Genomic DNA, 101,579 nt, shown 5'->3' on the forward strand with positions numbered 1-101,579 from the left:
ATAATTTAGAAAAACTGAATGAATGGATGAAAAACTTGGGACTTGAAACATATTACTGTTTGGGATACATTTAATTACGTATATCTCCCTAAGTAATGTACAGAGGGGGACCGGGGAGGGTAAGAGTAGATAGTGTAAGGTAATAAAATATACAAGGCATAATATACACAGACATGTTGAAAAATCAAAAGCTAATGGCCAAAAACAAACATTTTTAGTTAATTTTTACATTTTGAGAAATTTTGCGTAAGTTTAGAGGGCTGTACCTCAGAACCTAATAGGCTGAAAAATAAGCTTGACTAGTGAAAGAAGGAAATCTAATGTTCTTTAACATTAGATTTATTTTAAGTTTGAAAAAGTCGTAGTTTTTTTGCTCCCATAAATTTTCTATAAGAAAAGTTAAGTGAAAAACTTGTATTATACATCCCCAACACCCCAAAATTTCATTAACTTTGGAATTGTGCCCCATTACCCTCTCCTTTCCATAACTTTTTACATGACTGCTAGACTGAGTTAACTCCCATGAAACCAATGTTTACTATTTTCAATGTCAATATTAAAAGTAGTAGAGGTGGCGTTTCACAACGTTTTGATCCCTATGATCCACCTCTAAGGGGAGAGAGACGCTGATAAACACTCAACCAATAAAACTTCATGTGGCTAATATTAAATATATGACTACATTTTGAGGCACAATCCTAGATTTTACAATCAATACATTTATTGTAATATTTCCCTGTACATCTTCTACATACAAGAAGACCAACTCCTGAATTCCTTTCACTATTCCTGGTTAACACTCATATGAGTACTTACTTGTATATGTGTAATTGCATAGCATTGTTATCTGATCCTAAGCTACATCCTAAATTTCAAGATACTAGGGCTTTTTCAATTCAGTTTAAAATAAATAACATATTTATACTTAATAGACAGACATGAAAGTTTGTTAACAGAAACTTTTAAATGAGTAAAATAATGAACGCTTTATTTTACAAAGTGTTCTTTTATTATTCTTCATAGGACTTTGTTACACTTAACCTTAGATAAAAAATAAGTATATGCACAAATTTTTACAACATAAATAGGCTACCACACAATATCCATTTACCATCCAACTCATTTTTCATCAATAATCCCAGTGAACATATCATGGAAAAAAGTCTATTCTTCAGCATGCAATAAACATGACAGTGCATGTTAAGGTAAAATGTTCAAGCTTTGCATAAAACCAACCAGTGAAACAAAGTAACTTCCTTACATGTATTGAGAGGTTACTGAACAATTTCATGATTACGTTTTACAATATACCCTGTTTACTACTTTATTTATTCTGTTTTTCTTGATGTTGACATGGGTGACCCATAAGACCAATGTACTCAGTCTCACTTCCTTGACAGACAGAAATGGGAATTACCAATTACGATTTTCAATACCGATATAGATGTAGTTTCACAAAAATAGTTTCAAATCTCTAGGTCAATGCATATAAATGACACATAGAAACCAGATTTAATCATCAATTGACGGGAGAGGCTTCGCTTGACTCACAGCTAATTAAAAGTTCTCTGAAACAGTTAGAACACTACAGAAATGGAAGTCTACTCATCACAATCAGGCACAAATCACTGATGTTATTCTAAAGGTAAGGAGAACACTGTCTGTATATAGTGAAAAGAGCACGAGAAATGCCTTTTCATCGTTTTAAATTCTAACTTATTTTTCCTCTCAATTTCAACTATTTTCAGTATTGAGTGATCCTAGACCATAACTCAATACAAATCAAATTTATCTGAAACCATAAAAGTAATTGAAAAGCAAACTATAGTACGACAAAGAAGTAACATCTTTTCTACTAAATAAAAAATGTATTTACAGATGTTAAATACAAAATAATTTATTCCATTTATCTTATAAAATACAAAGTTTAGACAATAATTCCTGTAATAATAATACAAACAAGAATAAAAAGTAAACAACTAAGTAAGAGTAAGCTTACTTTACAGAATAGTAATTAGTCAATGGACTCTTAAAATGTGATAATCATAATAGATGTTAAAATAATAGATCTGATGAAAAACTCTAACGTTCTTTATACATAAAATTTAACACTTGTATACTGCTTATCAAATTAAATATCATAATAAAAGACTAATTTCTTTAAAATGGCTGTAATACAATTTTGTTAAGTTACTGTATTTTATTTTTACTGTTTTTTAATAACTACACTATTTATCACCATTTCATATAAACAACTTGTAATAAATATACAATGAAAGTCTCAAATAATATGTGGATATTTAGTTACTAAATGTGACAACACAACAATAGCACAGTCTAAAGAGTATAACTGTTATCAGTCAAGTATAAAGTCAAGCAATGTTGAGCACGGCTGCTCCTTGAATGGGTGACCAACAAGTAATCCTGGTCTTGCAAGTAGCCTGACTGTCAAGCCACTGGTGGTAGTTCAGCTTTACCTTTCAACCTTTAGTACTCAGTTTAATTGTTAGAGAGGCCTTCTTAGCCCTAACTTCATCTAGTAAATTAAGGCATTCTTTTTTACATAAATTTTATATTTCAAAAAACATATTTTGTCCTCATAACGTTTAAAACTAGCCTTAAAAAACTTACCACTTACTAAATTTTAAATAAATAATTATTCATTTTTAAAACTAATTGCTTAAAACATTTTAGTTTCATAGTGGAAACTGTTTAATACTGTACAAAGTGGAAATTATATTTTAATTTTACTCAGCTATAAATAAACCTTAACTATACATACTTTTGTAAATATTTCTTAAAACTTACATACACAATAGGAAACTTCTTAAAGCTAACCAGCTAAAAGTTAGCAAAGCGTCAATACATTTGATAGGCTACGTCTAGAACCAATATTTTTTACAGCACCATTTTGACTACTAGGAAAAGGACATGTAACGTAAAACATAAACATCTATTAAGTGGCCAAATAAGACAGCCTACACTTTAGAGTATTTGGTGGGCCAAGTATTTTCATTCAATAAGTTTTAAGAATTTATCTTATAAACAACTTATTTTTACCATTTTTATACATGTATGTACATATAATTATATTTTAAGGAAACCCCATTAAGTAGTATCATATTGATTATAGTATACTTAATTAATTAAGAAAACATTATTAAAAATAAACATTAAAAAACCCATCTCGAAACACCCTTTACCAACAAAATTTAAGATACCATAAGATGTTTAAACCAATACAAAGTGCAGTATAACAAATCTGAATCTATAAACTACTTGTGAATCGTTTACTATAGCACATTAGTAAAAATAAATTCTTTATGGGCATGAAAAATACTTCAAACAGGTTTTACATTTTCTGCCTTGTTGGTTTTAGTGTTGTTATTAGTAAAAAAAATAAAAATGACTCGACATGATTTGTTCAAAATATACACTTTAAGCCTGATTTTCTAAAAACTGAAAATGTAGGTTTCTCAAAATTTTTAATTTAGTAATATAATAGGTCTATGTAAGTGATAATGAAGACAGACTACTTTTACAATGATTTTATTCCCACTCCTTCCATTTAAAGAAGAAGTACAAACTTCTGTTTTTATGTATCCTTAAGTTAATTAAATTAATACATGGTAGTAGTAATGGCCGATTTCGTTACTTATAAAAAATCAGTATGCAATTTTCAATTAGTATTACCCAAAAAATACCATTAAGTTACCGTAACTTATTTATGATAACCATAAGAGACCAGCAGATTCATACCAATATATTTAGTTTCAACTTTTCCCTATATGTAAAAAAATATTGTCTTATGGGTCAGATTGTTCCCTGTTATTACCATTTTGTCTTATGGTAATAACAAGGAAAGTTGAGGAATAATGGAACAGCTGATTGATTTTATAAGCTATACTTTTCTGATTATTAAACACAGTTCTATCAAGTGTTTTAAAGATCAGAAGCTAGGATCTAAGAAAAGATAAAGGTACAATCTGACAATAATGGAAAATAATATCCCTGACCATTAAGGGATGGTACTTCAACAGATAGCTTAGTATTTGTACAAATACACCTACAGTATTAGCCGGAATATTTTTCATTTTAGCAAAGGAATATGAGTTATCTTGTAAACTTTCCTATTATAACAAAGTTAGACATTGCTGTATTCACTATTATGCCATCAGCTTGCTTTTCGTTAGGAATTGGTGACATTTTAAGGCTAAAACAGTGGGTGCCAAACCTTCCTGTATGCACGTTTTGAGTGTGTGTGATGCAACTGCTCAGTATTAAGATATCAATACCAACCAGAATGGCAGTAATGTATTTAATGGCGGTTTACCATATCCAAAACTTTGACTATCCAAAACAAGCTAGGACCTGTTAACTTCTAGTTATCATGTTCCAAGTGTATTAATATTGGCTGTGAGTATTATTATATTAAATTACCCCTTTGGACGCCAACGTCCGGTTGATCAAACCGTCGAAGTCTAGTCGAAAAACGCCAACATTCGATCAATCGGACCGCCGAGGTCTGGGCGTTAAGCGCCAACGTCCAATTGATCAGCCGTTCGAGAAAAACATCTTTTAAAAGTTATTTTTTAAATTGAAAAGTCTGTTTAAACTGTTTAGGACTATTTTAGAAGTAAATAAGACTATCTGTAATCAATTTTAATGTTGGTAGTACTAATGACCTTGACACAGTTGTTTGTTTGTAGTCGTCCGTTTCGCCCGAGAAATGCGCTAGTATCAATCGTTATCATTCTGACGTGTACCTGCCTGTCTCTTTGTGATCGCTTCTGTCCTCTGTTTGAGAGGTTAGGTGATATTCTCTGATATTCTTAGACTTTTTAGTTGTGCGAGATGAGTCGTTTACCGTTGAGTGACAACACAATCCAAAACATTATTGTAGAGGATGAGATTCTTAGTGATAGTGAGGTAAATAATGTGCGTAACAGTTCGTCATCTGAAGCAAGTGAAAGTGAAGCTGATGATACTGATTTGGATCCTACATTTATTCCTATTGCCAGCACAAGCACCAGCAGTCGATGAAATTTAGCTAAAAATGTCTATAAATAGGTCAGTAATTTCATCGTCCGAGGATGAAGATCAAATTGCACCAGCTCAAGCTATGACAAAGCCGCCGCAACGTGGCCGACCCCGCCGCCCTGAACATGTCTCAAGTAGTGAGTCTGATACTGATAATGGTGAATGGGGAAAATATAGTAGAGAACAATGATCCTGGTCATAAGCATTCTTTTGTTTTCAATGAAATTCCCGGCTTGTAGACACTGTCCTCCTCGAAATTCTCCCCCATTTCTTATTTTAATCATTTTTTCCCTATGTCCTTTTTGAACATATTCCTACACAAATATGTAATGCAAGAAAATTTTATTCATCAAAACATCATAAACTAGGAAATCACAGTAAGAATTCGAATCTTGGAGCCTGTGAGCCTTTGAGATAAAAGCTTTCCTAGCGTTATGATAAACATCGAGTTTGAATAAAAAGCCTAACCGATTGAGTTGTTTGGAATAAAAAGTCTTCCCAGCATTCATCCTGTTCGCCAAAATGTTTTCTAAGAAAAAGATTTGAATCCCATTTTGAAATTTTTCCACATGGTAGATACCCGGTCATTACCTTTACCAAAGAGCCCGGAAAAGACCCTTGTTGCAAGATTTGCTTCCTCTTATTGACCGACGCGAACAATGTTTTTCAAACGGTACTATGGCCGAATAAACAATTGTCTATTGACGAAAGTTTAGTGGTACTAAAATTTACACGCATCTGGCCTACAGTTTATGCCCAACAAGCACCACCATAATGGGGGTCAAGTTGTGGTTTGCTATGCGACAGTGTAACACATTATTGTTTGTCATTTTTCTGCTACAAAGGTAAAGGGACACTTGATAGAAAATAATGAAGGAACCACAAGGACTTGGTTAACACTGTTCACTATAGTGGATGAGATTATTAGACAATGGGAAACGATTTGAACAAACGTTTCATGTATTTGTAGACAATGTTTTTACCTCATTTCCTCTGGCCAAGGATTTATATTCAAAACTGGCTCAACTGACAGGTACTTTAGCGAATAAACAGAAAAGGGAATACAAAAAATAAAAAAAAAATAAAATTAAAAAAAAAAAAATATATACGAAATAAACATAAAAATAATAAAAAATAAAAAAATCATAAACAACAATATATAATAAAAAAAAAATAAAAATATATAAAAAAAAAAAATATAAAATAAAATACAATATACTATAATAATATAAAAAAATTATATAGAAAAAAAACATTATAATAATAAAAAAAAATCAAAAAATATATAATAATAAATAATATAAAATATAACGAAAAACAAAAAAAAAAAAAAAAAAAATTAATAATAATATAATAAATATATAAAAATAAAAGAATAAAAAAAAAATAAATACATAAAAAAGATAAAAAATAATTTAAAACAATATAAAAAAAAATAAAAAAAATCAAAAAAAAAATAAAAAAAAAAAAATAAAACAAAATATATAAAAAATAATATTAAAAAAAATAAATAATAAAATAAATAATAAATAATAAATAAAACATAATAAAATAATATAAAAATATAAAAATAAAAAAATAAACTCAATAATCCAAATATCAATAAAATAATAAAATATAAATAATAAACATAGTAATAAAAAAATAATAATAATAAATAATATATTATATAAACCCCCTGGGGGCGTTCCTCAAACAAAAAATTGATGTAGGAGAAACCAAATACTGTTGCAAAAAGAAATATGCTTTTAGTTTGCCAGCCGATTGTATATAGTCTCAAAAAAAAAAAACAAGTTACTTCTCATGTCACAAATGCTGAGGCTCAAAAAATGAATTGTAATCTAAGAAAAAAGTGTTTATTAACAAGTAAGCCATTCATCATACGTGAATATAATTCCTTTATGGCAGTGTATACACTTCAGACCAGTATGCTATAACTGTTATTTGAACGAGCGTCGTGCACACTAATATTGGCTAAAGGTGACATTTCACATTTTTGTGACGGATAATTTTAAACTTATATATCTTATATAGAAACAACACGGACTATCCTGTATCAAGGCTCGATTTTACAATTGCATTGTTGAAGGACTCTTGCACCCGAGTGCTTGGGTGACCAACGCCATTCAAGTGCAGCGTGCGGTGATGAACCGCTTGCCCCAATTCCAAGAAAACGAAATGATCTGTGTGCAGTAGACTAAGGTACAGTTCAAGGTGAAAAAGAAAAGAAAAACAAGATATTTTTGCACAAATTGAAAAGATGTGGTCCACCTATTTGTGTTTCCCTAAACACCACATGTTAGAAGTGACGGGACAAATGTAAATATAATTTGTAAATACGGTAATTAATTTATATTTTTTTTGAGCAAAGATTTTTCTTAATTTTTTGAAAGAAAATCTATGATATAGACATTATAGTATTGAGATAAGCTCTCATTTTAATACTATGTGAGTATGTCCAAACATATTTTCCTACTGTAAAAATTAACTTCAGTTTATTGTAAACATTTTTTTCTAATATCAACACTAATTAAAAGTAATTTTTGTGGTGCAACTACTTTTCAACTTTCATTCTGAATTTTGGTGAGCCAGTCCTTAGAAATTATATATCTGTAAATGAATAAAAATATCACCGATAGTTAAAAATATTTTTTTCGTACCCGATATTTGGCCTGAAGTGAAATTTGTATGTCAGACAAATGTTTTGGTTAGGCCATTATCATAAACATTGTAGTTTCCATTTTAAATCATATTTATATAACACTATTCTATAGCCATATAATTTGCTCACAAACAAAACAAAACATTCAATAAACATGAAAACTACGGATAATACAGAGCCAAAGCGTAATAGGTTACAAAAACGTCAAAAACAGGCTAGCGGTTTTTAGCTAGTACAGTTGGTTTTGTATGCTAGCGTGAATGGGTATGGCGGCAGCCTCGGGCGTTGCGTCCAAAGGGTTAATAACAAAAGCAGGGTTTTCTAACAATTCTTTTCATCTCGCATACCCCTTAGCTCCATTACAATGATTTGGGGAACCCTACATAACATTTTAAAAGATGCTCAATATAATATGTGCACTTTTATAATATTTTAAAGTGGAACTTCAAACGTGACATTTTAAAATGCATTGCTAATTTCTTATTTAAATCTCACTGGATCACCCAAGTTTGTTTTACAATATTGAACAATTATTAGGTTTTGATTTTTTAAAATTTTACTGTTGACTGTGATTCCCCTATCTCCATGAGGTACAATTACCACTGGTTATGAACCCTCAACAACAGAATGCAAAACATTTGTGTATCTATTATTTTATAAGTAGTAGAGAAAACTTTAAATGTAAAAATTGTTTGTCTTTCTTCAAGATCTTTAAAATGAGGTTCCAAAAGACCGATTTAGCAATTTAAAATTTGTAGACACCATAAGTTTTAGTTTTTTGACTATCAAGATTAAACATGTAATTCAACTAATGTAATGTCATTGCAAGGGGATTGCATAACATGAAAGTTGGCCTAATAGTCCAACTACAAAGTAATTATGTTCAGTAATAACACAGACAATGGATACGTTTCTATAGAAACGTATCCATTGTCTGTGGTAATAATAATAACAACAAACAAGATAAAACCAGCTCTACGTAAGTTATAATAGTTAGTATAGTACTGAAATTCCACATAGATACAATAGATGACAGTTACACAGTTACATAGCTATGTACTCTAAGTAAAGTTTTTGGGACAAAAACACAAAGCCATAATGTTACAGGAGCAAGACCAATCCAAATATAGTGTGTATATATATATATATAAAATAAGGCTATTGCCATTTATACAATTTAATGTATATATATATATATATATATATATATATATATATATATATACCTGATCAGTATTCTATCTCTCACAATAGCAAAACGGACCCACTATCCCCTTGATGGTTTGCTGCCAGAAAAAATAGCACTTTGTGTCTTGTACATTGCTTTGTAATTGCATTTGCAATGGCTATGAGCTCACTGTAGCCTACTCGCTTGTTTCCTGTAATTGCAGTTACAGAACGGATGGTTCATTGGTTAGTGCCCAGAAATATATCATCCTTTAATGTCAAAGAAAGTTGTGTGCAAGTGTCTTCCATATACTCACAATCTTGTTCATTAAATTGATTTTAATAACAATGTTTAATTAAATAACATCCAGAATAAATTCAATGGTTTGCATTCGTTACTGCTATTATCTGTAATAAAAGTTTGATAATATTACTGTCTGCTATTTGTATCAAACTAAGGCAGCTTGTATTTTTTTGTATCAATACAAAATTTTGATACACTGCATGGCATATTGCATTCATTACTCGATCAGCAGAAAACAACTTTGCCTTTCATTACAGTAAATAAATTATAATTTAGAAACTTGATGGTTGGTATTTTGGAATAAAAATTTGTCTAAATTTTACTTTTAAACCTAAGCAATGTTTATGCCAAATTTCACCCAAAAACTGTCCTCTAGGTTTGCATGGTTGAGTATAAAAATCCAGACATCTAAGCCCATAAACATCTTCAAAAACTTTCACATTTATGATATGAATATAATTAGCATATTTCAAGAAAGAATATTGTCATTAATAAATCAATTTGGGTTAAGGAGAGGCATACAGATGTGATGGATCAATAGTGAGGAATGTTTGTTGGATTTTAAAAACATGCTCTGAACCACATTTTGTTACCTGAACAGAGCTTTTAACTGTGTTGATCATGATTTCATTTCTACATTTCAATTATAGGGGTTTAAAAAGCAAGTTCTCTTTTACAACTATCAGTCTGGTTTACATGCACATCAGACGGTTGCTTGAACGGTGATCTCTTCACGGGCTTTCCAATTGGAAACACTCACGACAGACTGCCATATACTTCTCCTCACCTCCTATTATCTCCACCTGTAATAAAACAGGTTGAATTCTGAGAACATCAATAGTGATCAGGAAGTTAAAAATTTGAATACGCTAATTTTAGTAATGAACATTAGGAAGGAAGAAATTGTGGTTTTGTAAGAGTCAGTCTGCTTACAAATTCCGAAGACATATGACATGCATGAACACAATTTGTAAAAACCTAACATGGCAGTTTTTAATATCTTTAGAGAGAATAATGTAACCCATTCCTATGAAGACAAATATATGGATTTATAACCAAACAAATTAGATGTTGACAAATGCTACAGAGCTCTAGAAAGGGAAAAGGAATGTTTTGCTTCGTTTTTCTGTTTTTAGCAAAATTTTACAGCATGTTTCTGAGTTTTAAAGTACTATAATTAGTACTATAAAACAATCAGCTGATTTTTGTATTTTCTTAAAATTCTTAAAATATACTGTGTGATCCAGCAATAGTACTCATATTATTAAATAACTTGCGGCATAAGAAAAAGGTACAAAAACATACTGATACAATTCTCTATAGGTTACAAAATTTGTAGCAAAGTGTAACAAGTGTATTCAGGATTTTGGTTTGAGGGCTGCAATGTCACATTTTAAAAGATGGAGTAGTATATTGATCTTTTCATCTTTTCAATATTTTGTGTAAAAGGTATAGGAGACTGTTTAATGTCCATAAAAAATGTGAACTGCAACTATGCGAAATGGTAATACTTCTCATAAGAAACTCTTTATTGAATAGAAATTATTAAACATTAAGTATTAACAGATAATCATATATTTTTAACATTTTATCAGTACTAAAACACTATAATTAAGTTTCTATAGTGAAACATTTATACCTGTATATCTGACTCAATTTCCTATTTATAACACAGCTTTATACTTAAGCCAAAAGTGGAGCCCCAGATACACGTCCAACAGCTAACTAGTCTGCCCTCTTTAATCTTGAGGCTGATGAACCAATAAACCTTATGTTTTGTATCTTTAAAATTGAAAATGGTTTGTTATACACCACTGACATTTAAGTATGCTGAACACAAAATCAGACATAGATGTTTGATGATTTCCATCCAACGATATACAGTTGGAAGAGTTAATAAATATGAGTTTTTTTTACAAATATATAAAACTGAAATGAATTCAATTTTTGACTTGGTGTCCCTAAATGGGCATCTTGTACACATTGGCCAAAAAGATGTAACATAATATCGTCTATCACCATTGGTATAAATTTGAATTGATCATTCAAATGTGGAATCCTAAGTTTTATGAGCGTGCCTACAACTGGTGAGATACCAAATGTGATTCATTACTACAGTCTTAATTGTTCACACTATAATTAGAGCAAAGAAAGGAAATCATTTTGGAGGCCGATCAATAATATGCTGCAATCTAAGTGAGCTTGGCTACTTAGCTTGCTTATGCCTGCAGACTGACCACCTGTACAAACTTGTAACATTCTAGAAACTTCATTTGGACTCATACTTGATACATGATTTCTATGGCTTTACCAGTTGGAAGTTTACAAGTGAAAAAGACCACACCATGTAACTTTGAGGAAGATTCCCTTGGTCATTTTTTGGATTTGAGTCTTAGAGGAAAACTGAGGTAAGGCAGGATATAATTTGTAAACTTTTGTACAACACTGGTATACCTTTTATTGAATCTGGATTACAAGAGAAAAAATTTACGGTTAGTGAAGAGCAGTCAGTAATGAGTAATAACAGAGCATGAGAGAATGGAAATATCAACACAAAGGTTAGGAGTAGTGTTGAAGGGGTTGATGGTCTTTGTACGACTTCAGAGCAACCATTATGGCATCTAATACTATAATTAATTTAAGGAGACAAATAAGAAAGTAACAATGGTGATCCAAGCTCCAGACTACGACCAGCCTACAACAAGAGATTTTCTACAGAGTCCTAGAGCAACAGCAACCTACGAATCTTTTTATTGCTGTCATGGAGGGTCCTTTTGGAAGATTATCTGTTAACGTTCATGAATCAATGGACCTGATTCAGATCTACAAACCTTGCATCTCTACTTGAAGTAGATTTCATGTACTCTGAACTGCATTAAAACCAAGAACCTCCGAGAAGGGTGGAATGTCTTCAGCCTACATCGACATCAGCATCACCAAAATGTTGGAATTGTGCACTCAGTAATCATAAATTTGCTTCTATGAAAAGTTTTACTATGGCTGCGGCAACCTATACTATAAAAGAAAATTGATAAAAGTGTAATGCAAAAAACATACAAGATTGCCTGCAAATTCTATATTATTGACAGAAAGAAGTATTCAATTCAACTTATCGAAAATATTTTAAAGTAAACTTGACTTTTATTTTTTTTTTACCACAAAACGGCAAGTACAATCATTAAGGTTTCTTAATCTTGAATATAAACTCAAGCAAAATATTAGACCAGTATGGAGCTTTTAATTTTCTATTTTGGTGCTTTGAATTTGCACTGGGCTTATTTAATTTATATTGTATTTGTTATAAAATTAATTATAAATAGTTAATACTCTGACTGTGCTTGAACAATGTTTAACTCTTATATTTACCTGTATCACCATTTGAAAATAAATTGAATTAAGTTCAAAGGAACAAATTTATAGATGTATACACTAGTATTTATATAGAAAATGTATAAAAGAACTACAGCAGGACTGTTGCTGCTTCCTCATTGTTAGCACCTGAGGAGGTCCAGTTAAACGAAATGGCAACCCAAGCAAATGTAATATAAAGTTAGTTAGTATTAGAACAATGACCCCTACCCCCTTCCTCTGAGTTGCAAAGAGAACATAAATGTTGAGATACGTTGGCTAAGGGGATAACTAGACTGATGATAGCTTGAGTGACCTCCCACAGGCTTTAGCGTTATTTGTAAATATCAACAGAAATCTTTCTGACCTGATAAATTTTCTTTTCTTACAACTCTTGATTATAATTAATTTCCATCCACCCACCTCCTTCTCAGCCCCTAATCGCTTGGTGAAGGACGCCTCATTGAAGCATGACATACACACAGCGGTAAGTTTGATGACGTTCTCAGCTAGAGGCACCAGGTTCAGGATATTCCCGAAGCCTTGCCGCTGGTACGTCCCATCCAGTGCTGCCACCACAACAATCTTTCCACTGTTGGCCATTCGCTCACAAAAGTCTACAGTGTCTGGAAACTAAGTGGGAAAAAGAATGAATTTTTACAACAACATTTTCTGGAAATTGTTTTCTATCTCGAAGGAAAAATATAAATAATTATCCCTAAAGTCTAAATTTAAAGGTTTTAAGATTTAATTCTATACACAGAAATTTATAATATTTTAAGTTTTTGGAATACCAAAAATATATAATGCATAAAATATACAACAAGTTCACATTTTCAATAGGATATTTTCACCCCTTCATATCTAATAAGCCTGTAAATTATCTTATGTATTAATAATTACAATGTTGTACTTATTACTTTCTACAGTGAGAAACGTAGACATGTAATATTTAGTAATAGTCTGCATTATAAGTTCATTTATAACGATATAATAGTTCCATTTAGTTAAAGAAATTTACCCGAAAAATGAAACACTGACATCAGACCACATCCAAGTCCAAATCTTGCCAAAACTCAATATATTTTGCCACAGACACAATAGATTTCACTATATTTTTAACACTACACTCATATTTTCACTTTAGTACATGAACTTACAACAGTAAATCGAATACTGTGCAAATAAATCCGAACATTACAACACAGCTTCACCAAGAATATTGCAGACACAAACTGACTGTTCAACAACATGGTGACATACTGAATTATAAAGCGTAATTTTGCTTTATTTTGCAGAAAAAACAGGAATCAAATATATAACTAGTTTTTTTGAGCCAAGAGAGCATCTCTTCTGCTTGAATTGCAGATGTCATTAATAACAAGTAAATTACACAAACAATAATTACTTTAGATATGAATACTTTTGTAGCTCCTATGACAATTTAAAAACGCACCAAAATACTGATTACAGACATAAATTAAATAATTTGTAGCTCAAAAATAGTTTATCTAGTTAAAAACATACAACAGGTAAGAGTTAGTACCTGATTTGAGCTTTTTAGTGGTACAGTTTGACTGTTCACCATCTACAAACCAATACAGTTGTAATTTTTCAAAAATGATGTAAAAGTCTACTAGCAAACTCTCACGTTTCATTTTTTTTAAATTTAGAGAAACGATACAAAGTAAGTAGTAAGTAGAAGTAGCATAAAGTGGTTCTGCAGTTATTCCAACTATTGTATATCAAATTGGTATTAGATTTTATTTTAAACTCTTAATGTTTTTCTATAATGTTGTTTCAAATAATCTTTTATTTAATTAGAGTTTTCAACAAATGTAGCATTTTTTATTAACTTGACTAAAAATATTAACCTGTTTTTCTTCCCAACTAGTTCACTACTGAACTAATTAATTATATAATTTATTACTATTTTTAAAATTGATTTGGACGGTTTTTTGTTAGATAGGTAATATTATCTTCGATTAATATAATAATTATAGGAGACACAAATAATGATGTCCTTGAAGAATGAAATAAAGACAACACTTTAAAGAGTATATTAAAATTAAACAATATGAGCTACCTAGTAGAATTCCTCACTTGTTACTCTGGCCAATTCACTACCAATTTAAAGAAGTCAGGGGTGACAGTGGTGGGTATTGTCACATTACTTTCTGGCAATGATGAGCTGCTAATTGAGGTTTAAAATTTAATAATTTTAAGCAAAGCACTTCTCAATGTATGACAAACTATAAAAGGAAAATTATTCAAATATAAATACTTCCTTGAAGCATTTGGGTGGTAAATCATGGATAAATGAATCATGCACACGTATAATGCTTCATTAAAATATTTTTTCAACTTTTAGATTGTATTTTGGCTTAATATTTCCTTTAAAAAAATTGGAGTACGAGTATTAAAAATCAAAATAATTGGATCTTAGGAAGTCTAAATGCAGAGAGGGAAAAATAACAAAACTTGTTGACTACCTTGAAGTAAATAATCTGGATCAAAGCCAACATGGCTTCAGGTAAAAGAAGGAACAATGGATTTTGTAAATACAGTCATTGGCAAACTAGAAAGAGTCAATAAATCAGTAGAAATCTTTCTAGAACTAATTTGTACTTTTGATCAGGTCTTGGAAAATCTATCATTGAAAAGGCTTTCCTTACTTCACTTTTATTATTTAAATCATAACTGGAAACAGTTGACGATTTGCCTCATTTCTTAAATGATTACCAACCAACTAGTATTTATTCATTGATGAATGCTATTCATTCAGATGTGCTACAGAGTAGCATCCTTAGTCCAATACTATTTTTGTACTATAACTCAATGACTCACTAACACAAAATATGTTTGTATGCAGACGATGCTAATGTATTGGTTACTAGGAATTTAGATAAACTAGAATTAGCGCCGTTTCAAACACTGTCATGTGTGAATAATAACTTAGTTGGATCCAATTTGCTAATCAGTGTATTTTTAAAATGACTTGTTTAGCCTTACACAATTATTTAAGATAATTTTAGTGCATTTCTTTGTTAATGATTAATTATTAATTCAGTGGAAATAATAAGTTTCTAGGATTATTAAATTAATGTCAAAAACTTCATTTGAAATTATCAATCTGTGGGACCTCTGGATTTTCTTTGATGTCTAAATTTTGCAGTTAAAATTCACTAAATGCCTTGTATTTTGCATATATACATTCTATAATAGCAATTGGCATAATCATATATGAATCCACTAGTAATAAAAATCTTACATACAATTTAACTATACAAAATACAAGCAATATGGACAATGTTACATTTAAAATGGAAAGAAACTGTAAAACCACATTTTCCTAGCCTTGGAATAATGACTGTTTTAGCTTGTATATCCCGGAATGTGTGACATACAGTATATTAAAATCAATGTAAATAACATTGAAACATTAAGATCAAACCATACTTACAATACTAGATTTAGAAATAACTGTATACCATTCACAAACTGTTTAAAAAGAAACCCAGTAACAAGAGGCCTAAATTTTTCACATTCCTACCCCTAGAAATCTGGCAAACGGAAAATGCTAAACTATTTAGATGAAAATTAAAAAATTATTTATTAGATGGACTAATTTATATTTATAACGACCTCAACCAACTTAATGACTTGCAACTCCTAAAGCTATCTATCTTTGTAACTAGAATATAAATAATAATAATAATAAATTTTATTTCCAAATAACAACAAATAATTTACAATAAATCCAACTGTAATACAATAATTCAAAATAAGTTTAAACATTACATAGCATATATAAAAAACATAACATAGCATATAACAAAACAAAAATGATTTTGCTCAGGCTGACCAATTAATTTTACCACTTACCAGTTAATTAAAAGAAAAATACAATGAACATTATTTTTGTTGGTTGTTTTTGGAAAATGAAGCCTCCTCCAAGGCAAAAGCCTGATTGGAGGAAATAACGTGTACTTATTGGTTAAGAAATTGCCGTCAAGTAATACAGGGCTCTATATTCCAGTATCATTGACCCAACTCCCTAAGAATTAAAATAGTATATGAAATTTGAATTCTTATAAAAGACATTATTATGAATTATATAAACAATTTAATAAGTAGGCCTCATTTGATAACAATATAATATGAGAGACCCAGCAAAAAAAGTTGTATCTTGAGTTATCAAAATTAACCGCTTTAACTAAACGTAAATATCTAGAATATTATAACATTAATAAATAAAAATCCGACCTATACTCAAGCACAAGAATTCTTTCACAATCTCACAATAGAATATCATCAATATGCATCCTTATATTCACTAATAGAACTATAAACATATACACATACATATTATCAATACACACATACATTCACATTACACTTGCATATTCACAAAAATTACATGCACACACACACCCTTACATACAAATAGTATAGAATAATTTAAAAAAATCACATTAAATTGTAGAAGTAATTTTTCAACTTTGGATTTCAAATAGCAATTCATTTATATCTTGCACTGTGATTAGCCAATCTTTTGAGTTTTCTATTAAATTTGTGTGAAGTATATAAAATTTTTATTTCATTAGGCAATCTAATTGAATATCAGAGGGGCTAAAAGTTATATGTTTTAGTGAAAAAGGTTTTTGATGGTCTAGGTACAGCTACATTATCAGAATTTCTTAATTTTCCTTTATATGCATTATAACAATCATAACTATTCCTACTTCTGTTAAAAAAAACCTTCTTAACTTTATAAACATACATATTTCTTATTGGTAATAAATACCTTTAATGATTTAAATATTGGCCAAGAGGAGTCATATTTATTTCCTTTAGCGTACTATTCTTACAAAATACTTCTGCATTGTTATGAGTGGTTTTAAATTGGTTATGTAAGTTCCACCCCAGCACTCTATTCCATAACTTATTCGACTGTGAACCAAAGAAAAATAAAGTGTCCTCATTAGGCCATTTTTACACATCCTTCTTAAAAAGTAAAAAGATCCTAAGAATATTTATTAACTTTGTTTTAATCGATGAAATATGTGTTTTCCAATTTAATTCAGAATCTAATATCACACCTAAATATCTAATACTGTCTTCTTGTTTTATCTCTGCACAATATTCACTACATAGTCCACCATTGCAGAGACAAGTAGACATTTATAAACAATTTTATCAGAAAAAAACCAATTTCCCTCTGAGGCTAAAGTTTATATAATTGGTTTTTACTTACACTAAGGACTAAATTATTATTGGTAAACCACCAACGCAATAGCTTCCAAATCAGAATTTCATGTTTAGTGCAATTTCGTCTAAATTGTCACCAGCATAGCTCAGAGCTGTATCATCAGCAAAGGAAACTACTTGTCCATGGAAGTCCCCTTTACATAAGTCGTTTATGTAAATTAAGAACAAATGTAGCCCCCTAACACTGAACCTTGAGGAACTCCATGTTTAATCTCACCAAACTGACTAATATTTCCATTGATTTTTAACACACTGCTTTCTTTTGGATAAATAACTTTGAAACCAATCATAAACCACTCCCCTTATACCACAATTGAAAAGTTTTTTGAGCAATATTGAATGATTTACTGTGTCAAAACGCTTTCTTAATGTCTAAAAATAGACCCACTAACCCGTTTTCCATCATTTATACCTCTAGATAGCCTATTCATAAATTCTATCAAAGCAATCACGGTATTTAGACCTTGTCTAAATCCAAAATTGATTTTTTTACTGAAAAATCTGATTTTTATCAAGAAATTTTATTAGCCTGACTTTCATTAATTTTTTATATATTTTTGAAAAAGATGATAACAAGGATATAGGTCTTTAGTTATTGCAATGTGTTCTTTCATTTTTCTTATGTATTGGAATCACTAATGCTTCTTTTAATTTGTCCGGAAAAAACGCCCGATTGAAAGCTAAAATTAATAATATACAATAAAACAGGCAGAAGAACTGTCTATAGGTTTTCTTATTTTAATGTGGAACTAATACCATCAATACCAGGGGATTTTCCGTTTTTTAATAACTCAATAGTTCTTACAAGTTCATTCTCTATAATAGGATCTATAAAAATGGATTGTGTTATAGAAACTTCACTAAACTTATTTTTTTATGTCAAGCAAATGAATGTCCTGATATCACCACACCTGCTTAATCCATCAGCCACTGATAAAAAATAGTCATTGAATTTATTCGCTACTTCACATGGATCACTAAAGATTACACCATCAATGTCCAGTTTAACATCTACATTAGTATTAATAACCTTTTGACCAGTCACTTCTTTCAAAATTTTCCACGTTCATTTCTGATCTTTCTTACTGTTTTTTCAAATAGGTTTAGAGTAATAATTATTTTTCAAGTTTCGGATATCGCTGTTAAGCCTTATTTCTATAACCTTTAAAATATTCATTCAAAACTGTATTGTTGGGCTTGTTTTTTGACTCTTTTTTAATAATGTATTCCTAATTGTAATTCGTTTACAAGTATCAATGTCAATCCACGGCTTTAGTTTAATTATTTTTTGTTTGTTGTGCTTAATTTCCTCTTTAGATTCTAAAACTACGGTAATTAATTATTTTATAAATACATCAAAAGCATGTGGAAGCATTTGTTTGCAAATATAAAGGATATATTTTAAGTATGGACATGTCTAAATGCATTGTATGTTATGTTATTTAGACTCCACTTTTGTAACATGAATAAAGAGATAATTTGAATGCTAGAAATCTTAAGTAATTTGGAAATATTACTGATGTAGGCTTACACACTATTTACTTACGTAAATGAAACATGGATTCTTCAGTATTGACAATGAAAGTAAAATGGAAGTGTTCAAGGTTTTTTAATACATGTGGCAACATACTGGTGTGATGAGACATTTGACAAGCAAATTGTAAAAGTATTATTCAAATATTATTAATAGTTGTAATGATGTTAATAATTCTTTATTTTCACTGGTAAAGTCATCCTTCAATATATATTCTCCAAAACAATTAACACACAAAACAGCTTCCAGACAGACCCAATAATAAAAAACCAGCACAACTTTTGAAACTGAGAAACCAAGAGATGAGTTCTGATAGCCCTAATTTCTCTAGAATGTACACATGATTTCTCCCAACCTGACCTAGCCCAATTCGACAAAAATACTCACAAATTGACCTTCATCGATACCGATGACGTCGATCTCATCCATCTCTGGCTCAAGGGGAGACAGTTGTGTAGCACTTGTGGCTGGCAATTTCTGTCTGTCATGTGTGGACACGTCTGTACATGAGTACCGTAGATCATTGGCATATCGAATGATCATGCAGCGGTAGTTGGCAAACCTGTAACGCTTGAGACGGCGAATCAGCTCTGTAGTCTTCCCAGAGAACATTGGGCCAAAAATTATCTAAAAATATAACACTCTAATTATAATAGAGCTAACAAATAATAATAGACAGAGGAATTTTTAATGACAAAGATTAAATCAGAGTAGGTTGATGACATTAATTTCAATATTATAACTATGAACTTAGTTTACATTTTTTAATTTATTATATAAGATTCCAAGAATAACCAGATCGTATACACAATCAAGTTAAAAATGGAACAAATATCCCCTTCAGTTTTGTTTTAGACCTCATCACTCTATTATGGCCATTGAGTCTGTTCTTGACATTATTTTTAAAGATTTTGAAGAAAAACTTCTTATTGGCTGTAGTTTAATTGATTCGAGCAGTGTTTGATTCAGTGTTGTGTAATAACCAGAATTTTATAGTATTAGAAGTAAGGAATTGCAATTACTTGAAATTTACCTTAATCATAGAAAATAATTTGTTTGTGTAAATAACTATTCTTCTATGTTGAATATAGATACAGGCAAGACCGTACTCAGCTTTGGTGGGACCCAGAAGAGATAATCGGTCGGGCCCCGTCATGTCCCCCCATCCGGCTTGGTATCTGGCCCAGGCCCTGGTAAAACTGTCTGAAAACCCGATCTGAGTATGGGCCTGGTTACAGGTATCCCTCCAAGGCTGTCCTTGGGCCTTTTTTATTCTTAGTGTTCACAAATTATTTCAGTTATAATATACCTTCAACATCAGTGCTATACTCTGATCACACAAAATTGATTTGCTCTGATATTTATTTTTCTCGAGTTAATTCTCAACTCACCACATCTTTTAAACTAGCTAAAATGTGGGGTTCTGCCAATAATCTGATTATAAACTATAGTAAGACTGAAAGAATAATTATTTCATTGAAAAATAATTTAGATACAATTAATGACAACTTTTAAAATCAGTTAAACTACTTGGCATTTCCATAGATAGTACACTCTGATGGGGTGAACGTGTCTATGGCCTTTGTAGGAAATTGTCAAGAGTGTTATTCTTACTAAGGAAACTGAAGTTTTGTGTGAGCCCTGATGTTTTATTGATGGTTTATTTTTGACTCTTTCACAGTCATTTAAGTTACGTTGTACTCCTCTGGGGTAATTGTATTGCCATAAAAAGTCTTTAACTTAGCAGAAGAAGCAGTAAGGGTATAGGCTGGATTACATAATCAAGAATCCTGCACAGCCAGTTTTCGCAAATTTAAAATCATGACACTTACCCATGAGTAAATTCATAGTAATTTAATAAATGGAATATAAATAATTTTAATACTCACAGTTTAGTACATAATTATCAAACAAGAAACAAACAGACCTAGTTGCACAAAGTATTAGATTAAGTAAAACAATGAAAAGTTACCAATACCAACAATTGAAATTATTTAATAGGTTACCAGTTTCAATTAGATTGTTAACAAATAATGAGTTTTACAAATTTGTATCTAAGTGGCTTAGTGTAATGTATTTTGTATAACTGAAGAGAATATGTCTTATGAAAATTTAAGATTTGAGGTAACCTTTGTAAATTTTAAATTATTAACATTGTTTTAGTAAATAATATACATTTCTGAAATCTAGATTTATTCTCACAAAGCTTATTGTAATTTGCACAAATTATTTAATGGCTAATAGAGATCTCAATTTATATATTACTATCCCAGAAAAATGTTAATCCTGTTAAATGTACCACACCCTTTAGGACTGTGTATCATCTTTTGATTGATCCTGTTAATAAAAGGTAATTGAAAATTTGATTTGTAAAATCAGTCACCAGACCTCTTGTGGAGAGAAAGGTTTATTGATATCCAAGTCTTGGTGACATCTTTTAAATTCTTTAAACCTGTTGAATACTACTTTTTCACATGTCGATGTTTACATTTTGATAGCCTACAATTCATTTAGCTGTGTCAAAGCGATCAGGATGGATTAATAGGTGGTGCAAAGACACACTAGTTAAGAATTTTCTCAAAAGTAACTATGTATACATCTCTTTGGATAAAACCTGTACTTCCCAATTTTGTACATACTTCTCTCTCTCAATTTTATCAAATAAATCTAGCAGGAAATACACCTTGCCTGGACCTGCAGATCTGATGAGATAGGTGCATAAGTTCTCATATTCCTAACAGAAGAAATTAATTCAAGAAAGCATATATCATCAATAGTTTCTTAAGCGTTTCATCATTACAACCAGTCCAGAGAATCAGGAATCAGTTACAGTCACTAATATAGACGAAACGTTCTAAGGTAAAAAAAAAACGTTATATCTCCAAATGATGTTATGAAACTTGTATTCATTTAGCTTGAGACACTGAACCGTGGCAACACAGAGAGAGACCAAACCCTTAAATCTCTCCACACATTAAATTTATCACAGTGGTGCATGTAATCAGATCATCAAGGCTTAATGATGAAACAAAACCATTAGAAATTGAGAAATTTAAATAAAATAAATCTTTGGTAAATATGTTATTATCTCCAGTAATAATCACCACAGATAGCTGTATCATTGTTGATAACATATTATGGAACTTATTTAAAACATTCTTTTTTCTTTTTTAATGTAAAATATAAATTTTAAGAGTTTAAAAGTGAATAGTGTTAAAAGAGTTTACTACAATGTGTAAATAGCAATAAGGTCAAAACAAAAAAGCTTATATTTTAACTTTTGTGGTTTTACAATACATGTTTCAATGTACTAATACACACACACACACCAGTTCTACATAACAGTTACATGCAGGAAATATAATAAATTAGGGAGGAAGGAGTTTTACAAAAGAATATGTACCATTTTGACACAGCACTTACTCATTTATTTGATTAGACCAATACAATTAGGATCATAAATATTGTAATATTAATACTATACTAAACTGTTAATGCAAGTCTATCTATATGAACAATGTATTAAATTTGAACTATGTTATATGTATTTTCCTCATGTGATATTCAGTTTCAGATATCTTGTATAAAAGCTGATAAGAAAAAACTGATAACACACCCAACACAATTATTCAATTGATAAATGCAGCAATTTGTTGCAGTGTCGAGTTTTACAAATCTATTAAAGACTTAATGTGGTGTATTTGTTTGTTTAAACGAATAAAAAAGGCATATTGGGGAATAATGTTATATCTCTATATTATATATATATATATATATATATATATATATATATTATATATATATATATATATATATATATAAAACTGTTTACAATTAATTGTTGTTGTAGAATAATAAGTTTCGTTATTTCTGAGAGGGATTGGATTTTTGGGTTAGTAAAAGTTAAAATCAAAAAGCTCATCAGTTTATTTTTTACATTAACCTAAGTTGCAAACTCAAGCCATCTTTGAACGGCTGTCATTTTTGACTCGGTTATCCGTTTGAGGTCGGGTTTGCGGCTCTGTACTCTACTAATAAAGACCTTTCCTTTGATATCAATCAATCAATCAATCAAACATCTTTATTTCATAAAAATGTACATATCGTACAAGAAATAGTGTCAACAAAGTAATTGGTTTTTAATTTAAACATTTACAATGTCTGTGAACAATAAAAAACAAATGAGATAAAACAGAAAACAAGAACCTCTTTATACACAAAATTACACATTCTTAACTAGGTTCGTGCAGATTAGTTTAGGGGTTTTCCCCTTCTTCGGGGCCAGAACAACATTAGTTCTAAATACAGGTTTTACAAACAATCATACAAACATTGAGCCTACAAATAAAAATATTAAAATTAAGTGTTTTCACCTTCTTTCAACTTTCATACCTGTTCTATTAGAGTAGTCATTAACAATTTTCTTTTGAATAAAACGAAAAGGGGAAAAAAGCACAATGTATTTCAATGGTTTCTTAGAGTAAGTAGCTCTTCAGTTGAGTAAAATGCAGATTTTATAAAAAAATTTTTTAATGATTTAAGAAATTTCGTTTCGGATTTTTCTCTTGTTTTAATATTTTGCGGTAAACATGTCAAAAAATTTGTTTCCTTTAAAAGAAGTTTTCTTTTCGAAAAAAACACAATCTATGTTGTTCAACTTGTCGATGTGATCTAGTATTTTATGTATGTACATTTTTTTCCCTATTGTAGTTTTATTATTTAAAAGTATGAATTTTATTGTCTCAAAAATATATAAGCTGTACACTGTAAAAATCTTCAATTCTGAAAATATATGTTTAACAGAGTCGGATTGTTTCAAATGGAGCATAATCTTTAAGGCCCGTTTTTGTTGGATTAAGATTCTGTCCATATTTCGTTTTGTTGTTGTGCCATAATATACCAATACCATAAGAAATGTGGGAGTGGATTAAGGCGTAGTAAATAGATTTTAATGTTTCTATGTTACATGATAGTGCCATTCTTCTTAGAGCATAAAGGCCACTTGATGTTTGCGCATAACAAGATTTACATGCTCATCCCACGTTAAGTTTTCATCTATAACTAATCCTAGAATTTAGTTTCTTGTACTTGGTCCAGTATCTTATTTTCGACAAATATTGTGGGCCGTAATTTATTCTTAGCTTGCTTTGTTGAGAAGGAAATAAAATTAGATTTACTAGAATTCAAAAGGAGATTTTTACTGTCCAAAAAGTCTTTCACCAACGACAAGCCAATGTGAGAGGAAATTTCTATTTGCTCTCTTCACTTTCCGCAGTTACAATTATGTTTGTGTCATCTGCATAAAGGATAGATATGCATATCAACCTATGCCTACATTTTAAGATTTTCTTCTGACTCCTAGCGGGCCGCCCCCCTGAGGAAGTAGCAGATCACTGAATATGTGATAAAATAGAATAGATTTTATGTTGAGTAACTTTGTGTAAGGTTTTGTAGATCTAATTTTAAATATTTTGAAAAAATATTTTAACCGACCCGGGACTTTTTGGACACTCTGTATATATTTACATTATATATAATATATGTACAGGGTGTATATTATGTCTGGAAACACCCAAAAATATCCTTTAATAAATTTAAATATAAATTTGAAACCTCTTACAATCGTGATAGAGATTGGGCATCTACTTTTTGGGAACAATGTTTTGTTATGTCACACCAACGGGGGACGTCCTGCCGAGGTATCGTGAATATTCTTAATGGAAGCCTATAACCTTGTGATACATAATTTTAAAAAGGTAATAGCTTACTGAATTGAATGCCACAAAACCGCATCTCAAAGGAATTATTCTAACACAAAAAATAAATAGAGCATTTTTAGTATTGAAAATTTACTGATGTTCAACAATGTAATTTTAACATGGTTCTTGCCACAAAATGTGTTACACTTAATTTTTTAGCATTTTTAAAATGTTCAATTAAAATAAAATAAACAATTTATTTTTAAGCTGGTTTCATTAGTACAAATTTACCAGTTTTTATTACAATGAATAAAACTTATGAGTCACTTTCTCTGAATTACTTATGAATCTGTACTTGGTGTTTTCCAGTCAGCAGGAAGGTTTAAAGAGACAAAGGTCACTAGCCTATGAGAAACATTATTGTGTTATTAATCATTGGTCTACAGGTTTCAGTTTGTTGAGCATGGAGCTTTCACTAGACAGGTCTAAGCATGGGAATTACAAATGGACAAGAAGGTCATATCATTCCTGTCGAGTTAATCAGTGTCTCTGAAGCATTGCTGTCAACAAGTTATCTAATTTACAGTAGTTCAGTTTTTATTTGGCATTTTAATGGAATTGTCTGAAAGAGAACGGGAATTACTCTGTTGATGATGCGAGGATATGGCGATCGTCAAAGATCTTATCGGGAAGTTTGTAATTTGTTTAATGACACTTTCCCAGAAAGGAATCCCATAACTGTTTTCAACAATATCAATAAAACTATTGAGCGTTTTGAAATGACAGGGAGTGTAACGTAATCGGCCAAAGTCGGGTAGGATACAATCTGCAACAGATGAAGAACATGCACTAGATGTTTTGCAAACATTTATTGAAGACCCACATACATCGCTCAGAAAAGGCTGCACAGCAACATGATATGCACCCTATGTCTGTGAGTAAGATTTTTGAAAATTAATAAATACAAAACCATTTAAAGTTCATTTAGTCCAACAGTTAAGTGAGGATGATTACGACAGAAGAGTTGAGTTTTGTGAAACTTGTGATGCGCAAATGTGATGACAATAGAGATTTTCTGACCAACATACTATTTTCTGATGAGGCAACTTTTTTCCTAAATGGCAATGTTTAACAGGCACAATTGCCGTTACTGGGCTAGTGAAAACCCACATTGGATTACTGACGTCCCATTCACAGCAACCACAAAAACTGAACGTTATGGTGTGGAATTTTAGGTAACACAAATTGTTGGACCCTTTTTTCATCAATGGAAATTTAAATGCCGAACTTTACTACAATATGCTCCAAAATGAAATAACCCCAGCTATTCAAATTGCATCAGGAGAATACTTTGATAATGTATGGTTTCAGCAGGATGGTGCTCCACGCCCATTATGGGAGACAGGTAAGAGAGTATTTGGATTTAAGGTTTCCTCATAAATGGATTGGCCGAAGAGGAGAAATCGAATGGCCTCCAAGATCTCCGGATTTGTCACCAATCGATTATTTCCTATGGGGGTCATTTAAAATCCAATGTTTTTTCTTTATAGAAGGAAAGCCTCATAATTTGGAAGACCTAAGAAACAGGATTATAGAGGAGATTGCTTTGATAACTGAAGAAATGTTAGGCAACTCTGTCGAATCATTTTACACACAAGATTGGCTCATTGTCAAACCGTAGAGAGGAAAACACAGTTCGAACAATTGCTTTGACACCAAAATGCAGGTAAAAACGTTTGTTGTAAGACTTTTCTAACAGCATACATTATTTTTTATTTGTAATAAGAAATCATTAACATAATTATTTCCATAATTGTACTGTAATAAAAACTGGCAAATTTGTGCTAATAGAACCAGCTTAAAATGAAATTTTTGTTTTATTTAATTGAACATTTTAAAAAATGCTAAAAAATTAGTGTAACACATTTTGTGGCAAGAACCATGTTAAAATTACATTGTTGAACATCAGTAAATTTTCAATACTAAAAATGCTCTATTTTCTGATAGAATAATTCCTTTGAGATGCGGTTTGTGGCATTCAATTCAGTAAGCTATTACCTTTAAAATTATGTATCACAAGGTTATAGGCTTACATTAAGAATATTCACGATACCCCTCGGGCAGGACTTTCCCCCGTTGGTGATGACATAACAAAACATTGTTCCAAAAAGTAGATGCCCCAATCTCTATCACGATTGTAAGAGGTTTCAAATTTATATTTAAATTATTAAAGGATATATTTGGGTGTTTCCCAGACATAATATACACCCTGTATATATATATATATATATATATATATATATTTAATATCAGCTATATTACATTTTGTTAACACGGTCAGTTATTTTATTAGTGAAAAAAGTTCTGTAACTTTAAATATAATTTTATTAGTTAATTTGGGCATGTTTATTTCCAGTCACAGCAGTTACCTTGAACTTTGTTGCTTGTTTTTATGTCAATGATCATTTCTTCAAGTTGTCATTAAACTCCCTGTAAATGTATATACACATATCTATATGTAAATGTATAGTCTTTATATCTACATTTTAACAAAAAGCTCTAGTATGTTTTGCCACAACAGAGTATGAACAGTCTATTACTCAGGTATCATATATCCTGATAAAATTATACAACATCTTTCCACCCAGTACCAACTCAAAATCTATTGCTTTGTTAAAACCAGGACTATCATCAACAATGTCCAGTCTTATGTCAGTGTAAATGTTGAGTTTGCTCCTGTGCAACATCTAAATGTGATGCTGTCACAGACTTGACACCTGGAATCATGTTCGTCTGAAGAGATAATAAAAGTTGGTGATGGAAGAAGCTCAAAACGATGTCTATGATGTTGAAACGGTGCAGAGTTTCTTTTAAGCTTCTTTGTCAACGATTCTTTTTTTATCTCTTCATATGAACACGACTCTAGATTCCAGGAACCAAGTCAGTGACAGCATCAGATTTCAGAGGCTGCACTAAGAAGAATATGAATCAAGACTTCCCATCATAGTAATGTTATGTGGTTATGCCAGTGATGTCATCATATCTCAACCGATAACTGGAACTGCATGCTTAAACTTTTAAATCAGCCATTGACACTGCTGTAAGATAACCTGAAATCAACCATGTAACATTCCCAAAGAACGTGGCAAAGAAAGTTCATTAAGCAGAATCTTGGCATTTTCAAATATTCCAAACTAATCTCCTCTGAACCAGTAAATAGTGCAGATTTGAAAACTAGGAGTAACTTGGATCTTGTTATATAGCTTGCACAATTTTACAACAACCAACATTCATGTCTGATATTTTAAAGATCCTTAATCCAAAGCCATCTTCCACAAGTTACCATTTTTGGAATAAGGACTGGTTACACAAATGTAGTAATGAAGGTCCTAGTAGGAATGTAGGCTGTCCTTTCAAAGATGGTCTGGAAATGCCCCAAGTTGGCTGATGTACATATGCAAAACGAGCTACTATGATAAATGTCTTGCTTTTCTACTATGACATACTGTGTATTAGTATAAAGTATAAATCGAGGAGTTCAAGGATATATTTTGTGAAAGAGAGTCCTGTTTTTTTCCTTTTTTTGGTGAGGCTGTCATACAATACAAATGGATGTGTTTTCTATAAACATAAACTAGAAATAAGTAAAAGCTGTAACTTCTTTCAAACTATAATCCAACAAAAAATATGAACTTAAAAATACTAAATCCTTGATCAAATATACTTGTGTAATGTGCATGAATAAAAACTAATCAAATATCCCCTACTAATAAAAACAGTTTCATTTAATCTTGTTTCCAATTAAGAGCATCATTTGTGTCTCCTTTATCAACATTAATTAAAATCAATCTTTGGATTACCATTACCTATTACATAACTGCTGATTGATTCATAAATGACCTTGGGATGAGAACAACTCTTGGTGAATCTTCTTCCACTTATGCATTTTATGATAAATTTCCTGCAATGTGAAAAAGTACCCTTCTAAGTTATTTGTAGATTAATGAAAAATCTTACATATCAATATTTTACTCATATTTGTCATCATACTAAAATATTAATTAACTTAAAAGGTAGGCCAACTTTTTCTAATGAATTCATCTCAACAGAAAATAAAATGACACTTTCATATTAGAAGTCTTTTTTTATTTTATTATTCATATTCTGAAACTTAGATTGTTGTCAAAGAAATTATCGTGTTCTACATTTTAATTTGTTTTTTTATAAGCAGTCAGGATTATAAAATAACTTTTCAGACTAAAGTTTTGTGAAATATGAATCCTCTGTGAAAAATATGGATTCCCGTTGATAAAAACCAAAGTGACTCCAAAAAACAAGTAGATCAAAGTTTTTATGCAATACCTGGTTATTTACTATTTTCTGTGCTGACAGGTCAATTTTGTATCAGCTTATTTAAACTATTTGAAATATATTGTATTTATTCAAAAGTACAAATGATATGTAGTTAAAATTTTGCTTTAGAATTGCAACTTTTGGGTTCCTTAGGTTCTATCAGTATAAGGTTTTTAACATAAATCGAGATAGCCCAAATAACAACAAATGTCTGTAAAATATAAAATAAAAACACTATAGGCCTACTGAAACATAAAAATTCAAAGTTGACCACAAACACAAGACTGTTAGCCAACAAAAAAAGAGTTTGATATCCCCCAAAAATTTTTATAATAAAGATACATTTATATGTTTCACTAGATGAGTAACATTTTTGATTGTCCTTTTTTTTATTAAAAGTTTTAAATGAGAAAATAAAAAATTTACTTATTAATAAATAATAAAACATATAATTATTCTTTTGAAAAAAAAAAAAAAAAAAAAATACAATGATTATACATAGTACATTAGTAACTTATTACTGAAAATCTAAGCTTGTGATTGCAATACAGCACTTGTTGAATATTTTCACATTTAATTGTACCAATGATTTAATAACGTATAAACATGAAGTTAGGCACCAACTAAACATTAACTTTTATGCTTTATTGAAATTTACTGCCACTACTTTTTCCAATTAAGTACCTCATTAGATAATTTAATTCATTAGGAGGAATACACATATAACAAATTGATTGTGGTTAATATTTCAATTGATGGTTTAATATTTAGAAAAAAAAACAAACATGACACTTCAACTAGATTCAATAATAGCCAGAAGGAGGGTTAAACTACATAACTTTTTAGTTGAAACTTTTTTGTCTATACCTAAGGATACCTATACCTATACCTTTTTTTTGTTCATACCAGAGGAAATATTCCAGTGTAGCACAACTGACTGTTGGCCCAATCTGTATATGTAATTGGACTTATATAATTTAATTTTTACATGAGTATATATTATAAAAGTATTAGAAGAGCTTGAAAATATAAATTATTTGTAAAAGGCAAACAAAATAGTTGCTTAAATTTTAAAATCTCACATTTACTTCCAAACAATAGAAATGAGATATATTTATCTACACATTGTAAGTTGAACTCACTGTTGTCTCGTTGAGCCCATGAAGCCATAGTTATGGACATGGCTATGCATGATTCACAACAACTATGGTGAATATAGGCCTACAAGCCTCCACAGTGCTAGAGGATTTAAAGAAAACATAAACGCTTAATCACCACCTGCTCAACTGCACAGAATCGGCATCCAAGAGAAACAAACAGATACATATCTTGCTGCCCAAGCCATCCACATATACTGAAGGTAGTGCCATGATGGTATCAACATCCCCTCTAGACATCAATGTTTGGTATGTCTACCACTGATGGGGGTAAGATCAAATAAGGTTTCAGAAATTAAAGAGTATAAAATGAAGTCAAGGAATATAACTGTGACCATCGGACTCAGCCCAGAGTCCCTGAGACTGTGAATGTATTATAATTTGATAGAGATAAACATGACAAATATTAAGATTAGAACAATTATTCAATTTACAAACCAGCTGAAAGAACATTAAAATTTAAAATTTTAAGTACTTATCATGTAAATTATTCTCATTACAAATAAAAAGAAGGTAAAGAATTCTTCAATTGTTTATCGTGCAAAAATATATTTATTAACAATATATTTATTAGTGGCATCACAGTATAAATCTTCAATGTATATCTACATTTACACATGTCCTAGATAATGCTAAACATTACAAGCAATAAGGTATCTTATTGACCTACAACTGAGAAACAGCCTTAAAAAAACTACAATAGTGGTGTAAGAAACTACTAACTTCTATAAGTCCACTAAGAAAACTTTACACTCAATATAATTGTCTGAGCACTCCCTCTAATTCACCTTTTACAAACCAGCTGATACAGAAATATACTTATAATGATATACAGGGTGTTCTGAAAAAAGGTGCCCATAAGTCAGGGCGTGATTCCTCACATCAAAATAAGAAAAAAAAGGTCTAATTAACATAGGTCCGAAAATGCTTAGTTACCAAGTTATACAGGGTGAAAGATTTCGTTCTGAATTTCAGTTCCCCTGCTGCAACGAAGCCCTACGGGTATTTGTTGGCTGTTAATTAAGATGTACAATTTAGCGTACTTTATGTAAAAATGAACTGAAAAATTGAATAAAACCGTTTCCAGACCTGTAGCTACAGTAATTTTTAAGATATGTGACGAAATAACGCGAAACTTGGTCCCGAAAAACAAGTTACATTTAGGTTTGAAGCAGATTTAACTATGTTAAATGTACAATAAACACAAAATATTTTTTCACGGTACTTGTAGAAAATTTAATTTCGAAGAGAAAGATGTAAAATAAGTCTATAATAAGCAAACGCAAACTTTAAAAAATAATTCTTAATTACATACAAAACGCATGAAAAATAGACAAAATCTGTTTAAGCTCTCTACAAATGTAATATTGAAATTAAAACAGCTGTTTTATTAAAATATTTCATTTGAGAAACAAAATAATTTCTATTTAAAACATATGTTTTAAACAATGTAACATTGCTTATAATAATTTAAATACACATTACAAGCAGCTACTTTTCCATTGCTCATTAAGTGCGTGTGTTGATCTGTACTTTAATACAAGTTAGTGCGAGTGCCGTTGAAGTTAATTTTTGATAGCTAATAATATCTTATTCATCATGGCAGGTAATATGAATATTATGTACACTAATGGTGAAATGGCAGACATGCATTTAATGTACGGTCTTGCACATTGCAACAGTCGTCAGGCTAGACGACTCTATCAGGAACATTTTCCTCATAGACAGTTACCGACTCATAAAATGTTTTCTTCCATTCATAGAAGGCTAAGCGAGACGGGAACCTTTAAATCTGGAAAAAGTTGGTAGAATCAGGACGGCCACGTACAACGTGTACAGCTGAATTGGAGGAGGGCGTGTTGGACGAAATAGAGAATCATCCTGGAAGAAGTACTAGAGAACTAGCCTTGGATTTCAGTGTTAGTAATTCAATTGTCTGGAAGATTTTTACACGAGCAGCAGTTTGCATTCTTATCACTATCAAAGGGTCCAGGCTCTTTTGCCTCGAGATTACTTTCCTCGTGTTCAGCTATGCCAATGTCTTATCCAAAGGTGCAGAAATCCACATTTTTTAAATTACATTAATCTTTACTGATGAAGCAAAATTTTCAAGAATGGCTATTCTTAACACCCACAATACTCACATGTGGGCAATTGAAAATCCACGTGCTATTTCAGAGAACCGTCACCAATATCAGGTTTCTATAAACGTATGGGGCTGCTATTTTGGGTGATAAAAAATTTTTATTAGTTTTTTACCTGATACGCTCAATGGTGAAAATTATTTACATTTCTTGACGACTAATCTGAATGAGTTTACTCGAAGATGTGCCACTATACACACGCAACAAACATGTGGTTCATGCAGGATGGAGCTCCAGCTCATTACACATTACAAGTAAGAGATTTTTTAAATGAAGCATATTCAAACAGATGGATTGGGTCGAGGAGCCCCAGTAGCATGGCCTGCAAGGTCACCTGACCTCAATCCTCTAGACTTTTTTCTTATGGGGACATTTAAAGACGCTTGTCTACGACTCGCCTGTGGATACCATAGAAGAGTTGCGAATAAGGATTGTTAACGGGGATTCAAAGGATACGTGAGACACCTGGGGATCTTCGAAAGAGTTCGGCAGTCTATGAGAAAGACGGCTGGATGACTTGTATTTTGAATGAGGGGAAACAATTTGAACATCTACTGTAACGTGGTTAGTTTTTTAGGACAAGTGTAACTTTTTTGTTAAATGATAATTCAGATAACTTTTTTATGTATGATAATGTATGATTGTTAAAAATATTTACTTGATAAAAAATAATAGTAAACTCATTAATTTGTTTTAATAAAACAGCTGTTTTAATTTAAATATTACATTTGTAGAGAGCTTAACAGATTTTGGTCTATTTTTCATGTGTTTTGTATGTAATTAAGGATTATTTTTTAAAGTTTGCGTTTGTCTATTATAGACTTATTTTACATCTTTCTCTTCGAAATTAAATTTTCTACAAGTACCGTGAAAAAATATTTTGTGTTTATTGTACATTTAACATAGTAAATCTGCTTCAAACCTAAATGTAACTTGTTTTTCGGGACCAAGTTTCGCGTATTTCGTCACATATCTTAAAAATTACTGTAGCTACAGGTCTGGAAAGGAAACGGTTTTATTCAATTTTTCAGTTCATTTTACATAAAGTACGCTAAATTGTACATCTTAATTAACAGCCAACAAAATACCCGTAGGGCTTTCGTTGCAGCAGGGGAACTGAAATTCAGACGAAATCTTTCACCCTGTATAACTTGGTAACTAAGCATTTTCGGACCTATGTTAATTAGACCTTTTTTTCTTATTTTGATGTGAGGAATCACGCCCTGACTTATGGGCACCTTTTTTTCAGAACACCCTGTATATGCTATAATAGAAATATTACTTCATAGATGGAATGATTCACGAAACTGTATCACAAATTGATGTGGACAATTTAGTTGAAGGAAAAAGGTCAAATTTATTTACAATCTTAAAGATTCACAAACTGCAGAAAAAATGTCAACTACCTTACAAACAGAGTGTACTATAAAATAATTAATTATATATAAATAAGAACAATCTGTTCTAATCTCAATATTTTATTTAATATGTGAAGCCGAGTTGTGTTGTATATATTCTTTTAACTCATTAAAAATATATAGTTTAACTAGCAGTTGCCTGCGGCTTCACACGCAATTTCCTGCTGAAAAACAGTACACTATAATCACGTATTCTTTTTCTAAAATATTCTAAACACTCCTGATATAATTGATAGTCATTCCTTCGTGACCCTCTCGGGCGCATATAAAGGTGTGTGCCATATTTCCTACCTCTATCTTTCATGGTTTTTGCTAGGTGTTGATAAGTTATTCAGTACAATTAATTTATATGGATGAATCTATATAAACTAAATAGGTTATAAAGAATCAAGTTCGGTCTGTTAAAATTAATTTTCTGTCTAAGATATTTCCAGTATTATTGTGGTGTTTGCCTTGTGTGCTCTGATCAAGAAAATGTATCTAAAAAAACCAATTTCGATCATAAAGCGTCTTCTTTCGGCTCTTTTCAGGAAAACACACAAAAAATGTCATAAAAATCAGTCCAGTTGTTTAGGAGGAGTTCAGTCACGTACACACAAACAGGAGAAATATATATATATAAATATAAACCACACATTTTGAAATATTGGTAATAACCCATTTAAAAATAGCCATAAACAATAAAAGACAGTGTAAACGCATAAAGCAAAGTGTATTTTCTTTAACATGACTGTGGCATATCCCTAAGAGCATAATAAATGTTACTATAGATCACTCAGTAGAGTTGCAGTGAATGAGTGAACTACAAGTATAACAGCTAGGCAGTTATTGTACAGTAGTCTAACATGTTAATTGTGGGAGAGAAGCCTTGGGGCATCCTGGCTATCTATATAATATTCAAGGTCACTCGATATAGAGATGTTGTGGTAAAAGTGTTAATAGTATAAAAAATTTAAAATAATTGATTTTATCAGATAACTTTATTGGCTAAACGTTTAGCAAATCCTCTTCTGCCAGTTGCTGAAGAAGAAATCTAATTTCTGTCTGTTTCTACGCACAATAACTATAAAACAAGATCTCGTAGAGGGTTGATATGGAGCGTAGAACTCTACTTCTAAATCTGTATTGAAATATTGAAAATTGATAGCATGATTAAATATGACTTGTCAACAAATATTTAATCCAACTTTTTAAATGCTTTGCAAAGTTTTATGACAGTAAATTGAAATTGTATTTTGAAAACGTATCGGTCTGTTGGGTCTTAATTTCTGTCCGTCAAAAAGTGAATCTATTACATTGGTCATGTGGGTAACTATGTTGGTAAAGAGGAAAACACAGATGAAACAAATTAGTAAACAAAGTATATAATGAAGGTTAATCATATGAAATATTCCGATAACTTATCAACACAGGTGAAGAGATTAGATTGGTTGCTTTCGTACAAAGCTTGAACATTTCAGCTTAATCTGCATGTCATATTCAACAAAAGTCATCTAAACATAAATATTGTGTTATGTTGACTGGGATTACTAAGTAATGAAAATTGTTATGGAGCACGGATCAAAAAGTTTCTGTTAACTCCACTCTGTTAAGTAGAAATTGATTTTAAGTTTTATTGATTTTAAACAACTTTTTCAAAACCTAGTGTCTTGCAATTTCTAAAACAGTGCTATAATATGCTATTTACAACTTTACATATATACACTTGTAAATACTCATACGTTTTTCATGCCTAGGATGGTGGTCTTAAGAATGAATTACCTTCTACCACCTATTCCATGAACAGATTGTGTAATATTATATTATATTGGTGAGAAGCTATGAAGTATTTGCATGATTTTACAGACACAAGTAAACACAGTTTCTGTCTACTTGTATACAAATAATACACAAAGAAATTTTACAGTAAACTTAACTGATTGTAAAATCTTGAGTTGTGCCCTTAAAATTAATTTTTAGCGGATACTCTCAACAGTGGAAGTTGAAATCAGATTTCTTTGTTTATGTGTTACAGCTTCTATGCACGATAAATTTTTAACGAATTAACTTAGAGAATTGTAATTTGGTGTCAAACTTCACCTCAATTACTTCTAAATCAAAATAGAAAAAGAATAACATTGTCATTCTTTGGAACAGGATCTTTATACAGTGTGGGTCAAATGCAAAACCTCCCACTCTGACCCAATATCTAACATATGTTAAACAAGCATGTGTTTAATTGGTATAATATGTCAACTTTTAAAAAATGGTTATTTTAATATAAACAAATTAATATTTATGTAACCAAGATTTTTAAATAATAAAATATTATACATTGTATAATTTTAAAGCAAACTAAAAACAAAGTTTAAATATTTACTTCATGAACATACTTTTTTAATATTTGTTTAACCCATTCTTTCTACGTGTTTACATGCCTTCATAATATGAATTCCAATGATGGTAGATATTTAAAAATTAATAATTATAATTAATAAATAATTTATTTATTATAATTAATTTATTTATTATAATTAATTTATTTTATAAATAATAAAGTAGATTTTAGATAAGTTTTAAAATAATGGCAGGACACAGATTTACAAAATAAATTATACCAACATTTGAACCTATCTGTGGTAAATGTGGTATTTTACTAAAACAATTACTTATATTTTTATTCTATACGAGTACATTGTATGTCATTTTGGAAGAGAAGTTACAAGTTTATTTCAACTTTATCGTCAAATATTGCTTGTAATCAATTTGAGACTGCATACATGAATTACCCAGTATAGTATATACAGCGTGTATCAAAATGAATGACCTGATTTTAAAACTCAATATCTATTGCTAAAAATGTACTACAAAAATAATATTTATTGCAAAATACTCACAAAGTCTTAAAGTTTTAGGTTCATTTTCCAACAGGATGGAGCTCCGCCTCACTGGCACAACAATGTTCGGGCAGCTTCTCAACAACACTCTGCCCCACCGCTGGATAGGGCACACGGGACCTCGAGACAATGCCCCTTCATTCTTGGCCTCCAAGATCATCAGACTTGACCCCATGCGACTTTTTCTTGTGGGGATATGTGAAGGAAAAAGTGTTTGTACCCCCTCTAACTCATGACATCGAACAACTAAAGAACAGAATAACTGTCGCAATAAGGTCTGTGAACGCAGATACGTTGTGTAAGGTTTATTAGGAATTTAGCTATCGTCTGGATTTTTTTCGTGCTGCTGCTGGTGGACATATAGAACATTTGTAATAACATACCTAAAACTTTAAGACTTTGTGAGTATTTTGCAATAAATATTATTTTTGTAGTACATTTTTAGCAATAGATATTGAGTTTTAAAATCAGGTCATTCATTTTGATACACGCTGTACTATTACCCAGTATATCCTACACTGCCATGCCACTATGGAGGAAAACACGGCTTCTGGTATTGGGACAACATAGAATGTATACTTCAAATTGAACATAACATTTTGAAGTGATGCAGTAGTCTTTTGTTTGTTACATTAGTGGAGGTACAACACACCTAATGAGGAAATGGTCAGTATCCTGGATGTTGACAATTCAAACATAACAGATAATCAAAGACACAGAAAAAAAGGAGAGAACTGTATGTCTCTTTAGATTTTACAAATACTATTTTGAAACTAACTTACGACTAAGACATACTAAAATTTAAGTTAATTAAATAAAGTTATCCTCATTCAAATATAATTATACAGTTGTTAGAGCAAGTATAAAATATTTAAATATGTGTCTAATATATAGCAACCTAAATAAATAATTTTCTTCAAATATTCCTTTGAAAGCAAACTTTTTTTACAATAAATAACAAACATTTTATTTTAAATAGAAGATGGCTTTACAAGTGAGATTAACTGGAAAGAAACCCTAACGATACCTATACTTGATCTGCCTTCAACTTAACCCCTACCACAACTGCGTAATTTTTTTGCTTTTATAGTCCATGATCCGAGAGCCAATTTACATTGTATAAGCACACAACCTGGTTTTTCTTTTAATCATTAGATACATTGTTTGAGAATTAACTATCAGCTGCACTAATTTTGCATAAGCATGGGTCACACTAGGCTGATTGCAGCCGCGAATTAAAGGAAGCCGCTACTACCAGCTTGATGTGACCACAGAACCCGCAGCTGGTGCTACTAGCCGGCGAGTATTTGTCAGCGGCTGGCGAAGTTGGACATGTTCAACTTTTGGTCGCAGGTAGCGGCAACTAGCAGGTCACGTGATTCATTCGCACAAGCTGGCACCAGCTTGCAGCGCAATCTGACCACCCCAGTACCGTGTCAGCGGCGAGTAAACTACACGTGGTTTTGTGTTTCCATCCTTTGTTTTGTTCATTGGGTTCGTTTGGCTACTGCTGTTTCGTAGGTAACTGTTAATTTATAGTGTAAAAATGGCTGAGTTGAAGTGGTCGGGGAAGCAGGTCATTGAATTTTTGAATTTATTTCAAAATTATCCGTGCTTATGGGACGTTTCATCACAGTATTACCTTAATAGGAATGTCAAAGAGACAGCCTACAATAAACTGTTGGAAAACATAATGAATGCTGGGATGCCTGCGACAGTTGAACTCTTGAAAAAGAAGATTAAGAGTTTACGCGACACCTACAGAAAAGAACTGAGTAAGATTAAAAAATCTATAAAAAATGGTGCTGGTGCAAACGAGGTATACAAGCCAAAGCTTGTGTGGTTTCCAACAGCGGAAGTATTCTGGCATGGAGCTGTCAGTGGCAGAGATCGAATTGTGCGGCACTCTAAACAACAACGCTAGAGACCTAAAACTATCTCCAGTTGCGAGATACTGTAAGGTAATTTCCAACTTGATCTTACACGGAAGCGCCTGTCTGAACTTGGTATTTTGTTTTTTAATCAACGGTTCAACTAATTCCAGAAATTCTTGGAATTTAGGAGCTGACATTTGTAAAATATTTCTGTATGTTTCTGGGTCCTCTTCTTGTAACTTTTGGAGAAGTCTTGCAGATGCTCCTAATTCTTCTCATCTCATAATCCAAGGTCTACTCAACCAACGTCTCTTCTTGCGGTTGAGCATTTTCTCACAAAGCTCCTTCACACACATCCTTAATAATCGCTTAATTACTCGTGTGGACCCACAGACGACATGCTGACTAGAACTAGAACCAGGCGAGTTAAAAGCGAAATGTGATCGGGTTGCCAGCCGCTGCTTGCTGGCGCTACTGCCAGCCGCTGATAGCCAGCGGCTTACAATCAGCCTAGTGTGACCCGTGCTTTATGCAAACACATGAGTATTTACGACAGTTTATGTAAAGTTGTAAATAGCATATTATAGCAGTTTTACAAATTTCAAGACACTAGGTTTAGGAAAAGTTTATATTTTTTAACCCTTTTTGATACCCTCTCTTATACTTTTGATATTACCAAAATTAGTGCGGCTGACTTTTCTTCTCAGGAAAAAATCCTTAAGTAATTTCAAGAAAATCAGATTGTGTGCTCATACTGTGTAAATTGGCTATTCGATCCTAGACTACTTGTAATGTTTTCAATGTATGATCCACACGTCTAATAAATAGGTAATGGCAATAGCGTTTAACACAGACCACAAGTTGAGATTTTTTTTATTTGAAGTTCCAAATGGAACAACCTAATCCACATAAAGATCACACCACTGCACAAAATGTGTTCAGTCCACTTGACTATTTCAGCCAAGACTGTAACACTAAGTACAATATTTATTTTATTGCTATGCATTTTTCACTATTTGGCACCATTTTTTTTTTTATTTGGCACTTTTACCACTACAAACATTGAGTAAACGAATTTAATAAAGCTACCAATGATCTAAAAATAATAAGTTTTAATGATCCATTTTGGTAAAACAGCGTGATAAAAATAACCTTGCATCCAGGTATGACAAAATATGATTAAGTTACTAATATACAAACGTGTATTCTGTTAGCATTAAAAATTGTAAAGAACATTAAAAAATTATTCAATTGGGATATAAACTTAAAAGAAATAACAGCATAAATTAGTATGTAGCAGCCACACAACAAATTGTAAAAGCACCAATATTGCCTACCTGTATTAGCTTGCTTAAGATAATAATATAACCTGTGACTTACAATATAATAAACATACAGTACTATAATTTAAGGAGTACCTAATATAACTCATATAAATAAACAAATTAATTTTGAAATAGAAATATTGTGAGAAATTCAATGTAAAAAAGCACAATACTAGGTATGTACATAAAATACATTTCATATCTATTGTATAGACTAGAAAGCACAATACACTTATACTATTAGCTGCAAAAATCAAAAGAACACTCCAATTTTCATTTTAATGTACAAAAATTATAAGTAAAATGATTAAAACTGTATAATGGGTCTTGTAATTAAATTATTTAAACATTAAAAATCAATCATACTTTAAACAAAACTATATATTTAGTTATTTTAATTGCCAGCATCACTTTAACACCACAGAGTCAGTACAAAGAATCATCACAATGATAGCCCATTATTGTAATGGTAGTGATTCCAGTCCATCTGGCTATAATTACTAGTGGTTTTGGTGTTGAATTGAACACAGGTAGCATAATAAAGTGGCAGAAAAGTAATACAACCAACAACTGAAAAAAGACGGCAACTTATCCAGAAGTTACATTTACTACTGCTCCGAAAGAGGAAAATAAACTAGGCCTACTTGAAGGCCTGACGGTTTCATTTGTACTATTTTCATCATATACAGTATTTATTTATTCCAAAGTAAAGTACAACATTCTCCAATAATATTAAACTTAAACTTTGTATTAACACATGTTGTAACACAGGGATAGTAGCCTATGTATTTTTTATGTAATTGTTACAAAACACCACGGCCTATAAGGTAACAGGCTGTAATTTGTTTGTGTTAGATTAGTAATTTCTATTATCTGTATAGGCCTACACATAATTAGTGATAAATAAATTTACACACACGCTGTGGCTGAATGCTCAAGAATGCATTAGCAGATGTTTGAAATGTTTCCAAATTGTTCTAGAAGAAATACCTTACATTTCTATTACTGTCAGCTCTGGTGACTGCTCATGCAGTCATAGCATAATTTATTACTTTCCTACTCTTTCATGTTGCTACCTGTTTACATGGTATGTCAGTATGTAGCATAAATATTAAGGGCTGTATTTATTGTAAAGAGTGTTTTAAAGATTGGTGACTAGATTGTACATAATTGGTGATTTTCGGCTGACTGCCAGGGCACTCACTGTAAAAGAGGACACAACTTTTAAATAATGTTGTGACTTTTAAATTTTGTCCTGAGCTGGGTGTAGCGACTGACTGCTTGGGCAATTACAGCAATTTCAAATGCATAGGTACCTTGTTTAATCTAAAATTGTGGCTTTTAGTCATATTATTATAATCAAATATAACACATATAGAATACAATTTACAAGATTGAATCCTGCCACACGTAAGGTAAGTTGCTTTTGCCATAAGAAACATGTTAATAACTAATTGAACCAAGTTCTGATCAAACAAATAAATTTTCTCTAAGACAGTTTAAAAAGATAAATAACTACCTCGATAGGTCTATATAAGCTTTTTTTTATAAATATCCTAAATCTTATCTAATATAACCTAGCCAAGTTTTTAACCTGACAATGCACTAATCTGATCACAGTCCCACTGATTTACACCATCACAAACTACCATTACCACAATTTGTGTCAGTCTTGCACTGCGAGAGCAAACGAGCAACCGTGATGTTCATCTTGTCCTCCGCTTCCTCCAGGGCTGTCATACCTTTCTTATTCCTCAGAGCCATGTTTGGACTGTGTTCCATGAGTAGTTTCACCAGCCGCGCATTGTTCACTTGACATGCGTAGTGAAGAGGTGTGTTACCACTGAGGTCCTGACAATTGAGATCACAGTGTGCTTCAAGAAGCTTGGTTACAATCTGTGGCCTCTGATGAAGACAAGCTAAGTGGAGAGGAGTGATGTTCTTTCTCGTCTGTATATTGGGTATCGCACCTGCGTCCAAGAGGATCTCAACCAGATCTGAGTGACCGTGCATCACAGCAAAATGTAGAGGTGTGAATCCTTCCACATTGCAGATGTTTACGTGGAGAGCATCACTTGGTGTTACACAACCCAAATCATCCGGTCCTCCTGTATGCTTACAGTCACAGAGCGGGTGACATTTCTTTCTAGGAGAGGATGCATGGTCTTCCAGGCCCAGATAGAAACAAGCGAGACGAATATCACCATGAGTGATACAACGAAGAACTCTTTCAACTTTCTTAATTTCCTCAGTCGTCCGAGGGTACTCACCACTCGTTGGACTTCTGACTCGAAAGGGCTCATCAGTAAAATCTAATCCGACTTTTGACGCTGCAGCCACCGGCATGTCTTGTCTCATATCAATCTTGAAATGAGGCACAATCAACTTGACGTGAGATGGAGTGGGTTTTGTGCGTAGCAAACGTGCAATGTGGAGGTTGTGAGCATAATCTACTGGTGTTAACTTTCTCTTGTTTTCAATTCCAGGATCTGCACCAGCATTGAGTAACAGTTTCACGATCATCTCATAGCCCCAACGTGATGCATTATGAAGTGGTGTATCACCTTGGTTATTCTTCTTGTTGATATTTAAACTGATTCCATTGTGTTCAGAAAAATACAGTACAGCTTTGAGGCATCCTTCGTGGCCATTGCTAGCAGCAAAATGCAGTGGAGTGTTACCATCATTGTCATTGACATTTATGTTGGCACCATTGTGTATGAGGAGCAATAGAGCATTTTGATGTCCTCGTGATGATGCATAATGTAATGCAGTAGCACCAGAATAGTCAGTGGCATGAACGTTTGCACCGTAAATAAGCAAAATATCGACTATTTTGGGTTTCCCGTACATGCATGCAATGTGAAGGGCTGTGTACCCACGATCATCACATGAATGCACAGTTGGTGTCGTGTTTTTAAGTTTCTGTGACACCTGACTTTCACACTTGTCACAGGAACAAAGAGGATGGCATAAAGTAATGCCACGGTTCTTAAAACCCTTATCCTTGCATTTATCACAAGAGCAAAATGGGTTGCAAAGGTCATTATCGTTTGTTTCTACATTGTTATCCCTAAATTCTTTCAAAATGCGTTCAACCTCCTCCTCATTTCCCAGACGTGATGCATCAAAGAGAGATGTTAAAGTTTCTATACATTCACCTCCTTCATTTTTTAAATCTTTAGAGACCCCACACTCAAAGCTATTTTTTCTAAGTGGTGAATCCAATAAACCTAATTCTTCTTCGTACTCTTGCTGTGATTCTGGGGAGGAAGGTCCTGTTAGAATTCCTGATCTTATATGTTCAATTGCTGCTTCAAGGGATGTCACTAAAAAACTGTCTTGATCTACATGTACATCATTGGACGCTGAAAAATTAAACTGTCTCATATAGGTAAGGTGAGCGATCCAGTTTGGTAACCCTGACTTTATTACCAAAAACACCAACATTGGAAGTAAATCATCAGCTGCCACCACAGTTCCTTGTTTAGAATTAGAAGTGTCTTGTTTTGATATTGCTGCCAAAGTTCTTTTCAAACATCCAACTTTACCTAAGACAGTGCTATATCCATCTACTCTTGCCAACTCACTTCTAGCTTTAGGCACAGTGTCTGACAGATCAGACCTTATATCAAGATCTCGAAGTTGAATATCTGAAAGATTACGCACAATTTTATTAAAGGTGCTATCTTCAAAAGCAGTGCATGCTGTTACACCTTTAATTAATTTTTTATAGATGCCATGATGTACATACGATTCTACACTCAACTTAATATTATCCAAAAAATGGCGGTTCATACTAGCTTTTTCTCTTATTCGACTATCATGCATTGTTATTTGAAGACATTGGATGTACAAATTACTCACAAGATCCTTTTGGATTTGAATCGGTTTGAACTCAAACCTTTGGTTTCTCAAAAGAAAGGCTTTTATAGCCTCGTCCATTTTTTCCAATACATCCTTACTTCCACTTTCGGTCCAAATCAAATCAATGCAGTCTCTCAATGTTTCTATTGACACTATATCAGACTGACTCTTAAATTTATTTGGAAACTGTTCTAATGGACTGTCTATGCAGAGGATTTTATATTTTAACATATCTTCAGTGTAAAATGTTTCCTCAAACAAAACATGAGTACTGAAAGGACTAGAGTTGTTACCTGGTTCAACTGTCACCACCCGATTACAAATTCTAACATCTTTGTCATTCAAAGAACGGAAATGTGTTTCTGGTAACTCATCACTAGGTATTAGAATATGATTGAAAAAATCTTCATGGCTCAAAACATACTTAGGTAATGATCCTGATCTAGGCACACAAATAACCCAACCATCTAAAGTAGCTTTCTCAAACAATTCCAAATGATTTTGTTGAAGAATCTGAAAAAATGTATTGTCATTCAGATCTTCATCATAGTTTGACTCCATAGTTAAATTTATTATGACTATATGACACTATTTACTCACTCAATTGCAACTAATGATCAATACACAGAACACTTTCAAACTAGGCAACTAATCCTAAAGATCTACTTTTGAAGTTACATAACCAAGCTTGAGAGCAGATGGGCAGACCGATGGAAACATGTTATCAGCTGATTATAAGGTCTTCAACATAACCTATATTGGTGAAGTGGCTAACAATATTTCACCGCCAAGAATTTAATAATGGAACTTAGAAAAATTGTACTATTAAATGCACAGATAAACATAATTCTTACCTGAATTTGCCCTTTTTTATTATAATCATATTCATTTCCGTTGAAGGAGGCCATTTAGCGAAGATTATTTATTCCTCAAGCTAGAATTGAACAATGACCGAATACTAAATTCAAAGACTGTAACAACTTTCTTGGATTAAAACTTTTTAATGGAAAATTAACACACTTAATTACTTAACAGTTATCTTGATGATTAATCTCAATGTTTTATAAACAATCAGTAAAATTGGCGGTGAACTCCAACAAAATAACTAAAAAAAAAATAATATTTACTTGCCTTCACTGACTACTGTACGTGTAAACGAACACGAAAAAATTCAGCTGATCTATTCAGTATAATATTGGAGGATTTTTGTTTATAATTCAAAGGCAGTTGAGCTACTAGATTAGATATGCATATATGAATTAGTGCACATTCATACTTATCGTTTTATATGGTATATACACCTTTATCAAAGTAAAAAGAAAAAACATTTATTATTTTACATAATAGTAATACCATTAGTGCTTTAAGTGTTTTAGGATGGCAACTAAATCCAGTAATGCATGTTATATTGTAAATCTCCAGTACTTTTGGTTCCTGTATAAACCATTAAAAACAGGAATACGCGAGTAGAATCATGTTTTATATATATAAACATATATTTATGTAAAGACATAAATACAGTTGACAGGTATTTGGTCTTCCGATCATATGTTAGTTTGGTTATTTAAACATATATGTGAAAGAAACGGCCAAATACAAAATAATTGAATCGTAAAAAGTGAGGGCTCTGTGGTGTAATGGTAGCACATTCACCCGGCAAGTGAGATATCAATATAGGTTGAAATATGACCTTTCCTATACTACATTTACGTCGATATTAAAAATAATAAACATTACTAGGCGTTAAGATTCCCGATTTGTCTGTCTGTCAAAAACATGACCCTGGGTGATTTGGTCTTATGAGGAAATATGTTGACAATGAGAAAACACAGAATTACCAAACAATTGTAAGTAAACAAGCAGAACGTATCGGGAAAGTTAAACATATGAAAATATTCAGTAGCGTATAAATATATATTTCTGATTGGTTTCATACAAAACCTACAAATATAAATATAATTTTTTACTATTTATAGTCAATAAGCATTCTCGGAGCGAAAATGTGTTTAATAAAGCCTGAATGTATACCACGTTTTAAGTTAACCTTTAATGTGATTTTTACATCAAGCTAAACTGCAAATAGATTTTATTGTACTAGCTTTTATTGGCTGTTATTACTGAAAACGAAATAGATTAATCACAGGCATGATAGTTTGAAAGTATATATTCAGTCACTTACTTGTACATCTGTTAAGAAAGAATGTGTTTATCGATTTTAAACTAATTTGCGAAACTTCTATATAGAAATTTAAAATGGTTGACATTGGAATTCAAGCTGTTATTTACTGTTGGACAAACGCGAAGCCTTCCTAGCTAGCCCAAAGGCTAGCGTGCGTTTTACCTTATTTTTAATTTTATTCCACTGGATCATCCATTTTTCAAGTCAAATTTAAATATAATTTAGAACAATATTACTGTATTAAATAATACATTATATTATTACTACAATAATATATAATTATAATATTCAATAATACGATAATAATTGTTTAAAAACACAACTTGCATCTGACAATAATATTAATAAAAAAAACTATGACTGGAGTTGATACATTTTTAAGTTCACGGCTACTAGAATAACACATAATAATTGTTTTAATAGTATAACGTTTGATGATGCCATACAAAAATTTTAAAGTCAAATTTCAATCCATTGCTATTGAACTATATATGAACAATATAACTTACCTCCTTACGTTACTTTTAATAATCTGTATGGTTAAGCATCAAATTAAAGTTATCTTAATCTTATAAGTATAAACGAACAACACAGTAAAATTAAAATGTCATGATTAAATTGTAAATAATGAAACATTATAATATATGACATATTAAAATGAAACTTTAATTTTAGCACAAGCAAGATTGCTGGATCTGGCTTTATCTATTTAAGAGCATTTTAAAGTGACAGTTCTGTTTATATGTACATTGTACACTGCACAATGGGGCTTCATGAACAAATTCAAGTCATCTCTAAAGTAAATGTGTTACCATGACAATGGCAATATAGGATAATTCAGGATTCAAATATAGGTGTCAATGGTACAGAGTCTTAGGTCTTTGTTTTGAACATTTGTGTTGTTTTCTCTTTCATATGAGAATATGGGTTACTAAAGGTGGTGTCTTTGTAAGGTGAATCAAAACTTCATTTTCATTAGTAATGATTATGGTCACTAGGTCTACGTATATTATAGACTCCAATGAACTAACATTTTGTAAACTTTCAAAGCTGATTTCCTATATTCTTAATAATTTCACTAGAATTTATCCATTGAGGGAAGGGTAAAAGTGCTTCTCTTATTAAAAGTTGGAGTATTTCGAACAGTTAAGACTTTTTTTATACTGTTAGGGCAAGATGCTTAGAAATTGCACATAGTCCTATAAGAACATTTGCATTACTTCCAAAGTGACAGGATATTCTTGATGGGTAAGGTTAGGGGGTATGGGCCGCCTCCTGTCCAACAATAATCTCCCGCAGTATACCAGAATTGCCATTTATTAAGTTTTTGTATTGTTGGCTATTCGCTGAGAACCTCAATGTGGACCTTGCCTTGTCACAGTAAATCTGCTCTAAATAATATTTATTATTCAATTTAAATCGTTTTTGTGTTATTATATTTGTAATAAAATCCTCAAAAAACTGTAATGGCTGCCATTTTTAAAATACTAAAGATAATTTTTTATAATTTTTTCAGTAACTGGCCTTGTTATTATAAACAATAGAGCCAAATTTTGTATAAATTAATTTTTTAGTTTTTAAGATATTAATTTTTTAAATAAAAAACTCATATGTACGTACAGATGGAAAACTAAGCATTGAAGAACCATGTTTATATGGTGATATATGTTTGTTTTTACATGAGCAATAACGTTATATATCTTTGTCTGTAGAGTTACAGGACACCCTGTATATAAGTATGTGTATCAAACTTAATGGGGCAAATTGAAAATGAAACTTTAAATATACAAGGTAGGAGTATACTACAGCATGTGAGGCGTAAAAGTTTCACTAAGCCTGCTGCATACTTACAAGTGTATGGTTTATTTCATCCTCCAGATGTCCTTCAGTCAGTCAGATATGCAGACATCATACAAAAAGAAATTTTTTATATCTTCTTGACAAAGAAGAAATTTTGTCAACCTAATAAGTGCTTCACTGACGCTCAGCCAAATTCTATGGCTGGATATCCACCATCATAAAACTCATTCTTGCCTACGTAGAAACAAGGTTTCATGCAAAATTTAAAGCTTGCAGATGATTTTTATCTGGATATCTTGCTTCATTACACATTCATATTTTTGTTAATTGACTTAAGTTTCATAGCTATATTTAAATAATAAAAGTTCAAGTGGGGTAGCTGAAATAAAATCTTGCCACTAACTTTTAACATTGATTTTCACTCTATTATGTTTTTTACTGCAATAATAATCTACATGTGTTAATATGTAACTTGTTACAATCTTATGTGATTGTACTCAGCTTTTTTTATAATTTATGTCTTCATCTATTTTATTTTTGCCATAAGACCAATGTAAAGTATTTGCTAATGCTCAGCCAAATCCTATGGAGTGACTTGCACCATTATCAATCTCAGTGTTGCTAATATGTATATAAATAAAGCTTCAAGTGAAATTTCAAGTCTAGGTTAGTTCGTTTTCGAGATATTGTGTGGATACAGGGTTTGCTAATGCTCAGGCAATAATTATAAATACAAAAACACAGAAATTTAATAACATATGATTAAAAGCTAAGTGTTATAACTATTGAACAGAGAAAGACATTAGAGGAACAAACTGTTGGCTGAATATTTCTACACAGACAAGTCGAGATAGGATCAAAAACATGGCGGACGGGGAGACCGTAATGAACAATATTTTATACAACTAGGCCCAATCCGAGTGGAATGAGCATTTTTGGGTCGCGGGGGCGCCAGTGCCGCTGTGCGGTGGAGGGGGCGGGAGGGGGAAGTACATTCAAGTGAAGCCTCTTCTGCCAGTTGCTGACTAGGAAATCCAATTTCTGTCCGTCTGTATGCACAATAACTGTTGAGTGAGATTATCTAAAGAGTAGAAAATATTTGTGAAACTCTGCTTTTTCTACCTCTACATTGGTATTGAAAATGATGCACATTATTCCACTGTGAGTTTCAATTTCTCTGGGTAAAAGTACCTCTGGTCACATTTGTCGGTAACCATGTTGGCAACAAGAAAAACAGAATAAACAACTTAGTTAACAGAGCTGTGAAAGTTAACCACATGGCATCCAATAACTTATCAACAGTGGCGGATTTAGCGAGGGGTCACTGAAGTCACATTTCCCCCTCCCCAAATATTTTTGAAATATTTAATTTTAGTTTTTGTTTTTTATGAAAGTGAATTCTAGACTCAAAATGTATAAACAGGTGTTTTAAGATGTATTTTTTAGATTCTGAGGAGAGCTCCCATCTTGTAGGGAATATTCCATAACCCCCACATCTCCCAGTTGTGACTCCTCCTCAAACTTCATGCTAAATCTGCCCCTGCTTATCACTGATAAAATTACTTGGATTGTTTGGTTTTATAACAAAGCTTGAACTTTTTGGCTTCACCTGTAATGTAATCTTCATTGTAAACTAGATAGTAAAGGAAGATTTTTTTTATGTTGTCATCGGGATAACTGATGAAAAATGTGATTGGTTGAGTATAGATATCTTACATAGTAGTTTAAATTTTCTATTAATCCATATCATCATCATCATCATCATCGTCAGACGTTTCCGTTCTCACGGGTCGTCGTACACAGCCTCCTCCACTTTAGTCTATCGTTCCAGGTCTCCTCTTCATCCACCTGTATTTTCTGTAGTCCCCTTCTCTCTATGTCTTTCCACACTTGGTCCTCCCATCTTCCTCTCAGTCTTCCTCTTGGTCTTCTTCCTCCTTCCTCCTTCTCCAGTGCTATTCTAGGCATTCTATTATCTCCCATCCTCTTCACATGCCCCATCCACTGTATTCTTCTTCCTTCCATTGTCTCTTGCAGTGAAACTACCTTCAATCTTTCTCTAGTTATTTCGTTCCTTATTCTATCTCTTCTTGTAGTCTTCTCTATCCCTCTTAAAAATCTCATTTCTGCAGCTTGCAATCTGCTTAAATCATTTTTAGTCCACGTCCACGTCTCTGCTCCATATAATAAAATTGGTTGGAAATAAGATTTATACATCAATACTTTTGATTCTTTCCCAATGTTCCAACTCCACACAATCTTCTTTACCATATTGAAAAACTTTCCACTCTTCCATATTCTGTTTCCTATCTCTTCTCTTATTGTGCCCCTATCTGTTATGATACTTCCTAAATAACAGAATTCCTTCACCTTTTCAAGTCTTTTTCCTTCAACTAACACGTCTTTGTTATTTCCATCCCTTCTCTCTACTTTCATTACTTTACATTTTTGTATGTTCATCTCTAAATCATATTTCTTCGCCACTTTTGCCCATTTGTTTAACTCTCGTTCTAACTCTTCTTCCCTATTTTCCCATATCATTATGTCATCCGCATATGCTATTGTCTTAAGTTCTTCTGCTCCTCTGTTTCCTTGTACTTCTAGAATAATTTCATCCATTATAATATTGAAAAGGAAAGGTGACAATATGCTTCCCTGCCTTACTCCTCTCTCTGTTTTAAAAGTATCTGTATATTTTTCTTCAATTCTTACCCTGTTTTTACATATAATCAGGGTAAATATTGTTAATTGAAACATGGTTCAAGTAGGGAGTTACAATTATTAGGATCCCCTTGACAAAACAAAAATAATGCTATGTGGATACCATATGATCAAGAGAAGTTGATTTACAAAGCTCCATAATATCATTAGCTATCATTACTATTTCTCCAAAAAAGTACCCAATCCAAAATATGTGTGAAACATTTTGAGGATATGCTATCCTGATGTATGAGCTGCTCCATCCAATATGGCTCAGTGTAGTGGTCAACCTATTACAAATGAAGCACTTGATGGCTGCTAACAACATACAGACAAGGCGCTTTAGAGAGGAATTTATTCTATTGTCTGGCACATTTTCATCTCTGTGAAGTGGCAATAATTTCTGAAGGCTCCTTTTAAGTCTTTTCTTCCTCTAGTCCAGACTACAGGTAATACCCACATGAATATTTTGTTATATCTATAAAGCTTTAGTCTACTACAGACGGTACATACAGACCATTTGCAATATGAGAGTATTGATTTTTTCTTCTCAGTAATTGTGGCTGAGAATGCACTGACAGAGAAAAAAAACACTTAAATTTCCATGCATAAATTTTTAATTATTACATAACACTTCACACCTGCACTGCTTGTCTGTAACTGGGTTAGGCCATCTACACTTACAGTGATTGCGTGCTGTAAGGCATCTGCCTAGTCCAGTGTGTTAAACTACTGTGCAATAACAGTCTAGCTGTAATAAGTTACATGTACTTTACACTTTCACTGTGGCTCATCTACTCCTACAGTAATTGTGTGTGCTGTAAGGCATCTGCCTAGTCCAGTGTGTTAAACTACTGTGCAATAACAGTCTAGCTGTAATAAGTTACATGTACTTTACACTTTCACTGTGGCTCATCTACTCCTACAGTAATTGTGTGCTGTAAGGCATCTGCCTAGTCCAGTGTGTTAAACTACTGTGCAATAACAGTCTAGCTGTAATAAGTTACATGTACTTTACACTTTCACTGTGGCTCATCTACTCCTACAGTAATTGTGTGCTGTAAGGCATCTGCCTAGTCCAGTGTGTTAAACTACTTTGCAATAATACTCTAGCATGTAGTTTGCACTTTCACTCTTTACCATGAGTATTTACAAGTCCTTTTGTTTTTTAATAAGTACTGGAATATAATCAAAAGATATTGTTACTGACATTGTATTATATAAAAAAAAACCAACCACTTAAATACTAAAATATCAATCAAGATTTTCAACTACATATGGATACGATTCAATATGAATAAAACAAAACCAAAAACATTTCATGTATCATCTAAATTAAAATAAGTTTATTGAAATGGAAAATATTTTATGACAAAACTTTCAACAGTCAAATACTAATACAGATTTCTTTGTTTAAAGTTTGTTATTGACGATGGAAGGCTTGAAAGAATAATAGGATTCAAACATTACCAGATTATCTGTTTTGAAGGAAACAGTATTTTCCCTTCACAATCCTTCCATTGTCAAAAACAAACAAACAAAGAATTACCTGTTTTAGTTATTGTACTTTTTCTCATACGTGATTATGTTATGGGTCTTATTCCACCCAGTGGCGTAGCAAAGGGGGGTGGCGGGGGCCGCACTGGGTGTCACCTTTTTTGGGGTGACACCCAGCCGGTCTCTCAACTTTAAGAACAATGTACAAACAAACACAAAATAAATCACCAACACAAAAATTTCTTTTTCAGGGATTCCTACACTAGCACTAGCTCAGCTCTATGTATAATTCAGGGGTTCCCGCAAAAGAGCCTGACGCTGTCGTGGGGGATTCCCCATCCCATACTCGCGATCTTTGACGTTTCAGTTGCAACATTTCTCATTTGTTTCGTGAAGTGTGTTGTGTTTGGTTGGCGATATTATAAATAATAAATGATCCATGACCTTTATCAAATAAAATTTATTGCTTTTTACTTTCGATGGGGTGACACCACCAACTTCCGCAATGGGTGCCACCCAAGGTAGCTACGCCACTGATTCCACCCACCCTTATCGGCCACTGACCTTTGAGAGAATCTTATAAAACAGAATAATGGGAAGAGTCTACTGACTTTTGTTCACTTTAAGGTTGAAGATACTGATAAAAATGCTACAGACACAGACAGGATTTGAAGCTGTGTTATCTCTAACTCAGATTCAAAATCCAACATTTACGACTGCTTGGCCATTGGCTCTCCCATTGGATAATACTACCAACTATTGGATACTTCATTGTAAAATTTATAACTACAATATAGTACCGTAAGCCTAAAATTGTGATAATCTTTGTTAAAATAGAGATAGTCTAAACACAGGCATAGGGCAGATAATATCATGATTTTCAATCCCGAATAATATACGAGGATTTTACTTCATTGAACTACAGATGGTATGAAAGTATTCATAGAAATATTGATATATATATATATATATATATATATACATATATACATGTATAAAACTTGAATCTCAAATATAATTCCTAATGTCACAAATTTAATACAATCCCATTGATTTATGGCAAGATTGTACTTTTAACAATATTAGATGTTATCACTTGAGATTCAAAATTTATTAATTTTGTATTGAAGTAATATCTGTAAAAACCTATTTGCTTTCCTCATGGAATGTTTGATATCTCATTCATGCACTATAATTATTATTGTTCAATAATATTTCTCTGTTTCTAGTTTCATACTCTTATTTCTGATGATGGCACAATGATTGGCTTAATTGCACCCTCATCTGAACATCTTAACCAAAGCAATTTGGTATAGCAATTATTGATTTGTTACAAGTTTTTGATATTTTTTCTGTATTTAGTTTAACGGAGTGCCAGGTGAATCATGGCAGATAATGAAACGTCTGATGAAGTTCCTAAAACCAATGAAAATCCTGAAACTGAAGTAGTTCCCAATACAGAAGAAAATCCAAGTTTCACTGATGCACCAGAAGAAGATACAGTAACAGATCAGGCTGACAATGAAGTAACAGAGGAAAACATTGAAGGAGCTGAAGAATTAGTTGAAACACCAAAAGAGAAAGAATCAACACAGGAAGAAGAAGCAGGTAAAAGTGTATATTTATTTACAGTATTTTAAGTAGTTGAACTTAGTGTCAGTGTAAAAAATACCTGCACACAAGACCTACAATACAATAAAAATGTTGACTAGCATTATTCCTCTATTAAATTGTATACTTCAAAATTAGATTTATTGTTACATAACAAATAAAAATCTAAAAGGTGTAAAAGGCCAGATGTAGAAAAACACTATAGGTAACATTTAAAACTCAGTCTTTATCATTATCAAGTGAATGTTAAAATAATAAATTTATTATTGTACACATACTTCACACAATACAACAAATTTCATGATTAGTTTAAACATTAAAAAGCAGAAAAGTTTTAAAAAAATATCTCTTAGTTTGAAGTGTTAATATTACTTTGCACTTACCTTCTCCAAACAAAATTTTACTTTGGGTTTAAATGCAAATTCATTCAAACTCAAAACATTAACAGCCCCAGTACCATATTTAGTATGGCATATAGGGTTTAATACACTGATTATTGATGATATAGTTAAGTTCACTATAACAAAACTGGTATTATAGGGAACATTTTTCAGTTACATGCTACAGGACATACACTAATATTTTTAACAGAAAAGTTTATCATTGATATAATAAAATAAAAGTTGTTACATTTTTCTGCAGTACTGGAGATAAAATAAACGTTATACTAAATAATGTGTATTACAATTGTATTGTAATTACGCAAGTGAATAAAAACGAGCACTTTCTAATTAAGCATATGCTTAGGTCTAGTAAGTATTTGGTCAAATCAGTGTGAATAAAGATTTGTAGAAAATACTAGGGCAAGTCTAGTAGAATCCGGAAAAAACCCAAGCACTTACTCGCGGGGTAGTACATGCTAGACCAAGTAAATGCTAAGTTTTAACATTCCTGTCACGACACGTTTCTCCCCTCCACTACCTTTCAGTCTACTCCACATCGGTGGCATATCCCTCTTTCACTCTGTTCAACCACGTATTCACCAAGATGTATTCATCATCATAAGAATCTGACAATAATGATTTTTAATAAAATAGAAAAAAATTGATCGCGCTCTGTTTTGTACGTCTCCTTTCGGATCACAGTGTATTACTTAGCAAATCAAAAACCCCTGCTGTGATGAATGCTAAGAAAGAAGCTTGGGAAACCTTACGTTCTGACTACTGTGGTGCATTGGGGAAACAAGTTACTGTAGGCCAACTAATAAAAAGCATTGAACAATGTGAAGACTACCGTCAAGAAGAAGACTGACGTAAAAGTAAGGGGAAACAGGAAAATAAAACTACAACCGTAGGAGAAAACATTCTTGGAGTTGATAGAAGATGATAACCCAGTATTCCATAAAATCCCGGGTAATATTTCAGTTGGCACAAGTGCCGGGCCCCCAGTTCAGCAACCAACCATTGACGACATCCAAGAAAGTTTGCCAAATACAGAAACTGAAGGGAAACCAAATAAAAATGAAGAACCAAAGAGCCAAGAAAACAAAGAAGCCGATGAAAACTAAATCTGATGCCGACCACCACAAAAATAAGATCAGAAAAAGTGAAAAAAATGGTGTCGAATCATGAAGCAGATGAAACTAAAGGACCTGTCCACACCGCAGTTGCAAAGGATTGTTTTGTTGCAACAATACAAAACTGAATAAGATCAAACTGGAGAAGGAAACTATATTGTTGGAAAACCATGAAGAAGCAAAACCATTGAAAAGTCTACTCAAACTGATGTAACTGTTGATGATTGCCATACTACTCTATTCACATTGTAAGCTGCATAAGTTGTATTTTCCTTTGGATTGTAATTCTTAGGATTATAATTCTTACCATTGTAATCAAACTTGTAATTTGAAATAAATCAGTAATGTGTGAATAAAAACTAGTATATAAAAATAAGATGATTTTATTCAGTAAATTAAACAAAAACCCATACCAAAAAAAAAATATATATATACAAAATTTTGTGCAAGTAGGTGCTTGCGTGAGAAAAACATGAAAAACGTTACTAAGTTTAATTTAACAAAAAAACAATTTCCTCACTGAATATTCAAATACGCCATCATATTGGCACGCTTGTCTTTGCCTCTTAATGTTGTGTCGGGATTTTCATAACGAACCAACCCAGGTTGGTCATCTTCATTTGGGACGCTATCAAGATCCCCATACTCAAAGTCATCCTTTAGATTGCTTGGCAATGTTGTGTAGCACAGCGCAACTGACTACCACTTGTGGAATGTTGTTTAATGCAACTCTAACACAGTTTCCCAGGATTGGGAATCTCCTTTTTAACTGGCCAAAACATCTTTCTATTATAACCTTTTTCTAGCATGGATTAGATTGAACTCTCGTTCTTGATGCGTTCGTGGAGGCTTGAACGGTGTAATCAACCACGGCGATAAACCGTATCCTGAATCTCCTAAAAGACAAAACTGCTCCATCATACTGTGACACGATGTCTCTGACATGACTATTCCTCCACACTCTGCCGTCGTGAACACTGCCGGGCCACTCTGCACTAATACTTGTAAAACTGTTCCAATGCATTGCATGTTGCCTGGACATTTATACTAGGATATCCTTTTTCTACAAATATACTCATCACCGTGCAGCCCAGGCTTTTGTATCTCAATTTGAGTACAATCAAGGGCACCAATTACAGACGGCAAACGAAAATGTCTCTGCCACAAAAACTTTAGCCTCGGTCATATCTTCAGCTGTAGTTGGAAACCGTATCCAATTGTGTGATTGTTCAACTACTCTACTCATCACGTACCTTATAGTCTTGTTGGCAGTAGTACGATGTACACCCACATCTTGAGCTACACCAGACTGAAAGCCAGGATCACCCACAAACCTCAGAAATATTTCCATTTGCTGTCTTCTGCAAATACCACCGCCACGAGTATCACTTTCTTCAAGAAACTGTGCCGCAAGGAAATCAACACTCTCACTGTTAAACCTTAACAGTTCTTTACAATTACGTTCGTTTATTTCAGAGCGAAACAGAATAAATTTTTACGTTGACGAATAGACATAAACTCAAGCCATGATCAACAACAAACTGTGGACTGAGCAGACAGGTAGTAAATGCTAGGAAAAAGTCTAGCATGCCCCAGACCAGGCTTGAAAATATTGAAGCATATGCTACAGAAACAATCTACTTCAAAAGTTTTATTCACACCATTTTTTAAGCATTTACTACTCGTCCGGGAAAACTCTAGAACTTACTACCCCTAGCAAGTGCTAGTGTGTTTTATTCACACAAAACGTAGCATTTACTTAAGAAATCCCTAGTATTTGCTTATACTAGTTTTTAATCACATGGCCCAATATGTTTGCATATGTGAGTTTTTTAGTTTTATTTTGGCTAAAAACCTATATTTTAATTTATATATTAATAAAGTTTGCATTTGTGTTTTGTTTTATTTAGGAAACAATAATTTTATTTTTTATTTATCTTTTTATAAATAAGTGTTTTTCACCTCTTATTAAATTACATGTTCAATAACTAAACTGTATACAACAGCATAAAAATTAAATTAAATTCTATTTTACTCTTACAAAAAATATAATATAAATATTTTTAAACTTAACGAAACTGAATACTGTAAGTTATAGTTTCAGATTTAATACACACGTTTATTTAATACACTCATATATATTTTCCTTACTGTAAAAGACTATTTGGATCATTTAAAACACATTTTGAGTTAATCCAGATAGTATTTTTTAACATTAATGTCAGTTTAAGAGGAAAATTTCCTTTAATATGGATAGTTTGACAATAAAGCTCTCTGATGAAGTAAAATAATTAAATCAGACAAAACCAATTTAAATTTACATTAGATATAAGCAATTGTTTTATTACATATTCCTCAAGAACAATAAAATGAGGCAAGATTTGTTGATTTAACCTGTTCATATCTATTTCGTCGTTGTAATGTCTGAAATGTCGTAAGATAGCACCCCATTAGAACTTACAGCTGGCCAAACAGTAATTCATTTTGATTTGAGTAGAGTCTGTTCAAGAATGTGTGTATTACCGGTGTTGTAATAATAATTACAGTTATGCCTACTTACAGCAACATTGCGATTAGGGTCTAGCTCATGAAACTCATTAATACGAGAACAAAATTCCACTCTTCTGTCCGGATCATCTTCAAGAAGATTATGGACTAGGTGACCTTTGTAAAATTTAATTTTGTTTTTCTGAATTATTCTCTGTACTGAAAACTTTGGAACACCAGTTTCAAGTTCAACCTTCCTTAGTAATTTTGGTTTACCCGGAGAGCTGAGCATTGATGAGCATACTAGTAAGTACTTCTCTTTCCTCATTTGATCCTCTAGAGTACTTTTTTACGACACTTCCAGTTTCTAACAAAAGATGTTTCCACTTAGTTATTGTTGGATTGCTAGGTGTTTCAACTCCTAGGTAGACAACCTGAAATTGTCCAATTGCTTCTGTAATGTTGCCAAAAGCAATATTGTAGCCCACGCATAACACTTCACTTTTTGTTCAACACCAATAGAGTTTGAAAATGTTCGGTGCATAAATGGGCAAGTAATATAAAATAAAATGTTTAAACCTCTTCATGGGACACTCTGTATATTAATAAATTTCAAACGGTTTTTAAAACATTCTGAATCTTAAAATATTGTAATTAGTAGAGAACCAAATACCATGATGTTTGTTCCAGATTCAGAGCTCTCACACTCTACTGGCTTTCAAACTTTACATTCAATGATTGGTAATTTTACTGTTCTGAACATAAAAACATTTTCTAATGACCATAACTTATTTAGAGAGGGATTTATTGTGATCTATCTATTTTACTGGAAAAAATGAGTGCAACACCTAATACATAAATAAATAAAATCAATACTGTATTCAAGATGTGAAACTCGTATCCTATTTGTGAAAGAAACTCAAAAAGTATATATAAAAATTGTAATGTTTAACAAAACCAAATGTAATTTAACCCCTTAACGCTTTATGTATGTTAAACTATGTTCTTTTCACGATTTTTTCTGTTTTTTATTACACAAATTGTTAGAGTTCAGATATCGTCGCTTAAGAAAACAGGACCGCCTAAGTGACATTTTTTGCTGAAATTGAGTTATTGGTATCAATGGACGCAGAATTTCTCTGCGGACCGTTTGGCTCTGTTAGTTCAACAAAACTCTAACAGATAGCGTCACTATCGCATTTGAAACAGCCCCGCCTATCTGCAACCTCAGTGGCAGTACCGCCTATATAGCGAGGCAAGCCATCAGTCAGTAGATACCGGCTCGTATTTCGTCACTGTTCTATTGGAATTGTGTCTACATTGTGCAACCTTTGGCGTCATTAAGGTAAGAATAAAACTATGTTTTACTCACGGAAAAGCTCTTTGCTTTGTGATCTTGTTTATAGTGAATTAACACTACATTTATCTAAAACAGTTTCTAGCTTAACCTTACTTTACACAACTCAAGATATGCGGTTCTGCTTTTCGTGAGTTTTAGCAGATAGGCGGTTTTGAACCTAACAGTAGATATCTTACACAAGTTGTTTTTATTTTTCAAGTCTTTATAAAATTGTTTTATCATTCCGCTTCTGAAATAGCATCTTCATTAATAAAATAAATAATATTTTATTGTCCTAAATTACATGTTTGCATCGACAAAGTCACAAATGAACTTCAACTTAAAGCTTAAGTCAAAAATACATACTTTTAATTACCAGGGATGTATACCATAGCAATGACTACGTTATGATATATTGTTATCTTTAATGTCCTCCTCTGAATGCAGATATTATGAAAGATTTGAAAATTTGAATTACGCTGATAAATTTTATTTTTTTTAGAGTACAGTGATGGATAGTTCAAGCAATTCTGAGGATGAGGGAGGTTTATTCACATCGTCAGAGATCTTAAAAGAAATGGGATTTAGTACATCCACAATTGAAAGAGCTACTAAGAGGTCACATCAAATGTTCTTCTGGCAATGAAAACCACAATTTAAAGAAGATTAAAATGACAAGTTAAGTAGTACGTATTAACTAAGTTACGGTATTTGTTATGTGTTAATATTTTTTTTCAATATTTAAAAAGCAATCATAAGTTTTTGAAAACGGACAACTATTGTGTTCTTATTGACAACAATTTATTTATTTATTAGTACGATTTGAAAAGTGTGAAGCTCTTAGTAACGTACTGTATAGAAAAATTCAGAGTTTACCACGCATCATTGATGTATCATTTCAGTTGTCTTGTTTTAGCCAAAAATTCTCTTTATTATTGTATGGTAGTGCAATTATATTTTCCTCATGGTTTCCAAGGGACACCACCACGTTTTGTTTTTAGCTGGCCGAGGTACTATAACAAGTGAAAGCTATTTTAGAATTTTATCATTTGTAACAATGATAGTTATACATGATTACTGCACAATTTGTAATGTATTATGTATTTTGTGTGCTGAAGAAGAGAATAAATGTAATTTCTTTCTTTCTCTCTCTTTCTTTGTTTGCCCAATACACTTACAATGGTATACAACTTTTTATTAGTACGATTTGAAAGTGTGAAGTCTTAGTAACGTACTGTAATAGAAAAATTCAGAGTTTACCCTGCATCATTGATGTATCATTTCAGTTGTCTTGTTTTAGCCAAAAATTCTCTTTATTATTGTATGGTAGTGCAATTATTTTCCTCATGGTTTCCAAGGGACACCACCACGTTTTGTTTTAGCTGGCCGAGGTACTATAAACAAGTGAAAAAGCTATTTTAGATTTTATCATTTTGTAACAATGATAGTTATACATGATTACTGCACAATTTGTAATGTATTATGTATTTTGTGTGCTGAAAGAAGAGAATAAATGTAATTTCTTTCTTTCTCTCTCTTTCTTTGTTTGCCCCAATACACTTACAATGGTATACAACTTTGGTAAACAGAAAATAATCAATTCTTTTGAGCTTGGATTGCTCCTAACTAGTTTGCATTTATTACAGGTGCTGAAGAGGACATTGTAACAGATTCTCTCTGCTACCTAAGCACTATGGAATTGCAGGATGTGTCTACCACTTTGAATATAAGTGATATTGTTGATACAGCTGTCTCATCGTGTAGCACGACACAACATCAGCTCCCTGATATTAGAAATAACTATTTTGACGTTCAGAAAGACACTTCAATTGCAGATTGTGACTTAAGTTTTGATGACCCCAACGATCTTGATTATATTCCATCAATTAACAGCAGCTTGATTGTTCAATCTTCACTTTTACGTGACCAGCAGCAGATATTAGATGTGGAAATAAATCACCAGCTACTAGAAGTGGAAATAAACCAGCAGCCACCAGAAGTGGAAGTAATCCAGCAGCCACCCAGAAGTGGAAGTAATCCAGCAGCCACCAGAAGTGGAAGTAAACCAACAAGGTCCGGAACCTCCTGAAGAACAGCCCGTTGTAAGAAACAGAGTGAGAAGTAAAATTCCTGATAAGACTAAATGGAAAAAGAAATGCTGAAAAGGAAAAAAGAATGAAAGGGCAAGCATATTTAGGGTTTAGAAAAACAGCCGAAGGAAAAACCTACCATGACACAGAGAGAGAAGGAAGAAGGATGGGACCTCCGTTGTACTTCAAGATTTGTGAACGGTCCAAAGTTAGGTTTTGTAACAGCATAATACAACAAGAGAGACAGGAAATCTTTTCAAACTATTGGAATAATATGAACTGGGATCAAAGAAAAGTTTTCATAGTAAACAATGTCTTAAAAACACCAGTTAAACGGAGGGAAGCTGAAGGTGATGAATCAAGAAGAAAACGATACCCTGACTTACTATTTGACTGTAAATGGCAAAAAGATGAAAGTCTGCCAGAACATGTTTCTACAAACCTTAGGAATTAAGAAATGGACTGTGCGATACTGGTTAGACACGCCTGGACAATCTACAGGTACTGCCTCTTCATTTGAGACATCTCATGATAATATTGGAGAAAGAAGGGTAAATCCGATTCAGATTGAGTTTTTAAACAAGTTTTTTTGACAGTTTGCCCAAACTTCCCGCCCATTATTGTAGATCCACTTCTACATCTTTGTATCTAGAAAACAACGATTGTGTCCAAGACTCAGCTCTATGATCTATATAAGAACCAATGTCAGACCAGTAGCGCTGTTCCACTTAGTAGGTTTACATTTGATAAGATTTTCAAACAGAAGAACCTAGCTATACATGCACCGAAAAAAGGATAAATGCGATCTTTGTTCTGCCTTTGAGATAAAAAATGGAACCGTTACTGAGGGAGGAGTATAACAAACATATAATTGATAAAGAACAAGCTAGAGAGCAAAAACAAATTGACAAAGCTAAAGCCATTCAAGGATTGCATTATGCATTCACTCAGGATGTTGAAGCAGTAAAGTTAGCGCCTTGCTTTGAATGCCAGTTCCATGTACTTCAAAACTAAGTTAGCAGTACACAATTTCACTATGTACAATTTGGGGAACAAAGATGTCAAGTGTTACTGGTTTGACGAAACAGCATCTTCACTTGAAGCGTCAACTTATGCATCCTGCATTATTGATAATTTAAAAACTATGCTTGCAGAAGACAAAAAACCTATTGTTTTATGGTCAGATGGCCTGTGGAGCCCAAAATAAAAATGCCCATACTGTCAAATGCCTTGCTACATCTATCGATGGAATCCCAACGTAGTAGTAATCGAACAAAAGTGGCTAGTGAAGGGTCATACTCAGATGGAGTGTGACTCAGTTCACAGCAAAATTGAATCCCTGCTCCAACCTAGCTACAACAAACAGGGAAGAAAGAAATTTATCTGCCGAGCACGTATCACAGCCTGACCTTAGAAAGCCAGGAAAAGCACCTATTCCTTACAGGTCTGTGTTTTTGACACACCAGTTTTTTTAAAGATTTTTCAAAGCCCAGCACGATGTTTTTACGATTCAATAAGACCCGGTAGAAATGTATCAGACCCAAAGTTAACAATGTAAAAGCATTACAGTACCAGCCGGATGGAAAGATCCCCTACAAACTCAATTTCAATGATGAATTCAAGGAACTGCCCCAAAGTCGGAAACAAATGTTGAAAAAATGTTGAGCCAATAACTGACTTCCCGCCACTTAACAAACAGAGACTCCCCATCACTGAATCAAAGTGGAAACACCTTCAGGAACTGAAGCAATTTATTCCTAGAGATTGTCATGAATTTTATGACAGTCTGCCTTACAAAAACAAGTAAACCTTTTATTGATTGGGATTTTACCGATTCCTTACTATCATAATTTAGTTTTATTATACTATTGTTGTATTATTTAACCATAGCTAGTACTTTTCCCCCAAATTGTATAGATTCTACCATTTAAAAATTTATACAACTTTTTCATAAATGTAATGATGATAATAACCATTTACAAGTACTTATATTTGAAATGTATCCTTACTTTATACAAATAAGAATACAACAAAAATAAAGATTTTTATCTTTGCATTTTAATGAGTTGTTATTTCCCATATTGATTTTCAGTATTAATTGAAATAAGTGGTTTTATATTTAAATTACTTTACTAATAAAACAAAAATTTGATGAAAACAAACTTTTTGTACGCTCTAACGCCAGTTAAAGAAAACCCGTCAATAAACCGCCTAAGTACCTAACGAAAAATAATAATAAGCGGTAGTTACCTTCCGCCTAAGTACATTACATAAAACATGAATGGTAAATACTAATTAAATGACCTAATACCGTTCACAGAACTTAGGAAAATGTGAAAACAGGTAAAAATTAAATCAGGATTTGACATTATCTGTGGTAAAGAGAAAGTTTTTTTGTCCCTCCTGAAAAGTTGACCAAATGTCACTTAGGCGGTCCTGTTTCTTAAGCGACGATATATAGCTTTTTGTGCAAAAAATAATTTTTATTTAATTTGTTCAAACATTTTTATTCTATTAAGTCACTTTCACTACTGCAAATGAAGCCAATAATCTATTTTTGTGTTAGATATTTCTATGGTACAATAAACACTAGAAATTAAACCATAAAACTCCAGGACTGGTTACATGCAATAAGAACAATTCATGGTAGCTGTCTGCACTGTGCGATTATAGCGAACTCACAAATGTGCAAAAACTCATTACAGAGGACCAAAAAAGATCTAATGAATCCAGTGGAAAATGCCAGAACTACTTGTGTGACATGCGGTTGTCATAGAAATGTGTCTTGTGTAATATTATGACATACAACAGAATGAAACATGAACAATATAATGATGTGTAATATTACGCCAGTAGCACACTTTTATGGAACCACTATGAATATGTAGTAATATTATATAAAAAACCGTAATGGTGTTATAAAAACTTATTCATACAAAACTGAACAATTCACAAATTTAAATAATATTAGAATGAAAATCAAAATAACAGAAAAAATATGTTTGGTTTAAAATTGTTCTTTTAATAATGCAATATTTAATAATTAGCTTACATTAGTATTACCAAACAAATTTAAAATGAATTGAATGCTTTTGTTTTGCAGAGTTAGAAGATGAAGTTTTTGAAGACATAGAAGAAATATATGAAAGGGAAATTGAAGACAATGGGGAAACTAAAGTAGTCACTGATAAACGTATTATTAGAGTAAGAAAGTCAGAGAATAGACCAAGAGAACAGACGATACAGTTTGAGGAAGAATACCTAGAAGAAGTGGATGAAAATGGAGAGAAAACAACAGTTACGAAGAAGAGACCTGTGAAAGTCCTTAAAAGAGTTTTAAGCAAACTGGTTGTTGGAAGTTTTGTAGAACAAGAGGAGGAAATTGAAGAAGAAGAAATAGATGAATCTGGGATACCCAAAATTGTGAAGAAGACCGTTATTGTGCGGATTCCAAAAGGAGATGTCATAGAATCTAAAGAGAGCTTTGAAGAAGTGGAAGAAGAGTATGAAGAAGAAGAAGAAGATGAGAGTGGTGAAAAAATTAAGGTAATAAAGAGCAGAACAGTGAAAGTCCTGAAGAAGAAAGCTGAAACTGATCAAGTGCCAACAGAGGAAGGTGCTGAAGAAGGTCCTGAAAGAATCAGTAGTGAAGGAAAATCTGAAGAGGGTTCTGAAGAATCAGAAGAAGAGGAAGTTGAAAAATCTGACGAGGACCTTAAAGAAGGAGAAACAGAGGAAGAAAGGCAAGAGAGGAAAATGAAAAAAATGAAAGGTATGTCTTTAATTACTTTACTTACTTACCTGTAGTCCTGTACTCAGGCCGGTTTTTTCTGACAATTTTACTGAGGCCCCGAGCCAGCCCCACCCATCTTGCACTGGGGCGGGTGGCGGTATGACAGTGCACGGCCATATATCTTTTCCATAGCCCGCCAAAGCTGAGTACAGCTCTGCTTGCTTGTACTTGTATTTCTGTCCAAATGGCCAATAGCAGTATTGAACGACTTGTGCCTTCATGGGAATGTCACGGATAGGTCACATAGATGAGGTGTTTATGTCAGGTAACAGGTTAAGTTGTGTTTGAATAGAAACTTTTCACTAACAGGAAATATTCAAGTGCAACCTTCAATTTGTTAGTAAAAGTTTAAAATCTAATAACAAGAGACAGGTTTTGAGAAATTGGAAGATCTTAATATTTTAGTTTTAATTTTAAACAATTTATAAATTGTACTTTTTAGATAAATGGTTTTTTTTTCTGGGGTGATAAAAATTAGACTATACAAACTAAAGACAATACTCCTTTAAATAGGGAAAAATAGTGATAGAAAGTTTTTCAAATGTATTTAAATAAAATAATACTAAAGTCAGACAAAATCGGATCATGGAAACACAAAAGAAAAATGTTTTTTAAACGGTGGACCTTGAAATGTTAACTTTCATAAATTTTATGATCTTTTGTGGTTATTATGTAAAACCTTGGTTTTAGTAATAATTTAACTTTGCATTATTAAAAAAATTGTTTTGTACTTACTTGTTTTCTGACGACTTTTATGTAAAATTGTATTTGGTACTGATTTGGTTACAAATTGCAAACAAAACTAGACATTGAACAAGAGATGGTTACAGTTTTCAAAAGTAGAAGAGATAACAGAAGCTAGTTGCAGCCACCAAGATGATGTTATTGCGGATATGGAGCAGTTTTTCATGCTAAGTGCCAGGAAACATTTATGGATAAAAAGACGTCAAAATTAAAAAGAGGAGATGTGAAGAGAAGATATACTAAAGAAAAGCGAATGTCCAATCCATTGCTACTCATTCTTTATTTGCTATATATTTGTGGACTTTTCTTTTAAACATAAACCCAAAACAGAAAATGTGAGAGTAAAAGCTGTAGAGTTTACTGAAATTATCTTAAAAAAACGCTGTGAACAAGTGATAAGTTGTCACATGCAGTAAGGGGGCTCATACAATATAACTATGGCAATCCTTTCGCTGCTTACTGCATCTACAACAAATTGTGCAGTAACATTTTTTGTCCTGTAAAAACTGCATAAATAAAAAACAATATTCCTTTTTACCTATGAATACTCTGAAAAGCATGATGAAGAGGAATTTCTTATCATTAAAAGAGTAATATTTTGAAGGAATTTAAAGCTTTGCCTTCTATATTATGTATATTGAGAGAAAGCTTCTTGATGAACACAGGGAGAATAATTATGGGGAAGAGCCGTGGGTACAGTGATGCTGCGTAAGATAACTAATGACATTATTTGAAGTCACCATGCAAAGTCAAAGGATTGTGACACCAAAATTTACCTAATACAATCAGCAGAAAGATAATTAGAACTGATGTCAAATTGTTCAAAATGTCTTGAGGTGATGTATATCCATCACCAACTGACCTCACTGAGGAGAATACTTTGAATTTATTTACCAAATACTTACTATAATAAGCGCTATTATCGAAGCTTTGCTCAGTAAGGATCTTTCTGCCAAACTAGGGTCAGTTGATGAGGCCATTATGCAAGGGATCTGACTATTTTTCTAGCAATTTTTATTTTAATAGCAGTTTTTCTTATGTTTCTGTATGCTGAACAGGTTGTCATACAACATCCAGATTTTTTTTATAGAGAAACTATAACATTCCTTAAACTAATGAAGAAGCCTGAGCTGTGTACAGTTTTCAAATATATTTTGTTTGAAATATGCAGATATTGAAGAGGCTGACAGAAAATCATTGCTTCTGTTGTAGGGCTGTAAGTCAATCTGTAAACTGACGGAGTAAACATCATTTAATGTTAGCTGAAAAAATAGCGACAACAAACTAATTTTTTTGGAAAGTGAATCTGGTTTTATAGGTACCTCTGAAATTTATCTCCAATATTTCATGATAATTTATTAAATAGCTCCAAAGATTTCAATAACAATTGAACTACTTTAGGACAATGTGGAGAAATCGTAGGTCTAAAGGGAGACTAAAGTTGAAGTCTTTAACTTTTCAGTTAATACAGTTATGATTTAATAAATGATGGCATTTTACTGTTGTTGACTAGAATCCCAATAAAAACAAATTTAGACAAAATAGAGCTTTTGCTTGTAACATTTGTAAAGTTTTAATTGACTTTGACAGATAAATAACAAACATTTACTATCATCTATTAAAATGTGTATACATTTTTATACTTATTCCTCCCCTTGAAGAAAAAGAAAGAAAGATGATCTATTTAACTTGATAAGTTGCTCTTCCAAGGCAAACTGTGTTACCCTACATGTGGATGTAAACATAATGGACTGCCCTGCTACTCACCTTGTTAGTGAAAAGGGGGTGTGGCAGTGTCAAAGAGTTGGTCGCAACAGTAATAAACTTACTTCAGGTTGTGAGTACTATGCAAACATTGAAGATGAATGACAAAGTTGTGATTTTTGTATGGATGATTATAAGATTCTTAGATCAGTAGAGTTGTGCACTGGGTGTTTATGAAGTCTCTGGTAATCAAGGTGAATATTTAAGTCTTGATATATTGAATATATTTAAGTCAAGGTGAATCAAAAATTAATATACATACATCCGCCTGACTGTGTCTGTTTGTCAGATTTTATTTTTTACTTCAGAAACCAACAAAGATAAAAATTCAAATTTGATACAATATTGTTATTGCAAAATCAAAACAAGAGAAAAATTAATATTAGATTACTGATTTACATTTCAAGATAGCACAGTTGGTTGAATTTTTAAAGCTTAATAACGTCAAAAATTAAATATTATGTAAATCATTTTTAAAGAATAATAAAAAGTGATAACATGTCAGTAAATAAAGTAGATGTACCTGTTGTAATAACCCAGCAGGGATCACTCCTGGCTGGTTTATACCTTCCAGTTGAACCTACCACTGGGCACAGCAAAAACTGATGTGTCACTTAAATCTGGGCAACCTTATGGATGTCTAGGAGCGGCACATCACTAACCACAAATGTCAAGATTCTGGGGTGCAAGGGTAATTCGATAGGTCTAGTGTACTGCGGAGGATGACTGTTGGAGTAGGTGGGGTTCATTCCGTAAGAGTCAAAGGTTCTTACTAGCCTCAAAATAAGGGTGTGCTACCTCCTGCCTGCTTTGACTGGAGAGGCTGGTTCAGAGCTGGCCTCCCCTTCTTTCGAGGCGGCATGTCTTAAGATTAGTGCCCTAAATTCATGGATCTCGATAGGAGGCGGCCCCTACCTCCAACCTTACCCATCCAGAATATTCTGTTACTCCAGAAGCAGCTCAAAGGTCCTTATAGGACTAGGTGCAATTTCTAAGCTTCTCTCCTAGGAGAGAGAGAGAGAAAAAACTGTTGTAATACACAGTTAATGATGCTGCAGACATGCAACCATGAAAATGGTGCCATGCATTATAACAATTAAAAGCTTGCATTTATAAAGGGTGAGTGGCTCTTGGTGTGACAAAATTTTTTGGGTTATAATGCAATGTAAATGTGATACAATGGTGGTTATAAAAAAGTAACTCCAAAAATTAGGTCTGAAATGAATTATTTTCAGTTTTTCTAAAAAACCCGTGTTTTTGTACGTAAATCTGCAATGTATAGAGATATGTGATCAAACTACATAATTTTTAGATTCTCCATTAAATTTTGAATTTGAAAAAGTTATCGGTTTAAACAGTAAGAAAAGAAAATTAAGCTTCAGGTAGATTCAAATGGCAAAGTTTCTGAAAGAACCTAAAAAAAAAAAGTGTCAAATTTTTCTGAACTCCAACCTACTAAAAAAACAGTACAAAACGACTTCATAATTTACCATCAAAATGTAAGAGGACTATCTAAGAAAGTAGATAGGCTTAACCACATTTTAAATACTGATAACCCAACCATTTTAATAATAACTGAACATGGATTAAATACTAACAACCTGTTACTAACAAAATTTGATGGTTATTCATTGGTTACAAAGTTTTGTCGGGAAGATCACAAATTAGGTGGAGTGGCCATTTACATCAAAGATACAGCAAACATTGAAGCAGAAGAGATTAACATATCAGAGCACTGTCTAGAACTTGTATGTGAAGCTGCATTAGCAAAATTTATTATTAAATCACACACAATATATGTGCTTGGAATCTACCGACCACCAGGAGGGCAAGCAAGATTGGCAATGAACACCATCTCTTCTGTTCTTTCATCCATTCAAGCTGAAAATAAATCCCTAGTCTTAATGGGTGATATTAACTTTGACAGACTTACTGAAAATACTGACAACACACTGTTTGAAGAGGATTTACTGACTTACGGAATCCGACGTCTTCCACTGCCGGCAACTCGAATAACTCACAACTCAAGATCATCCATTGACTGTATATGTACAAACCTATCAGAGGATAAAGTAAGCTTTTCAATTACTGAAACAGGAATATCTGACCATTTAGGACAATCATGTAGCTTCCATCTAGGATTAAAACGTACTCATGAAAATAGAAGCTCATTCAAAAGAATCTACAGTAGGAGAAACCTTGAAAACTTGAAAGCTACACTTGCATTAGAAAACTGGGATTCCGTTCACAATGCCCTTGATGCAGAAGAAGCCTTCAAATCATTTCAAACCATAATGGCTAGAACACTGGATCATGCTTGCCCAAAGAAAAGAACTAGAACAAAACGTAAATCTAAGCTTAAGATCTACTATGATGAAGAAGTTATGATGATGAAAGATGACTTCCTTAGAGCACACTATAAGTATGAAATGACGGGGAATGAAAGCGACAGGATAACAATGATTTCAAAAAAGAAAGCGTATGACATTAAACTTAGAACCCTTAAACGCAACAGTGCCGCTGAACATATAGCTCAATCAAACAACAAGTCCAAAGCTCTTTGGGAGATTATCAATTCAGAAAAACAAAACAAACTATCATGCAGTTCTTTATCGAGTTTAGAAATAGATGGCAAGATAGAAAACAATCCATATCTTATAGCCGAACATCTAAACCTCTACTTCTCACAGATTGCAGACACAACACTTGAAAAATCCTGTAAAGTGATTCAAAACAATAACATACTCCCCCTAACTGGAAATGCCTTCACCTTATATCAAGGTGAACCACTAAATCTAACTCCTACTGAATCCAGTGAAGTACTAAGAGTTATTCAGTCACTGAAATTCAAACTCTCTTGTGGTGTTGATGAAATTCCATCGAAAGTAGTAAAACACTGTGCAACACATTTAGCAGCCCCATTTGTAAGCATAATAAATAAATCATTTAATCTTGGCCAATTTCCATCTGGTTTGAAACTCTCCAAAATTTACCCTAAACACAAAAAAGGCTCCACAACCAAAGCAGAAAACTATCGCCCAATTTCACTGATCTCCACCTTTTCAAAGATCATAGAGAAGATTGCACTTTCAAGAATGCTGGTCCACCTTGAACACTATGACCTAATAACAAAAAGTCAGCACGGCTTCCTCAGAGGAAAATCTACAATCAGTGCCATCACAAGCCTTACTGAATACGTCATCGACCAACTTGAAGACAATAATTATGTATCAGCAGTCCTATTAGACTACAGTAAGGCTTTTGACTGCTTGGGGCATGAGCTGATTCTTAAGAAACTGTCCGCACTAGGAATTCAAGGCAGAGCAAATGACTGGGTGGCTAGCTATCTCGAGGGACGCAAGCATATTGTTGAAGTAAAGAAAACTGCAAATGGACAAAGCTGTACTTACAGATCCAAAACAGCTCCAGTGAATAGAGGATTCCCACAGGGCTCAGTATTGGGTCCATTTTTGTTTGTACTTTTTACTAATGATTTTTCACATTATATCAACACTGACAATGTAAAAACTATTATGTATGCAGATGATACAACCCTTCTTATAAAAAATGACTCCACACTGGGCCTGCATGCAGACATTGTCACATCAACAAACAAAACTCTGCAGTACTGCCTGAAAAATGACCTGGCAATTAACCCAACAAAGACCACCCAAATTAATTTTAGCAGAAGACAAGATCAAGTGCCTAACGTCCAAAACATCACAATACAAAAACAATCAAAACTATTAGGCATAGTGATTGATGGTGATCTTACCTGGACTGATCATATTAACAGTTTGACCAAAAAGCTTGGATCTGGAATCTACGCAGTAAGAAGAATTAAGTGGATAGGAGGACTGCAAGCGGCAAAGACAACTTACCATGCTGTTTTTGAATCCCATATAAGGTATGGTATATCAGTATAGGGAGGAACATCTGCCCATAATCTTAGCAAGATGTTACTCCTCCAAAAAAAGGCAATAAGGACACTGGCAGATCTGGGACCACTTGAAAGCTGCAGAGAAGCTTTTAAGACTTTAAAACTCATGACTGTCATAGCACTGTACATCTACTCTGTAGTTGTTCAGACAGTTGAAATGGAGTTACCAAGAGCTAAGGATACTCACTCCCACAACACCCGGAGAGCAACTGACTACCTCCTTCCTGGACACCATACTACACGGTACAGCAGGAAACCATCCTACATGGGAAGAAAAATCTTCAACACCCTACCTCTCAACCTGAAAAATCTTGGAGGGAATGAGATGAAGAAAAGCCTTCAAGACTGGCTCATGGAAAGATCCTTTTACACCATGACAGAATTTTTTGACTCTGTAAACAGTACATTGTAAAGCAAGAGACCTGGATTTTAATTCATTGTAAATTTTGACGCCATTACACTTCTTTATGCTGATGTAAATAAAGAATTTTTGACTATTGACTATTGACTAAAGTTGTTAAGTTTCAGAAAAACTGAAATATCATTGAACCCCATCTTTTTACCACACCCTGTACCATCGGGTATATGGTACTTGTATATGACCATCGGCCATATGACCAACTATTTAGGTGTTTTGCTATTAAAAAAAATCAGTACAGGTTAAAAGTTAACACTGAGTAGTCATAGGACGGTATAATAAACATAATTTTTGAGCATTAGTAAAGATATTTAATAATGGAACTTTAATCAATTATCAATAAAAATGAAAATTAGAATACCTAATAAACACAAAACATTAAAAGTAAAATCATTGCAGTTCATTCTCAAAATGGTGACCTTTTCTCACACAAGCTCTTGTTCATTTTCTCATTGCTCCTACAGTCATTTTAAAAGACAGTTTTTTCCCGAAGCCTTTGAACAGTCAGACCAATTCTGCCTCGTAATTCTTCTTCTGAGTTTACTGGGGTGGAATAAACTTCCTGCTTAAAAAAACCCCACACAAAAAAGTCCATAGGTGTAAGGTCGGGAGATCGGGCAGGCCATGCGACAGTTCCCCCACGTCCAATCCACTCGGGATAGTTTTCAGTCAGCCATTGACGTACTGTTGCATTAAAATGTGGAGAGGCTCCATCCTGCTGGAATGTAAGCTAGTCTCATTCAACATTGTTCAAACCATCTAGAAGGTTAGGTAGGTCGTGTTGCAAAAAATCTAATTAGTTTGTTACATTTACAGTTCCATCAAATATGTGAGGGTAATCAATTGGTCGCCTAAGACTCCACACCAAACATTAATACTAAAACGTGTTTGAAAGGATTGTTCCCTTGTCCGGTGTGGGTTTTGTTGATCCAGTGGTGCATATTATGACAATTGAAAATTCCTGCTCTTGTAAACAATGACTCATCAGTCCAAAGGATTTTTGGAAAAAAAAAATGATGCTGCTCTGTGTTTCTGTTTAGCAACCAACGACAGATTTGTACTCTAGGAGCATAATCAGTTGCTTTCAGACCTTGAACAGGCGTAAAATGGTATGGATTTATTCTTATGCAAAATGTCCAAAACCTTCCATTGTGATACACCTACGTCTCTAGCAAGTTGTCTACTACTAACTTCTGGATCATTCCGAACTGAATTTAGAACTAATTCATCTAATCCTACATCATGAACAATGTGTCCTACTTCGTTAGGTCTTTTGTGAACTGTACCCCCCTCCACAAGACGTTGATGGAGTCTTGAGAACACAGAATGACTGGGAAGTCGGCGATCAGGGTAGCGAGCTTGATACTCTCTTTGGGCAGCACGCGCATTTCCATCACAAAACCCGTAAATAAAGTGCATATCAGCGTATTCTCAGTAGTGAACTCCATGGCAGCCTACACTTGACTAAATTGAGCAGAAAAATAGTTTATTGGAGGTAGAAGTAATTCATGTGGACACTGGTCTTACAAAACAAAATAAGGAATGAATGTACAATACTGGTGAAAGTGATAAGATAAGGAATTAAAACATTGATAAAGGATGTGACCATTAATCCTTAACTAGCATCCACAAATTATTTTAAACTGCTTTACTTTTTTGTGATCTTCAATTCCTTGTTTTATGAGGCAGTTTTATAAAACATAAAAATTAAGTACAGTTGTTATTAAATTGTTTTAATCTTTTTGTAGCTTGCATGTTTTTTAATATTCAAACCGATAAAAGTAGGTAACCGAATACTTAACTATGGTCATATGGCATACCATTTTAAAGCCTATTAAATGGCAAAGTTATTAATATCACTTGACACATTCTTGTGTACAGGGTGTGGTAAAAAGATGGGGTTCAATGATATTTCAGTTTTTCTGAAACTTAGCAACTTTGCCATTTGAATTGACCTGAAACTTAATTTTCTTTTCTTACCGTTTGAACTGATAACTTTTTCAAATTGAAAATTTAACGGAGGATCTAAAAATGATGTAGTTTGCTCACATATGTCTATACGTTGCAGATTTACGTACAAACACACGGGTTTTTTAGAAAAACTGAAAATAATTCATTTCAGACCTAATTTTTGGAGTTAGACTTTTTTATAACCGCCATTGTATCACATTTACATTGCATTATAACCCAAAAAAATTTTTCACTCCAAGAGCCACTCACCCTGTATATCTTATGACCTATTTTTAGGTTCTAGGTATTAAAGTATTTGTAATCAATATTTTATTTAAAACTATAAGTCAAAATAAAACAATACATTCATTGAAAGTGTTGATTAACTTATCTAAACTGAAGAGTATTATTAATACAGCCATTTTAAAATAGAATTTTAGAGGTGTTCCCTTGTGCCGATTTAGTTGAATTTAGGATATTATTCAGAAATGATTCCTGATAAACAAAATTTCCATTGAAATTGCTCATATGTTTATATATAACTTTCCTGGACTAAATGAATTAAATATGTTCTGGGTAGATTAAATTTACATGAAATTTCAAAAATAAATCAAAATATTGCGAAATTTAGTGAAAAAGTGTCTTTTGGTTGCTTTGTCTGGTTACGTGATTTTTGTCATCCATAAACATGAAGAGGTTTATGGTTAAATTCTCTGGCAACAAGTCAATGATGTCATTTATACAGAACATTTATATGTTTGAATTATATGGTAATGCTCATTCTACTAACTAATTTTCCTGCACAGATCTATCTATAAGTGAGGAAGAGCAATGCTAAATATGAGATAGTCCTCTTTTTTCCTGTGTCTTTTTTTAAGTTAACTAAGAATATTAGTTTTGAAATTTAACAAGCTTACAATGAATCTTTACAGTATTTTCTTTAATATTTACTTTCATATTCATTACCTTTAATTGTTGTAAGTTTTATAAATTTTTAGAAGTTTACAAAATGCTAAAGTTACAAACTCATACTTATACTGAGTAATTCAAACTGATTAATGAGATTAGTGAAAATATTTTTACCAGAAAGCGAGGGAGAGGAACATGTGGAAGGAGAGAAGAAGAAACGGAAAAGACGGAAAAAGAAACAGACTGAGGAGAAAGAGAAGGAGCCAGAGGAGGAGGTTGAAGTAAGTGAAGGCAAGAGATCGGTAGAAGAGGTGGAGGGAGAAAGGAGAGAATCAGAAGAAGAAAAGAGAAAGTCCGAAGACAAGGAGGAAGAGGAGACTGAGGAGGCTGTGGAAGGTTTGTTGCATGTTTCAGCCTTTTAGAGGCTGAAAATAAAAATATTCTCATAATAGTCAGAAAAATTGTTTTCTGAACTCTAGCAGATTTATATTATAAGAAAATATCAATATGTATTAAATTAACAGTTAACCTCAAGTACTAAAAATTAGAGTTTTAATGGTTGTTTTTTCAGTTTCATAATTTATACTCGTAGTTAATATTTTAATAGTAGAATAGTTTATTTTATTTAAGTAATCATTACTCCTTCTGATTATAAAAATGTTATAAAACAATTTTCTTCAAACAAAAATTGTTACATTATAATATTTTTTAATAATTTTACAGAAAGTAACATGACGTACCCTTTCAGAAAGTATTCTTTGAGTTTTCTCTGAGAATTTGTTCAATTCCTCAAAATTGTCTACACTCTTGGTAAAAGGTAGCTTTTCTGATTTGTAAAGAATAAGCATAAAAGGTCAAGAATACTAAACATAGTGTCATTGTTGGTTTTGTAATTTTTCTGCAGTAGACCATATTCATAACGTTATTGTATTTTGTTTTGAAAGTTTTTTTTATATATTGTAAATATTTCATTTTCAGAATTTTAATTCTGAAAATAATTTTGTTGAAATTTTTATATCACAGTTGCAAACTAGAAAACAACAATCACATTTCTATAGAGAACAGTATAAATATGAATTATTCACATAGGTACTGTAAACAGATCCATTCTAAATGATTTAATCCAGCCTTTAAATTTAAAAACAGCTTTTAGTGTGATATTTAGAAAAACAATAGTATGTTATATTATCATAAGAAAGTTTCATTTGAATCTTTCATAAACATTTTAATCTGGACTGTAGTAAACAATAATTATGATATTTATACCATCAAGGCACTCAAAAACATATTTTTAATTGTATGTAAGGTAACGTAAAGGAATTCTTAACCTAGGTTCTCCTTATGTAATGTCGAAAGACCTCACTTTTCATGGCCTCTTAAAGGCTCCTTGTTTTGGTTTTGAATTAAATTGCAGACCATCAGACACAAATTATAATAAAATTTGTTTTATTAAATTATAACTGTACATTAGTGTTATTCACATCCTTCCAGATATGGATAAATTTTCATATCTAATCGTACAAAACAGACCTGGTAAAAACTAACAAGTGCCAAGAAAAGTTAAGTGTCATTGAACAAATGGTTAAAAATTATAAGATGCAACTAAACCGAAAAACTAGCAACTACTCTTACTTCACTTAAGTTTTAAACAATATTTACCCCTATCCAAAGAAATTTAAGCTATATCTACGGGGTAGTTACTACTACTTTTCATTTACATCAAACCTACTTAAAAATAGTTAAACATTAGCAAAAAAAAAACTACTTGATGTACATTCACTTCACCCAATGTTTCATATTTGATGAATGACAAAGAATTTGTGGAACTAATATGCACACACTCTCCCCTATACATGCAATAAGAGAAAGAATCACAATTGTTCAAAAAATTACATTTTGGTTTTTAGTGGATATATTAGTTTTGGGAACTTCAGATTTAAATTACAGAATTCATAAGAGTAGATGAATACTTATTACATATTCTTTTACAACTGCAGCAAAACTATATTATCATTAATTAAAAAAAAAAAATGTTATAAAATGGTGTACTTTATAACCAAATGTAGTTAATATTAGGATCTGGGAGGTGAATGTAGTGAAAAAAAACAATGAATATGACAGCTTTCATACGTTACATGGTGAGTGAATTTGTCCTGGCGACTACGAAAACACTCCCTGTCATGTCGAAACGTTGATGTCGCTTTATGTCAATTGTGATCATCTCCACTTACTATCATGGTGAGCGTATTTGTCCTGGTGACTGCAAAAAACACTCCCTGTCATGTTTAAAACAATGTTTCTGTGGCTGATTGTCAAATGTGAGCAGCTTTGCTTACTATCATGGTGAGTGTATTGTTGTGGCAACTGCAAAAACACTCCCTGTCACATTCGAAACGCTGTTGCTGTGATTGAATGTCAAATGTGACGAGCTCTGCTTACTATCATGGTGAGTGTATTGTTGTGGCAAATGCAAAAACACTCCGTGTCACATTCAAAATGCTGTTGCTATGGCTGAATGCCAAATGTGACGAGCTCCACTTACTATTATGGTAAGCATGTTGAAACTCAGTCGTCACGTTCCCAACGCTGTAACAAGTACGCATAATGTGATACTGGCCTAAAACATATTAATGTTATACTTTGTGTATAATCCTTTCAATGATAATCAAATTATTGCAGTTTTTAAATGATATTTAAGTAGTAGTCATCAATTAACTAACAGATGGTCACTAAATTTTTTTTGCCTCATTATTTGTATAATTGTATAAATATGTCCTCTATAAAGTGTATGTATGTGTAAATTTTAATATTTTTACCATGGCAGAGGGGGGTTGTATATTATTATAAATAATAAAATAATGTATAAGTAATACATATATGCCAATGAATTTTGAAAATTAATTGAATATTTTCTTGAAGTCCATTTAATATCCATAAAATGAAGATAAAGGTGGATTACTTTTTGCATCATCGGATGGTTTCCAAATGTTTAAGAACGGTAGGAATTAATTTTGTGATGGTTTTGACAACTGATGAGATCAAAATTAGGCATAAAAGGTATTATGAATCAAAATTTTAGAATCAGGAATTAGTATTAAAGATTAGGAATCAGATTTAAAAGTTGCTGTATATGCCTTCAATGTGCCACTTTCATTGAATGTAAAACAACTCTTTCTTCTATATCGGAACTACATAAGCAATGAGGTTAGAACAGTGAATTCAGTCTTCAGCTGGCAAATTAAATTACATTCTTAATCTATAACTTTTATCATAAGCAGATAATGATTGAGTTTGAGATACACTTATTGGTAACCAATTTATTAAAACCTGCTTGAATAAGCATGAAGACACTGAAAACAGTGATGCTAAGGATGAGTACAGTCAGCAATTATGAGTCATGCAGAAGCAACATCTCACTAGGATGGTCAGTCTGGTTTGAGTGATAGGAGGAAACAGCAGTGGCTGAAGTTATGTGGATATATAAGTAAGACCAGTTGTGGTAAGGAAATAGTAATCCAAGCTGACGCCAACATAAACATACAATATTCTTCCCCAAAATGTAGACATTATAGTTCATACATAATGTGTTTATCTTGTGGAAATATGTTGAAAAGATGTTTTTTTGTAATTAAAAAAATATTACGAAAATATTTCCTTTTATACGTTTTTTCCCTAATGTCTAATCACGTTTGGTCCTGGTTAGTTTGTATTAACAAGGTTCTAACATACTATAATAAAAAAAATATATATTTTAAGTATAGTCATTTTACTTGAGAAATTCAATCTGCTCCTTCAGTGATGAATATTTGAAAGTTAAAAACTGCTTGTGTATGTCCAATTTAAAAAACGGGACTAAAAATTGTCCTAGAATTAATAATTAATAGAAAAAATATTTGATTGTTTTATATATTTTATAAGAGTTCTTCAATAAGGCTCAATGCCTTAAAAATTTCTCTTTATCGATTAATGTAAAGACTGATTGAAGAGAAAAAAAGAAATAAACAATGATGAGGTAGTTTAATTCTTTTATGTAAGTCAAATACAAATCATTAATTAACTGAATATGTTTTACTAAACCATTTTTGCTTGGTGTTGCATATAATATTTTGCCTCATGAATAGAGAAGGAAGAAGAGAAACTAACAGAGGAATTAGAAGAAGAAGGAGGAAAAGAAGAAGAAGGAAAAGAAGGACACGCTGCAAAGGTTTCTCTAAGGTATAATAACAAATTTTACAGTGCAAAATATGTTACAGTTTACTGCAAAGACATAATTTAGATGAAGCAATATAAGTTTTGGATATCCATTTATGCCTGCTTTGTCAACCAAAAAGAATTTTTAAGTTGCTTGGCTAAAGCTGTTTCACTAAATGCTCTAAACGAACTAGAAGCTTTTTACTGTCGAATTTATAACAAATAAATATAAAACTAATAATTGAGCAATATTTGGGTTAAAATTGTGCTAAGTACAATATTTATTGACTATCAAACTGGTTTCAAGAATCCTAATTTAATAACATATATTTTAGAGCTAGTCTGTTAATAAACTTACTGATTAAAATTATATACAAAATGGACATTATAACTTACATTAATTCATTGAAGACTATGAATAGAATTGAATTAATGAAACCTAAAGAAGTGACAGAAATACATTTTGACAGACTGTTTTTTGTGCAGAACCAGAATGCAAACTTTACAATATCATTTTATTTTTAAATTTCTCAAAATGTTTTATATTCAAAGCAGCAATAGCAATGAAAATCAATTTATTTTAAAGTTAAAAGCTCATAAAGTTTATTGATATTACCTATAGTTAATATTATTTTAGAAAATATCTTTTTAATATTTGGCAGCTTGATTCTCAATTTTATTGCCAAATGTAATCAACTGAGTCCAGGAATTAATATTTTTAGCATAGAAAATTCTCGTGTTTATTATAAAAAAGTGTATTAATTGTTGCAATATTTCAGTCTAGTAAAGCAAAATGTAAATAAATTGATACAATGTAGTATAAAAGGACCCAAAAGATTTTAATGAAAGAGGTAGTGTATTATATCAAAATAATTACAACAGATTTATCTAGTATATTATCAGCTATTGTTGGATCAGATTGGCTCTTGCAACTATCATTAATCAAAAATAGTTCATTAGAGTGTCTTATTTTTTTACCAATTTCTGAATTGGTAAAACAGTGCATTCTAGTAACAAATATTATTTGTTCATGGAATAAAATCACTTAAGCTTTTATTTTGAAACAAAACAATAGAAAAGAAAGATAGTTAATCACAGAAATTGAACTGCAAGAGCTTTGTGTGGTGATAATCAATCTACCCCTGGCACTTGTGGGAGTTGAGCAAATTAAACAAGGGTCAGTGTCATGGGTACCATACTTTAAAAGAAATACATAAAACTAACCTAACATAAACTTCTTTGATTCTTAAAATTCTCGTGATATTAAAAATAAAAATAAGACTCTAAATCCTTATTTGAATGTTTACTAAATATTTGTTCACCAATCTTAAATTTTACATAACTAGCATGTTTAATTATTTATGTATTGTAACAAATAAAATCATTTGTTTTTTTATTGTATGATATAATATTACATATTACGTAAACATTATATATTAAAGCTTTAAGCAAATTATTAAGGATACAAAAGGGCCTACTTGAAATTTTGTTGTCCGTCCATCTGTATCAGTACTTAGTACAAAGGTTTCCTCTTGGCCCAAGGAAGAACTGTATTGAATCTGATCTGATAACTCTTATCGTCAACAGTTCTTTGATACTCCGCTGTATTAGTTATTCATTACAGATATTTTTTCTTTTAATTAAATTTTTGTAAGTTATTCTTGTCTTTATGAAGGGCAATCCTGAATAAGCTTCAAGCATATCAGGGATCAGGTAGAGATTCCTCATCTGGAGATCATAAATAACTATTAGGAATCCAGAAAAATAGTGTGTGAGTTTAAAAACATTTTTGACCAATAGTAAATGTTGAAGTGTTTTCATCAGGTAACTTCAATGTGTGAACATCATGATATTTTGGCTCATTCATGAGAATGAGAAACGTTTTTCAATTTAAGTTTATTACTTTTAAGCATCTTATTAATCCCAGTCCATTAAAACTAACATATTAAAGAGTGTGTTTACGATATTTTGGAAGAAACATTGAAATCAATTTGATTGCAGTTCAGAAGAACTCAGGATGATCGAAGAGAGGGCGGAGATCGAAAAACAATATGAGACTTTAGTAAAACTTCGTATCGAGAAAATGGGTGTAAAAAAGAAAGCATTCTTCCTTAATAACAAACTGATGCACTATTTTAAGAAACAGAAGGTAGGTTAACTATTAATAGGTAGGCTAAGTTGTTTTTCAATATAAGAAAGTTGAATTGGTCAGAGAAACTAAGATGAGAAAGAGAATTTGCAATTATGAGTATACTAGCAATTCAGAAGACTTTTTCTATCTTATCTCTTCTTCAGATACACACTGTGCCATTAATAATTCAATATAAATTGTTGTAATAAATAATAACTATATCAGGTAAATGTTTAAACTAAGCAAAGTCAAAGTATTTATCAAGCAAATAAAAAAATTAACCAAACGAAACAACCTTTTAGTTTTAATCTATACTATTATGTAAAAATCTAATGGTGTCTGTCGGTGTACTTGTGTGCGCACATGCACGCACCTGTGTGTTTGTGTGTGCTCAATCACGTAAAAACTACTCGACCGATTGTAATGAAATTTCATATCAACATTCTTACAGTCCCTGGTTAATACATGGGTTTATTCGTACTTAAAAAATCCCTCCAGGCTGTGCCCCACTGCTCTTGAAAACTCCCTTAATACTTTATTATCTTATATGTATAACCTTACAACAGCAGATAGTAAATATGTGTTTTTAATAACCTGTAAAAGTCAAGAATAATAAGTATAATAGTTTGCACACATTTAAACCGGTGATAGTAAATGTTAATTATGGCTCTGCTAGTATCTGGTGTTTTTACTCAGGGAAACAAGTCACTACTTGTCATGGTGTTTGACTGCATTGTATGGCATTGTCTGCCCTCAATCAGTCTGTTCCATAACAAAGTAGTAACTCTTATCCACTCCCTATTGCCTGCAATAGTCGTGCTAATTTTGTGAGAGCAGTGTTGTGTTTAGAAAAATAAGCGTACAGTGTAAATGAAAAAATGACATTTTGCTTCTTGTGGATTAAAGTGAGTTTTAAGTGGTTTTAAAAAGTTAAAGCGTTATTCTTGACAAAGAAAAACTTTAAAGTGTGTAATTTCCCTCAAGTTAGAAACTTCTAGATGCCTTAAAAGACCATGTGGGTATTAAATGTGTGTGTTTTAGTTGGAGCATGTACTGCATAGGCCTAATACCTATTTCTGGGAAGTTTTGTAGGAAGAGTTTGAATTTTCTATAGAAAAATAATGAATAAAGATAAATTTCAATCCAGTGAGAATTAGTAGGATAATTTTTAAGGATAGTTAGGTATTCTGTTATTGAGTATGCTTTGTTTAAAGTCTTTTATTAATGATCCAGGTTTGAAAGGATTAGAGAATTTGCCATCATTATACAGGGTGGAAAAAAAGTATGGAAACGCTTTCACTAATTTTGTATGGCTTCACTTATACAAATTAAATTTTGTACATCACCACTTGTATTAAGAACCTAGTTTTTGAGACCAGTGGGGTCATTTTATCTTTTCAGGGGGACGGCCCGTGAGGAGTCGGACGAAAATCTTAAATGTAAGCATAGGCCGAGTTTGGTATCAAATTAAAGGTCTAGTAAAGAGAAACTCATTACCGTAAACCGCACTTAAAAAGGTTGACCCTATCCAGAGTACGGGCCGTATGAATTTCATGAGAAAGAAGTTTAGTAATTTTGTCTTGTGAAGTAACTAATTTACTTTCAGTAGTATGTTTTATGTCGGTTATGTAAATTTGAAAAACAATTTCCAAAAAAAATTATTTTTTTTTACATCTACATTTGTTGGATAACAGTAAATAGGGGTTTTCCTGTCTTGTCTTCAAGAAACTGAGAGTATTCAATAATACCACCGTAACTCCTTATCAACATGAGGTCAAGGTCCAGTCCCTCCAGCCCTTTTATCTCAGGCAAACATAAACTGGTTTAGGCAATACAAACAGTACTGTCACAGCAAAACTCCACAGTTTTGTATTTTTAATATCAGCTTGGTTTTTAGTCTACGTTATAATTTCGTTCATGTAAGATAAAGTTGAAAGTCTTCACTAGAAGGTACTGCGATAGTTATACATTTTTTTACTTAAGTGTTTACATTTTATTCTACTAGTTTTAAAAGCAATGTCACTTAGTGAGTTTGAGAGAATCACGCTGCTTATGATGCGTGGGTATGGATATCTAGTTCGTCCCTATGAAGAAACAGCGCATTTGTTTAATGACACTTTTCTTGATAGACCCCCAATTAGTAAGTCAACAGTGTTTAAGACAGTAAAAAGATTTGAAGAAACTAGAACAGTCAAAAGTGGCAGGCCTAAATCGGCAACAAATGAACAAAAATCTTTGGATGTACTCCAAACATTTGTTGAAAATCCCAGCACCTCGGCCAGAGTGGCTGCAGAAGATCTTGATATGAGCCATACCCCAGTGTTGAATGTTTTACACAAAAACAAGTATCACCCTTTTAAAGTAACCCTAACCCAAGAACTTTCAGAGGATGATTTTGATCGAAGGACTGAATTTTGCGAAATAATGATGAGAAAGTGTGACGAAATTCAAAATTTTTTAAGTTCGATATTGTTTTCAGATGAAGCTACATTCTTTGTTAATGGACAAGTTAATAGGCATAATTGCCGTTACTGGGCCGACCATAATCCACACTGGATGATAGAAGGCCACACACAAAGGCCTCAGAAAGTGAATATGTGGGCTGGAATAATAAACAATAACATTGTAGGACCGTTTGTGATAGATGGAAATCTAACAGGCAAAATTTATTTCAATATGTTGACAAATAACATTTTGGCAGCAGTGCGTGCTCTTCTTGGGGCAAAAATTTAATGCAGTATGGTTTCAGCAAGGTGGAGCACCGCCCCATTACTATTTTCGGGAGCGCAATCTGTTAGATGAAGTGTTTCCTAACCGTTGGATTGGTCGCAGGGGTACCGTTGAGTGGCCGGCTAGGTCACCGGATCTTAATCCACTAGATTTCTTTTTGTGGGGCTTCTTAAAAGATAATATGTATAAAACTAAACCAGCCAACATTGAGGAGCTGACAAATTGTTTATTAGAAGAAGCAAGAAGAATTACACCCGAGATGCTTCAAAATGTGACTGCAGTAGGTTTTTATAATAGACTAGCTCATTGCCAACAAGTGTTCGGAGAGCAATTTGAGCACCTCATTTAAAAGGTATGGTTATTTTTTGTAATACACAGATAATTTTTAATTAAATTCTTTTGGATAATTGTGTTCCATTTTCAGTCAGAACAGTTTACTTGAGACTGTGAAATTGCGGAGAAATAATAATTAATCAAACGTTATTTATGAAATTCAAACGGCCCGTTACTCTGGATAGGGTCAACCTTTTTAAGTGCGGTTTGCGGTAATGAGTTTCTCTTTACTAGACCTTTAATTTGATACCAAACTCGGCCTATACTTACATTTAAGATTTTCGTCCGACTCCTCACGGGCCGACCCCCTGAAAAGATAAAATGTCCCCACTGGTCTCAAAAACTAGGTTCTTAATACAAGTGGTGATGTACAAAATTTAATTTGTATAAGTGAAGCCTTACAAAATTAGTGAAAGCGTTTCCATACTTTTTTTTCCACCCTGTATGTTATAAGAAGGTATGACACTACATTTTGAGGATTGGTAGCCTCTTCTTTACTTGTAAAAAGACATCAAGACATTAAAAAATTAAAAATTGTGGCAATGAAACTGTCACTCAAAGTTAAAATAATTAAGTGATAGCCGATCAACTGCATGAAGTTCAGAATGGAAAGAATGACCCAAGTGATGTTACTGCATAGGAGCCAAGAGCACAAACACGTAACACCCAAACATTAGGCAGTCCATTGTCATACATTTTAGTATTTTAATGTCTTAGGGTCTTTTACACCTGAACAAGAGGGTAAATTTGAATCCTAGTTTTATATCTTATTGTAACATATAACGATTGAAAATGTCTTAATTCCTATCACCCTTTGAAAAGCTGTCATGTGATTTTCACATGGTCGAACCTTACAAAGGAAAGAAGATAGTTTGAAAGGAGTAGCTGAATATGTCTGTTGTGTAATTTCAGATGGATCATGTTTTCACGGATGCTAAAGAAGACCCAGACATGGAACAGAGATATCACAAAAAATTGATGTTGTACTATGAAAGTAGCAAACAGATGAATGAAGAGAAGCAAAGGATCAATACAGGTAATAATGTGCTGATATTTCAAAAATATTAAACTTCTCTTATGTAAGCACTTACATTCACCTTCCCATAGGGCAGCACCTGATCTCTTCATGAGCAGATCTTTATCTTCTCGGACAGTGGGTCTAATCACAGGGCATGGATATCTCATGTAACATCTTCACAGAATATGTTTATAAATATATAGTACATGTTTGTAAGCTGTAAAATGAATGAGACAAAACAATCTTATTGTTTCTTTTTAACCAGGATCATTTAAATGCAATATTAATACTTGTTTTAAAATTTATTTAATATGAGTGACACCACTATTTTAATATGTACAAGGCAACGGATATTGATGATCAATGTGTCTTTTGCCCTATATGAAAATTTTTAATTTTAGATCAAGCACATAAACTAATTTATCAGCCAAGCCTGAAGTAATGTAACAAAAGGTTCTAGGCCGGAGCTTCAGATCTTCCACAGAATAATAATTAGGATGGTCATAAATTGCTCAGTAACCTAACATTAATAATTTTTGAAATGTTATTAAAAATTATGCAAATTTAAAAATACTAAAGTCCAATAATATTCTATTTGAAAAACAATAAAGTCATTAATTTACACGTTCTTCTCTTGTGGGTGGGTGAGGTGGAGGCTCGTGCCAGGAAGCTGCTCTAAATCTGCCGATATGAGAGGCAATATCTCCCTTTTACCATTTTTTAAACTACGATTTTCGTTGATGTGTAGAGTGGGAGAGGCAGAGGTCTGTAAACGGAGACTTGGATGCCAAAGTGAAGAGTGGATGGGAAGAGTTGGTCAACCACAAGAAGGAGATAGCTGCCAGGTTGATAGATGCTAGAACTGGTCGAACTGTGCAGCAAGATAAGGTAGTGTGTTTCTATTATTGTTTCTTTGTACATACTTGTGCAAGTCATTATTAAAAAACAGTACCTATCTAATGTTTTTTGTTTTCATTTCAGAACAATAATCTTAGATCTAATTAGAAGCTTTTTGCCAAATTATGTGAGTACTACTTGATTGTAGATCTAATGAAATGTGATAGATTAGTGTAAAACGTAAGATATCTAGTAATTACAACCTTTTTTATTTGTAACAATGTATGTGGGTATTTGACGTTTTTTTTTTTACTGTCTAGATTTAGATTAAAATTTTTCACTGACATTTTAAGTCTAAAATGTTTGAGTTAACATTGTTCAGTGATCCAGGGTCATTTGATTCTGAATAGTTGTGGTTACACTTCCTCTGCAGTTTCTTTTAAACCACTTTGATATATACTATGTCTTACAAGTACTGTATATACAATTTTGTGTGGTCTATTATATTTCTGTTTAAAAAGAGGTTAGGACTTCAATATCACTTAAGCAATAAATCCACACTTGGGAATTCTCAACTCCCTCTCTCTGTTCTAAAATCAGTTGATCATTGAGCATTCCCCATTGTATATTGTAGACCTTGATGGACCTACCATTGACACACATTGACACAGGAGAGCCAGTGCAAAGATAATGTTGATTTAAAAATAGCACAGATGTAGTTGAAGTCCTACATTGTCACTAACTAAGAGGAGAGAAATACGTACTAAAGGAATCAACTTCAAACCCACTATTGTGTGTTGGGGATCCTGAGGTTCTAACGTTAAAACTAAGGGGACAATAAAGGCAGAATTCTGAATGCCAAATAGCACAAATAAAATTGAAGGACTAGTTTGTGTCACAAAGCAAAATGAGAGGAAGATAAACACATGTACTCGCACACAGGCTTCTACCTCAGTATTGTGTGTTACAGACCATGGAGGACCTACTATTCAGATAGGAGGCTGACTGCAAACTAGCACAAATCAAGTAAAGAGGCTAAATTCAAGAATCATGAATTTTTGGAGATTCATTAGGATTAGGATGTCATTAACATCTTATCAGGGTTTATTAACTACCTAAACCAAGTAATAAAATGTTTGTTTTATATATATATATATATATAGTACATATATATACAAATCAGAGGGGACCATGGAAGTGTTGATATCTAGTAGAGAACGTCAGAACTACCTGTGTGACACATGGTTGTCATAGAAATACTTCTTGTGCAATATTTTGACAGAGAACAGAACATAACAGGAAAATGTGCAATATTACATACGTAGTACACCTTTACGCAATCACTTTGAACGTAATATTACATCATAAACTGTAAAGGGGTCAGTGAAAGAAGAGGAAGATGTACATATGTACTCGTACATGAGCTTCTAACTCAGTACTGTGTGTTGCAGACCCTGGAGGACCTGCTATTAAGACAGGAGAACCAGTGGAGACAGATTGCTGAGTGCAAACTAGCACAGATCAAGTTGAAGCGTAAAATTGATGCTAAGAAAGAGGAAAGGAAGATGGACCACATGGGGATGGACTTCAACTTGATGGATTATGAAAAGCTGTCCAGTCTCAAAGAGTATTACACTGATAAAATAACTGAGAGGTAAGAGAGCTTTTACTGCAAGACAGAGGCTTATATGAGTTAGATGTAGAGACTTTTTAACTTCAGATGGTTAGTGTATATGGATGATTGTTTTACATTAATAAGATGTTTAATAGAATTGCTAGGCAATTGCAAAATACCTAGAGTGTGCACCCAGAACCTCATTTTTAGTTCTCATTTGTGGATTGCAATTGTATACTTACATAACCACTATTTTATAATAGTATTTGTTAACATTCAAAACCCTAAATTAGAATGTAAACAACAATTAAACACGAAAATTTAATAATGAATCAATTGACTGTTTTTCTAGAACATTTAAGTAAATTAAACAATAAAATTTGATAGCCCAATAGACTTGCTTCCTGTTGTATCTAAAATATTTGGAAAGGTGTTTCTTTCTATAATTTTAAACTATCTAGTCACAAGGTTCTTAGTGTACGGCTGTTAGTTTTTGTAAAATACCATTAACAATAGCTGCTGTGTTTTCTATTAAAGACTTTGTTCTTAAGCTTTTAAATGATAAAGACTGTGCAGCTTCAGTTCTATGTGACTTATCCAAAGCATATGATTGGATTATGGCTCTGCTTCATGAGATTCAAGCTGAATCATCATCATGAAGTGATTGATGAGTTAAGTATGATTAAGTGTATGGAAAATTAGTGAAGTAAAAAATTGCTTAATTTTTTATAAGACTTGATGAGATTTTTTTCTAAATTTGGGTTAATGTCTAATTTGTGTTTATAATAATTACTGGTCAACCATGGCATATTATAAAAGATGTTCATGTCAGAAATTGTTTGTGAAAATTGGGCACCTGTGCCCTGCCACATGGTGGAAGTAACGAATGCCCATACATTTTTAACAGTATTTTTGCATTACTGTCTATGCTGCTTATATAGTGTAGGCTAAACTCATGCTCAATATGAGTAAACTTTTATTTTGTTACGTATTTTTTCAAAGTCAAGAATTTAATCCTAAAAATTATAAATTTTCCTAAAAAAATTATTATATTTTAAAAAAACCTATTTTTACCTCTTGTAAAAAGAGGTTCCTAACAAATTTGATAAAGTTTTACTGTACTAAATAAATTATTAACTTTGTTTTATGATTAGACTTAACACTTATATATTCTGATTGTGTGGAAATCATGATATGCAATGTTTGAGCTATATTGGCAGTATTTATAGAAGTTTTAAGTCTTTCCTTTTTTCTAAAGGAACATTGAGATCACAGAAGTGAACCAGAAGATGGCAGTCATGGATGATAAGCTGAACAATGTGAGAGAACAGCTGAAACACAAAGAGGCGGAGATGGAACGGGAACAGATGAGGCTGGAGAGGATCTCATGTGAACTGAATAAGGTATCAAAAACATGAGTGTTTGGAAACACTTGGATTTGATTCCTTGATGACTTTTTGAGTTCATTAAACCTTTAAAGAATCAAGAAGTATCCAGAATGTCAAGTTACTTACAAAATAACTAGAATATTTTGAGTAGTTGGAAATTTGTAAACATAACACCTTAACAATAACAATAGCAATCCTTTCAACAGCATTTAATTTAAAACAAAGTATCTGGGACATTTATAAATAATCCTGTTTTTATGTCTTTTATTTCCAACAGCAGTTGGTTGGAGTTGATGGTGGGTAAGATTGTTTTTATTTGTATTATGAATTTCATTATAAATCATTATAAGACAGTAAAATGCATCATTAGATGGGGGCAAAAATGGACTATAGTCAATAGTCAATAGTCAATAGTCAATAGTCAATAGTCAAAAATTCTTTATTTACATCAGCATAAAGAAGTGTAATGGCGTCAAAATTTACAATGAATTAAAATCCAGGTCTCTTGCTTTACAATGTACTGTTTACAGAGTCAAAAAATTCTGTCATGGTGTAAAAGGGTCTTTCCATGAGCCAGTCTTGAAGGCTTTTCTTCATCTCATTCCCTCCAAGATTTTTCAGGTTGAGAGGTAGGGTGTTGAAGATTTTTCTTCCCATGTAGGATGGTTTCCTGCTGTACTGTGTATTATGGTGTCCAGGAAGGAGGTAGTCAGTTGCTCTCCGGGTGTTGTGGGAGTGAGTATCCTTAGCTCTTGGTAACTCCATTTCAACTGTCTGGACAACTACAGAGTAGATGCACAGTGCTATGACAGTCATGAGTTTTAAAGTCCTAAAAGCTTCTCTGCAGCTTTCAAGTGGTCCCAGATCTGCCAGTGTCCTTATTGCCTTTTTTTGGAGGAGTAAGATCTTGCTAAGATTATGGGCAGATGTTCCTCCCCATACTGATATACCATACCTTATATGGGATTCAAAAACAGCATGGTAAGTTGTCTTTGCCGCTTGCAGTCCTCCTATCCACTTAATTCTTCTTACTGCGTAGATTCCAGATCCAAGCTTTTTGGTCAAACTGTTAATATGATCAGTCCAGGTAAGATCACCATCAATCACTATGCCTAATAGTTTTGATTGTTTTTGTATTGTGATGTTTTGGACGTTAGGCACTTGATCTTGTCTTCTGCTAAAATTAATTTGGGTGGTCTTTGTTGGGTTAATTGCCAGGTCATTTTTCAGGCAGTACTGCAGAGTTTTGTTTGTTGATATGACAATGTCTGCATGCAGGCCCAGTGTGGAGTAATTTTTTATAAGAAGGGTTGTATCATCTGCATACATAATAGTTTTTTACATTGTCAGTGTTGATATAATGTGAAAAATCATTAGTAAAAAGTACAAACAAAAATGGACCCAATACTGAGCCCTGTGGGACTCCTCTATTCACTGGAGCTGTTTTGGATCTGTAAGTACAGCTTTGTCCATTTGCAGTTTTCTTTACTTCAACAATATGCTTGCGTCCCTCGAGATAGCTAGCCACCCAGTCATTTGATCTGCCTTGAATTCCTAGTGCGGACAGTTTCTTAAGAATCAGCTCATGCCCCAAGCAGTCAAAAGCCTTACTGTAGTCTAATAGGACTGCTGATACATAATTATTGTCTTCAAGTTGGTCGATGACGTATTCAGTAAGGCTTGTGATGGCACTGATTGTAGATTTTCCTCTGAGGAAGCCGTGCTGACTTTTTGTTATTAGGTCATAGTGTTCAAGGTGGACCAGCATTCTTGAAAGTGCAATCTTCTCTATGATCTTTGAAAAGGTGGAGATCAGTGAAATTGGGCGATAGTTTTCTGCTTTGGTTGTGGAGCCTTTTTTGTGTTTAGGGTAAATTTTGGAGAGTTTCAAACCAGATGGAAATTGGCCAAGATTAAATGATTTATTTATTATGCTTACAAGTGGGGCTGCTAAATGTGTTGCACAGTGTTTTACTACTTTCGATGGAATTTCATCAACACCACAAGAGAGTTTGAATTTCAGTGACTGAATAACTCTTAGTACTTCACTGGATTCAGTAGGAGTTAGATTTAGTGGTTCACCTTGATATAAGGTGAAGGCATTTCCAGTTAGGGGGAGTATGTTATTGTTTTGAATCTCGTTACAGGATTTTTCAAGTGTTGTGTCTGCAATCTGTGAGAAGTAGAGGTTTAGATGTTCGGCTATAAGATATGGATTGTTTTCTATCTTGCCATCTATTTCTAAACTCGATAAAGAACTGCATGATAGTTTGTTTTGTTTTTCTGAATTGATAATCTCCCAAAGAGCTTTGGACTTGTTGTTTGATTGAGCTATATGTTCAGCGGCACTGTTGCGTTTAAGGGTTCTAAGTTTAATGTCATACGCTTTCTTTTTTGAAATCATTGTTATCCTGTCGCTTTCATTCCCCGTCATTTCATACTTATAGTGTGCTCTAAGGAAGTCATCTTTCATCATCATAACTTCTTCATCATAGTAGATCTTAAGCTTAGATTTACGTTTTGTTCTAGTTCTTTTCTTTGGGCAAGCATGATCCAGTGTTCTAGCCATTATGGTTTGAAATGATTTGAAGGCTTCTTCTGCATCAAGGGCATTGTGAACGGAATCCCAGTTTTCTAATGCAAGTGTAGCTTTCAAGTTTTCAAGGTTTCTCCTACTGTAGATTCTTTTGAATGAGCTTCTATTTTCATGAGTACGTTTTAATCCTAGATGGAAGCTACATGATTGTCCTAAATGGTCAGATATTCCTGTTTCAGTAATTGAAAAGCTTACTTTATCCTCTGATAGGTTTGTACATATACAGTCAATGGATGATCTTGAGTTGTGAGTTATTCGAGTTGCCGGCAGTGGAAGACGTCGGATTCCGTAAGTCAGTAAATCCTCTTCAAACAGTGTGTTGTCAGTATTTTCAGTAAGTCTGTCAAAGTTAACATCACCCATTAAGACTAGGGATTTATTTTCAGCTTGAATGGATGAAAGAACAGAAGAGATGGTGTTCATTGCCAATCTTGCTTGCCCTCCTGGTGGTCGGTAGATTCCAAGCACATATATTGTGTGTGATTTAATAATAAATTTTGCTAATGCAGCTTCACATACAAGTTCTAGACAGTGCTCTGATATGTTAATCTCTTCTGCCTCAATGTTTGCTGTATCTTTGATGTAAATGGCCACTCCACCTAATTTGTGATCTTCCCGACAAAACTTTGTAACCAATGAATAACCATCAAATTTTGTTAGTAACAGGTTGTTAGTATTTAATCCATGTTCAGTTATTATTAAAATGGTTGGGTTATCAGTATTTAAAAATGTGGTTAAGCCTATCTACTTTCTTAGATAGTCCTCTTACATTTTGATGGTAAATTATGAAGTCGTTTTGTACTGTTTTTTAGTAGGTTGGAGTTCAGAAAAATTCGGGGATTGTGCCTGGTCTGATTTATTTTCTTCTTGGTGTGAGTGTTGTCTAAAAAAAGAGAGGGATGTTTGGTTTGATGGCTGTAGATATTTCTAACGAAAAACTGTTCATAAGTTTCATTTTCTCCTAGCTTTTGGGATGTCACTGGTGGGCACCTCTTCACTTTTAAATAAGAACCAGTAATGGGGCTAGTTTTCTCTGGCAGTGTTTCAATCAGTTTTTCTGTCGGGGTTTGGCTGATTCCCCCAGTTAATCCAATTGCCTGAGAAGTTGTCGGATGGCTGGAATCCTCTGTCAGTGTCGGATGGCTGGATTCCTCTGTCAGTGTCGGATGGCTGGATTCTTCTGTCAGCGTTGTTGTAGACAGTTTTTCTTTCGGGGTTTCACTGATTCCCCCAGTCAATCCAGTTGTCAAGTGGTAGAGATCCTCTGTCAATGGTCTTGGTTTACTTTTTGCTACCTGTTGGGAAACATTAAACAAATTTTCTTTTTTACCAAAATGTTTAGGTTTTTTAATGCTAGTATAAGATTGGCTCTTTGGTTTTTGCTTGTCTTTATTTGTTTTACTGCAGACAGGGCAAGGGACCATTTTAATCTTATGCTGTTCCGGGTTGGGATTGTTTTTGAGCTTATCAGCTAGTTCCCTTACTGTGTGCTCCATTTCTTCTTGCCTCTTTCTTAGCTGTGCTACTTCCAAGAGGAGTGGTGTGGTCAAAGTAGTAGTAAGATATCCATCGAATGTTTGAGTTTCCGAAGTGTTATAGCATTTTGGTGTTGGGGTCTCATTAGCTATTTCTTGTAGATGATGTTTTTCATCGTTCAGTTTTAAAAGGGATTTCTCCAAAATGCTTATCTTTTCTGAGTACTGTAAAATAAGGTGGCCTTGAGTTTGATCGTGTTCTTCGAAGATGTTTTGTAGTTCTACTTGTTGCAGTTTACTTTTTTCCAGTTGTAGAAGAGTGTCCTGCAGTTTTACCTGGAGAGCCTCGATTTTATTGATATATTTTTCCTCATTAGCTAGCAGATCTTCCAATTTAGCTTCCATACTAGCCAGGTTTGCTTTTAGGATAGAGTTTTGGGATTGTATGTTCTGGTAGTCTTGCTTAAGTTGGTAATTTTCCAGCAACAGAGCATTTCCAGCCTCTGCAGCTAAAGTCAATGACGTTTCCAGGTCACGTTCTTGCGTTTCGTGTTCTTTTAATTTTGATTTCACCTCCTCAAGCTCTGGTATCTGACTGGTTTTCTTTGGTGAAGGAGCATCTTCCTCTACAGAGGGGTTATCAAGAGTCTTAACTGTTGTGCATTTAGTACAAGTCCATAATTTAACAAATGACTTGGTCATTTTTGTAAGTTTTCTCTCAGGTATATTGACACATGCAGCATGGTACCACAGTAGGCAGTGGCCAGTGCACTTTATACCAGCGTATTTGACTCCAATACCACACTCACCGCAGGGAAAGTTTGTTGGTGCCATTATATAAAAAGGATAGTCCAGTTTATATTAGGGGGAAAAGAAGTTATTACTACTATAAATTAATAAATGGTAAATTATAGCCAAGATTTTATAAGATGGACTTATAAATGGACTGTATATTTTATAAGATTTTACATACTATGGATAGATTACCAACAAATTTCAAGTAAAAAAAGAGATTGTTGTTATATTTATGCAATGAACTGAGCAACTCTTGGTTTACGTATAGTTCCAGGATATACATATTATATAGTTCCAAATAAAGGCTAATATGTACTTTTGATTTCATTCATCTGTTTTGAACACAACATGAAAATCAAGCAGACAATATGTGATCATAGCCACGTTATAACGGGAACAGCTGGTGGCAGTGGCGTAGCAAGGGGGGGGTCCAGGGGGTCCGGACCCCCCCCCCCGAAATTTTAAGACATAAAATAATGAAGCATGGAGCAGGAGAAAAAAGGAGAGTTATCATTACTCTTGTCTACAAACATTAAATTGATTGATTTAATTGATGAAAGTGACCATTGTTAAAAATATAATTGTCCTTTCGTTTAAATCATAAAGTATCAAACGATACTTTTGGACTCGGCTTTTCGGATAGTGTAGTGTAATCACGGCATATTGTTTTGTTTCTCGATAATTATGTATGTATTAGTCGGCGTTGAATTAATACCTAAAATCAACGTCCTAACATAATTCTAAGTACCACTTTTACCTCAACCACTCAACCAGTGAAATCCAAAATCATCAAAACTTGAATCTGTAGAGAGCTTTTATTCGGTATTTACCGACCGGAAGTGATTTTTTTCTCGATAATTATATAGGTACAGTGTACAGTTTAATGGTAACAAAAAATCGTCGTTCTAACTCAACCGAAAACACCACGTTTTACCTCAATCACTGAAGTCCAAATTAGCTGAAGTTCTAATCATTAGAGTTTTTCATGTGTATTTTATTTCCGACCAAAAGTGATTTTTTAAATTTTTTTCCGATAATTATGTACTCGTCTACAGTGTAATGATTGTCATTATAACTCATTAATAAATACCTCTATCAGTGAAATCCAAAGCAGCCGAACTTCTAATCAGTAGAGTTTTTCCGGTGCATTTTCCGACACTTAATTTTGATCTGTACCCGAGCAACGCTTGAGAATTGCCCACCTTTTTTAAAGGGTTTTCGGCCGTCAGTGGCCCAATGTCCCCGAAGGGGTATTTCATTTTCTCCACAGAATATAGTTGTGTCAACTATACACTTGAGTGAAGCTCTGTTTTGTTCTTCTTCTTTCTTATCCAGTGAATGCAACATCACATTGGTGCCTTCTACTCGGCCAGAATCGAACTTCGTAAAGTTTCTGTAGCTATACAAGAACATTTGTGGTACTAGAGTTGCTGTGAGAGTTGAATTTGCCTATTACATCTTTCCACTTTCTATAAGGCATAGTTACTAAAGCTCCATATTTTTACCTTTTACCAGTGAACTCATTGGCAAATAAACACACAAAACGTCCCCCGGATCCCGGTTTCGGACCCCCCCCCCGGAACGAAATTTCTGGCTACGCTACTGGCTGGTGTTTAGCAACAATATGGTAAAATTGCCTCAAATGTCATCAGACTATTTTTGTGCAGGTTTCACTAATAATAGACATTGCTAAGTATGAACTTTAAAAGATTCAGATTTTTACTGTCATTAGGCAACAGTGGTTCAATATACATGGGTAAAACTTTTATAATTATAGTCAATTATTATATCGTAAAAACTATTCAGACAAATATGTCTTACAACTGTGAAAGGCCATCTCTTAATTTTGTAATGCTAAAATCAGATCTTTTTTATTCCCTTGTAACGGACTTGTAATAGTAACACAACCCTATAAAAAATTACAAAACGCTGCCACCAATATCCTCCACTTTATATTATTCTAAAAATTGTCATTAATAAAGACAATTTCTAACTCCAAAGTAAAACATAATTTCATATAAAACTAGCATTCCACAATTGTAAAATCTTGTTTTTTAACTGCTTGTAAATTCTTCTCTGGATGTGTATTTTTATAATTAAAACAGTTCTACTATGTTTTACTAAGTTTTTGAGAAAACTAAATGCGACCGTAATGTAACAAGACAATCACTACACCATCACTTTACATGGCGCTCACTGTACTGTTACACCTGATTGTAATACACATGTATAACTGACAGATGATTTGGCTTTGTATCACCAGACATATAGCACCACACTTGCTGCCTACTACCATGGTGGATCTTTGAGTCATTCTTATTTACCATATTGCATATCTGAATTTTTGATAAAGACAATTGTACCCACACATTTTTATCTTTAATGTGATATTTAAGCCTTCAAAAAGACATACTCAGTCAAAAACCTTGACACAGACAGATTTAAACAAACTGCTTTATCATTTAAGGAGGCATTTATATGGAGGATTCAGACTTGTTCTGTTTGTTTTTTTATTGGGACGGGACAGGTGAATTTTGTGAATGAATTCAAGCAATTATTTGTTTTGTCAAAACCACCACCCTCCACTGTAATGGAGCGTAACACTGCCTAAAACCCCTCCCCCCTGGGGCACTATGTAATTTAGGTTTTATCAATGTATACACCTATATATATATATAGTTATGCCTAAGGTTCAGATTTATCATCAAACTCAGCTATAGGACTCTTGTTGACTTCTTGTGGTTACAATCAGTTATGGGGCTATTGAATAATGAAACTAAGGAATAAATAACCTTCCTAGTAGAAAAACTACATCATGTTATTCATCATATATTCTTCATTCATATTTAGCTTAGAATATGTACTTAGGTACATGAGTGTCTCAAATGGGTGATTTGCTAATTTTTTACTTACACAGTTATATCTTGTGAAATTTGTTGTAACACTATATTGTACTACCAATATTAACAAAGTGCTCTTATCGTATAAACCACAAATGCTATATATTGTTACAAAAATTAACTGTGAAACTTGTGCCAAGTTCTGTTTATGTTTCAGAAACGGGCTAATTTAACCAGGGTAAAGGCGACAAAGCATGCAACAGAGAGAAACACTGCGAAGATTAAACAGCAGTCTGGGTTGCTGGCGTACCCCACGCTACTTAAAGACTATGAGGCCAAGAGTCAGGAAATACGGGAGCTGACTTTGCAGACAGAGCAGCTCAGGCATAACTTCAGGGAAGGAGTCATCCGGATACGTAAACTTCGGGAAATCATCAAGAAGAGAACCAAAGGAAATTTCTCCTTAGCATCTTCTTCCGATTGTGGCACAAGTTAAATGGGTTTTGGAAGAGATTTGGAAATTAATAGTGTTGAAACACACCTTTAATCGATTTTTCAATTTTAACGGTGTTTGTATAACTCACAATATTTCAGTAAATATTATCCAGATATTTAGTATAATAATTGTGTTTGATATGGAAATGTATTAGCAGTATATTTTAATATATGATCAAGAAAATTAAATTGTATAGAAAAATAGGCTTAAAAAAACAAGCTTATCTGCATAAAAAAATAAATAAAAACTCATTAATCTTTCAAAACTGTGAATCTTTAGGAAAATAAAAAATTTGTATAAAGAGAATACTGATACTATGTAAATTACATGTTTATATTTAACTACAAGTGTATTTTTCTCTATAATTAATTTGTAACACTTTATGTGAAACACTCCATGTGTGTACAATATATTCAGTTTTAGGCCAAAGTACAAAACACATGAAATGTCTTTCTTGATCTTAGTATATGTGGCATAAAGATTATTCATAAAGTATTAGAAGTATTATTCTCCAGGAGGATTCACTTCCGGCTGGTTTATACCTTCCAGTTGAACCTACACTGGGTACAGCAAAAACTGATGTCACTTAAATCTGCACAACCCTATGAATGTCCAGGAGCAGCATATCATTAACCGCTAATGTTGAGATGTAGTGTGCAAGAGTAGATTAACAGGTGTAGTCCACTGCGGTGGATGACTGTTGTAGTTGGCGGGATCCCTAATGTTAGAGGCAGTTACTAGCCTAAACGGTAGGTTGTTTACACTTCTAAACTTGACTCAACAAACCATTCTGAAAAATAACAAATAATAGAGCATCTTTTACTCTATGAAGTGTTATGACAATGACCTGACTTACTAAGAAAACTAAAATTTTAATCAAAAAGTTCTTTGTCACCACAACCTATATTAAGAAAATAAGGACACAACTACAAATGGTTCTTTGACGCAACAACCCTATAATGCATGAAATTCAAATAAGAAATGCTAGAGCGTTTACTCAATTGATTGTAGTCTCAATGCCCCTCCGTCCCGAACAAACACTTTAAAATGAAACAGGGTATATCAGTCAACTTCTTCTACCCCGGCAGGCATGGAGGCGCTGCAGCTATACCAAGTGTTTTTCTATAACATTTTGTTTTTGTGACACATGTATATTATTGAACTAGATATAAAGTCCAGTAATAATAATTGTATTCATACAATATAACAAATATATTTTCTGTGTATGTTATTTATGATACATGTATATTGTAGAACTAGGTACTAGATGTAAAGTCTAGTAAAAATTGTATTAATACAATGTAAGAAATTTGTTTTAAGATATCAAATTGGAGTTATGATTCTTATTTCTAGTTTTTATAAGAAAATATATATTTCAATGTATCACATATATATTCAAAATATATTTCAATCAATCATTAACATGAATTGGAATATCATTACGATTCATACTTGCGTACATTCCATGCATTTAACTTAATTAATTTCAATGAGCTGCCATTTTGTACTAGGTTGAGATAGAAAAGCTCTAGTTTCCACTGTTCTTCTTCTTTTATCAAGACCTTTCACTTAATGGGCCTTTACATTTAAAATGTTGAGCCAATCCCCAAGATCCCATTTTGAGGAAATGGGCAAAGTTGTAAAAGTGACTAAAAAGTTCACTTCTATTTCCTAGAAAGGTGCCTTGAGTTTCATTCCTTCATCTTTATCCGCCAAATACTAAACAGAGTGCATCCATACTTTTAAATCACACTGTATAAAAATTAATTGACATTTGTTAGTCTCACTAAAATTTGAGAACGGCGGATCGATTTGCCAAATTTTGGTTTTCAAACACTTGTTCATATTTAAATTTCAGAAAATATTGAATAGTTATACAATGCTTGATCATTAGTGTTATGCAGATTGTAAAGATAAAATTGCAATCTAATTTTTTATTGCACCATTGATGAATAAACCATATAATGCATTGAAAACAAGATTTAAACGGTGTTTTTAAAAACCCACCTTGTTAAACAAATCTGTAAATATTTTGCATAGAATACTATCAAAATTGATTATCTCCCATAAAAATATTACTGTAGTTAAAAGAAAACTACCATTAAGATACCATTGTCGAGACAATACACACCAAATGATAAGTAAACGTTCCCACCAGTCAGTAGCTAATCCCATTGTATAATATTTGTCATGTCAACTGTACCATATAATCGATTTGTTAAATCCAATTCTAAGTAGCGAAAATATATTCATATTGAATTAACATAAAAAGGTAATTTTCTTAGCATTACATAATTTTGGGAGTAAAATTTAATCTATGATCAAATGTAAATTAAATGGAACTTAAATGTTTGCACTATAACTACAGAATTAACAGTGAGTTAGTCTCAGCCAAGAACTTGGGTAGGTGTTTCCTCCCTCGAAATGGTGTCGTTAGAGACAATAGTTTTATGGCAACTGGACTTGAGATTACATGTACCCTCTAAATGGGTGGAATGAAATTACATGGGAAGGGCTTATAAAAAAATTGGCAGAAACTCTGTAAGAGGCACTGAGTAAATATATAAACCTACATATTATTGTTTCTTAATATTGAATGAAACCTATCATATACAGGGTGTTTCGCGAGAGGTTGGCACAACTTCAGGGTATGATAATAGACACAAAAACAAGCAAAAAACTTACAAAAAAGTATTAAAATATGTCATATCTCGCTTCATGTATTGTCTGCTAGTCCAAATGTGTATTCTGTAAAAAAGTTCTTATCCCAGAACGTGTTGGAGCTAATGACATGAACCTTCATTAAAGGAACAATAAAAAAATGTAATACTTAATATTACTTTCAATTCAAATGGTGAAACATAAAAGTTTTCAAACTTTAATATCCAAAAACTTTTAACTCTACATAAAAGTTGTAAAAATAAGCATTTGTTGCACATTTATCCATAAAACAAACAATACCACATTTGTAATAGGTTAAAAAAAGGCAGAATAAAATAATTACATAAATTTAGTTGGTTAGTGTTAATATTTTCTTACATGTGGAAAGTATATTCTTACATACAAGTCCTATTTTTGTAATTTATTGGTCTTTGCATAATTAACAATTGTTTTCTAATTGAAAGAGAATCAGTTATGATTATAACCATTATTAAAGAAAGGCTTGTTGAACTAAACCATGAAATAGAAGAAGATATTTTGCAAATTTTTGAGGGAAGTTTAGGGAAAATTGTATGGACAATTTCGAATGGAGAACATGTAAACCAAACTACAGCATAGTTTACAGTTCACTCCAATGGTATATATCCATTTCACCTGACTAAAGTCCAAAAGTTACTCTAACAAGACTACCCTCCAAGGGTTGAATATTACAAGTCATATTCAGAATCTAAATCACTATAAGAAAGCGTTATTTATATTTTCCAGAGATGATATAATAAAATCTTATAACATGTTTACTTGGGATCTAGAAAATCCTCACAAACCGGTGATTAGGTTTCACCGGCAGCAGATAGGTTTAAATATGTGGTGTGGTATACTTGAAGATCATTTTCTGGGGCACATGTTCTTCCACCCCGTATCAATGGAAAAATTGACCTAGACATTTTAAAACAACTTTGCCAGATTTATCGGATGACATTCTACTTGCTACAAGAGAATACATGTAGGTTATTCATGATGGTGGGCTGGTTCAGTAATATTGTGACTGATTACCTGAATGCCATCACGCTCTTTGAAATAGATTGGGCGTGGAGAAACTAAATTGACCAGCTAGACCACCGGACTTATTTTTACCTGGATTATTTTTTATGAATCATGTCAGTCTACAGAAATAACAATTATAAAAATTGTTTCTTTGTTTTAAGTTTATTTTTGACGATGGAAGGATTGTGAAGGAAACAGGATTTTTCCGGACATTTGCCATTATTCAGTGAAACAAGAAATTTTGTTTCCTTCTGCCGTGACGATTACCATTTACTATTGGCCTCTGGCCAGTCGTAGGTGGTTGGTAGACGAATGCAGACGTATTGTGACCTGTATTCTGTAGTTCAGTTTTAACGATTAGTGTTGTGTATAGTTTTTTATTGAGTGCATGTTTTAAGGGCCCCATACACCTGCGAGTCTGGCTCGCGAGCCTGGCTCGACTCGCCTAGAAATGGACCAAATCCGTCAGTGTATGGACAATAAAGAGCCGAGCCGAGCCGGATTCGCCACTGCTTGCCGTGCGGCTCGGCTCGAGTATCAGTTCGCCAGTGTATGGCGCATTACGGATCGGACTCGTGCCCCCACCATCGAAAAATCTGTTCATTCCGTTTTCACTACTGTAGGCCAAACGTTACGCACCACTCGTTCCACCA

General features: G+C 32.7%; 3 protein-coding genes across 4 annotated transcripts; 1 reads left to right on the forward strand and 2 right to left on the reverse strand.

Moving 5' to 3' along the window:
• Positions 1-8,989: 8,989 nt before the first annotated feature.
• On the reverse strand, positions 8,990-45,185 carry LOC124354408 (thymidine kinase, cytosolic-like). The gene is made up of 4 exons (XM_046804837.1): positions 44,894-45,185; positions 19,714-19,953; positions 12,945-13,154; positions 8,990-9,976 (listed from the first exon to the last, which is right to left on the reverse strand). Exons 1-4 carry the CDS (start codon positions 44,945-44,947, stop codon positions 9,905-9,907), a joined length of 576 nt encoding a protein of 191 aa, XP_046660793.1. The 5' UTR covers positions 44,948-45,185; the 3' UTR covers positions 8,990-9,904.
• LOC124354405 (ankyrin repeat domain-containing protein 27-like) lies at positions 39,703-44,802 on the reverse strand. The gene has a single exon (XM_046804834.1). The coding sequence runs from the start codon at positions 44,598-44,600 to the stop codon at positions 41,811-41,813; it is 2,790 nt and encodes a 929-aa protein (XP_046660790.1). The 5' UTR covers positions 44,601-44,802; the 3' UTR covers positions 39,703-41,810.
• Positions 45,186-47,025: 1,840 nt separating the features above from the next.
• Positions 47,026-97,568, forward strand: LOC124354407 (coiled-coil domain-containing protein 96-like). Of its 2 annotated transcripts, none has more exons than XM_046804835.1 (11): positions 47,026-47,171; positions 53,578-53,823; positions 64,362-65,030; positions 74,954-75,172; positions 78,898-78,991; positions 80,969-81,116; positions 85,074-85,197; positions 85,928-86,067; positions 87,468-87,670; positions 88,890-89,034; positions 96,943-97,568. In XM_046804835.1, the coding sequence occupies exons 2-11, from the start codon at positions 53,601-53,603 to the stop codon at positions 97,219-97,221; spliced, it is 2,244 nt and encodes a 747-aa protein (XP_046660791.1). In that variant the 5' UTR covers positions 47,026-47,171; positions 53,578-53,600; the 3' UTR covers positions 97,222-97,568. The 2 variants fall into 2 exon arrangements, with proteins under 2 accessions (XP_046660791.1, XP_046660792.1); XM_046804836.1 differs by lacking the exon at positions 47,026-47,171 and adding an exon at positions 50,969-51,167.
• Positions 97,569-101,579: the final 4,011 nt, after the last annotated feature.

This window comes from Homalodisca vitripennis, chromosome 2, assembly GCF_021130785.1.
Source record: "Homalodisca vitripennis isolate AUS2020 chromosome 2, UT_GWSS_2.1, whole genome shotgun sequence".
In the NCBI taxonomy this organism is placed as follows: domain Eukaryota; kingdom Metazoa; phylum Arthropoda; class Insecta; order Hemiptera; family Cicadellidae; genus Homalodisca; species Homalodisca vitripennis.

Excerpts from the sequence above, each read along its gene's own strand:
- LOC124354407 (XM_046804835.1), top strand. The coding sequence starts at position 53,601 with ATGGCAGATAATGAAACGTCTGATGAAGTTCCTAAAACCAATGAAAAT. Across the intron at positions 65,031-74,953 it reads GAAAATGAAAAAAATGAAAG|AAAGCGAGGGAGAGGAACAT; the intron begins GTATGTCTTTAA and ends TATTTTTACCAG. Across the intron at positions 75,173-78,897 it reads GACTGAGGAGGCTGTGGAAG|AGAAGGAAGAAGAGAAACTA; the intron begins GTTTGTTGCATG and ends CCTCATGAATAG.
- LOC124354408 (XM_046804837.1), bottom strand. The coding sequence starts at position 44,947 with ATGGCCTCCTTCAACGGAAATGAATATGATTATAATAAAAAAGGGCAA. Across the intron at positions 19,954-44,893 it reads ATAAAAAAGGGCAAATTCAG|ATAATTTTTGGCCCAATGTT; the intron begins GTAAGAATTATG and ends TTATATTTTTAG. Across the intron at positions 9,977-12,944 it reads GATTAGGGGCTGAGAAGGAG|GTGGAGATAATAGGAGGTGA; the intron begins GTGGGTGGATGG and ends GTTTTATTACAG.
- LOC124354405 (XM_046804834.1), bottom strand. The coding sequence starts at position 44,600 with ATGGAGTCAAACTATGATGAAGATCTGAATGACAATACATTTTTTCAG.